At 32.4% G+C, this 144,179-nt stretch overlaps 3 protein-coding genes and 1 long non-coding RNA gene across 4 annotated transcripts; all 4 read left to right on the top strand.

Annotated features, from left to right (window-relative positions):
• The first annotated feature begins 4,344 nt into the window (after window positions 1-4,344).
• On the top strand, window positions 4,345-35,385 carry LOC143081096 (uncharacterized). The gene is made up of 15 exons (XM_076257332.1): window positions 4,345-4,502; window positions 6,675-6,862; window positions 9,148-9,356; window positions 9,974-10,088; window positions 11,114-11,397; window positions 14,803-14,917; window positions 15,579-15,868; window positions 19,846-19,960; window positions 21,122-21,381; window positions 21,746-21,883; window positions 23,804-23,818; window positions 30,957-31,124; window positions 32,735-32,943; window positions 34,211-34,368; window positions 35,085-35,385. The coding sequence occupies exons 2-15, from the start codon at window positions 6,675-6,677 to the stop codon at window positions 35,383-35,385; spliced, it is 2,565 nt and encodes an 854-aa protein (XP_076113447.1). The 5' UTR covers window positions 4,345-4,502.
• Window positions 35,386-37,848: 2,463 nt separating this feature from the next.
• On the top strand, window positions 37,849-66,893 carry LOC143081095 (cysteine-rich motor neuron 1 protein-like). Its single transcript, XM_076257330.1, has 7 exons — window positions 37,849-37,888; window positions 38,084-38,131; window positions 40,261-40,299; window positions 43,469-43,586; window positions 44,714-44,835; window positions 58,545-58,665; window positions 66,706-66,893. The coding sequence occupies exons 1-7, from the start codon at window positions 37,849-37,851 to the stop codon at window positions 66,830-66,832; spliced, it is 615 nt and encodes a 204-aa protein (XP_076113445.1). The 3' UTR covers window positions 66,833-66,893.
• Window positions 66,894-71,859: 4,966 nt separating this feature from the next.
• Window positions 71,860-76,866, top strand: LOC143080957 (uncharacterized). Its single transcript, XR_012979829.1, has 3 exons — window positions 71,860-71,970; window positions 75,122-75,184; window positions 76,259-76,866. It is a non-coding gene; the product is annotated as an uncharacterized LOC143080957 (long non-coding RNA).
• A 2,201-nt stretch (window positions 76,867-79,067) lies between these two features.
• LOC143080961 (uncharacterized) lies at window positions 79,068-140,247 on the top strand. Its single transcript, XM_076257163.1, has 20 exons — window positions 79,068-79,208; window positions 83,637-83,754; window positions 86,271-86,479; window positions 87,101-87,215; window positions 88,651-88,934; window positions 90,934-91,048; window positions 92,439-92,650; window positions 97,865-97,979; window positions 98,584-98,843; window positions 102,514-102,651; window positions 104,644-104,724; window positions 106,815-107,023; window positions 108,291-108,448; window positions 109,165-109,334; window positions 111,786-111,833; window positions 113,963-114,001; window positions 117,169-117,286; window positions 118,413-118,534; window positions 132,150-132,270; window positions 140,060-140,247. The coding sequence occupies exons 1-20, from the start codon at window positions 79,100-79,102 to the stop codon at window positions 140,184-140,186; spliced, it is 2,868 nt and encodes a 955-aa protein (XP_076113278.1). The 5' UTR covers window positions 79,068-79,099; the 3' UTR covers window positions 140,187-140,247.
• Window positions 140,248-144,179: the final 3,932 nt, after the last annotated feature.

The raw sequence follows: 144,179 nt of genomic DNA, 5'->3' as shown, positions 1-144,179 counted from the left end.
ACTGTTTACAATTTGTCACTTTCATAGATATAGGAAGATGTGCAATAAGTGCCAATGAAACAACTCTCCATCCAAGTAACAATTTATAAAGGTAGACAATTATACGTCACACCGCACAATAAGCTATAAAGGGCCCCAACATTACTAGTGTAAAACCATTCAAACGGAAAAACCAAAGGTCTAATCTATATAAAAAGTTTATCTACGTTTTCATTAATACTGGTGAAAAAAAGATTGTAGCTTGCTATTTCTATTTTCTAATTTAACAGAAGCTTTATTATAACTAACTTGCTATTTCAAGTTGTATATTATTTTTTGTTGTTGTATGTATTTTTTTCCTGCGGATGTACTATTTGGGCGAGGAAAACATTTACAAAGCCTATCGCATTTTCTTGTTTCACGCCTCAAATTTGAATCATACCAAACTTTGTCGTCACATCTTATAGTTACATTGTTTTTGTAGGTATAAACTCGGATGCTATATAAAGACATGAATTAGCGAAATTAGCATCAGCAACATGAGCTCAACTTGCATCAGAAATTAAACATTCAAAATTTGTTTCAACTACATTTTGTTTCATTAGGTCATGATCACTTTTTTATTATCCCCTATCAATTTATTCTTCGTCTTTTACTAATACCACAATCAATTGTGACTTAAGCCCAATTTTGATCACGTATACCTATATCAAAAGGTATTGTCTTTATTTAAAACCAGTATATAATCAGAGACTAAAATACGATGTAGTAAAGACGAAAGATCTGACAAAAAGTTTTTGTTCAGATCACCTAATATCAATAAAAAAAGAAGATGTGGTATGCTTGTCAATGGAACAATTCTCCACAAGAGACCAATGACCAAGAAATTAACAACTTTTGGTCACCGTACGACAATGAGCAAAGATCCGTACCGCATAGCTAACTATAAGAAGCATTTTTCAACATTTGATAAAAGCACTTACAAAAATAAACTGAAAATTGCCGCTCCGAACTATAATTGAATGTTTGTCAATATCGATCGCAATTCAAACCAGATATTCTCAAGCTGGCAATTTATTAAATCATGTTTACGAATAATGCGAACATATCTCTTTTAATACATGATAATGCCATCCCCATGAGAATTTGTATTTTTTTGAACTGACAGAATCTGTAATATTAGAGTCTAAGTGTGTTTCTGTCAAGAAAACGACATCGTAATCTTCAATAATATCGACAACATAATATTTGTTTATCTTTTCTTTTTGGAAACGAAGAAGACTTGTTTTGCGATGAAACTGTCATATAGTCATTCTTTTTGCTACAGAATTTGATGCAACTTTTCATCCAAGTGAATATCTAGATATCGACTATTAATGAGGGTCGGTTGAAAACTAAATATTACGACAGAATATATTTGACTTAACCAATTATTATTTTAGCATTACAAAAAAAAAGATATGTTGATACAATCATAATACAATTCATCCCTTCGAATAATGTTCGGACGCAATCACGAGCTGGTTGACCGTTATGGCGTTTTACAGATGATATCGGATAGGTTCAACTTACCCTTCCGGAGCACCTGAAACCACCCCTAGTTTTTTGGTGGGGTTCGTGTTGTTTATTCTTTAGTTGTCTATGTTGTGTCATATATAATACTAAAATTACGAGGTCCAATTTGTCAGCCGTCATCACGTAAAAACGATGAATCAAAGAATTCAACTTTAGATATAACTAATATAGTACAATGGTGTTGATTAAAAATTACACCACTCTAGGCCCATTTGTTTTCCACGTAATTAATATTGCCAATAATTAAGAAGTTCCGGATCGAGTCCGACACCGATACCAATAGTATATTCACCTGTTACCTATTACCTTATCTGTACGTTCCGCATCTGACAGGCGCACCACCAAACAGTGTATTTAGAATTTTGATGTATACTGTTGAGTAAAAAATATTCCATTCCAGGCCCTAATGTTTTCCAAATTATTAATATTACCAATAATTGATAGGTTCCAGGTCGACGGGTTCAAACAGAAAGATTTTGAAAGCAGAGAAAACTGTGCACCTTATACATGTTATAATCGGCATGACTTTATCAGATGACAATAACAATACTGAAATAAGGCATACGCATAGTTATATATCAGTCACGGACCCGCGATATCACGGGTGTGTTCTAGTGTGTACTATTGTTTGTCTGTTTGTCTTTTTCATTTTTAGCCATTGCGATGTCAGTTTGTTTTAGATTTATGAGTTTGACTGTCCCTTTGGTATCTTCATCCCTGTTTTGTCCCTACGTCACACTTACACATGTTACAACCCTCTACCCATTTCATGAATGTGACTCACCAAATTAGATTTTTTTAATAGCTTCCACTTGTGGAGCAAGATTTTTTTACCCTTCCGGAGCACATGAGATAATCCCCATTTTTTAGTGGGATTCGTGTTACTCAGTCTACGTTTAATTTAGGGTTATAGCTTGACTCTTTGTTTGGTATATACCAGGTTTGATAAGTGTATAATCGTACTATACATTTTCACTTCTGTATCTCGTAAATTATTTATTTTATGAAAATATTTTCATTTATATACTGTATACCTTTCAGCAAAATTATTTTTTCCCCTGCTTTAATCATTCTATTTGCCGGCAAGGTTATTTGTGAAATGTTATCATTGACTTTTTTAAACATCTTTCTTCGGTAAACTACTGTTGTCTTTTTTTTTATTAACCTTCATTGTTATGATTTTGTAGTTATGTTGTATCATATATAAAAAAAATTCGTTCAGTGTATGATTAATTCACTTGTGTTAATATGTCTTTTGATTCAGTTAAGTAATTTTAAAATATATTTGATATTGTATCTTTCTTTGTTGTGTTGTAGCACTATTGTTTTGGGTAGTAATAAAGGTTGGTACCTATTTTAATGTTTAATCCTGCTGCATTTGTTTGCACCTGTCCTTACCGTACTTTGACCTATAATGTTTTTCATTTGCAAATTGTAACTTTGATTGAGATTTGTCGCATTGACATTCATACCACTTCTTCTTATATCTTTATAAACACATCATGAAAAACTAATGTCTTGGTAACAAGAACCCCGTCAAAACGTGTGATGATTCCAGGGAAACCAGTTACTCCCCCCACATGTTTCGCGTTGAATAATGGTAGTACAGAAAGTGGACCAGTTCATGCTGATCATATTCCGCGGCGAACTCGTGTTCATATGCAAATGTTGATGCTGTATACGTCTGTTACGCAGTAAACCCAAGCGCTTTAGAAAAGGAAACAATTGGTTTTTTATACATGTGAAACTATGTTTTTGTTCATAGGTTAGGTTGAGGACTTGCGAAGCTACATATAGTGTATACCTCTATAATATATATACTTAGTTTTATATATAAGTTATGAAATGATATATTTATGATAAATGCACCCTAACTATTTTGACAATTTTCTATCAACTAACACAAGGGTATTTGATGTACGTAATTATCACACAACACAACAGTAAAAACGAGTAAAATAAAAAGCAAATGAGAAAATATTGATTTTAATCGACCAATTACTTGAATGTGACATACACAAATATGACTTATATCACTTTCTCAGGGTGAAAGTGGAAATAGGTAATGTTGACTCATCTAAAGTACATGTATTTTTACTAGTTGTTAGGAAAATGATGATCGTATTGATTTAGTGCAGTACAGTGGTTCGTTCAATTTTATTTTTTATTTTTACATCATCTCTTCCTGTAAAGGTCAAATATTTGTTCTTGAAAGCACTGTTTTTATTTTAGAATTTCAAAATCATTATGATAAGGAACCGTTCAATGTATCGCAAAGTGTTTTTATTGAAGCTCTACTTGTATGGGTTATAAATTAGACATGATCAATCCACTTATGTAACAATATTAATCCTTTAAACAACTAAAAACCGGCGTGTTTAGGAGGGAGGTATTTTTTTTATCAATAAATAAAAAGAAACTTTACGCTGATTAATATGCAATTATTAGACCTTACCCTGAATAAGAGTCAATACATGTATTTAAGTTCATGCTTTTGGGAAGATCTTTTATGTTAACCGCTGAATATGACTGAACATATATCGCATTTTCAAGTTCCCTTTGTATGACCTTTCACTGTCCAGTTTCTTATCTGACTAAATGAACTGTTGAACTTGTGTAGGTGGACACTATAATTATTTCAGGCCAGGATTAGGGAAATATAAACAACGGACTGAAAAGTTCAAATGCTTTGTGAAAGTAATTTACAGTACGTTGATAGTAGATTAAACATTGTTTCAATCTTCGAAAATCTTATCTCGGTGACATCATTTATATGGTTCTCTTTCTGAATAATAAGCAAGTATAACAGGAAGTATACTTCACGAACTCTTTATATACTTCTTCTATTGAATAACTAGTTTCATTATTGGCTTAATCTTTGGAAGGATTCTTTTTATTACTTATTATATTATTCGTAACTACAGGAAACAGTTTGTCGAAAACAGAAGGTAAGTTGTGTATCATTATCATTCTTAAATCTAACATGTTTAAACATGATTGTACGCTAACCTAAGATTTGCTTTCAAATAATTATGCACTCAAATAAAAGTTTTTTTTTAAAATAGAAACATGCACGAATAACATATGTAACTCTGTAATATCCGACTGTTTGAGGGCTTGTCATTGGCGTTTGAATTCCTATTAATCATCAAGTTCTAGATTACACCGAACTTATAGAAGAAGTGATAACATTCAATTAATTCAATTGTCGTTACCATGATCCCGTAATCACTAAGTTGATTCTGCCAACACCGAATTAAACTTATCACCTAATCGCTCGTTCATGTTCACACTATACAGAAAATGTATAGTCTTAGATGCATGCTTGTTTTATTAGATGTAAGTGGATTTGAACTAGCTGTCAGTTAACTGCGAGTACTCTCAGATCTGTACCTAGTGTTTTTTTTTTGTTGGGATGTACAAGTACCCGGCTACCTCCACTTGTTTTGTTTTGTCCATCTGATGAGTTAAGCTTTTTTCAACTGATTTGTATAGGTCTTTCTTATGTTGCACTGTTATACCACTGTCCAAAGTTAGGGGAAGGGTTGGGATCCCGCTAACATGTTTAACCCCGCCACATCAAGGCAGGAGTTTGTAATTCAGTGGTTGTTGTTAGTTTTCTCGTTTGAATTGTTTTACATTGTCATTTCGGGGCCTTTTATAACTGACTATGCGGTATAGGCTTTGCTGTTGTTGAAGGTCGTACGGTGAGCTATAGTTGTTAATTTCTGTGTCATATTGGTCTCCTGTGGAGAGTTGTTTCATTGGCAATCATACCACATTTTCTTTTTTTCATATTCATATACAGGAGTTTGCTCCTTACGTAGAAACTGCTCCGAATAATTATGAGGAGGAACAATTAGAAATAACACTCCGTAAATTCTATGCACACCATAACGAGTTGGTTGATCCATACAATATGTGTCTGTCTAAACTAACTAAGCACATTTTTACCAAGTCTTTAATTGTTGTTTGCCATTTACGTCGTCTTTTCTTTAATTACCAAACGTGAGTTGTTCCAAAATGTGACTGTTTTGATGAGTATAATTTCGCATTACATATGACGTGTCAGGGGTATTTGTTATCCAACAATAATGTATTTAGTTATGATGTTGTATTTGTAATTCTTATCGAATATTGTTAAATGAACATCAATTATAAAGTTATTTTTTATAGATTTACTGTTTGCAAAAGTACATTTTTTTCTAAGTAATATGGATTTTCTTATCCAAGCCATAAATAACTGTAGCCGTATTTTGGCACATTTGTTTGACATTTGTGTCATCAGTGCTCTTCAACATTGTACTTGTTTGGCTTTATTTACTAATTAAATCTAAGTGTCACTAGTGGGTCGTATGTAAACGAAACGCACGTATTGTGTAATAAGTTATAAGCCTCGTACCTTTGATAACTTCAAGCATGTTGAAATGTCCTATTATAATGTTAATTTGTGTAAGTCTCTGTCTGTCATTTTTATTGCATTTATTTGTACTGCCATGTGTTGTTATCGTTGAGTGTTATATTTAACATTGCCATACAAGCGAGAGGTTTGGCTAGCCGCTTAACCAGGTTCAACCAAACATTTTTGTTCTTTGATTGTCCTGTACCAAGTCAGGAAAATGACAGTTGTTATTTTATAGTTCGTGTATGTGTGTTTTGCATTGTCGGTTTTGTTATTTTTATTGCACTTTAGTGTTTCTGTTGCTTCGTTGTTTTCCCCTGATAGTTGATGTGTTAACCTGACTTTAAATTTGTAACATGGATTTGTTTTCTCTCAATCGATTTGTGAGTTTCGAACAGCTGCATACTACTGTTGTTTTTATTTAACGACTCATAAGCAATACAGAGCAGGTGACCGATGTTTATCCAGATCAGCATCTGATATCACAAACATTTTTTTTGTGAATTGTTTTATAGACTGTGTTGTTTGTTTTTGTTTTCGATTGTTTTTTTGTCAGCCTTTCTTTGACTGAAAGTGTATGATTACCTATAAAATAAAGAACTGAAAAATTCAAAATGCCTTCTTCATTTTATACCTCCACAGAAATACTATAGTTTTTGTATGTATATTACTTACTGAAGAGACATAAGTTATGTGCCTTATTATATAACTATTACAGATGTATGTGTCTACATTGATGGTTAACAGCACTCTAATTGTTCTCACTGTTACGATGCTTGTGATTGTACATGTGAATGTGAAGATACCTATACCAACTTCTATAAGAAAAAATGAAAACAACACGTTTAATACTTTCAATGCGTCCGCCACACTTTTTTGGAATTACCTGTATAACTGTTCAGCAAGGTAAAGTATAATGTGATTATACATGTGAATGTAAAGATTATATTACCAACTTCTATAACTGTACAACAAAGTAAATTACAATGTGGTTATACATGTGAATGTAAAGATTATATTACCAACTTCTGTAACTGTACAGCAAGAAAAAAGGCAAAATGTATAATATACGATGAAACGTGTGAATCTTAAAGTCATCAAACCTATCTCCATAACTGTACAGCTGAATCAATCATGAGAATAACTGTGCAACAATTTAAATTTAAAGTTCTTCATGTCAACTGCTATCTTTAATTGTATTATAAGGTAAACTTTCATTTGATTTTACCTGTGACTTTAAAAATCCTCACATTAATTTTCACAACGGTACCAGAAGGAAAATCAAATGTGCTGATACCTGTTAATGCAAAGATATTTACAGTATTTGTTCAACTATAAAGCATGTAAACTGTCATGCTATTTTACCTGTGACTTTAACGATCCACCAACCAACTTTATAACTGTAACAAGGTAAATTCATAAGCAGCAATTATTCATATATATGCTGTTCAAGCTAAAATCACATATAATCCAATTACTGAATTTTTGCGTTTTGTCAGACTGTTGTATTGAATGCGTCTTTCATTCCTTTTAAAACTTGTTCTTTTATAATTACATTAGATGTATGTTTCATTATAATACGTTATTCTGATTGGCTAACTGCACATCACACGTTATTCCGTAAGCTATTGCATTAGACAATAAAATTTATCATTCATGAAGACACGAGGTCCCACAATAAAATGCACAGGTGAATTAAATAAAACTTGATAAAAATCGTGTTTTCATGATCCTAGCTAACAATGTAATTATAAGTATTGAATGCTTCTTTTTGTAACTGTATATGGTTGTAAAAGCGTTGACCGTGCGTACATTTTTAGAATGAAGCGCTTCGCGCTTCATACAAAATGTACTTCGGTCAACGCTTTTACACCGCAATAAATTTACAAAAAGAAGCATTCAATTCTTGAATAATTGTTTTATCAAAAACAAAACAAATGGAAACATATATATTTAGTCCCACATTGAGGTATGCATTTGATAGCTTTTAAAGTTTCCTAAGTTTTTGTAAGTTAATACAGAGAATACATGATACATTCGATCACCTTACTATGAAGGTATTCTAGAATTGGACGTTCGACATCATCTATATTAAGTCGTTGACCTTGAGCAATAGTTTTCTGACATCTTTATGAGGACCATGTTATGTTTGTATATTGACAGATGTAAAGTTCGATATCATTTATATTAAGTCGTTGACATGTTAAACAATAACTTTCTGACATCTTTATGTAGACAATGTTATGTTTGTATATTGACAGATGTAAAGCTTACTCTCTTAATAATTTTTTTGACATCTTTATGAAGACCATGTTATGTTTGTATATTGACAGACGTAAAGCTTACTCTCTTAATAACTTTCTGATATCTTTATGAAGACCATGTTATGCTTGTATATTGACAGACGTAAAGCTTACTCTCTTAATAACTTTCTGACATCTTTATGAGGACCATGTTATGTTTGTATATTGACAGACGTAAAGCTTACTCTCTTAATAACTTTCTGATATCTTTATGAAGACCATGTTATGTTTGTATATTGACCGACGTAAAGCTTACTCTCTTAATAACTTTCTGATATCTTTATGAAGACCATGTTATGCTTGTATATTGACAGACGTAAAACTTACTCTCTAAATAACTTTCTGACATCTTTATGAAGACCATGTTATGTTTGTATATTGACAGATGTAAAGCTTACTCTCTTAATAACTTTCTGACATCTTTATATAGACCATGCTATGTTTGTATATTGACAGACGTAAAGCTTACTCTCTTAATAATTTTCTGACATCTTTATGAGGACCATGTTATGTTTGTATATTGACAGATGTAAAGCTTACTCTCTAAATAACTTTCTGACATCTTTATGAAGACCATGTTATGTTTGTATATTGACAGATGTAAAGCTTACTCTCTTAATAACTTTCTGACATCTTTATGAAGACCATGCTATGTTTGTATTTGGACAGATGTAAAGCCTACTCTCTTAATAAATTTCTGACATCTTTATGAAGACCACGTTATGTTTGTATATTGACCGACGTAAAGCTTACTCTCTTAATAATTTTCTGACATCTTTATGAAGACCATGTTATGTTTGTATATTGACAGATGAAAAGCTTACTCTCTTAATAACTTTCTGACATCTTTATGATTGTGAAGACCATATTTTGTTTGTTTATTGACAGATGTAAAGCTTACTCCAGCTTGCCATCAATTTGTACATTGAAACCAGACCCAACAGATTCCTGTTGTCAGATTCCAGACTGTGGCACCTATATTCCAATCACTGGAAACAAATTCACAGGAACCATTCCACCAAACAAGTTTAATTTGGTTCCAATAGGAACACATACTGTTTTCTATGGATCCCGTCATAACCATAATGCTTTACAGGGTACTAGTTGTAAAGATTATAAACTGTTGTTTTTTTAAATATTTCTTTGTACACGTAGTGGTGATCAGAAAAAGTATACACCATTAAGAGAATATTTTAGTTAATCTGCGATTAATTACAAAAAAAATACAAAGTAAATAAAGCTACCTGATTTCTGTTTGCACATTCATTTACTTGCTATTGTAACGACTGAAATCGCGGAGTTTGTGTTTCATGGATCTGATGATCATTTATATGGAGGAAACGATTTTGTAAGAGTGAAACACAATATAAAATTCAAATCTTTTACTTTATTTAAATTTAGCTATTATATCCTTATAAAAAGCGCTGCATTACAAATTCTGTAGATTTTACAAGGAACGCATAATCATATAGACATCTTCCTATATCTATTGTTGTAAGATTTCAGAGATGTATTTAAGAAGTCAATTGTTTGGGTGTCTGTCAACCTGGTACCTGCATACATAAAAATTCAGAAGTATAAAAGTGTCTTTTTTCAAATAGCGTGTGTTTATTATAATACCTTGCAATATGTTAACTTCGATATCAAGGAGAGCACATTTTCAGAATATCACAGCTTAGAGTATTTTAAATAAGACTTGTGATTTTTCTTATAGACAGCTGCTTATTCAAGAACAAGACTTACAAACAGGGAGCCTCTTGGAATGATGGGTGTGAAGATGTGTGTACCTGTTTGAACGGACCTAAAGGACTGTACAGATGTATATCTAAGTGAGATTGTATCTGTTTATGTTTGAACTACCTAAATGACCAAAAGGGTCATAGGGTCGTATTAACTCCAAAAGCTTCCTAAATTCCTGTGTTATATAGTGAAATTTGACTTGAAGTTACATGTTTCTTCCTAAACTTTGTCTTGTTGTTTTTAGTTTTCTATTAGTTTTTTTTTCAAAATTCCTTATGTACGGCATACAAAATATGTCACATTATTTTAGTGTTAATGTCAAGTGAACCTCAAATCGAACAATGTTAAAAAAAAAAGTAAAATCACAAAAATAACGAATTTAGAGGAAAATCAATTTGGAAAGTCCATAATCACATAACAAAATCAAGTAACAAAACGCATCAGACACGATAGACAAGAACTTTCATATTCCTGACTTGGTGCAGGCATTATTAGTTTCACTTTGTGTCTCCGGTGTCATCATTACTATAGAAGAGGGACGAAAGATACCAAAGGGCCAGTCAAACTCATAGATCTAAAAAAAAAACTGACAACGCCATGGCTAAAAATGAAAAAGACAAACAGAAAAACAATAGTACACATGACACAACATAGAAAACTAAAGAATAAACAACACGAACCCCACCGAAAACCAAGGGTGATCTCAGGTGCTCCGGAAGGGTAGGCATATCCTGCTCCACACGTGGCTCCCGTCGTGTGGCTTTTGTGATTACAAATCCGGTAAATAGTATTATTCGGTAGGTCACATTCATGAAAGGGAAGGGGTTTGTAGTTACGACGTAAGGAACACATCCGGTATCATTAGTTAATCACCTAACGTTGATCAATAAGGAATGATGAATCTCGAATGCTTGGAACTATAACTGTCATACATGTCGGAAGTTCAATTCATCATTTCTACATTTGAAAATGCCTGTACCCAGTCAGGATTATGACAGTTGTTGTCCATTCGTTTAAAAAGTGGTTAAATTTGTCTCAATGATTATGGTATGGACGTTCTTTCTTTAAATTTGCCTTTTATATTTTGTTATCCTTTTCGATAAAACTATTTTAGGTGTCCAGCCTATCCAGCATTACCATCATACTGTAAAAAGAAGATGGTACCAGGACAGTGTTGTCCAGTTATAAGTTGTGATATACCAGGATTTGGTACCATGGACCCAGTTCCTCAGCTTGTGCCAACGTCATTACCAACTAAAATAGGCTCGCTACCAACACCAGCTCCAACAAGTCTTTTACAAATTATTCAAATCAGTCCTAACCCCTCACAAAACACAACTAGTGGAATCCCAGGAGGAGGATACCCAATCAAACCAAATCAAATCACTGGCATCAGTAGTAAGTTAATGTAGTATATCCGTATATAAATACAAAAATTAAGGAACCGAAGACGAATGCTCTGACCATTTCTTAACCTATACTTTGTTTTCAAGAAAAACGTGTACATCAAGCAGGTTTCTTATTCTATATTTTGATATTTTATGTACAGATTGCTTGTGACCATGGGCGGGCTTTTGCTTCTTTTGTTCTATATTATTAAGGTCTTTCCTTTTTCAAAAGGGAAAGAACTTACTGTATTTCTTCTGTTTTATTATTAGGTCTTTCCACTTTTCTGTGGAAAGACCTATTGTTTTTCTTCTGATTATTTTTTTTTTCTTCCGCCTAATTTTGTTCTTGCGATAAACATTTGTTTCGCAATATGTCGCTTAGTTATTTGGTATATGATATCGAACAGTTTATGCGCTTTTGAAATTTACCCTGCGTAAACGAATACTTTTCTTTGTAGGAGTTATCTCCCCAAACACTGTTTTCCTTGTTAGCGCATCTCCTTCGCAACCGTAATATATTATGACAAATTTATTTTACAAAATTGCTCGTTATATCCTTCCCATGATTTGTCCTATTTTGACCGAAGTTATATGAACGCTCCATATGAGAGTTATTTCCCCTTATGCATTTGATATAAGTGATATGCATTTCTATCTTGTAAACCATAAGTGCTAGAGACTTAGGATCTTTTGATTTGAGGTCCTTGGTCCCAAAAAATGAAAATTAGGTCAAGGTCAAAGGTCAAGGTCATATTCTAATTTTTGAATTTGGCTAATTCTGTCTTATTTCCAGAAACTGTATAAGATAACAACAAATTATTTTACCTAAATTGTTTGTTGCGACATGTCGTTACACGTAAATTTTGATTGCAAGGGTACGTTGAACGTAAAAGGGAGTTTTCTCCCCTCTTGTATTAAAAAATATGCGTATGGTGATATAACTCATTAACCAACTATAAATAAGACTTATAGTCTTTTGATTTGAGGTCCTTGGTTTGTGACCTTGAAATAGAAGTCAAGGTCATAGGTTAATAGGACGTTCTAGATTTTGACCTTCTCTTTAAATTCATATAAAGCCATAAGGAACTAATATTATTAACTGATTTTTACTATATCAATATCAAAATAGATCTTTACTAGTGGAAAGACCTTCAATTGTTCTCTGAACAATTGGTTTTTAATTATTATTATAATTAGGTCTTTCCACTTTTCTGTGGAAAGACCTATTGTTTTTCTTCTGATTATTTTTTTTTTTCTTCCGCCTAATTTTGTTCTTGCGATAAACATTTGTTTCGCAATATGTCGCTTAGATATTTGGTATATGATATCGAACAGTTTATGCACTTTTGAAATTTACCCTGCGTAAACGAATACTTTTCTTTGTAGGAGTTATCTCCCCAAACACTGTTTTCCTTGTTAGCGCATCTCCTTCGCAACCGTAAAAGATTATGACAAATTTATTTTACAAAATTGCTCGTTATATCCTTCGTCCTATTTTGACCGAAGCGATATGACCGCTCCATATGAGAGTTATTTCCCCTTATGCATCTGATATAAGTGATATGAATTTCTATCTTATAAATCATAAGTGATAGAGACCTAGGATCTTTTGATTTGAGGTCATTGGTCCCAAAAAATGAAAATTAGGTCAAGGTCAAAGGTCAAGGTCATATTCTAATATTTGAATTTGGCTTATCTTCACTTATATCCAAAGACTGTATAAGATATCAACAAATTATTTTTACTAAATTGTTAGTTGCGACATGTCGTAAGCTGTAAATTTTGATTGCAAGCGTACGTTGAATGTAAAAGGGAGTTTTCTCCCCTCTTGTATTTAAAAATACGCGTTTGGTGATATAACTCATTAACTAAATATAATAAAGACCTATGGTCTTTTGATTTGAGGTCCTTGGTTTATGACCTTGAAACTGATCTCAAGGTCATAGCTTAATTTGACGTTCTAGATTTTGACCTTTTCTTTTATTCTATATGTATACATGATAAAGATATACAACTTTTAGAAAAAGATATCAAACCATTTAACCTTGTAAAAAACAACCGGAAGTGACCTTTTGTAAACCGGAAATAGCTATTTTTTTTGTACTTTTTAATATAAAAGTATATAGAACCAGATATTTTTGGAATCAGTGTCAAGTAAATATTCAAATATAATCGGAAGTAACATTTTTCAAACCGGAAGTAAAAAATTATCTCTCTTATTTAAAAAAAAAATGTCTGGAAACAATATATTTTTGGAATCAGCTTACTAGGAGCTATCATTTGACGATTGAAATGACATTTTAAACTTAGTTTCACAACTTTTCATATCAAAATACATTGTTTTGATGGAAAGACCTTCAGAGAACAATTGGTTTTTAATTATTATTATTCTTTTTCCGCCAAACTTTGACGAAGTTAGCAGCCTTAACCGTAAGACGTGTCGCTTTCATGTTCACACTTTGTATCGGTGTCATAATTACCTATCCGGAACTCGCCCTGTGAGTCGAAATATTTTGTCGGTTCGCAGTAATCCCTTAGAAACCCAAAAACCTTGTTATCGTTCCAACACCGTAACCGTAATAGGTAGAAAAAAACGAAGGGTGAAATTTGTTCAGGACCAGACCCTGGTTCTTCATTACATTTGGATCGAAAAGATTCAACGACTCTTTGGTAGGGCTATGCCTCTATTGAAATTAACCGGTGTCGGTTGGCCACCAAAACTCAGAAACCGTGAGTTGTAGACACCTAGGATCTTCACCATTCATTATCATTTCATGCGACTTAGAAAAATACCTCAAGGTCAAATGTGTATGTTGACCTTGATCTTTGACCTAACACCTTGCTAGCGAACTCTTGTTTTAGGTTTCTGAAAAGGCAAACTCAGCTTTTGCTATATGACCAAAGGTCCTAGACCCAAGGTGTCTTCAGCAATGACATTTGGGACTAATGAGCTTGACAAAGGTCAAAAGTTCAAAGGTCAAGGTCATGTCCCATATAGCGAATTCTGTGTTTTTGACCTTATTTAAAGGATTTTCAGTATGTTTTAAAGCTTTTTAAGGTTGACCTTAAACTTTTCAATACATTCTACGTCTATTGGAACATGTATTTTACATTACAAAAGGAAAGACCTGTGAATTGTTCAAGAACAAAAGACACTTAACTTATTTACACATCTGTTTTAAACAGATAAATGACAACTTTAGGTAATGTACCTTAGTATTCTATTTATAAATCAGTGTGTTTGTAATGACAGACTATACAACAAGGGAACACTAGAGTTTACTTGTTAAGGTATTATATTTACAGGTCAGTTTATATATAAGAACAATATATACAACTAGCAAGAGTCCTGGTATATTGACTCTGACTTTTCATGAACCTCTGTAAATTATTCATTGTTTTATTATATTAACAGATCAGTGTGTATATAAGAACAAGGTATACAACAAGGGAGAATCCTGGGATATTGACTGTGATTTTACTTGTACCTGCGTAGATGGATCCACTGGATATTATGAATGTAAACCACAGTAAGTGTTTCAATGAAGGTTTCAAAGGATTATTCAAGCACTAAAGAAACTCTTAACATTTTGATCACTACAATAGTCCTTCAAATGTATAGGGAAAATACTCTTTCATACCTTAATTTCAAATTTCAGAATCAAACTTATCAAAACTTGTTGGTCTTGACTGACAAAATTGTAAGGTCTGCAGTGTGTTATATTCCGATTGTTCGATTGTTTCTTCAAAACAGAAAAATATCGTTTTGAATCATTGTTACTTCATTGTTTAACATATAAATATGCAAGGCAATGGTTTAGAGCAAGTCATTTTTTTTAAATTTTAGTTTCTTTGGTATAATTCGGAGTTAGGTATGTCGTCCATTATCCCTGAACTAGTATGCAAATGAAAGCAACAGTAGTATACTGCTGTTCAAAACTCGTAAATCTATGGACAAAAAAACAAAATCGGGGTAACAAACTAAAACCGAGAGAAACGCATTATATAAGAGGAGAACAAAGACTTAACATTATCCTGTTTATATGCAACAAAACGTCATACATCAAATGAATATCAGAGGGGAGTGGTTATAATCTTGTGACTGTATTTATTTTTTATCGCGGTTTGACTACAAAGATTGGAAAAAAATTTATCAATGTTTTTCAACACATTTCTGTTTTATTTCATCAGGTGTCCAACATACAATAACTTACCAAGAGAGTGTTTCACAACAACTGTACCAGGCAAATGTTGTAAAACAGTTCAATGTACCACCAAAGTTGGATCAATAGTGAAGCCTAATGCTCAATTTCCAGTTGTTGGTTCATATACTGGTGGATTCTCAGGATTTAGACCTGGAGTATCCTATAAACCAGGAGTCAACATCACCAGTGTTGGAGTATCCTATAAACCAGGAGTCAACACCACCAGTATTGGAGTATCCTATAAACCAGGAGTCAACACCACCAGTGTTGATGGATGTAAGACTTTCTTTATACAGATCGTTGGAGATAAAGTCAGATTTAATTATAGTTTATTGAACTTGTTTCTTTTGTTGGTTTTGTCCAGCATTTAAGGTGGTACTTAGTAGCAATAACCAACTTCACCTGCATATGGGATTTTACAAGAGTTTGCAGCTCCTACTGAGACTTTGTAAAATGTCACCAGTGTCTGAGCAAAAGGTGATGAACCAGGGGTATGTCAAATAACGTCTCGTCCTTTGTATGAAAAAGTTCATCGGAAGGTATCAATATCTTGTTGATAAAAATTCAGTTTCATCTTCACAAATAATACATGATGGTCTTAAGCTTGATATATAGATTCTGCGTCTTGACGTTGTTTTTCATCTTACCAACGTGTTATATTGTTCTTCGTTATATTCAGGGTTTCCCCTGGGTCAATTATTTTTTTCGCCACCATTTTAGCGAAAACAATATATTTTTCGCCACTTTATTATTTTTTTCGCCACTTTTTTTTTTTCGCCAAGTAACATGAATATATTTTTCGTTTTAAAATTTACCTTTTTTTCTACCCCCTCTCCCTTAAATAAGATGATTTTGCCCAATTGTGTCTATGATTATTCTCTCAAACTTATTTTAGTTTTTTAAACAACTTTTGTAAATGAGGAGGCCACTATACTTTTAATAATAAAGAATATATAAGTCCTGGAATATAACAAAATTAATGGACATGTTTTGATCATATAATATCAGTATAGTTCGTTGGGAAAGTTTCTTTTGAAAGAAAAATACTGATGTGCCCTTTTGAACTAAGAAGTTGTTTTTACAACAAAACAAAAGCTTTTATCACACGAAATTGATCCCTTATTTCATTTGTATCATAACATTGAAGGGTTACTCTCATTCAAGGGGTTGTTCCCAACCTTTTGGATAGATTTCTTCATAACGACAGTTTTCTTTTCCTGACCATCGTAAATGAAAAAGTTGAGACGAAAAACTATGCTTGAAACACGTGTGTCACTCATACGACTTTAAAGTAGTCTCCCAAATCGATTACCTATATTAAAGTCAAAGGATAATAAGTTTTCAATCGGAGATTTTTCTTGCTTTTGAACATTTTTCGTTAATACAACAGCTTTATTTTCTAAACTATCTCTAAAAAGAGAGGAGACGTCAAAAGTTTGCTTCAAACACGTGCGTCGCAAAGTGGTAAATAAATTCTGTAGTGTGACATTTAGTGGAAGCCATTTAACCATATCATTTTGTCAAACAATTCAATCAACACCTTTATTAATTAGTCCTTTGTTGTCCATAGCTATACAATGCAATCAGCTGATTATTGATTTTCTGTCGTAATCTTAATGAGGTCAAGGTGAATTCCGAGTATTGTCTAATCGGGTATAACTATAACAAATCGAGTAAAGTCAGAAAAACTCGGGAAAAAGTAAATAAACAAGATGGAGAAAAATAAATCGTTACATATATATTTCTTTTGCCAAATTCTTTCGCAAATGCCGAATTTTTATCGCCACAATTATTATTTTTCGGCAAATTGCGAAAATGGCGACCGCCAGAGGAAACCCTGGTTATATTCCTAATACCACTTTTCAAATATTTTGGCCACGAGCATCACTGAAGAGACATGTATTGTCGAAATGCGCATCTGGTGCAACAAAATTGGTACCGTTGATTTTATTTTTTACTGTTTGGTTTGTTTTCTGTTATATCCATTTGACGTGGCTCGGTACTGATACATCCCGTCAATGTGTTTGTAGTATTTTTTTCAATTTGCTGGTGTATTTTGTATACGCGACATTTTTTTTTTTTGGTTCTTATAACGTGAATCTGTACTTTAAAAGATCCCGTCTTTATGTTATTGTTCTATTATATGACATTATTTTACTGTTCTATTATAAATTTAAAAATACTAAAGACAAACGACAAAATTCTTTTACTCTCGTAATGGTATTAATCATATGTGTATTCGTAAAAGTTCTAAAGAACTTTTGGACAATTCTAAATCTCGGTCTATTTCTGAAATTGATTTTAACATAACTTTTGATTTTTTAACCCTGTATACCACAATTTCCCAATGTGAAATTATAATATTTTTTTTTAATTAAACATTGAACGACACAATTTCTTCCTATGTGACGTTTACGTTTTCTGACATCAGACACGCGAAGCAATGAATTTGTTTTTTTAAATTGATAGATGCTTTAGGGATTTTTTTGTAAATGATTGTTTGTTTTATAGATTGTAACGCAGTAATGACTGCTGTACCGATATTATTATGTCTGTTTTGTTTACGCATCGTTGTAAATATAACGGAATTTAATGCAACTGTCATACAAGTGAGAGATTTAGCCCTATTAAACCAGGTTCAATATACCATTTTATACTTTTGAAAATGCCGGAACCAAGTCAGGAATAAAACAGTTGTTTTCCGTTCGTTTGATGTGTTTTGTCATTTGATTTTGTCATTTTATAAGGGACTTTACGATTGAATTTTCCTCGGAATTAGTTTTTTTGTGATTTTACTTTTTACAAAACACAACAGAGAGGTAGTTCTGTAATAAAATGCTGAAAATTTTATTCATGTTGTATTGTAAAGGGAATGTTCATCTGCTACATGTTTATCCAATGACATTTTTCCGATTAAATGTGTGATTCAATTCTTTTGATTTTTCTAATATTTTATCAAAGGGTCAAAAAAAGAATTGAATCACACATTTTTTAAATTTAAGCCAATATAATTTTTAATGAAGATGTTTGGAACTACCTTAATTAAAGGCAACAGTAGTATACTGCTGTTTAATAGTCATGAATTGACAAACAGAAAACGAATCAAGATCACAAACATAAACATAAACCGAGTTAACAACACCAACTATAACAGAGAAAACAAAAGAACAACAGAAACACTGAAAAGAGGAAATGAATTAAATCGGCGAAACCAGCTTTATTTCATGAACTAACTATATCCCAGACATATTCATTGGTCTTCTTAAATTTGATAAGCTCATTTGAGGTATAAACGTACTAATGCATAGCCCAATTGCTTTCTATGTTAAATTCTGCAATTTCAAGCATTAATTGATACTATGTCTTAAGTTCAAATAAGGTTGCATTCATTTCATGTAAAAAATAAACCTAATCCTAACTTGTACTGAAAAAATCAACATACCTTTGATTGCATTGAAAAGAGCGCACTGGTTCCAGGAAGATTCATAGAACTAAACACGGTACTTCTAATCTATACAACAGGGCAAATGTTCAATAGATGTTTGCGCTACTAAATTCTTATCTGGGGAACATGATCTGCTTACCTTACCGGAGCACTTGAGATAACTCCAATGACTTTGTCAGTTTACTTTTTTTTATCTATGAGTATGACTGTCCCTCTTGTATCTTTTTTTAATTGAGGTGACTATCGACACCAATTATTATAATTGAATTATTTCTGTTTGTATTAACAGTGGGTTGTATCTACAAAGGACAATTATACAAAGCTGTTTAATTAATTCTACATTATGATATTTTGTATTTACAGTAGGTTTTATCTACAAAGGACAATCATACATTATAATATTTTGAATTGTGTTTACAGTAGGATGTATCTACAAAGGACAATTATACATTATAATATGTTTTCTTGTGTTTACAGTGGGATGTATCCACAAAGGACAATTATACATGAAAATATTTTGTGTTGTGTTTACAGTGGGATGTATCTACAAAGGACAATTATACATTATAATAGTTTGTGTTGTGTTTACAGTGGGATGTATCTACAAAGGACAATTTTACATTATAATATTTTTTCTTGTGTTTACAGTAAGTTGTATCTACAAAGGACAATTCTACAAAGCTGTTTACTAAATTCTACATTATAATATTTTTGTCTTGTGTTTACAGTGGGTTGTATCTACAAAGGACAATTATACAAAGCTGTTTACTAAATTCTACATTATAATATTTTTGTCTTGTGCTTACAGTGGGTTGTATCTACAAAGGACAATTCTACAAAGCTGGTGATGAATGGGACGATGGTTGTGATTTCCATTGTAAATGTGTGAATAGTAAAACAGGAAGATATCAGTGTTCTGCACAGTTAGTTTTTCACTTTATTTTAAACCTCTGATTAGAATTTAGCCAATTAAAATGAAGGTTTTTAATTGATTTTCTAGGAATTTAAAAAAAAAAGTAAATTATTCAGTTTTTGTTAATAACATTGAGGGGGTTACCAAGGAAACTGGTTGAAATGTGGACAATAAATTTAATGTCATACTTAGGGAAACAACTAAGGGTACCATAGGTGACCTATTGTAAATATCTGTCCCTATCAAATATTTCCCTGTTTGAGTTGAATGTTAAACCCTATTGTAAAAGAGGGACGAAAGGTACCAGAGGTACAGTCAAACTCATAAATCGAAAATGCACTGACAACGCCATGGCAAAAAATGAAAAGGCCTAATAGACAAACAATAGTACACATGACACAACATAGAAAACTAAAGAATAAACAACACGAACCCCACCAAAAACTAGGGGTGATCTCCGGTGTTCCATACCGGCTTGATAGCTATATTTGTAGGCCTTGTCACAACAATAACATAATTTAGATCCTATTCATGCCCATCAAGTAATTGAAAATTTCTTCTCAATATTTCTTTAAGTTTAAAAATGATTTATATACCATACTTGTCAAGAAAACTATTTTATAGAAAGTTGCCCGTGGTCAATTATGGTTTATGAGTCTGTGTTTATGCCCCACCTACGACAGAAGAGGGGCATTATGTTTTCTGGTCTGTGCCTCCGTTCGGCCGTCCGTTCGTTCGTCCGTCAATCCGTCCGTTCGTTCGTCCCACTTCTTGTTAAAGTTTTTGGTCAAGGTAGTTTTTTATGAAGTTGAAGTCCAATCAACTTTAAACTTAGTACACATGTTCCCTATGATATGATCTTTCTAATTTTAATGTCAAATTAAAGTATTGACCCCAATTTCACGGTCCACTGAACATGTCAAATGATAGTACGAGTGGGGCATCTGTGTACTATGGACACATTCTTGTTTTTAAATAGATAAAGTTAACGAATGAACAACGGAAGATAACTCCACGTCAATAATTTTTTCCCAATTGTGTTGCACTGCAATTTACATTGAAGTTCTTACACGCAATGCTTTTCCAGTGATATGTAAAATTTCCTGTCCTTCTTTCCAGTTGGTTTTATTGTCTTGACTTGCTTTGACACTCTTATGTCTTATTTATTCAGATGTCCAGAGTTCACCAGACTTCCTGCTCTCTGTGAACTTATACCTGTATCCGGTCAGTGTTGTAAGAGACTGCAATGTAGAACTCCAACAACAGTAGCCCCCGGTGTTGTAACTCCTACTTCCTTCATACCAACACCAGATCCCCACCCTGGATGTACTAATGCCATAGAAAACTGTGCTGATTATGGCCAGTCTGTATGTCACCCACCATATGATGCCTGGGGAAGGAGAAATTGTCAACATTATTGTGGAATGTGTGGTATGTATTCACTATACATAGCTAGTTATACTATGTTTATGTCTCACCTTAGGGCATTATGTTTTCAGGTTTGTGCATCATTGATATACTTACATTAAATTGGACAAATAATACCTTAAGCTACATTTGTCCCTCGGTTAGCTAAATAAAATGTACAATTTCAATTTGTCGGTTGCCCCTCTTTTAGTTTATGTTGATGGTTAATACAAATCTTGTGAAAAATTTACCTACACTCCGATACAAAATTTTCATAACTTAAAAAAAGATTTTGCCTTACCTACCTCATTTGAAATCATATTTTTTAATACAGTCCAATCAGCTGTGACGACATTTAAGTATTAATAATTGTCATTGTATTTTACAGCTCAGCCTGGTATGAACACACCTACCCCTTCATGTCAAGATAAACTTCCAAAATGTGATTTATATGGTAAAAAGGTTTGTGTCAACGAGTATGTACCATGGGCTAAAGAAAACTGTCAACATTATTGTGGGATGTGTGGTAAGTTTAGGAGGTTGTCAGTTTATTTTTAATCTATGAGCTTGACTGTGCCACTGGTATCTTTGGATTCTACTTTATGCAATAATTAGGAGGTTGTTTTTGCTTTGGTCGCTGTAGCAAAGGAAACACTCACATGAACTCATTAATTTCCCTGCTTATTACAAGATTTGTCAAAATTTGAACATTTTATACATTAATCATTGAAAACACAGCAATCAGATGTTAAGATAAGTGACGAGTTATTATATTATTAGATGTAATTACCCAAACACAGTGCTTTGCTTTTGCGCCAATTTGCATATCATTTCCTTTACATCTTTTTTTTCATGTGTGCCCATTATACATATTAGTAGTGTAGAAATCGTTTTATTCAATAGAGATTATTAATACTTACTTTAACACACAGTTTTTTTTTATGTCATAATAAAACTTATTCCTCTTAAACTAGTCATCGTAACCATAATGACAATGACTTTTAACTGATAAGTTCTTAATAGAGGCCCTTCTTAATAATGTTAGAACACATTCCTGTTCTAAACTAATCAGATTATAAAACCAAAGAGAAAGGACTAAACACTGTAATAAGACAAAATATTTGTCCTATATTTATTAAATTGAAGATGCGGTTAGATTTACCAATGAGACAACCATTCACCAAAGACACACACAAAATATGATAAAATTGAGAATGGAAATTGGGAATGTGTCAAAGAGACAACAACCCGACCAAATAAAAATTAACAGCAGAAGGTCACCAACAGGTCTTCAATGTAGCGAGAAATTCCCGCACCCGGAGGCGCCCTTCAGCTGGCCCCTAAACAAATATATACTAGTCCAGTGATAATGAACGCCATACTAATATCCAAATTGTACACAAGAAACTAAAATTAAAATAATACAAGACTAACAAAGGCCAGAGGCTCCTGATTTGGGACAGGCGCAAAAATGCTGCGGGGTTAAACATGTTTGTGAGATCTCAACCCTCCCCTATACCTCTCACCAATGTAGAAAAGTAAACGCATAACAATACGCACATTAAAATTATGTATGGTAACTCACAAATTCTTATAAATATTAGTATGAATTAAACATACAGATATATTATACCCAGATGTTCAAGTTACAAAATTATATACACTTATACTTGTATAACCCAACTTGTCAAGAAGACTAGCACTATTTAATTAATTATTACATCAGTTGTACATTGCATACGATATAAAAATAAGGAGATGTGGTATGATCGTCAATGAGGCAACTATCCACCAAAGTTCAAATAAAGTGGATGTAAGCAATTACAGATAACACTAAGGCCTTTAACAGTGCGAATGCCCCGTACCCTAGGGTGACTATGAAAGGTCCATCATGAAAATATGACACAATTCAATTGGGGAAACTAATGGCTTAATTTATGACAAAACAATTCAATTGAGAAAACTTATGGCCTAATTTAATATCAAAACAGTTGAATCTATTTGTTATAAAATAAAGTTGAACTACAAAGGAAGATAACTCAAATTATATCTATAGAGTATGTCAAAATTTGTTCCTTTGCTCAATACAATTTGATGTTTTATTTAAAGCTGTCTTTGCTTTAATGGAAGCAATGTTTACCCTTTAGCAATTCCGTTGTTGCTAACTTACATTGAACCTTCAAATACTCCATCACATACTGTTATCACTATGCTTGTCCATTCGTTTTTGATGCGTTTTGTTATTTGATTTTGCCATGTGATTATGGACTTTCCGAATTGATTTTCCTCTAAGTTCAGAATTTTTGTGATTTTACTTGTTGATAAGTTTACTGACTTTGCTTCAGATATCTGCTTTTTGTTTCCATTAAAATACATATACTATGCATGCATATTTGTACATATCTACTATTTCTGATGTATTTATTATTTCTTTTATACATTTTAGAATACTACAATGAGTGTAAGTATATGTGTGTTGAATTGTTCTTACATGTGCTGCTATGTGCTTTAGTTTATGAGCTGGCATTTGTTAATAATATTGCAATGGAACAATTGATACAATCCTAAAACTGACTTCTTACATGTAACTCTCATTTAAATAATCAAAAATACAGTATATCTCTCTCATTTAACTTTTTAATAAATAATCAAATATTAATGAATCAATGAAAAATAATTTTAAAGAAAGAAAAAAGAAAAGGGAATCAGTTCTCTTTTTCAGACAACTTTCTAAATATGCATTTATATATTTATTTTTCATTTGGATATTTAACCACGGGCTGAAATGTTTTAATGTCTTAATTGATAAATTACTTCTGAGAGATTAGTTATAGTTTAGGGTTGAACCCAAGTTGTAATTATTGCGTACATCCATTTTCTTTTATTTGCTTTAGGCTTAGAATGCTTACATTGTAACTGCTGAAACATGTTTGCAATTGCTTGTGTTCATTTATATGAAAGCGCATGCTACTTTATGCTAAATTGATTTTTTTGTGTTGCTTTGTTCAATTGGTTGGTTATTTTTTTGTTGGTATTATAGTACATTTTGTATATGTAGTTTGCATCCTCCTTATAATTAACCTACATATATAATAAAAAACATTTTAAAGTGTTAAAATATGTGTCCATTTTAAGGTTATGAGACCAATGTCTTTCTTTGGACAATAGGAAAAAAAATGAAATCAAAATAAGACTTTGAAAATAACCATAATATACTGACTAAAACCTTGACAAACACATATGGTTTGCAATCTTACAATTAAGGGAGATAATATTTTGGATTGTCTCTCTTTGACTGTTGAAATTTAGTCTAAGTGGGTATAAATTTGTTGGGTATTTTCTCCATTAACCCCTTTCTTTGGAAACAGGTAATCCAAAATTTGTTTTTATTTATAAAAATCAGAAAACATATCATAATATGACAATCATGATTGTTGTTACTCTTGCTTTTTTATTTATTTCAATTCTTATGATGTTTGCACAATGTTTTATAAAGATTTATTTATGCATGAAAGTGGATTTATATATCAACTTGTTTATTCAGATATAATATTACAGCTTTGTATTTTCATAGACAGTTGTATGAGTCAAAGTATAATTAAAGGAATGAAAATTATAAATGGAAAGTTTATGCTATATCTAAGCTATTTAAATGACTAAGGATGCAATAAAAACTTTCTCATACAACTGTCAAGGTTTAAATTCTAGAGAGAAACGGAGAGATGTGTTCGAATACTTGAAATCAAAACTCTGTCATTTTTACTGTCTGCAAGACACACATTTTACTGAAAAAGATGAATCATTTATTAGAAACCAATGGGAAGGAGAATGCATTTTAATTCTTTTGCTTCAAATCAAAGAGGAGTTGCTATTTTATTAGCAAATAATCTTGAATATAAAATAAATAAGATAAAGAAAGATGATAATGGAAATTTCCTAGGTGTAGATATTACAATTGAATGTAAAAATATAACACTTGTTAATTTATATGGACCAAATAATGACTCACCATCTTTTTATAATAAAGTAAATGAAATAATAGAAAACTTTAACTACCAACAAATTATTCTGACAAGAGATTTTAACTTAGTTCAAAATCAGGCATAAGATACATACAACTACCTAAATATAAATAATCCACGAGCAAGAGAAAAAATATTTGAACTTATTGAAACTTATGATCTAATTGATCCCTTTCGAGAATACTACCCAGACAAGAAACGATTTACATGGAGAAAAGTTAATCCTCTGAAGCAAACTAGGCTTGATTTTTTTCTAATATCTCGGAGTTTCTATCAAAATGTAAAAGAAGTAGAAATTCAAAACAGCTACAGATCTGATTATTCACCAATAGTTCTACACTTTAAAATAAGTGATTTCAATATTGGGAAGGGTTTGTGGAAATTTAATAATAGTTTATTGTATGATATAGAATATGTTAAATCTGTTAAAGAACAAATAAAACAAGTAAAAGATCAATATGCAACTTTAGTATACAATAGAGATTCACTAGACCAGATTGATTGCTCAGATATTCAATTCACAATTAATGATCAGCTGTTCTTAGAAATATTAATGACAGAAATTAGGGGTAAAACAATTTCCTTTCCATCATATAAAAAAAGGAAAAAAAGAAATTGGAAAATTCTTTAGTAAATGAAATTCAAAAATTAGAAGAAAATATACAAACCACAGAAACTCTTGAAGATCTCAACCAAAAGAAATCTGAATTACAAATTTGAAGACAAAAGAAAATGCGTGGTCATTATGTACGCTCAAAAATGCAATGGGTAGAAGAAGGAGAAAGATCCTCAAAATATTTTCTCAACTTAGAAACTAAGAACTTTGTTAATAAAACAATTCCAAGACTAGTCAATAATGAAGGCTGTTTAATAAACAAACAAGAACATATTTTATTGGAAGCTAAAAACTTCTATAAGGATTTATATTCAAAAAAGATACAATAAATAGTGTTAATCTAAATAAGGAAATTCCATTTTGAGACGTTCCCAAGTTAACAATGAAATAAGGAATACCCTTGAGGGGAAAATCTCCTAATCAGAATTAACAGCTGCTATTAAAAGAATGAAAAGTAATAAAAGCCCAGGATCTGATAGGTACACTAGTGAGTTTTTTAAATTCTTTTGGATAGATTTAGGTAAATTTGTTCTTAGATCAATCAACTATGGGAATAATATGGGTGAATTGTCAGTACTCAAAAAAAGAGGGATATTAACTTGTATACCAAAGGGAGATAAACCAAGAAAATATATGAAAAACTGGCGACCAATAAGTCTTTTAAACACAATATATAAACTTGGGTCTAGCTGTATCGCAGAGCGTTTGAAGTCTATGTTATCACTTTTAATAAGTAATGATCAAACAGGGTTCATTCCTGGAAGATATATTGGTGAAAATACTAGACTAGTTTATAATATTTTATTGTATACAGAAGAAAATGATATACCAGGTATTCTCCTCCTTATTGATTTTGAAAAGGCGTTTGATTCAATTTCTTGGAGTTTTATGGAAAGTGTATTAGACTTTTTTAATTTTGGACCTTCTATTAAACATTGGATCACTACTTTTTATACCAAAATTCAATCTGCAGTAACTCAAAATTGCCATCTCTCAGATTTTTTTTAGATTCAAAGGGGCTGCCGACAAGGGGATCCCCTGTCACCTTATATATTTTTACTATGTGCAGAAATACTTGGTATACTTATACGAAATAATGACTAGGTTAAATGAATCACTATAGATGACTCAGAGTATCTCATTTCACAATATGCAGATGATACTTCTCTTATATTTGATGGATCACCTGAATCTTTGGATACATCTCTTCGTACTCTAGATAAATATGCAGATGTATCAGGTCTTATTATATACTTAGACAAGACCAAGGTTGTTTGGATTGGGAAGAAAAAGTTAAGCCAAAAAACTATGTGTGTAAAGTGGGGATTGGAGTGGGGTTCCAGCAGATTTACACTTCTTGGGATAAATTTCTCAGTGGATATTAGTGAAATTGAAAATTTAAACTATAACCCCAGGTTGAAAGAAATCGAAAACATTGTAAAAACTTGGACTAATCAAATACTCTCACCAATTGGAAAAATAACAGTGATAAAAACACTTATAATATCAAAATTAAACCATCTATTCCTGTCCATACCTAGTCCAAATAGCACAAAGCTTAACAAATTTACTGATAAAATATTTTCCTTTATCTGGGATAACAAACCAGATAAAGTCAATAGAGACACCTTAAAGTCATAAGAAACGAGTGACCGGTGAAAAATAATGTTCTTCCAATTCTTGAACCAATGCATACAAACATCATAAACTTAGTCTTCTGTGCTCGAATTTATCATTTTTTTCGTGTAAATTTCGTATAATTGTCAATTTTTTTTTCAATCGGTCAGTGTTGTTGTGAAAATATGGCAGGTAATTAAAGTTCGTGTCTTGAAGCCGAAGTTTAACGATTGTCACCTGTTTGTCAACAATTGACGAAAAATAAACAAAAAAGCATGGAAATTGAGCACGTGTTTAACATGTAAATTCAGATAATAGTTTATTTTAAGGACATCCATGCGTATTGTGGTCACCGGATTTTTACGAGATGGGTCACACTGAGGTCACCTTGCATACGGAAAATATCTCGGGGGAATTGCTTGCTGGAAGGAGGCTATTCAAATAAAGTAAACTTCTTCTAAATATGAATAAATTAAAGAATTTTCTTCAGAAAAAAGTATATGTACATAAGTTTTATAATGAAAACTATCCATTGAGTTATTAAAATCATATGCATTAATTTTTTTTGATTTGAGGTTTCTTATGACTTTAACCAAACCACACTGTTTAGGAGGACTAAAAATGATGAATATTGAAAACTACATAAAAGGTCTTAAGTTAACCTGGATAAGAAGAATTAATAGAAATAATTCAAAACAAGTGAAACTTTTCCTCTTTTCAGAAAATTTGATTTTTTTGGAAATGCAGTTTCTTAGTCCTTATAAAAAGTTAAAGTATCCATTTTGGAAAGAAGTATTTGATGCTTGGCAAGATCTTAAAAATGTACAAAATAACTCTCAAATTAATACATGCCCTTTATGGAAGAATGATGGAATAAAGATTGGTAACCATTCAATTTTGTATAAAGATTGGGCTAAAAAAGGGGTTTGGCTGATCAATGACTTGTTACAGGAAGGTGGAAATTTTATGACTTTTGATCACTTTAATAATGTATACAATATTAAAACTAATTTTCTCACATATCAAGGTCTAATTTCGGCAATAAAAAAGTATTTAAAAGAATATCAAGTATGTCAAAGTGACTTAAAGAGAGAAAACGGACCAGTTTTGCCCTCAGTGTTAAAGGTTTTTTTTAAATCTCAGAAAGGTTCAAAAGATATGTATAATATTTTGAACAGTAAAAAGTCAAATTCTAAACAAAAATGTGAACAAAAATGGTCATTAATTCTCAATGCAAATTTCAATTGGAAAAATATCCATGTATTGCCCTTTTATATAACAAAAAAATCAAAATTGCAGTGGTTTCAATACTGAATAATACATCGAATCTTAGGCACGAATGAACTTCTCCTTAAAATAAAAATTAAAGATACAAATATTAGTAGTTTTGGGTGCGGCGGGGTTGAAACAATAGAACATATATTCTGGACGTGTCCATATATATTAAAACTGTGGGAAGACCTTAACTCCTGGATATTTGAGAAGACAGAAATAGAACTAACTTTAAATATTGATTTGGTTTTCTTTGGTATTCTAACAAAAACAGATAAAAATGATATAAGAAACTTAATACTTCTGTCAACAAAATTCTACATTTATAGAAGCAAACTATCTATGGAACAAACCAATATAATAGCACTAAAACATTATTTAAAAGAAAACTTATTAATAGAAAAAAATATATTCTATAAAAATAAATTACTCAGTAGGGCAGAAAACTGCTGGACCCCCTGGACTCCTTTACTTTCATAAAAACAAAAAACAGAAAACAAATAGACTCCACATATAAAGTATATTTATTTCATATCCAAACAGCCTATGTTTTTAAAATCATTTTCTGCAATGTATCAAACAGCTGTGTCTATCAAATAAATTATATATCTTCTGTTTAGTGTATATAACTATTATGCATACAAGTGTGTATAACTCACTATGTTCATGTGCAAATAAGAAAAATATGAAATTTAATATAAAAACTATATATATATATATATATATATATCAGTCTAAAGATTTATCTGCATAGTATCGCCTATTCTAGACGATCCGGTACATAGTAAATTTGCTGGTTGGTCGTTTTTATAGACTTTTATATATTATATGTTATTCAGGTCTCAGACAGGGTATATACTGTGACATTCCCGGCTTAGAGTTTATATCCCCTGAGCCGAAGGCGAAGGGGATATAAGCCCTAAGCCGGGAATGTCACAGTATATACCCTTTCTGAGACCTGAATTACACATATATTACGGATTACCCTGACTTAATGTTATTTTCCAGTGCAGGTATTTGATGACAACACATATATTGAAAAACCAACTTGATATGTTCGGCATATATACGTGAAGGATTTTCTAATTTGCTGTGAACATAATTTTATCGTGTATGTAATAATTTATAATAACACTTTTAACAATAAATTTAAGTATTAAAAGTGTAAAATGCGCGATTTTGTATCAAAAATGTATTATTGACTGAAGCACGTCATTATTTTCCCTCTGTGAGCCTCTGACAGTCTGATAGCTTTTGACTACGTCACAAAGTAACCGGTGTTATGATGACGTTTTTGAGGTTCCAATTGGGGATAAAAACGTCGTATATACCCCGGCAGTTTCCTGAATATATACTGACATCTCTGTGTTGTTATCCAATCACAAACCTCGACACATTTGTAATCCGTAATATATATATATATATACAACTCGTCTAAACATCAACCCAACAATGTTAGATCTGTAAATTTGCTTTCGCAAATTTTTGGTTCTTCCCTCGCCGGGATTCGAACCCATGCTACTGTGATATCGTGACACCAAACGCCTGCACTGCAGCCGTCCCGCTAGACCACACGACCACCTTGGCTCTCAGAAAAAGAGCTTTCCCTGGCCATGTGTTACCTTTCCACGTCAGTTTTAATCTAGCGGCGTACTACAGTACATGATATATAAGGCATGAAGATGTTATTGTTACAGATCAGCTAAATTATCTATAGTAAAGGATCCTACAAATTAATGTAATATACAGTCACAGAAAATAATGATATTCATATTCATATATATATATATATATATTTTTCAAAACCTGTGCATTTGTTATACTTGATTACTATTGTAGGTATATTACTAACAACAACTAACAACTGTATAAATATGTTTATTTATTAATATTAAAGAGGCCGGGATAAGGTACCGGTACTTGATGTTTTAAACTAACAAATGTACCGATTTCAATAAAATATGATTAATTAAAAAAAACAAATTACCCTTTAGCGTTCACAAGAACTTTGATTTTTCATCTCTTTAATTTACATATTCTAATCAACCTACATATGGATATTTATATAACAGCTGATCAGATGACAACTTCCACACCCTCCTGTGTTGACAAGAATCCCTCTGCCTGTGCAGAAATTGGACCGGATGTGTGTACTTTGCTTATTGACTTTGCCAGAGAAAATTGTGTTTACCAGTGTAACTTTTGTCCTACACCTTCAGTACCATCAGTACAAATATCAAGTATGTTATCATTACAATGTGTAACTTATGTCTTAACCTTCCTCAGTACCTTCATTAGAAATAACAAGTATGCTATCATTACAATGTGTAACTTATGTCCTCAACCTTCAGTACCATCAGTACAAATACCAAGTATGTTATCATTACAATGTGTAACTTATGTCCTAAACCTGCAGTACCCTCAGTACAAGTAACAAGTATGTTAGCATTACAATGTGTAACTTATGTCTAAACCTTCAGTACCATCAGTACAAATAAAAAGTATGTTATAATTACAATGTGTAACTTATGTCCTGACGATTTTGGTCTAGACTTTGCTCGTTAACCAATGAATTGTGATCGTGTGAAAGCAGTGAATTTGGAAGTTAAAGATTTCAATCAAGGTTGCGCTGTACGAAGTTTAGGTTGCAGCAACGTGAAACTTACTGACAATTTATTGTTACAGTTAAACGCCACTTGGAGGAGTCTTGGCCAATTCGATATCGTTGTTTTAAGAGCAGAAAGCCAGAGTATCTAGAGTGAACCACAAACCTTCGGCAGTCAATTTTTAACTAAGATCACATGCGCATTATGATGTCAAATTTAGACATTTGCCAAGATCATATCTAAATGAATAAATAGTTTATTTTAAATGTATAAGGTATGAATGACAGAACTATTTTACAAAATGTTTTAAATTGTTTTTTTTCGATATTACCAAGGTTTTGTTTATCAGTCCGCAAAATACAGCACTGTAATGTAGGTGTTATAGCCGAGGTTGTTGCATATTATCTATCTGCCGTTTGAACCAAATTTTAAGAAAAGAAACAGTGAAACAAAGGAATAGACACTTTAAATCATGTGTTTTTATATTGTATGTATTGAGACAAAGACGTTTGGTAACTAATGATATAATACATTCGATAACATTTGATATCACCTTTTTTAAGCACCATCACCAAATGGTATACACTATTGATGATATATATTTAAGCACCATCCTCAAATGGCTATGTACTACTGATGATATTTATTTTAAGCACACTCACCAAATGGTAATGTACTATTGATGATATTTATTTCAAGCACCATCACCAAATGGTTATGTACTATTGATATTTATTTTAAGCACAATCACCAAATGGTTATATACTATTGATGATATATAGTGAGGCACCATCACCAAATTGTTATGTACTATTGATGGTATTCATTTCAAGCACCATCACCAAATGGTTATGTACAATTGATCATATTTTTAGGCACCATCACCAAATGGTTATGTTCTATTGATGGTATTTATTTCAAGCACCATCACCAAATGGTTATGTACTATTGATGATATTTATTTTAAACACCATCACCAAATGGTTATTAACTATTGATGATATTTATTTTAAGCACCTTCACCAAATGGTTATATACTATTGATGATATTTATTTTAAGCACCATCACTAAATAGTTATGTACTATTGGTGATATGTATGTTAAGCACCATCACCAAATGGTTATTTACTATTGATGATATTTATTTTAAGCACCATCACCAAATGGTTATGTACTCTTGGTGATATTTATGTTAAGCACCATCACCAAATGGTTATGTACTATTGATGGTATTCATTTTAAGCACCATCACCAAATGGTTATGTACTATTGATGAAGGGAGTGACTGGAGTAGGAACATATCCCCCTGGTGTTACTGATTTGTTTGGATTATGGAACTCAACTAAGACAATTAATGAATTCCAACAAGAAGCCCAGGCACTGACACCAAACTTCCCAGGCCATTATAAGCCAATATTGTCAAACAACTGGACATTTCTTTGTTTGGATAAGGTAAAAAGAAAAAAAAGTCCCATAAAGAGAGTGCTTTAGTTATGTTCATGATGTTAAGGGATCTTATCTTTTTTTTTGCATATTTAGCATATTATGGTAGAATTAAACTTGACTACTATTTTAGCTAACAGTACCATAATAACTTTTTGTTAATGTTTTTTTTTCTGCGAAAAAAATCTCAAAACTTTAAAACTTATTAGGAATGATTTGTCGTCATGGAAATTTGATCTTTATGTCAAAATTTAGCTGGATGAAATATAAAAATATACAACAGTAGTATACTGCTCTTCAAACGAGAGATTGAAGTTATAATTATTTTTGAGTTCAGTACGATCTTTAAAGATTGTACTGTTATCGGCGTATATCCTTCACCGAAAGAACATCTCAATCACTTAAAGGTTAATAGACATACAAGGCAAATTAAAAAAAATCAATAATATAATTCTAAACTTTTATGATGAAACGAAAAACTAGGATTTCAATTTGTCAATGATATAAACTGTTTTAGAATGGTTTCACAATTTAATATTGAATAATAAGAATTTTGCTATTTTTGTTTCATATTTATTTTTACCAAATGCACAAAAGAGGGGAGAACGATACAAGAGGGACAGTCAAACTCATAGATCGAAAATAAACTGACAATGCCTCGGTTAACAACGAGAAAAAAAAAGACAAATAATAGTACAAACACACAACATAGAAAACTAATATCTTAACAACACGAACCCAATCAAACACTGGAGGTGCTCGGAAAGGGTGCCCTGATCCTGCTCCACATGTTGGACTCGTCGTGTGGTTTATGTTATTACAAACACAGAAAAATAGTCTAATTCGGTAGGCCATATTCATGAAATCCTTTATGGGCAATCAATACAGTAAAACGTTAATAATACATAACATCTAAAGCCAATGCATTCATGTATACTATAATAATATGCATCACTACTTTCAAAATTTGACCAATAACTGTATTTTATCAAATAAAATGACAAACAAATTGCTGAAGTGACAGTATTTTATTTATGATCATATTTTTTTTAAGAATGATCTGGACCTTTAGAAATGTGAAAAGCAATGGAACAGCGACGTGTCATCTTTATGAACAAACAAACTCTCTCTGACCGACAAAAATTTCAGACAATAAATCATTCAGACAAACCAAAAAATAGTTTGGCACAGCCTATAATTTGTAAGGTTACCTTTTCTTATTTGAATAAAACGATAGAAAATAAGGTATAGAAAAAATAATCAAAATATATTACAGGTCAGGGTATCTATATACAAAAATGGTGTAGAGAAAGCTTTCATGCTGTTCAATGCTACAGGATCAGATAAGATGAGTTGGTTTACACCTAGCAGAATTATAGATTCTTCGTGGCTGGATTTACAATCATCAACTAAACAGTACTTTGCAATGTCTCAGTAAGTATTTATACATTTGATAAGGTTTCAATTTCTCAGATACTAAAAGTAAATGTAAGCGTATGTTAAACCTGTATATACTGCATGATGCATTCTGGTTTTATATCCTGCTACTTAGTGTTTGTGCATATATAAAATTGTGTATTAAAACTGTACAGCTCAGGTTTTATTTTTCATTCTTGCGGGAAAAGTGCTGAATGATGCAAGATCGAGTTTAATGTTTGTTATAGTAACTGGCTGTTTACATAAATACAGCACTTATAGGTGTACTTTTGTTTGAATTATACTTTGGGAATAATCAGTGCCCCTTGGCATAAAACATTTCATGAAAATTTGAGTTGTCTGTAGATATTTTTATTCTAACATTCTAACTGAAGACATCCATAGCTTCTGGTTTGTTTAAACCGACTTTGTCAGATTCTAAAAATAGATAATGCAATATCTCATATTCTTCATATTTGCTTCACTATAAATCAATTTTCTAAATGATGTAAATGTCTCTTTACTTATAACTTGTATATAACTTGCTTGTCAAAAATGTACATTCAACAACAAGGTAACAATACATACCACATTATAACCTTATAGAGATCTATATTCCTAAAGCATAATGATATAGATTAAATGCATCATCCTCAGTAAAATAAAAGAAAAATAATTTCCTCTTTTTATTTTGCAAATGTTTCATTTATCTATGAAAACAATAACCATTTCAGAGACCCAGATTTCCTAAGGGAATTCTATGCAAGTCAATATGCTGATAAATCAAAATGTGATTCAACTGGTTGGATGTTTATATCTACAGCAAACAGATGTTTTCTGGAAACTGACAAGAAACCAGCTTTCTATTATGCTCCAGGACAGACCTCAGCTCACTGGGGATATAGTGAGTCTTCATTCAATTATAAAGCCTATGAAATTCTAATGGAACATATTTTCTTTTATAGAATGGATACTTTCTCCATTTTTTTTTTTTTTTTGCCATCTTCATTTGAAACAGACACCACCCCGAGATAAATATTGTTAAGACGGGTGGTGACAAATATGTTTATGATTTATACTCTTCAGCTCGCTGCGTCATATTTCTTTCTTAAAAGAGCTATATACAAATCTTTAATGTAATTTGTCTTCAATTATAGACTTGGTAAAGTTTCAAATCCAAGTACAACTAGGTAAAGTTACAGAGCTAAGTACAAGTCTTAGATTTAACATGAATTTTGATTATTTATTCTGCTTTAAAGATACTTCTAGATAAATTGTACATTACTTTCTTTATTTTGTGGGTACTTAGTAGACATACAATAAACAATGACTAATTAACATCTAGATTGATATAAAAATACAGGTATCACTACTATCTCTTACTTTTTGTAGAGAAGCGAAAGTGTATTTTAGTTATCATGATCTGGTGGCCTAATTTTACAACGTGTTAGATTGTGGTTTGTCATTACGTCGTTTGATCGTTTAATTATTGAACGTGACTTATTCATGATTGTGACTGTTTTGCATGGTGTAAATTCGCATTGGTATGAGACGTGTCACGGTTCCTTTCTATAGGAAATTCTTGTATTTAGTTTGATGTAGTATTTGTTATACTCGTCGGATTTTGTCATATGTTTTATCTTTTGTAGTTGTAAATCTTTTTTTGTTTGTTTGTATTCGTTTGTTAAGGAAGATATAATTAATCATCCAGTTCATTAATAAGATTTTTGTTTGGTTCAACTAAATTTATACGATATATTTGGTTTACATTTTGATTAAGAAGAAATACCAACATAGCTAGATAAAAAAATAATTATCTAATTTCTACCACAATTTGATATCAATTAGTATTTATTTTTCGTGTTATATCAACATTACAAACCTTGTCTTGAATTCTATCCTTATTCTATCCTATTAGTTGGGAAATGTTTAGATATTCAAATGTAACGTCATTTAAATTTGTGCGTTTATCGATTTAAGATTATTCATCTTTCCTTTTTTATTTTGTAGTTAGTCATTAGTTTTATCATTATTATATCCTGGTACCTGTGATAGCTATTATACAAATTTGCTGTTTGCAAAAGTATGAATTATTCTAAATAATAAGGTTTTTCGTATCTCAGGTAGCCGTATTTGGCTTAATTTTTTGGAATTGTTGGTCCTCGGTGCTCTTCAGCTTTATGCATTTTTTTGTTTTTGAGATTTTATACATCAACGCTTTATTGGTTAGTTTTGTGTGGACGAACCGCGCGTCAGGCGTATTACATTTAAACCTGGCATCTTTTGTTAGCTATTATTCTTGTGTTTTTCTGTCCTGTATGTTCTCCCATTTATTTCATATAGTCCTATCATATAATGTTGTCATTTTAATGTTATAATTCACATTGTCATAAAAGCGGGAGGTTTGGCATGCCACAAAACCAGGTTAAACCCACCATTTTTTATTAAATGTCCTGTACCAATGCAAGTCAGGAAAATGGCCACTGTTGTATTATAGTTTGTTTCTGTGTGTGTTACATTTTAATGTTGTGGTTCTGTTGTGTCGAAGTTCTCTTATATTTTTGATGTGTTTTCATCATTTTTAGTTTGTAACCCAATTTTATTTTTGTCTTAATCGATTTATGAATTTCGAACAGCGGTATACTACTGTTGTCTTCATTCATGTTCTACTTTTCGAAATTTACCTGTGACGACACTTTTTTGTAGCTTTGATACATTTGTATGACGCATAGTTCATTTTTCTATTGGAATGTTCTGTCGAAAGCTAACTTGAGGTGTTACTGGCTACTCTTATGTGGTTTACATGTAAAAATGGACTGTGTTCTGAGTGTTCTTGTATTTATTTGTAGTTTATTTCTGTCACGTTATGTTGTTAGTTTAACGGTATATTTCATAAGGCATAAAGCCAGCTTTACCCAACCATTTTATTCTTTTTTTTGGGTTTATCTTTGTTTGGCTTTATTTTCAATTTTGACATTAGTGCATTAATGAATGACAAGTCTAGCGTATTTAATGTTAAGCCTGATAATTTTATAATTATTAGCTTATCGTAATGTTCTATTGTATTATTAATTTGTGAATTTCTCTATCCTGAATGTTTGTCCATTCATTTATATTGTAGTCCTGTCATGTGATGTTATCGTTTTAGCGGTACATTTTACGTTGCCATGAAAGCGGGAGGTTCGGCTAGCCACAAAACCAGGTTCAACCAACCATTGTTTTCTGAAAATGTCCTGTACGAAGTCAGGAAAATGTAGTTCGTTTCTGTGTGAGTAGCATTGTCGTTTTGTATTTTGTTGTTTTGTTGATTGCTCCTATATTTGTGTTTCTGTAAGTTTTAATTTGTAACCCGGACTTGTTTTTTCTCCATCGATTTATTACTTTCGAACAGCGGTTGCCTTTATTTGTTTCCCCCTTATAGTTGATGTGTTTATCCAGTGTTGGTTTGTGACCTGGATTGGTTCTAGTAAAATCAATTTATCACTAGTTAATAGCGATATGTTACTACTGCCTTTAGTAAGCACTGGATCTTTTAGAGGTATGTTTTCTTCCTAAAAATTGGATGCTTATGTTAGAACGAACCCTTTCTTATATAATAATCAATACCTACAATAATTCCCATTTTGATTATTCTGCAGTTTGGTTGCACAGTTTTAATTATCATATTAGCTTATTTATAAAACACTGAACACCTTGTAGTCATAATGAATATAGGATTGAGAATTTCTTACAGCTAAAGCCGGTGTTGGTGATGTATTTACTATCCAGGGACATAGTACATGTAAGTAGCCACGGTGAAAAGGTAAACAATGTGTCTGGTGTCGTCGTCGTCGTCTGCTTACTTTTATAAAAATATTATCCTTATTAGCCAATTTTAGTCAAACTTTATCATTAGGGTATCTTGTTTTAGCATATGACCAATTATCCCAACTGCCAACCACGATGACCGACATGGCTAGATATAGAACATAATGGTAGCATGCAAGTTATGTATAATATTTTGAAAACTGTAATGAAAATAAAGAAAATCTGACTGCAAAAAAAAAATGTTGAGTATGTTGAGCACTACCAAGTGTCTGAGTATGCACAACTGTCAGAGTATTGGTTACCTTTTAGCTTATTATGGTTTAACAAATATCAGTCAAAATTTGCATTTTACCCCTTTGTTTTTTGTTTAGTCGTATCGACCATTTTTTTTGGCAGATGGAGTCCTGAGACACGTTTAAAACTAGAAACTTCAAAGATGATTGTGCCCTAGTTACTGGTAAAATTTTACTTGCTTGAAGATCTTCACTACTGATCAGATTGCTTATTTTAAGTTTTGTTTCTATTTTAAACCTAATTTATTGTACTCTTAATTGAATAAAATATCTGCAGCATTACAGTTTTTGTATTCTATTATAATGTTTGTCTTATAATAGCTAGGTCACACATTCACGGATTTGACGTCGGATTAGCTACGGATAGGATCCGGCATCATTCGTGGTAATCTGTAGATATCCGTTTTGTTGCCTGGTCATACGTAGTAGTACTTGTATATCTTTGACAATTTTTGAACATGCTCAAAGTTTGAACACGGATCAAGCAATACGTAGTAACTCCTTACTAAACCGTATCAGACCGTACTGATCCGTGTTAGTCCATATCAAAACCGTATATATCCGTACTTGTTCGTAGGCCAGAATGATTTATACGGCGTTTTTCGGAGAACTGTGTACTAGTACGGTTACATCAGGTATTGGCAAGGATACAATACGATTTGTAACTAATATATCACGGAACGGCACGATTTCATTACGTTGCAATACCGAAAGCTAGATATCTGCCAGGGTTTTGAAAGTCTAATAGGTTTGATAGGTTACAGCACGATTACGGAATACTGAGATTCTTTTATTTTCGTTGGTACCAATTTTCATGGTTTGCAAAAAACCTTGCATTATGGTAGATAATTGATTACGTGATTATTCCAAAGTCTGGATACAACTTTATAGAAATTTGTTTTTCGTTGTTCGCCTGAGGCAAGAAAACGCATGAAACCCACATAACTCACGAATAATAATGAATCAGGAGTAATACGTATGCATTGAGGACAAACTGACATAAGGCTTGAGTACAAGTACTCCAAAATCCTAGGGCCCTACTTATTCAGTCTTTTGATTTTAAGGTATTCATAATGATAATCCCATATGAATAATCAACAACTTCGTTTGAAATCAAGTTACTGCAATTGGATATTGATCTGGCATAAAATGACAGGACAGGGTCGAGATACTTGATGACAGAGGTGATAGGAGGCTGAGTTATGGTTAACTAGGGACTGACTTCTCTATCCATGATCAAATTGAGTTCCCTATAACTGACATGTATGCGGAAAAACTTTGAAAGAATAGTCCTAAATATGTTTCAAGAATTTTAAATGTCGCAGGTCCGAGGATTCTGAATAACACCACATAGTACAGATAGACAGATAAATAATTCATTTAACTCAAAACGCAAAAATAAAAATATAAGAATGACATTTAAGGGAAATAAATTCAAGGGATTTGTTGTAATGTCATGCTTACCAATCATGTCTTGATTATTATTTTTGCTTAAGTTTATATCTAGCTGTTGTCATTTTTATTGTCATTTTAAGTACATACATGTATCTTGAGCAAAGCCAAGAGAACATATATATAACAGATTAACTTTAACCACAACTTATAACACCTGCTGTAAATGTTGATAAGCTAGAGGTTATAAACTTTTCAGAAACATGAAGATAGATTAAATTATAGTATTGCAACAAAATATTACACATGAACATGCTAATAAGGACCGAGTGTCTTTAAGAAACGCACAGAGTGTTAGTAAAAAGACACGGGGCGGGTAATAGTATATATTATTTCTTATGTTTGTTTATTAATTTAGGTCCAGACAATGTGTCACTACCAACAGTCATATCCACTGGTGAGTTGTATGTTTAGTTTATAAATTTTGTTATAACTTTTAGGACAATAACATAGTAGTAGATATTTCGCATAACTTGTTTCTAGATATTTATATACTTATATGGAGTTATTTTCATTCATTTGCAGAATCAGCCCGGACGATACCATGTTTCATAAAATCATATCCAAGGCATAAAATAATTACCTGTTTGAGGTCATTATTTTCCTTGATAAAAATGCAATCTATAATTTACTTTAAAATTACATTCGTCTGATAGTTTTTTGTTGCCGATTTAGGAATTAATGTTTTAAAGTTCAATCGATGATAGGTGTAAAAGAAATCGTCTTTACCAAGAAACAACTATAACGTGAAATTTTTTTTAACTTATCGCTACATTACAGAAACATTATCATATATGTGAGATGAATTTCAATGTAGACTTTCATAAAATAAATTCAGGTTTAACATATTAGCATGAAAGATTTTGAAAATCTAATTGAGTCTCATTGAATTGGTTGATTGATTGTTGGTTGCTTGCTTAACGTCCAGTGGCAAATATTTCATGCATGTTCAGGACGATACACACTGAATAGGAAATCCTACTGTAACCTACATGTAATTATATTCGTCTTCGTGTCAGTTCTAAACTGTTTTTAAATTTATGTATACCTTTTACTCTATAAAAAAATATGTTTATATTCCATTTTATAACATTCACGTAACTAATAAAAACATTCCCCTCTCTTTTTCATAAACTAAGTTGGTACAATAAATTACTTACAATGTGTCTTGTAATTGTCATACACCGTTATCGGATGGTAACAATTCATTTGTTTCTTTCATCATGCTGTTACAGTAGTATTTTGATTGTGTATGGACAATAATTTTAAAGGGTTTATATACGACAAAAAAACCTTAAAATATGCATTATCTATAACCTAACCTGATATCGTTATTCACTTATTCATTCCCAATATAACATCCTTTCATGGATATATATAATTCCATCCATTTCTTGCCTTCCAAAATAGTGTATTTGTCTATTACAACTTCCACATTTTCTAGTAAAAATTAAATTACATTGAGTTTACATCTTTGGTGTACTTCATTTTATGGAAAACCTCTTAAATCAAGATTATGCGAAATAGTATCCTATGTATTTTAACTTCTGATTTTTCAACCCTGTATACCACTATTTCCAATTTGAAATTGAAAAATCGTCCTAAGAAAAAAAAGCCACAATGCTTTTAAACATTCAAATGGTTGCCCACGGTATCAATGTATTACTTGGGATATATAATACGGCATATTTTGTTAAAAGTTAATAAAAAGGTCAATCATGCCTTACAGACACTAGTTATCAGTATGTTGCTGTCTCGCATCGACAACGTTAAATTTTGAGGTAGACATTTAAAAAAAAATTGTCATCATTCCTATGGGAACGCACTGTCCAACTCTCCTTGCAGAACTTTTCTTATTTTCATATGAATGGGAGTTCATTCAGACAATTGTCAAAAAAAAGATCAAAGAGCCCAGATCCCATAATGTCACATTGAGATATATTGATGATGTTCTTTCCATTAACAATCCAAACTTTAATGATTGAGTTTTATTTTCATATCCGCCTCATTTTAGACTTATACCTCGAATGTGACATATACAAATCACGTCAGTATACTAATCTATGAAAAACCAGACAAATTATCAATGTCCCTTTCCTTGATAGCAATATATCACCTGCATTTGGGATATGCATTTCCAAACTTATGTTGGAATACAAGAGCTTGAAGCTCCCAATCAGATTTTGTAAAACGTCACCAGCGTCTGAGCAGAAAGTTGATGCACAAGGGGTGTATCAAGGAATTTTTTTTTCTTTTTTTTTTTAGTTCATCGGAAGGTAACACGATCTTGATGCTAAATTTTCTGCATCAACGTCACAAATAATACACGATTGTCTTGAAGTTTAGATTCTGGGTATTGACGTTGTTTATTTTTCTTTACGAATATCACTTTTACTGATTAGTGATATGAATTTGACGTGGCTCTGTACATATACATCCTTTCTATATCTCATCGTGTTATTGTTCTAAGGTACAATTTCTGTATTCTTGTCTTTTCATCTTTGCTTAATGTGCTTGGTTTATATGTCTTTTTATGTTTTTTATAAACATATAACGTGGCTCTGTACTTATACATCCTATCATTGTATTATTGTTCTAGGGTACAATTATTATATCTTGTCTTTCATTTTTGCTTTGGTTACATATAATATGGATCAGAAATCAGACATCCCGTCCTTATGTTATTGTGCGATGGTGAATGGTTTGTATCCTTGACTTCCTATTTGCTACTGTACTTTGACTATATGCATTTTAGTGCTTCTTTGTTTGTTAATTATTATAGAGAGGAAGATTATAACACAAAATTTTTGTGATTTTACTTTTCAAATTGACTGCTGTATCACGTAATGTTATTTTACAATTTGTACCTTCTATGTATGTTTTGTTCACACATTGATGTAAATATAATGGAATCGTAAACGACTGTCATACAAGTGAGAGGTTTAGCTAGCTATAAAACCAGGTTTAATCCACAATTGTATGCATAAGAAAATGCCTGTATCAAGTCAGTAATATTACAGATGTTATCCATTCTTTTGATGTGTTTGAGCTGTTGATTTTGACATATGAATAGGGAATTTCAGTTTTGCATTTTCCTTGGTGTTAAGTATTTTTGTGATTTTATCTTTTATATTAGCTATAAAACAACTCTTATGCTGCACACATTTTGCAGTTGATTTATTTTATGGATTTTCAAATGATATGCTATGAAATTTGCAAGCGGTCAATAGGTAAAAGGTAAATGTGGTTGTGACAGAAAATAGACATTATTGTTCTCAGAAAACTGATGTTTTTCGCACTTCATGAATTGGATTGATATTAGATAATGGTTTCTAGTCTACTGCCTCCTTTTTTTGCAAAAAAGGATTTTGTATATGACGTTAACCATCCGATAATATGCAGTCCAGGAAGCATATATATCGGCTGAATGTTATAACTTTTAATCGCTCTATATGTATACGCAAGGTTGTATATCACCATGAAGATTCGTATAAACATAATTTAAATCGAGACATCTAGGAGGGGATAACCAAAGAGACATCTGATTATATCATCTTATTTGTTAGGTCCTGGATGTTGGTATAAAGGTTCACTTTATCACCAAGGAGACAACTGGGAAGATGGTTGTGACTACAACTGTACCTGTGATGATGAACAAAGTGGACATTATTCATGTAATGCTCTGTAAGTTGTAAGTTGAAAGATATTCAGCACAAAGTTAATTTGCGAAAGAAATTCTTAGACTGAAGGTTGAGTTCAAACAGTAAAAGAACAAAAATCCCTAAATGCAAGGTGTAATTCAAAACGAACAGTGCTTCATAAAATTGCAAGTACAAATATTATCAGGTCATAATTAAAAGAAAAAACGTTGAGCTCTGAACAGGGCTGGATTTTAAGTAGGATTCTAATAGGAAGAGTTGTGACCCTACTTTTTTACAAGTTATAGACATATAACCAATTAGTTGTGTTAGTGATTAATAACAGTTTTAATTCATATGAATTTGAGAGGATGAAAAAAGTGTAATTCTATTTCTGGAAGATATATTCTAACTTCTGAGTACTCAGTCCAGGTGTTTCCTTACCAGAGGCGATATACAGAAGAACGATAAATGCCTTTTTGTACTTCTTGTTATGTGTGTCACATGGATTATGAGAGGAAACCAGAGACATTCAACACTTTGATATTTTTAGTTTAAAGTTGTTGAGAAAGAATGCAAATCATGTGAAAGGATTATTGGTGAATTGCCTACGTCAATTTTAAACTTTCTTATTTTGTGTTTTGTCTTACACCTCTCTGTAATACGATTTTCGAGATAATTAGTGAGTTGTTACCTCTATATTTGTTACCTCTTTTTTTGTTTAACTTTGATTCTGTATATAGCTTACCTTTATAATGAAACTTACGAAGACAGAATAGTTCACATTGACCTGTTTGTTTAACTTTGATTCTATGTATAGCTTACCTTTATAGTGAAACTTACAAAGACAGAATAGTGCACCGTTAAGTGCATACTAAGATATTGTAACAGTGTCGCCATGAAGCATTGAAAGCAACCGGCTTTCAATTGGGCTTCGCGTCAACAATTAAAAAAGACATGATTTAGTTGAACATTCATAGGGTCGTTATGGTATTTGAAAAAAGGCTAAATCAATTACTAAATTTCAGTAACATGTAATCTATATCTTCCAAAGGCAAACTTTTGGGGTGTTTTCATTTTGGCCAAAAACATATTTCCTTCTATATAATCTCAATATATTGCTATTTTTGCACATATTTGAAGAAAAGTAAACATGATTACTTATATTTTTAGTTGTCCTGTGTATGACCATCTGCCTAAGATATGTAGAGTTGTTATACCAAACGGTCAATGTTGTGGTCATGTTGAATGTGTTGTTGAACCAATTACATGCCTCTTCCCTATACATGGTATACGTAAGTACAATTAACACATTGCACATTTCTTTTAAATCTTCTTTTTTCTTAATCACTTATGAATATTCAAACAAAATACAGGTCTTAACCGATTGCTTGGAATCTTATCTGATAAACACAATCAAATGGTACACCAGACTTGGTTGTCAGGTCTGCAAGTTGGAGATGACCATCTACCTCATATATATCTTTATAAGCACAACAACGAAAACACATTAAATAACACTGGATGTAGCTATTTTCCAATACGCCCAACTAGCAAGGTTCATTGTCTAAATTACTCTGTTGTGGTCAACTGGTGTCTATGGTCCATTTGTTCATTAGACATAGTGGTTTCGGTCTACAATGCTAAGATATTCAGTCCTATAATGGTGCCTATCAAGAAGCATATTTATAAGCACCACCAATCAATTAACTGAGTACCGCGGGCTGCATTTTTCTTCCATACAGATGGGTGCAGTCCTAACAGCAAGTTAACTTGATAACCAGTCATTTGGATTGGTCAAAGTTAACCTGTGACCGAACTTAGGACTGCTCTGACCAGTCCTAGGACCAAAATCTAGTTAACTTGAAAAGCGGACTTGGTCCTAGGACTGATTTTTTGTCTGCCAAAAAGTTAACTTGGAAACAGGTCCGCTATTGATATAAGTTAACTTCGAACCAGTCCTGTCAAAAGTTAACTTCGGAACCAGTCCTGTCATAAAGTTAACTTAAGTTAACTTCGAAACCAGTCCTGCCACAAAGTTAACATAAGTTAACTTTTGCTTTGACAAATCCGATCAAAACCAGACCTGTCCCCAAGTTAACTTTTGACTGGTCTGCTCAACACTAAGTTAACTTGTAACCAGGACCGCTCTATACGATTTTTTAAAAATATTTTTAATATCATTGTTTCGTAGTGTAAACATCGAAAATAAAGTAAAATTAATACTTCCTTTTATAAACAGTATTAAATACAAATTGAATTATTTGAAAATTAAGTACACATAAAACTTGCTTGTAACACAAATTTATCTGTGATCTGACTATCTATCAATTAAAAAAAACGATCATAGTTACAATGATTACGGGCACTAAATATATATATTCCATTACCTATCAAATTCAACCATATTTGCACTTTATTATGTATTATCCATATCTTTGGAAAGAAGTATATTTGATGTTAGTTGTATACGTCCTTGTTAGTAATACATCCTTGAACTATGCAGTCACAATCTGCAATGGTTTAATTCATTTACACACATGACTACACATTTTTATTCGCATAAATTTCGGTTGCCAGCATGTCCTCCTTTTATTCAAAACATTGATACGCAACAAAATTTCAGTAGTTTTGATACCTCATGCTGACTCGTACAACAAAACTATTTGACCACATCAACAAAAACTGACCATATGTGAACTTTAATTAGTAAATATATATACCCGCATAGTAAATCAGCCATATTTTTTATGTCAGGATTCAATGTATGATACAATGGATAGCAATATTGCAATATAATAAGAACAAATTTTTTTTCGCATAAATTATGGGTGCCAGCATGTCCTTTTTTTACTCAAAATACTGATACGTAATAAAATTTCAGTAGTTTTGATACCTCATGCTGACTTGTACAACAAAATTATTAGACCGCATTGACCAAAACTGACCATATGTGCACTTTAATTTGTAAATCTTTATACCTGCATAGTAAATCAGCCATATTTTTTATGTCAGGATTCAATGTATGATACAATGGATAGCAATATTGCAATATAATATAAACAAATTTTTGTTCGCATCAATTTAGGATACCAGCATGTCTTCCTTTTATTCAAAATATTAATACGTAACAAAATCTCAGTAGTTTTCATACCTCAAGCTGACTTGTACAACAAAATTATTTTACCGCATTGACCAAAACTGACCATATGTGCACTTTAATTTGTAAATCTATATACCCATATAGTAAATCAGCCATATGTTTTATGTCAGGATTCAATGTATGATACAATGGATAGCAATATTGCAATATAATAAGAACAAATTTTTGTTTGCATAAATTTAAGGTGCCAGCATGTCCTCTTTTTACTCAAAATACTGATACATAACAAAATTTCAGTAGTTTTGATACCTCATGCTGAATTGTACAACAAAATTATTAGACCGCATTGACCAAAACTGACCATATGTGCACTTTAATCTGTAAATCTATATACCATTGTATACCTGCATAGTAAATCAGCCATATTTTTTATGTCAGGATTCAATGTTTGATATAATGGATAGCAATATTTTTTGTTCGCATAAATTCAGGGTGCAAGCATGTCCTCTTATTACTCAAAATACTGATACGTAACAAAATTTCAGTGAATTTTGATACCTCATGCTGACTTGTACATCAAAATTATTTGACCGCATTGACCAAAACTGACCATATGTGCACTTTAATTTGTAAATCTATATACCCGCAAAGTAAATAAGCCATATTTTTTATGTCACGATTCAATGTAATATACAATAGACAGCAATATTCCAATATAATAAGAACAAATTTTTGTTCGCATAAATTAAGAGTGCCAGCATGTCCTCTTTTTACTCAAAATACTTATACGTAATAGAATTTCAGTAGTTTTGATACCTCATGCTGACTTGTACAACAAAATTATTAGACCGCATTGACCAAAACTGACCATATGTGCACTTTAATTTGTAAATCTTTATACCTGCATAGTAAATCAGCCATATTTTTATGTCAGGATTCAATGTATGATATAATAGATAGCAATATTGCAATATAATAAGAACAAATTTTTGTTCGCATAAATTCAGGGTTCCAGCATGTCCTCTTTCTACTCAAAATACTGATACGTAACAAAATTTCAGTAGTTTTGATACCTCATGCTGACTTGTACATCAAAATTATTAGACCGCATTGACCAAAACTGACCATATGTGCACTTTAATTTGTCAATCTATATACCCGCAAAGTAAATAAGCCATATTTTTTATGTCAGGATTCAATGTAAAATACAATGGATAGCAATATTCCAATATAATAAGAACAAATTTTTGTTCGCATAAATTTAGGGTGCTAGCATGTCCTCTTTTTACCCAAAATACTGATAAGTAACAAAATTTCAGTAATTTTGATACCTCAAGCTGACTTGTACAACAAAATTATTTGACCGCATTGACCAAAACTGACCATATGTGCATTTTAATTTATCACTCTATATACCAGCAAAGTAAATAAGCCATATTTTTTATGTCAGGATTCAATGTAAAATACAATGGACAGCAATATTGCAATATAATAAGAACAAATTTTTGTTCGCATAAATTTAGGGTGCCAGCATGTCCTCCTTTTACTCAAAATACTGATACGTAACAAAATTTCAGTAGTTATTATACCTGAAGCTTACTTTTAGAACAAAATTATTTGACCGCATTGACAAAAACTGACCATATGTGAACTTTAAATTGTAAATCTATATACCCGCATAGTAACTCAGCCATATTTCTAATATTGGGATTCAATGTATAATTATAATCATCAGCAATATTGCAATACAATAACAACAAAGTTTTGTTTCCATAAATTTAGGATACCAGCATGTCCTCCTTTTATTCAAAATATTAATACGTAACAAAATCTCAGTAGTTTTCGTACCTCAAGCTGACTTGTACAACAAAATTATTTGACCGCATTGACCAAAACTGACCATATGTGCACTTTAATTTGTAAATCTATATACCCACATAGCAAATCAGCCATATTTTTTATGTCAGGATTCAATGTATGATACAATGGATAGCAATATTGCAATATAATAAGAACAAACTTTTGTTTGCATAAATTTAAGGTGCCAGCATGTCCTCTTTTTACTCAAAATACTGATACATAACAAAATTTCAGTAGTTTTGATACCTCATGCTGAATTGTACAACAAAATTATTAGACCGAATTGACCAAAACTGACCATATGTGCACTTTAATCTGTAAATCTATATACCATTGTATACCTGCATAGTAAATCAGCCATATTTTTTATGTCAGGATTCAATGTATGATACAATGGATAGCAATATTTTTTGTTCGCATAAATTCAGGGTGCAAGCATGTCCTCTTTGTACTCAAAATACTAATACGTAACAAAATTTCAGTAGTTTTGATACCTCATGCTGACTTGTACATCAAAATTATTTGACCGCATTGACCAAAACTGACCATATGTGCACTTTAATTTGTAAATCTATATACCCGCAAAGTAAATAAGCCATATTTTTTATGTCAGGATTCAATGTAAAATACAATAGACAGCAATATTCCAATATAATAAGAACAAATTTTTGTTCGCATAAATTTAGAGTGCTAGCATGTCCTCTTTTTACCCAAAATACTGATACGTAACAAAATTTCAGTAGTTTTGATACCTCATGCTGACTTGTACAACAAAATTATTAGACTGCATTGACCAAAACTGACCATATGTGAACTTTTAATTAAATTGTTAATATATATACTCGCATAGTTAATCAGCCATATTTTTTATGTCAGGATTCAATGTAAAATACAATAGACAGCAATATTCCAATATAATAAGAACAAATTTTTGTTCGCATAAATTTAGAGTGCTAGCATGTTCTCTTTTTACCCAAAATACTGATACATTGTACGTAACAAAATTTCAGTAGTTTTGATACCTCATGCTGACTTGTACAACAAAATTAATAGACCGCATTGACCAAAACTGACCATATGAGAACTTTTAATTAAATTGTTAATACATGTATTCAATGTATAATTATAATGGACAGCATTATTGCAATATAATAACAACAAAGTTTTGTTCGCATAAATTTAGTATGCCAGCATGTCCTCCTTTTATTCAAAATATTGATACGTAACAAAATTTTAGTAGTTTGATACCTCATGCTGACTTTACAACAAAATTATTTAACCGCATCGACCAAGACTGACCATATGTGAACTTATATACCTTCATAGTTTATCAGCAATGTTTTTAATATCAGGAGTTTTTAGTAGGACCATAAATGTACATGTAATCAGTTATATTGGGAAACTATATATAAATTCAAAAAAAAATTCTGCATAAAATGCGAGTGTCAGCATTTAATCTCTTTATTCAAAATAACAGTCCCTACATATAGTAGTTCATGATGGTGTGTAAAACAAAACTATTATGCCGCATCATCAAAGTACCAACACTGACATGTCTGAATACAACTTATAGCTAATCCCGGCTGACCCAGCCGATTGAACTTTTGACGCATACGACAATCACGTTTCCATTGTGGCGTCAGATATTTTGTTTGATGACATCCAAATTTTACGGGAACCTGTGTGATATCCAGCAATGGCGGACAAATAACGATATTAAGGTGTATTCATTTGTAAATACTACCCTAGTTACAATGATAAAAAAGGTTCTCTTCTGGAATAGTATACTGTTTATCTATTATGTCGGTTGATTGATTTTGCTTATAGTAAAACCTCAAGTGGCAACTATTTCATTATTAAAAGTGCGCATTGAGTATAATTCTGGGACGTCCCATATCTCAATTAATCGGCAAAGACAAATCTCTTGACGCATTTGACGAGATTGTTGATAGTTTTACCACACCGTGTGCTTACGGACACTGTACAATTTCTGTTAGAATATTCTGCGGAAAATAGAATAGTTAATCCAATGCAAACAAGTTGAATAACAATGAAATATCCATGCATGTACAAATTTATGCATAAAGTAAAATTAAGGAAGGGAAGGTAATAAACGGGGAACGAAGCTACGTCGACAATGTTGTTGATATCCCATGAATATTGCTCCGAAGCGTTGGACAACCTTTCTATCCGCCTTCTAATAAAAAAAAACACTCTTTGTGATTGTATAGGATTTCTTTTTTATTTATTAAAGAATACATGTATATCAAATAAAAAAAAAAGAGAATTTGTATAATATCTTGTAAAGTCTAGCGAGTAAATAATAAATGATATCTGTGGAAAAACAATGCGAATGTTGTTTACGTATTCTAATTAAAGTTCAAGTCTGATATGCAAACTCTTATAACGATATACTGTCATAAGCATACCTGTCCTCAGGTCTGGTCAATAGCAGACCTGTCCATAGGTCTGGTCAAAAGCAGACCTGTCCTCAGGTCTGGTCAGAAGCAGACCTGTCCACAGGTCTGGTCTGAGGCAGACATGTCCTCAGGACTGGTCAAAAGCAGACTTGTCCACAGGTCTGGTCTAGGGCATACCTGTCCCCAGGACTGGTCGAAAGCAGACTTGTCTACAGGTCTGGTATGGAGCAGACCTGTTGATAGGTCTGCAGCAGTCCTAAAAAAGCAGACCGTAGGTCTGGTCCACCAACGACGAAGTTAACTTGCTTGACTGCTTAAAAATTCTCAAGTTAACTTAGAAAGCAGTCAACAAGTTAACTCTAAGTTACCTTTTGTCAAGGTTAGGACCGCACCCATATGTAGCTTGAACAATCAAGATCATAGTCTAAATCACTCTGGCGTGGTCTTGAACATTTACTTTATAGCAATGTAAGTTATTTGTACAAAAGCAGGTCGTCTTTATTCATTTAAGATGATTTTTGGCATGTCATATCATATACTTTTAAAAGAGTCACCTTGTGAAGAGCAAATTAAGAACAAAAAGGTAACAAATAAGTAGCAGAGTATAGTCAAACTCGAAGACATGGAAATATGTGCCACCAGGTTTATTATACCCCAACGAATCAACAACGAACACCAGAAACAAGAAAACTAAGAAACGAAAATCATTTAAAAGAGGCAACGTATCAAATGCAAATCAACAACAGAGTAAATCTGGAGCGTAAAAACTGCTCCTAGTACATATGCCCTGACTAGGTTATTTCAATAACACGAATACGGGACTAACACTAGAGACATGAAATGCCAAAAAAAAAATTAAAAGAAAACCGGTAATGTGTATGATATGAATAAGGAACGAATAAGAATAACAAACTAAGATCCAACACATGAAACATGAAGATCAAAAAAACAATTTATAAAAAGCGAATAAGAAATCAGTCGAGCGCGTAAAACGAATAGATACAATCTAACTGAATATTTTCATCTACAAGAACCTAAAACTTACACCAGAGAAAAAAACAAATAAAGACAATTTCAAAAAAGGACAAAGTTTAAAAAAAAACTATAAAGAATGAAAAAGTAACAGAACTTCTGTCGAGTGCTTTAACTGTTTTTTTCAACTCCAATTACATGAGACTACCATCACACATTTATAACGTAAAAAGACGTAACCATTAAAAAGGAGCAACGAATGAAATACAAATCAGGAACAAATAAGTAGCGATAAAGAACAGGGTATCAGTCGAGCTCTGTTACGAATATGTAAGTGCTAATAAGGCTGTGTCACATCGACAAACCCTGAGCTAACACCAGAGATAATATATGAAAAGTACCATAAAACATTAAAAAAGTGCAAAGTATATAAAGCAAATAAGGAACGAATAAGTAGCGAGTGTACAATAGTTCATAACAGACAGAAAAATGAAAAACAAGAAAATATAATAAAAAATTAAAAATACAAAATGTAAATACGAACTAGAATTGCCATTGCAAACAATAGCGGATGTCACCCTTCCCCCTATTGCCACTACAAAATGTAAGCGGCAGCCATTTCAAACTTGTTTAACAGTAAATGCACAAATATGCATGGCTATTCATCTTTTTGTAAATTTTCAGTATATTCAGAGCATTTTAAAGTATTTCACATTTATACCGTTTCCATGGCAACGGCAGACATTTTGAAAATTTCAAAGTCAAAAGTCTCATCTTTACTTGTTAGTTACCAATAATATCAAATTTCATTAAATTAAAACCATTTTGAGAATTTTGACATTTTTGCAGTTTTCATAGCAACCGTGACCATTTTGGAAATTCCAACTTCAAAAGTCATATGTTGACTTGACAGTCAACAATCATATCAAGTTTCATCAGTAGTTCCGATGATTGTCAAAATCATTCAAAACTCGTATATAGTGGACAACTATATTGCATAAAAATTTGATGATTTTAAGTTCAAGCATACCAAAGTTATTCACCAAACCCGGAAGTTTTTGGCGCATTTTGACCTTTTCGCATTGTTTCCATGGAAACGGCAGAAATTTTGGAAATTCCAACGCCAAAAACCACATCTACCAAAGTTGTTCATCGTTATGCTAAAGTTTCAAAAAAATTGGAGCATTTTCATATTTTTGAAATTTTTGGTGTAGTTTCCATGGCAACATAGTAGTTCGAATGATTGCCAAAATCATCCAAAACCAGTATATGGGTGGCACCTTCATTGTATTAAAATATAATGATTCTGAAATTAAGCATCTCTAAATTATTCACAAAAACCAAAAACTGGAATTTTTCACAATTGTTCCGTTTCCATGGAAACGGCAGCCATTTTTTATGGTCTTAGACCCTACTGCAACCCGAAATTTTGTGTTCCTCATTATAGTTAACTATCATTAAGATTGGTTCCATTGTCTCCAAAAACTGTGGCGGACAAAATAGTTGGCAGAATAATAATAATAGCAAAGAAACAGAGGAAAAGCAATATGTCACCCGACATTGTCGATCGGGTGACATAATAAGGAACAAATAACGAACAAATAAGAATCAGGGTATCATTCTAGCGATGAAACGGGAACATACGCGCTAAATGGGTTTTATACACGTCTATAAACCCATTTCTTCCAACAACAAAAAAGAAAAAAAAGAAATACAAATACAAGTATTAAGAGTTGCAACGTTTAAAAAGCGAATACGGAAATAATAGGCAGCGAATAAGTAACAGGGTATCAGTCAATTACATTAACGTGTACATATGCGCAAAAATGGTAAGTTAACCTTTTACGGTCCGAAGATTACACCAAAGAAAAAAATAATGAAAAGAAATAATTAAAAAGTTGCATTAAAGGACCGAATAAGTATCAGGGTATCAGTCTAGAACAACAACATGTACGTTCGCGCTTATAGGTCTATTTCACGTCTTCAAACTCATAGTTAACAACAACAACAACAACAACAACAACAAAAGAGAACAGAATTTCTAAAAAAAGCGAATAAGGAACGAACAAGAAGCGAATCTGTCACAGTTTATCAGTGGATCATGGAAACGAGTACATGTCCGCGAATAGACTAATAGACCTATTTTACGTCTACACACCCATAGCTACATTGTAAAATCAACAACAATGACAAGAAAGGAAATTTAACAAAAGTCTTTACAAGGTGCAACATTTAAGGTGGTATAGGAGTCTAAAATAAAAATGATAGAATTTGTTCATACTTTGCCAAACGTAGTATCTATCGATATATGTTCAAAAATATAATAAAAATGATAGATCAACGCGCATTTTCTCAAGCTACAGGTTGTGACAAAAGAACACATTTTGTATAGATTATACAGTAAGAAACACCATTTTGTGATTTAAAACTAAAGTAAATGATAGAATTGTAAAATAAATTACCAAAAAGATAGTCTTCAGACAATTCTTTAAGAATATCAAAAGAAAAGATAGGGTCAACGTACGTTTAATTCGGCTAAAATACAAAAAATACATAAAAATTCCATGTAGATTCCTTCAGAAAATGCACTGTTTTAGAGTAACCTCCTCTTTAAATGCCAATTTAAAAACATTTAAAAACAACCAAAAATAATTTACACTATATTACTATTTATAATTTATATTCTTATAAGTTGGTTCTTTAAAATGAAAATTCACATTAAACATGTTAAATTTCTTTATTCTTGCGTCAAACTTGATAGAAAATCTGGACCCAAGGTTCTTTGTTTTTTTTACAATCCAAGATGGCGAAAGATACCCATACCACCTAAAAAGGCGAATAAAGGACGAACAAGTAGCGACCAATCCAGTCACGTATTTGTCCTTACAGCTGAACGGACGTACTGGGTCGGCTCTTCTTTGCCCGTTATCTACGATGAGGATTTACTATAGCTGGATCAACGACATACTATTTTTGGTGACATAAACCAATCCCACGCTGTACAGAAGTCAAACCGCGTAAATACCCGCGCCAGCATACACTCCAAAACCCCTTACGGTTGGGGCGTGTTATGCCGACTGACGTTCGAGGGCTGTATCCTATAGCTAGGTATTGGATAATGGACCTTCATTCCACTGTCTCACTACTTTGGTCCTAATGACGCTTTCTGTCATCGTTACTACTACGTCCGAGACTCATCGACCAGTACTCCATCATTGTGGTTAGTGGGCTACCAAGCTGACCAAATTGGCCATGAAAGCAGCCGTTGTGAAGATAAAACATCTAAATAGTCAACAAACCAAGCCAAAACAACTCACAAAACCAAGATGGTGGCCTACCAAAATAACGTCTTTCACCTGTTCCTGACCGACTGCACACATTATTTAAACGCTCACCAAACGCCTTCGGGCACCGAGCCGACCGTGCGAGGGCTGTAAAACGAGTCAAGGTCGTTAAACACTTCCATCATCATCAAGTAGCGAATAAGTAACAGGGTATCAGTTGATTGCGGATACGGGTATATGTGCGCTAATAGGCCTTTATCCTGTCTACACATCCATATAATAACAACAACGACAAAGAAAAGAAATTAAAAAAACAAATTTTAAAGGTGCAACGTTTAAAAAGCGAATACGGAACGAACAAGAAGCGAAAAAGTAACAGCGTATCAGTCGATCGCGGATACGGGTACATGTGTGCTAATAGGAATATTTCACGTCTACACACACAGAGGTAACAACAACAACGAAAAAGAAAAGAAATTGTAAAAAAGTCTTTAAAGAGTGCAACGTTTAAAAAGGGAATAAGGAGCGAAGAAGTTGGGAATAAGTTACCGGGTATCAATCTGGGAAACACGTCGATGTGCTATAATGAGCATATTTCAACCGAAAAGAAATCATTTAAAAAGGTGCAACGTATAAAAGAATAAGGATCAGGGTATCAGACGAAAGCTGAAACGGGTACATAGGCGCTAATAGGGTTAGATTCAATCGTGAAACCCACGACTAACACCGGTACCAGAGACAGTAAATTAGGACACAAAAGCGAAAAAGGAAAGAATAAATAGCAAAACAAATAACAGGGTATAAGTCGATTGCTGAAATGAATACATGCTCGCTAATAGATATATTTTACGTCTAGGAACCCAGAGCTAACACAGAAGAAAGGAAAGAAAGCATTAAAAGTGTTCAAAAGCGAATAAAAAACAAAAAAGTTGCTAATAAGTATCAGGGTATCAGTCGACGCTGCGATGAGTATGTACGTCCTAATAGAGTTATGGCACGTCTATAAAACTACAGGTAATAATAAAAAAAACCAGAAAGGATATTAAAAGAAAGCAATAAAAGGTGAAACTTTTAAGAAGCGAATTAAAACGAATAAGTAACGTAAAGAATAGGTATCAGTCGAGTGCCTACACTGGTACATACAAGTAGTAATATATAACAAAAGTATAAGGAAAGAATAAGTAGAGAAAAAGTAACAGTCTGAAACGCTGAAACGGATTCTAATACTAATAAGTTTATTTTTACTTATAAATACATGGGTTTAACACAAGAGTCAGGTAAATGAAAGAAACTTAAGCATTTAAAAGGGTGAAACGTTTTAAAAATTATTGCAGAACGAAAAAACTACGAATACTAAACAGGGTACTTTTCTAGCACTGAAATGGGTACAAACGCGCTAATAGGTATATTTCATGCTTACTTACCCTTATATACCACGAAAGAAAACGAAATGTTTCAAAAGGAGCAACGTATAACATACAAATAAGGATAAAATAAGTAACAATGTGTCTGTCGAACTCAGATACAGATACAAACGCCCTTATTGGGTAATTTCACGTTACGAACCCATATAGCTACTACCAGAGACAAGAAAATAAAAGTTCAATTTTTTTCAAAAAGGTTCAACGTAAAACAAACGTATAACAAACGAATAATCAACGAATAAGCAACAGGATATTAGTCGAACGCTTAATCGGTTACATACGCTTATAGTGTTATTTTACCTCTTAGAACATAAGACTTAAACCAGAGACATGAAAATGAAAGAAAGTTGCAATTTACAACAAACGTATAACAAACAAATAAGGAACGAATAAAAAAGGGGTATCAGTCGTTCCTGAAATGGATACATAATTGTAATTCAGGTTATTCCATCATTAAGAACCGTTAGTTAACGCCAAAGACAAGAAAAAAATGTTGCAACGCATAACAAACGTCAACAAACGACTGAGGAACGAATGAGGAACGAATAGGCAATAAAGTATTAGTCGAGGGCTGAAATGGGTGCATACGCGTTCATATGGTTATATTCGTTCTACAATCAAACAGCGAATACCAGAGACAAGGAAATAAAAGAAAAGAAAGTATTAAAGAGATGAAACGTATTAAAAGTGAAAAATGAACGAACGAGTAACAGGTATCAATCGAGCGCAGAAACGGGTACATACGCACTTATTGTTTATTTCCATCTACGAACCCATATCTTACACCGGAGGCATGAAAATAAGATAATTATAAAATATTTAAAAGATGCAACGTATAAAAAGCGAATAAAGAATGAAGAAGTAGCAAATAAGTAACAGGGAATCAGTCGATCGCTATAATGGGTACATAATCGATTACAGGGTAATGTCACCATGACGAACCAATAATTAACACCAGAAAATAAAAATAAAACAATATCGTACCTCAGAATAAAACAGGTCTTAAATAGATATAGGAAGATGTGGTGTGAGTGCCAATGAGACAACTCTCCATCCAAATAACAATTTAAAAAAAAAAATCATTATAGGTCAATGTACGGCCTTCAACAAGGAGCCTTGGCTCACACCGAACAACAAGCTATAAAGGGCCCCAAAATTACTAATGTAAAACCATTCAAACGGGAAAACCAACGGTCTAATCTGTAAAAAAAACGAGTAACGAGAAACATGTACTATAAATTACATAAACAAAACGACAACTACTGTACATCAGATTCCTGACTTAGGACAGGAGCAAACATTTGCAGCGGGATTAAACGTTAAAACGGATCCAATCCTTCTCTCTTTTTCTGAAACAATAGCATAACATCACAACATAGAAAAACACACGATAAAATATCAATAAATTTGCTTAAAACCTGTATATAAAGGATAAGCATAATAAAAAGCGAATAAGGAACGAATAAGAAATAAATAACGAATTAGTAACGAATAAGGAATAGATAATGAAAAGGTAACGAATACGACATAAAGAAAAGAAATAAGAAACCAACTTGGCCATCCTGATGTAGTTACGTCGTGAATGAAGAAAGGTTATTTACTACTGCTTCAGGTATATACCAGTATAAACATGGTCTGTCCTTCTGTTTATATACCTATAATTACAAGGGACAATATTATGGACAGGATGACACATGGATTTATGATTGTAAATACAAATGTGAATGTCTTCAAGCAAATCTAGGATTCTATAGATGTAAAGAATTGTAAGTCATAATATATATTATACTCAGATGTTTGAATATGATATAAAGAAAAACAAATAAGAAACCAAATTCACAACCTTGATGTGGTTATGTTCTGTCATGAAATGGTAAAGGTTATATTTCTACTTCTCCAGGTTTATAACATTATAAACATGTTTTTTTTCCTTCTGTTTAGCTGTTAATACCTGTTTTTACAAGGAAGAATATTATAGACAGAATGACACATGGATTGATGATTGTAAATACAAATGTGAATGTCTTCAAGCAAATCTAGGATTCTATAGATGTAAAGAATTGTAAGTTATATAAGATATATTATATTTTAATGTGATTGGAAAGTGTAAATGAGGGACGAAAGATATCAGAGGGACAGTCCAACTCATAGATTGAAAATAAACTGACAACGCCATTGCTAAAATAAAAAGGCAAACAGACAAATAATAGAACAGACGACAAAACATAGAAAACTAAAGACTAAGCAACACGAACCCCTCCAAAAACTGCGGGTGATCTCAGGTGCTACGGACGGATAAGCAGATCCTGTTCCACATGTGGCACCCGTCATGTTGCTTATGTTATTACAAACACGGTAAATAGTCTAATTCTGTAGGTCACATTCGTGAAAAGGGAAGGTTATCGTAGTTATGGAACATACCCGATATCATCTGTGAAACTGTTATTCCATACAAAACTTTGAATTTTTCGAAAAACTAAGGATTTTCTTACCCCAGGAGTAGATTACCTTAGCCGTATTTGGCACAACTTTTTGGAATTTTGGGTCCTCAATGCTCTTCTACTTTGAATTTGTTTGGCTTTTTAACTATTTTGATCTGAGCGTCACTGATGAGTCTTATGTAGACGAAACGCGCGTCTGGCGTATAAAATTATAATCCTGGTACTTTTGATAACTATTTACACCACTGGGTCGATGCCACTGCTGGTGGACGTTTCGTCCCCGAGGGTATCACCAGCCCAGTAGTCAGCACTTCGGTGTTGACATGAATATCAATTATATGGTCATTTTTATAAATTTTCTGTTTACAAAACTTTGAATTTTTCGAAAAACTAAGGATTTTCTTACCCCAGGAGTAGATTACCTTAGCCGTATTTGGCACAACTTTTTGGAATTTTGGGTCCTCAATGTTCTTCAACTTTGAATTTGTTTGGCTTTTTAACTATTTTGATCTGAGCGTCACTGATGAGTCTTATGTAGACGAAACGCGCGTCTGGCGTATAAAATTATAATCCTGGTACTTTTGATAACTATTTACACCACTGGGTCGATGCCACTGCTGGTGGACGTTTCGTCCCCGAGGGTATCACCAGCCCAGTAGTCAGCACTTCGGTGTTGACATGAATATCAATTATATGGTCATTTTTATAAATTTTCTGTTTACAAAACTTTGAATTTTTCGAAAAACTAAGGATTTTCTAACCCCAGGAGTAGATTACCTTAGCCGTATTTGGCACAACTTTTTGGAATTTTGGGTCCTCAATGCTCTTCAACTTTGAATTTGTTTGGCTTTTTAACTATTTTGATCTGAGCGTCACTGATGAGTCTTATGTAGACGAAACGCGCGTCTGGCGTATAAAATTATAATCCTGGTACTTTTGATAACTATTTACACCACTGGGTCGATGCCACTGCTGGTGGACGTTTCGTCCCCGAGGGTATCACCAGCCCAGTAGTCAGCACTTCGGTGTTGACATGAATATCAATTATATGGTCATTTTTATAAATTTTCTGTTTACAAAACTTTGAATTTTTCGAAAAACTAAGGATTTTCTAACCCCAGGAGTAGATTACCTTAGCCGTATTTGGCACAACTTTTTGGAATTTTGGGTCCTCAATGCTCTTCAACTTTGAATTTGTTTGGCTTTTTAACTATTTTGATCTGAGCGTCACTGATGAGTCTTATGTAGACGAAACGCGCGTCTGGCGTATAAAATTATAATCCTGGTACTTTTGATAACTATTTACACCACTGGGTCGATGCCACTGCTGGTGGACGTTTCGTCCCCGAGGGTATCACCAGCCCAGTAGTCAGCACTTCGGTGTTGACATGAATATCAATTATATGGTCATTTTTATAAATTTTCTGTTTACAAAACTTTGAATTTTTCGAAAAACTAAGGATTTTCTTACCCCAGGAGTAGATTACCTTAGCCGTATTTGGCACAACTTTTTGGAATTTTGGGTCCTCAATGCTCTTCAACTTTGAATTTGTTTGGCTTTTTAACTATTTTGATCTGAGCGTCACTGATGAGTCTTATGTAGACGAAACGCGCGTCTGGCGTATAAAATTATAATCCTGGTACTTTTGATAACTATTTACACCACTGGGTCGATGCCACTGCTGGTGGACGTTTCGTCCCCGAGGGTATCACCAGCCCAGTAGTCAGCACTTCGGTGTTGACATGAATATCAATTATATGGTCATTTTTATAAATTTTCTGTTTACAAAACTTTGAATTTTTCGAAAAACTAAGGATTTTCTTACCCCAGGAGTAGATTACCTTAGCCGTATTTGGCACAACTTTTTGGAATTTTGGGTCCTCAATGCTCTTCAACTTTGAATTTGTTTGGCTTTTTAACTATTTTGATCTGAGCGTCACTGATGAGTCTTATGTAGACGAAACGCGCGTCTGGCGTATAAAATTATAATCCTGGTACTTTTGATAACTATTTACACCATTGGGTCGATGCCACTGCTGGTGGACGTTTCGTCCCCGAGGGTATCACCAGCCCAGTAGTCAGCACTTCGGTGTTGACATGAATATCAATTATATGGTCATTTTTATAAATTTTCTGTTTACAAAACTTTGAATTTTAAGAAAAACTAAGGATTTTCTTACCCCAGGAGTAGATTACCTTAGCCGTATTTGGCACAACTTTTTGGAATTTTGGGTCCTCAATGCTCTTCAACTTTGAATTTGTTTGGCTTTTTAACTATTTTGATCTGAGCGTCACTGATGAGTCTTATGTAGACGAAACGCGCGTCTGGCGTATAAAATTATAATCCTGGTACTTTTGATAACTATTTTGTTATAATAAAACACCCATGCAACCACGCATCCCATATTGCAGATAGGACCCGACACAAATAATTAATTTCGTGTTTCGGCAGTTAAGCTTGGGATGGTCATTTTAGGATGCATTATTTGAATATAATCAAATATGAAAATTATTCATGTTTATATTGATATATTTATATTTTAATTCTTCTTCAATTCTAGTTATTATGACAGATCTGCCATCATCAGAGGTCCAACTGTCAATTTTATGTTACATTCTTTAACTTTGATCTACTAAGCATATCTCCAATACTTTTATGTTTGCTATACGCAACTATTGGTGCTGTATTGAATATTTGTACACAGTCTTCGTCGAACTGTAATAAATGCCAGTGTTTCATTATACGTTTCTTTATTTTACGTATATATGGATTATATTTAGTAATTAAAACTAACGGAATACTTTGCTTCTCTTTAGATTTGTTTTGTTGTAATAAATCAGTACGGTCAATTGATAAAGCATCAGTAATACTATCATCTATTTCAGTGTTATCATAACCCCTATCTAATAATTTCACTTTGAAATTAGTTAGATTGTTTATTAATTTGTTATGGTCACTTGTATTTCTAATTTGCCGTATTACTTCACCTTTAATAAATCCTCTGAATACATGCTGTGAGTGACAGCTATTTCTGTGCAGAAACAGATAAGAATTTGTTTCTTTAAAATGTATTTCAAGGTCAAGGATGCCATATGTTGTAAATCGTTGACCTTAATTACATAAACATCCAAGAACGACATTTTATCGTTTTTGATTTCATAGGTGAACTTTAATAAGGGGTTATAATCATTTGCTAGACGAAAAAAATCTATAATTTCATCTGATGTTCCATCATATATTATGAATCCAGCGTCTCTATATCTGCCATGATAGAAATATAGAGAATATAAATTCTCCCTAATCGTGCATCTCTTCATTTTTGACCATTTGTTAAAAATTTAAATGATATTTTGTCGATTATGCCTTGGTCGTATAATGATTTAATATACTCAATGACCTGGATTTTCAGTTCTGCCATGTTAAATGAATCTAATTGGCAGTAATGTTGAGTATTTAGTTGTCTTGTGACTTCTGTTATGTAGTCTAGCCTGTCTAAAATAACACAATTTGAATTTTTATCTGCCTTTTTTATTACTATTGTTTCATCATTTTTCAAATTGCGTAGCGCTATTCTTTCGCCCTTAGTAAGATTGTTTTTTTACATTTCTTTCTATTGGTAGAAAAGACAATTCAAGCTTGGTTAAATCTATATAATTTTCCAACGTATGGCACGTAGAGGCAGGTTTATATCCTGTATTGCTAAGAAATGGATGAAGGTCAGTTTTTTCTTGACTGAACATATACCGACATCGTAATTTTCTAGCAAATTCATTGTAGTCTTTAAATATAGACATTTTTGCATTTTTGCTTGATGGCGTTGGTATAAATTTTAAGCCTTTCGCCAACAGGATATAGTCCTGATTTGATAATCTGCGTTTTGATAGATTAATTACATGCTTTTTTGCATGTGCAGTTCTTTGCTGCATATTGTATTTATTCCGTTCTTTTTTATTGTAGAATCGGAATTTTTGCTTTTTAGCATTTCTATTAAAACGACTTGCCATTTTTGAGTTCACATTGGGTGATTCTCTTAGCTACGTGCCTTTGTTGAGCTCACATTGGGTGGCTCTTTTTGTTATAATAAAACACCCATGCAACCACGCATCCCATATTGCTGATAGGACCCAACTCGTGATAGCGTCCATAAAATTTTCGATTACGATTTTAACTTCACAATTTGGAACTCTTGGTGTCATAGCCTCACTGTGACCAGCAATCCTCTATCAAGGAAATCATGATATGAAATACAAGTTTTAAATATAAGACGTTTTCTGAACCAATCCAATGAGCCATGCAGAGGCTTAGTTGATCCGTATTGGTACATATGAATGTTTGATTGATTGAATCTCGTCATAGAATAGCATTAAATGATTATAATCACATGTCTAGTCTATTATCATTTGATACACCTGGTGTTTCGGTTTAGGCTTTAGGCCAAGGCATTCCTCATCAGGTACCCCTTACCCGTATTATTAAAGTCTAGTTTTAATGATTGTATACAATAGATACTGAATAATATTACTTGGTTTTATAAACAAAATAGAAAAAAATTAAAGTTCCAGATGAATCTTTACTTATTACTTTTGACATAAGTAGCATGTACACTAACCTTTATCACACTGAATTAATAGAAGCAGTTAATAGAGCTTGGCCAAAAATTGAATCCTGCCACTACGAAATTCCATTACCGCCAAAAAATGATTTTCTAGAACTTTTGAAAATATCACTAGAAAATAATGAATTTGAATTTAACAGCAAAATATATCGACAAACAATTGGTGTACTTCAAGGGGCACCAATGTCTCCTAGTCTAGCGGATCTACGAACGTTTGAAATAATAACCGATATGCAATCGCACACTTATCAATTTATAGGGATGATAAATTTATCTTATTTGAAGGCTCGGAAACAAATCTCCTTGAACTATTCGAAATCGCCAATAGCATACATCCTCTTATAAAATTTACATATGCAATATCAAAAACTAGCATACAGCTTTTAGATATTTCAGTTTTCAAGGGAAAAAGATTCCTTGAACAAAATATCATGGACTTGAAACTATATCGAAAACCAACTGATAATTTGCAATACTTGGACAGATCATCGGCTCATCCATCATCTGTATTTAATGGTTTTATAATTGGTGAAACAATTCGCTTTATCAGATCCTCAAATAATAAAGAGGATTTAGACTCTCAAATTTCGCTCTTCAAAAGTAAACTTTTAAAAAGAGGATACAAAAACAAGAAATAGATCCTTTGATATTTAAAGCACTCGATAGAAGCAGAGCTAGCACATTAAAATATAGAAACAAATCACGGGAAAATATTCCCCTATGCTTCAAAACTAAATACAATTCCATGGTTAAACAACTAGGCAAAACCATACGAAAGCACTGGCACATTATTGAAAAAGACGAAACTACTAAACAGCTTTTTCAGAGACCACCCATTATAGCCTACAAGAAGCAAAATAGTTTGAAGGACATGCTTACATCATCAAAACTCAGATAATTCATTGAAAAAAAACCAACGCTAATACTATTAACCATACTTTGAAAATCTAGGAATACGCCAGGTGTCAAAGAGTGCCCCAGTAATATTATTCAGTATCTAATGTATACAATCATTAAAACTAGACTTTAAAAATACGGGTTAGGGGTACCTGATGGGGAATGCCTTGGCCTAAAGCCTAAACCGAAACACCAGGTGTATCATATGATTATAGACTAGACATGTGATTATACTCATTTAATGCTATTCTATGACGAGATTCAATCAATCAAACATTCATATGTACCAATACGGATCAATTGAGCATCTGCATGGTTCATTGGATTGGTTCAGGACACGTCTTATATTTAAAAGCCTTGAATATTTACTCCGTCTGCAGGCACTGCTTGAATGTTGCTACAAAGAAATGGAAGGTTAACAATTGGGAAGCTGAAATCATCTCTTTTGTCGTAAAGTTTTGTTTTTAAAAAGTAAAATCACAAAAATACTGAACTCCGAGGAAAATTCAAAAAAGAAAGTCCCCAATCAAATCGCAAAATCCATAAGTTCAAACATATCAAACGAATGGATAACAACTGTCATATTCCTGCCTTGGTACAGGCATTTTGTCATGTAGAAAATGGTGGATTGAACCTGGTTTTATAGCTAGCTAAACCTCGCACTTGTATGACAGTCGCATCAAATTCCATTACACTGTCAACGATGCGAGAACAAAACAAGCAGACACAATAGGTAAACATGTCAAAAATAGGGGTACAGCAGTCAACATTGTGTTATCATCTTAATCACTATAAAAACAACAAATGTAACGACGAAGCACAAAAAGGCATATATCAAGGATGGAAGGTGTTTGAAGTACCGCGTTTGAAATTCGCACAGGTAGACATAAAATAATTTTGTCGTTCAAAGTATGATGGGATACATAAATGCAGAGTCACGTAAAATAGATATCACAAAAAACAGACTTAACAGTAAAAGTAATGATAATAAATCAAATAATTGTGTGGTTCAAAGTACGACGGGATACATAAATACAGAGTCACGTCAAATGGATATCTCAAAAAACAGACTTTACAGTTACAGTAATATTAATAAATACAAATAAAATAATACTATAACACGTTATTGAGATGATAAACAACGTCAGTACGCAAAATCTATACTTCAATGAAAATGGAAATGGGGAATGTGTCAAAGAGACAACAACCCGATCATAGAAAAAAAACAACAGCAGAAAGTCACCAACAGGTCTTCAATGTAGCGAGAAATTCCCGCACACGGAGGCGTCCTTCAGCTGGCCCCTAAACAAATATATACTAGTTCAGTGATAATGAACATCATTATATGCACATCAGTCAACATTGCGTTATAATCTTACTTACTATAAAAACTAACAAATATGTAACAAGGAAGCTTACAAAGGCATATATCAAATTTATCAACCTCATTTATTACAAAGTTATAATACGATTTTATAATCCATGTTAAATCCACTCATGAAGGATTAAGCGATTTTAAGAACAGAATCCTTTCCCTGACGGACACATTGTTAGGTTAACTTTAAATCTGACGTAGAATCACGCGATTGGCGTATATTAGTTGATAATCATGTAAAAGTCACACAGGTAGAAATAAAATAATGTTGTCGTTTATGGTATCAACAAAATATAGTCAATAGTTATTTCAGGCATATCTTTTGCAGAATCTAAGCTAAAAGTTTTTTTTGTCCTCCTTAATTATGACAAGCACATACAGAATGCGGTTGGCTAAAGATGTTTGTTTGTATTATATTACTTTATTATGATATAGTATATCACAAAAATCACATACTTTGTTCCGATGTTTCACTTAATGTTATAATCTCCATATCAATCATGTCTTAAGGGATTTGACTTTATCATATATCATATTTACATATGTCAGGGTTTGTATTTGTGCGTATATCGTACTTTTCATTTGAAGTAGAATGTTGGATATTAAGAAATACAGAATAGGTACTAATTCTTTTTAATACTTAAGTTTTGACACAGCATTGAATATTGGTATATTATACAAACTGTAATAGTAAAAAATAAAGATAACCTAGTTGGTTGACGTTACAAGAATACGTTTGAGATAAGTTATTAACAAGTTGTTTCTTCTGTAGGTGCTATAAATGGCAATTGCCTTCACAATGTACACTGAAAGAACCTGCTCCAGGGAAGTGTTGTAAAACACCCAGTTGTCCTCCATGGATCACTATAAAATATCCGGAAGGATATAAGGAAGAATAATTACTGAACAAAAGTTTTAGAAACCATTTTTTCTACAAATAAAGCGTTAAGCCATATGAAATTCAACTGTGGTTACACAAACAGAACCCGAACCTTAGATAAACGAAATAATTAAACAAAGTGTAGAAAATCACACAGACTGAGACAAATACAGCATTGGCTAGCTAGTCACAAATCCTGAACAAATCAAATTTTAACAACCTAGATTTTAAGTAAGGAGGGAAAGATTGGAAAAAAATGATAAAAAAGAAACGTTCATCGTTGACAGTTCTACTTGTGCAAAGAATCATAACCCGTGCTCAACCAAAACACTTTGATAAAGACTATTCGTGGAGCAAACACATCAATGTACACTCCCAAATTTCTTTTTGAGGAAAATATAAATCCTTAATTGACAATACAAATAAATCAATGGGGGTTATGCAAGTTAAAATAAAATAGTTGTATTTCTTCTCAAAAATAACTTTGCTGTAACGACAAATCACTCGACCTACAACAGTTGCCCGAGTATCCCTTTGAAAAAGTCACTGATACGACGGTAATCATCCAATGAAATCATATTTAGAAGTATTTACTTGTAGTTAGTTTTACAACTCATTGTATTCTCCCTTCTTTCAATACAGGATATTTATGTTCAAAATCATATAACACAATTACAAACTGTCTAAAAACGTATTATACAAAAATATTCCATCTACATTTATTCAATGTCAAAATACTTCATCGATTTCGAAAAGAACACGATCACTACGAACGAAATGTAAATATCACACACCGTTGAATGTTTAACTGCGAGGGTGTGTTCTATTTTTTTGTTTCTTATATTCTTTGTCGTTGATACGCAAAGGTTTGTACTGAAATGCTATACTGATAAACAAATCAGAATGTTCAAACCAAAAAACCTCCAATTCAATGTCGACACCTGAAAATAATTATAACCGTTGTAGCCCTTATATAGGAATATGAAATAAAAAAAAAAACGTTTTTTCAATGTGTATAATATTTTAAGAATATCCTGTAAACAATTTTATTCTATACTGAAAAAAAAGCAGTGCGATTATTGTTTACATAATTGGAAATGAAGTCTAATAAGAAAATTGTAAAATATGATAATGCGTAAGAAGCAGACCTGCGCACAGTTATTGTAAGGAGCAGACCTGTCTATTGGTCTGGTCTAGGGCAAACCTGTCCCTAGGACTGAACAAAAGCAGACTTGTCCTTTCGTTTGTCTGAAGCAGATGTGTCAATTAGTCTACAGCGGTTCTTATTAAGTAGACCGAACATAATCGTAGATGGAGATTTATTTAGTATTCTTGCATCACCCTCCGTAATGCTTTATGAAAAAACAGTTCAAATAAAACATGCTATTTAAATCCTGCCGACATCGGAACACCTGCAACATTGTACTAAACAACATTATTAGAGATTGATTATTTATACAGCAGTACTGAAGAAATGTATTATATAATTAATTTCTAAACAACAAACTTAGACAAGTAAAAATTGAATAATCTACATAATGTTTTTCTTTCCCTCGGTAAACGTAAAATAGAGGCGGAATATTACAACGGGACATATAAAAAAGGCACTGCAAGACAAACACTAATATAAAAAACACTGTCCCAAGTCAGGTTACCTATAATTGTTAATTTCTGTGTCATTTTGGTCTCTTGCGGAAAGTTGTCTCATTGTCAATCATATCACATCTTTTTTTCATACAACATAGAAAACTGAAGATCATTTTTTTTTTTTTTTTTCAATATAGTAAAGCAATATATTTGCAATGATGACGAATACATATGTTGAAATTAGTACAGAAATTTCAATGTATTTTTCATGACAACATTGTGTCCAAAACGAAAGCAGAATACACCAAGTTATCAATCAAAATTCACAAGTTCATGAAAAAAACCCGGATAAGAGTATGACCAAAACTAAAAACAACAAATAAACCAAGCATAAATAACAAAAAAGAACCCGAAATAAACAAAACTGGGGAAACACAAACTACATAAAAAAAACCGCTGTGAAATCGAGGTCATCGGGGAAGGTAACCGCTAATGCCCCACATATTCCGTGTTGTATGCTCCTGCTTCAAAAAGGCAACACATGCTTCTCGGTGAATCTTGTGTTAAAAAAGGGTGAGCAGTTATTGCCCCACTTACTTTTCTGTGAACCATGTGCTTCAGACCAGTACGTAGTTACATTTAATACTCCATATAGTCCGCAGATATTTCCGTACGGTTCCGAAGGGTATTGAGTTGATGATCTACAAGTTGGATTAACAGTTAACAGTGGCGGATCCAGAAATTTTCATAAGTGGGGGCCCACTGTCTGCCAAAGAGGGGCCCGCTCCGGTCACGCTTCAGTGATTTCCTATAAAAGCGACCACATTTTTCCCAGAAAAGGGGGGGGGGGTCTGGGCCGCCTGCCCTCCCCTAAATCCTCCTATGTTTAATGCTCCACTAGATTTGTGATAAACTCAGGTTAGTTAGATGGGTAAGTAATAAAGGCTGCATATGCTTCGTTTAGAACGAAAGTGTATGTATAGGGTTAACAGTTTTTGCTCAACATGATCTTGTGGTGTACTCAAGTAGATTTTGAAAAAGAGGAGGCTAATGCCGCTACAAGGCAGCACTCGTACCCGCAAAGTGGAAAGGGATTAACATAAGTTACAAAAGGTATTTCCCAATCCACTATAAATAAATATGTTTAAACTAGGTATATACATAAGTTACGAAACGATATGCTTATTATTAATAAAATGCCACCCTGATCCTGCGCCTTATCAATAAATGACATTTTTTATCAACTTACACAAGGTAATGTGACGTACAGAGTTACCAGACAACACAATTGTGAAAACGAATAAAAGACAGGGAAAAGGAAAAAATATGATTGTTATCGATCAATTACTCTATTCTGATTGATACAAATATCATGTATATCCCTTGCTCTGGGTGAAAAGTAAAATCTCAAAAATACTAACCGCCGAGGAAAATGAAAAAAAGGGAAGTCCCTAATCAAATGACATTATCAAAAGCTCAAACACATCAAACGAATGGTTACAACTGTCCTATCCCTGACTTGGTACAGGCATTTTCTAATGTAGAAAATGGTTAATTAAACCTGCTTTGATAGCTAGCTAATCCTTTCACTTTAATGACAGTCGCATCAAATTCCATTATATATCTCATATGGTTCTAATCTAGAGCACAATCGTTTACCACCAGTTTTCATAATAAGAAAATCGTGATGCTTGTACTTTGGTGTTTTTTTTTTTGTCTCACGGGTTTTCGCTGGCGGTCGCCATTTTCGCAATTTCCGGAAAAAAAAAAAATTGGCATTTAAAATTCGTCATTTGCGAAAGAATTTAGCGAAAGAAATATATGAAACGATTTATTTTCATCCGTCTGGTTTTTTTTAACTTTTTTTCTGGTTTCTCGGACTTTACCTGATCAGACAATACTCAGGATTCACCTTGAACTCGTTAAGATTTTGACAGAAAATTAATAATCAGGTGATTGCATTTTAAAGCTATCGACAAAAAAGGACTAATTAATAGGATGTGATTGTATTGGTTGACAAAATGATATGGTTAAATGGCGTCCGTCACATGCCACATAAAGGATTTATTAACCACTTGATGACGCACGTGTTTGAAGAAAACTTTTAACATCTCCTCTTCTTTTTTTAATGAAAGTCCAGAAAAGAAAACTTTTGTTATGACAGTAAATGTTCAAAAACAAAAACAAATCTCCGATATAAAATTTTATCCTTCGATTTGATATAGATAATTGCTTTGAGAGAGTACTTTAAAGTCGTTTGAGTGGCACGACGTGTTTCACGCATAGTTTTACATTTCATTTTTTTCCTTCACGATGGTCTAGAAAAAACTCGTTATGAAGAAATCCATGCAAAAGGTTTGGAACAACCCCTCAACTCGAATTATGAGAGTAACCCTTCAATGTAATGACTTCACCTTAAATGAGGAATCAATTTCAAGTGATAACAGTTTTTGTTTTGTTGGAAAACCCATTTCTTTTTACAAAGAGGCACATAATTATTTTTCTTTTGAAGAAACTTTCCCAAAGAACATCTTTCCAAGAATTTTGTTGTATTTCGGGACTTATTTCTTCTTTATCATTAACAGTAAGTGGACCCCTCTATTAGAAAAATTGTTCAAAATATAATGAATTTTCCTCCTTTTAAGTTATAAAAGAGTGTTTATTAGACCCTAAGATTAGTTTGAGAGAATAATTGTAGACAACAAGTGGGGCATACTGACCTTATTTAAAAGGAAGGGGGCATGTAGAAAAAAAAAGAAAATTTAAACGAAAAATATTTTTACCTTTCCTCGTCAGTTTTAATCTAGCGTCGTAATACAGTACATGATATATAAGGCAGGGAGATGTTATTGTTACAGATCAGCTCAATATCTATAGTAAAGAATCCTACAAATTAATACAAGATACAGTCACAGAAAATAATTATATTTATAAGTACGTCTGAGTCAGTGACAACTCTACAACAGATTTATCCATCGGATCACCAGCAATGATCGTGATACATGGCTGTGTACATTATGTATATACAACTCGTCTAATTAGTTATCAAAAGTACCAGGATTATAAACATCAACCCAACAATGTTTGATCTGTCAATTTGCTTTCGCAAATTTTTTTTTTTTTTTTTTTTATTTTTATTCAACAACAAATTGCACTTTCCGCTGTTAACAATATACCTCACCAGTCCAGCATACCAGTGAAGAGTCCCTGTTTGTTAATACCAGAAATCCAGGGTTTTTTTTCTGGTAAGCATCAATATATTAAATCAACATTAGTATTATAATCTAACAGCTAAGTTATAAAATAATCAGCAATGAAATAATAAACAAGTAAATATCAGCGAGATTTATTTGTTTACCTATACATATAAATAGGAAAAAATACTATTTGGATATCATCTAGCAATATAAATGATTTTTGAGTATAGTTTCCGGAAACTTTCCATATTTTCTCCGTTAACGTGTGCATTGTTTTTCTATCGAATAACTTCCTGGTTTGAAACAAAATTGTCACACCGGTTTATGCGACTTTAAAAATAGAACAAACAGATGTGATATAGCATTATAACAGGTATGTCTAAATCAAAATTTATCAATAGTGTAAAGAAGATCAAGAGTAAGACTGGTTTCTTTTTCAAATCTTCTTTTTGTAACGGTAAATTGATATAAATAGCCTCGATATTAATCTTAACATGTGGCGGTGAACAGTAAAATTTATATTACTTCATCAGTTCCTGATGTGTAATTTTAAAAATTTATATCTTTAATTAAGTTCTTTCATTTATTTTTGCTAGATCATATATTTCTCAAACAAACAAAAAATTATTTCAACAATTTGAAAGCTTTTTCTAGGAAACAATTACAATGTGTAGTCTTACATTTTGCCTGTAATTTGTAACTATACATAAATTCTGCTTTAAATACAGCATAAACATTTATAGCTTCTGTTTTCTGTTCAGACATGTAGTAAGCTTTATATATACAAAACATTATTAATGTAATCAAATAATTTATTTCATAATATTGTTCATCATTAATTTTATAACCAAATACTAGATTTTTCAATGTTAGAATATTATTATCAATATTCAGTTTTCCAAAAAAGATTTTTAATTTTACTAAAGAAGTCATCAAGAAAATGACATTTCAGAAACATGTGATCATAATCTTCAGTGGTATTGCAAAAATTACAATTTGAAGTATTGCAGATATTCCACTGTTTTAATAAAGTTTTACAAGGTAGAATAAAGTGTAACAATTTCCAACGAAACACTTTATACTTATTTTCTTTCAAATAATGGTGAACAAATTTCAATATATTACAGACTGAACTCTTAATATACTCAATATTTAACACTGTTTTCCATCGGTTAAAACCAACAGGAATTTGAATCTCATTTTGAATGAATGTGTTATAAATTTTTTTTGTTTCTAACTTGTCTAATGTTTCTGTATAATTACAATTATTCTTAATAAATAAAACATAATCTGTTTTTACTTGAGTTTTCTTTGAATTTTCTTGTCTTAAAATGTTTATCCATTCTTTTGGTAAAGCTTTCTTCAATTGAGAAAATTCTCACAACCAATTACATTTAATATTGAGTTTTTGTAAAATATATTTCTCTGATATGTTACCATTTTCATCTATAATGTCATTTACATATATGATTTTGCTATTTATCCAGTTTTGAAATATAAGGCTTTTTTTTTTAATCTTGATAAATTGATTTCCCCAGATTACTTGTTGTCGAATAGTTCTAAAGTTTTCTGGTTGCTCTATTTTTTTGTTTTTTACCCATGCTTTTAATATATTCAAATAAAATTCTGGCAGCTTATTTAAACCAGGAATTGAGTTAATACCATCAATGTTCATATGAAAGATAAGGAAATTCTTGCCAAATTTATTAAAATAAAATAATGGTATTACTTTCCAGTTGGCAAAATCTCCATATATTAATCTTTTAATCCACCCAATTTTTAAAGATTCTATGTATTTATCTATGTCAATCATTTTTAAACCACCATCTAGCAATTCATAGCTTAATACATTACGTTTAACTTTTTCTGTTTTGCTTTTCCATAAGAATTGAAATACAATTTTTTTAAATTTATCAATATATTCTTTTTCTATGTGAGAAACAGATGCTAAAAAAGTAATATTGGGTAGAATCAGTGATTTAATAACTGTTATTTTTCCCAATAAGGTTAGATTTCTTTTCTCCCAGTTTTTAATTATCTTCTCAGATTTTTCTAATTGTTTTTCAGCATTGAGCTTTTGACAATCATTTTTATTGCAACCAAAAAAAAACTCCTAAACATTTTACTGGTTTGTTTGTAAAGTTAATGTTTTCATATTTTTCTTTACAATGTTTGTGTTTTCCTAACCATATGCCTTCTGTTTTTGATCTGTTTAATTTAAGTCCTGATAATGTGCCAAAGATTTCAATCATATTTAAAACTTTTGAAATGTCTTTTTGTGATTTTAGAAAAAGTGTTGTATCGTCTGCAAGTTGGCTGACTTTTAATGAATGTGTTTTCCCATCTATCTTAATTTCAAAGCCTTTAATGTTATGGTCTTGCCTTATGTTACAGGCTAATATCTCTACTGCAATAACAAAAATTAATGCACTTCACGGACACCCTTGTCGTATACCGCGTTGAATGTTTATGGGTTCAGATATCCATCCATTATTTATTACTGAGCTTTTTATATCTGTATATAAAGTTTTAATCCATTTAAGCATAGAGTTTTGGAATCCAAATTTTTTTAAAGCTGAAAACATAAAATCCCATTCTAAAGAGTCAAATGCTTTAGAGAAATCTAAAAAAAGTAGTGCCCCCTCTATGTTAAATCTTTCTGCATAATCAATTATATCTTGGATTTGTCTAATATTATAACCTATATATCTATTTTTAACATAACCATTTTGATCCTTATGTATAATATTTGGAAGTATATTTTTAATGCGTTGAGCCAATGAATATGCAATTAATTTTGTATCAATATTTAATAAAGTTATGGGTCTATAATTATTTAAGCAAAGTGGATCATTCTTTTTATGTAATAGAGAAATAACTCCTAGTTTTTGAGAACTTGTTAACTCCCCTTTTTATATGAATAATTAAATGTAGATACAGCAAATTCTTTTAAATCATTCCAAAAAGTCCTATAGAACTCAACACTAAGTCCATCAATTCCAGGTGATTTATTAAGTTTCATCTTGAATAACGAACTAGTACATTCTTCAATGGTTAACGTACCTTCCATTATCTCACTCTCTTGTTTATTTAATTTATGATCAATATTTATATCATTAATATATTTATCTATGGATTTTACATTCGGACATGTGCTATTATAAATATTTTGATAGAATTCTTTTTCTATTTGTAAAATTTTAGAAGACTCTGTATGTATATCTCCTTTTTCATCTTTTAAAGCAGTTATAGTCTTTCTGGTCTGTCTAGCTTTTTCTAGTCCCAAAAAAAATTTAGTATTTTTCTCTCCTTCTTCTACCCATTTAATCCTTGACCTTATTTGAGCTCCTTTACTTTTTATTTCATAAATTTTTCTTAGTTTACATTCATTATAAGTTAATTCTTCTTGATAATGTTTAATAACATCATCTTTACAGTTTCTGTTTATATTTTCATTTAATTTTTTTATCTTATTTTCCAATATATGTATTTCACTTTTATTTTTATTTGCATTTCTTTTACAGTATGCAACAGTATGTTCTCGAACTTCAATTTTGAACAGATCCCATTGATGGCCTATTTTATCAGTAAGTTTTGTTTTATTTTTATATTTCATGATAAGACCTTTTATTATATTTTTATACTCTGTATTATCTAAGATACTGTTATTAATTTTAAAATAACCTTTCCCTTTTGATTGTGATCTCCCTTTTACCTTTAAAGATATAGCTTGGTGATCTGTATGTGAAATAAGTGCAGGTCTTATATCTGTTGAATAAATATGTGACCTTATTTCTGGACAAACAAGAAAGTAGTCTATGCGTGAAGCTTCGTTTATCTTATTTTTCCGTCTCCATGTAAATTGTATATTATTTCTATGTATGTCTCTCCAAATATCTATCAGTTTGTGTGTTTTGATTAACCCCTTTAAACTGTTGACTGGTTTTTGTTTTCTTTTATTATTTCTGTTGTTTTCTTTTGTTGTCAATATTAGATAATGTATCATTCATATCTCCCCCTACTATGACCATACCTAAACTGTTTTTCTGTATCATGTCATTTACTTTTTTGAAGAAAACATTCCTATTTTTAGGTAGATTTGGTGCATAAATATTAACTAGAGTATATATACTTTCTGAAATTTCTATGTTAATCAAAATTATGCGCCCCTCCTCATCTTGAAATTTATCAATTAATTGATAATCAGTGTGATCACTTATAAAAATAGATACCCCTCTTGATTGAGAATTTCCATAACTGTGGTATGTATCACCTTTGAATTCATTTTTAAATTTTTCCTCTAAAGTAGAAGTAAAATGACTCTCTTGTACAAATAAAATATTACAATTCTGATACTTCATCCACATATGAAGCCTTTGTCTTTTATCTTTTGAACCAAGACCTTGGCAGTTTAATGAACATATATGTATTGTTTCACTCATTGTTTACCATAGATTTCTAGTTAAAAAAAGTAAAGTTTCTTATATATAATATACCCATAATTTGTTTACAACATGGTATATACAGCTAGTATTAATATTAATATACACATTGTACATAACATTGCCAATAGTGCTTACAATAATATTGCAAATAATCATTTTAACATTTATAGTATGATAACTACATTGTTTACTTTTTATTTCATTGTTTATTTTCAGACCGCATATGGCCTTGACATTACTCAGACACTGACCCAGATTCTGATTAGCAAATTGAAGTGGTATGTCTGAACACCAGATGTTATTAAAAGAAAAATTAAACAATTTCAGTGATGGTTTTGTGATATACCATATTCCAAATATTAGCCAGAATAGAAATGTATCATTATTGGATTTACCTGTGAATGTTAAAAAAACGTGGATGGCTATACATTTAGTGTCATGTTCTAAAAATAGATTTGGATTTTCCTTTTCTATACATTGAAAACAAGTGTGAAGAATATTACCACTCTGGATTATAAACGTGGCATAAATGACTGATGGATTTTTTTTCACATGGAGAAAAAAATGTTGGATATAGATATGTGTATTTCTTGCAATTTCAATATCAATGATGTGGTTTTTACCAAAGATACATTCAAATTCTAATGTTCTATTTATAGCGTACCATACTAACAGGTGATTGTTTGAAACATAAACATTTTTTATGATAAACATATATTTGACATTCAAATAGTCATAATCTTTTGAAAGTATGCAATCTTGCATTGCATCACAATCATTTTTTTGTTTTTTTTTAATTAATAAAATAAAAATAATAAATTCTATGTACATATATTTATATTTGAGCATTGTAGTGTTTTAATTATTTAACAATTGCATTGTAATGGATTTACATATCGTACTGGCCCTACGGTTTAAATGTCTTTTGTGCAGGACCTGTACGTTCTTGATACTCTTCTGTTGGGGTTGTTGCATTTCTCTTATCGGTTTTATTTCTTGGAGTTTGGTTCGTTCCTTGGAAATATTGGCTTATATCTCCTAGTGTTTTCTTTTGATTATTAGTCAGTTTTTTTTTCTTCTTTTTTTTGTGCGAACCATCTATTGGAGTGTTGGTGTTTATAGCTTCCAATCCTGAGTCATGATTGTTCATGTATGTATTGTCGTTGTCTGCACTTTTGTTGGTAGAAGTGTCTGTTTGATCATTACTGAGTGGAGCTATAGCTGATACTGTTTGACTGTCATTGGGGATTGGTTGCAGTATTGATTGTGATGTCTGCACCGAGTCTTCTGTTTCTGACTTATCCTCATCTGAATTGTCGTCTTCTGTGTCGTCACTTTCACTTAGATGCGAATTACACTCTGCTTGTCTGTGTCCTTGTTTGTTACAATGAAGACAAACCCAGTCATTTGGACACTGCGAAAATTTGTGACCTTTCTTTAGGCATTTATTGCATGAGATTTCAGCTTGATTGTGATTTTCTTGTCCTTGGTGAATAACTGTTGCTCTGTATTTACCAATAAGGACAGATCTCGGTAAAGCTTTACTGAAAGGAGCTACCATTGCGATTCTGTCTCCAGTTTGGCAATTTGATAACAGACCATCTACTCGCAATCGTTCTCTGTACATTTTAATAACCTCGCATCCGTGGTATTCTAAGCTTCGTTCAATCTGTCCGTCCTCAGTGGAACAGGGCACATTTTTTACACGTACTTTCAGGTAAGTTGGTCTTTCATTAACAATTATCCTTGGGTTTCTACTGTAAACCTGGATATATTTATTCCGAATTGTTATGCCAGACGTAATGAGGGATTCTCTATCGATATCAGAATCACAATAGATTCTCCACAAACCTCGAACACGCTGCAACCCTTTGAGATGACTGGCTGGGCATATTGTAGCGTCAATGGTTTTGTACAGTTCTATGTGTGTTAGAAACTGGTCTCTGCTTGGTTTAGTGTTGCCAAACAAGTCAGTTTCTAATATGAAAACTGGTTTTACATCCTCAACATTATAGTTGTTTTTTGTGTTTTGTTTTTGCAATATAGAAGAGTAAGTCTCGATGGTGTCCGCCATATTGTTTTTGTCATTGGTTTGGTTTACCTCTGAATTTTCAACTGTAGTATTTGTATTATTTGCTGAATTTGACATCTTACGACTGTAAAAGTTTCCAACTTCTATTACAACTTCGTCTGATCAAAAATTAGTTATCAAACCACATCTAATACACATTAAATCATACTTTTTGTGGGAGCCGTGACATAAAACCGCCTTAGCAATCAAGCCCCGGATGTCGCAAATTTTTTGTTCTTCCCTCGCCGGGATTCGAACCCATGCTACTGAGATATCGTGACACCAAATCGTCTGCACTGTATCCGATGCGCTAGACCACACGACCACCTTGGCTTTACAATAACTAGTGATTATTTGCCTACATATTTAAATATACTTTGCATTTAGTAAGTAACACTGTTAGCATATATTTGCATATATTTGCTCGTGTGTGCACACAAGTTGTTATAATTGAATTATACCTTGTACATGTATTACGGAGAGAGCTTTTATAGGCTGTGCCTGCTGCTCAATCCCTTTCATTTCTAAATGAATAAAATAAGTTTAAAATCAAATCGATATATAAAACATAATTGCATTGAGCAAAGTGCACCTTATATCTAAATAAAAGTAACAATCAGTATTCTTGTTCCAACCGCTTAATAGAACAGTATGAATTGGGAATTTTCCAGCTCCCTATGTAGAAGCTTTCATTGATCAGCTCCTAATCTGGTTATGTTTATTGTTGAACTCGTGTAGGTGGACCAATATTATAATTTCAGGGCAGAATTGGGAAAATATAAACAACAAACAGAAAAGTTAAAATGTTATGTGAAATTAAATTACTGTATGTTGGTAATTGGTAACACGTTGTTTCCATATTCTTAAATCTTATCTCGCTGATAAATATCCTTAAATGACCTCATTTACATGGTTCTCTTCCTGAATGATAAGCAAGTATAAAAGGAATTAGACTTCACGAACTCTTTATATACTTCTACTATTTAATGACTAGTTTTATTATTGGCTTAAGCATTCGCAGGATGGTTTGCAGACTCTTTCTAATTCTTAATATATTATCTGTAACTACGGCAGACAGTCTGTCGAAACCAAAAGGTAAGCTATGTATCATTATCTTTCTTAAATTTAAAAAATGTTTAAAAAATTAGTGTACGCTGACTTAAGTTTTGCTTTTAAATAATTATGTACAACTCAAAGAATTTTTGTTCTAAATAGAAACATGTACAAATAACATATTAACTCCGACCATGTGAGGGTTTGTCATGATCGTTTAAATCCCCAATCATCATCAAGCTGGAAATTCCATTAAAGTTCGCATTTTAGAATTTTTTTTATCTTCACACCAATAATCCAACATTAAGTACACCGTTTCGCAGACAAAGAGAAGAGTACTGGATCAGAAAATTAGATACTGCAAAACCTTATGGATGTAACGATAGATACTGTAGGTAACTTGAGTAGCCCTATCTGTAGTTTAGTGAATGTGATGGATTTATTCAAAAGGTCTCTTCGTCGGCCGAGGAGCCATAGACATCGACGCTATAATTCACCTGATATGCATGATGTTCTATAGATGGCCTATAGATGGCCTTGCTCTCTATTAAAAGCGTTTGAAGAATACCACACTACAGATAGTCGATCTACGAAGTATAACATAGTTGCCATGGTGATGAATATTGCTAACCATAGATTATTCTGACCCGTTTTTGAACATTCGGAGGAACTGCAAAAACGTTCATTCTTCAATTTGAAGTTCACACAAACAAGGGTATTGATGCTTTAAATATAAGTAATATTTTTCACCATAAAAGAGTAGAAAGCAACATTCCTGTTTACTTTAAGGATCACTTTACTCCTATAGTATCGTATTCCTATACCAACCCTGTTGCATCTAAAATTTTCAATCACAAACAAGTGTTGCAGAATCTAAATATTGATGACCAAAAAGCTAAACCACCAGATTGTGCCTGTTCCCATTCCCATTTCTTGTATAAATCTGCTGGCCATTTGATTTCTGGAGACCTAAACATAGTCAATAACTATAAGTTGAGACAATGGTCCGAAATACAGAGAGACACAGCCAATCAATTGGAAGCAGAACCTCAAACTTCTAATGTATCTGTTGAGGGTAATGCAAAAGACTGGGCAAAAAGAGAAAAGGTTGAGGTTGATATTCTTTCGGAGTTGATAAAATCAGTGAGGTCATTGATTCAGATAAGAGTAAGTAAGCTTAAAGGGTCAATAAGCACCAAATCTCCTTCCATCTTTAAAGACCATCAGGTCAGTTGTCTTGCCTCCATGACAAATATGTTGTCGTTCCAGCTGACAAAGCCTCAAACAATATTGTTGTTGCTTGCAAGAAACATTACATTGACTGCCAGACTAAGGAACTCGGGATAAATAACACACTTGAAAATCCTACATATACACGAAGTACGCTTACGAAGCAGGAGTTCCTGGAAACCCACAAATCGGTTATAATCTCCTTCTGTGTTAATCCAAAGGATGAAGACCAGGATCTTCCATCCCTATATTGGATTCCTAAGCTTCATAAAAATCCTTATAAGGAAAGGTATATTGCAGGTTCATCCAAGTGTTCCACTTAACCCCTTTCTAAAGTTCTTACTGCCATACTAACTGCAGTCAAATAGGGACTTCAGAAATATTCTGAAACGGCATATTAAAGAAGTGGTGTTAATCAGATGTGGATACTGAAAAATTCAAAAGAGTTATTGGTGAATTTACAATCTCAATCATTAAAACCTTGTACCAATCTTAAATCCTTTGATTTTTCAACTCTTTATACCACTATTCCACACACTTAACTTAAAGCTCGACTGACAGAACTCGTCAGCTTATGTTTCTTTAACAAAAAGAGCACTAGACGTTTTAAATATCTAGTTTTGGGCAGAAATTCAACTTAATTTGTGAAAAATCGTACAGAGTCAAGGAAAAAATACACCAAAGAGGATATCACTGCCATGCTGGACTTTTTAATTGACAACATATTTGTTGAATTTGGAGGTTTGGTCTTCCAACAGACTATTGGAATCCCAATGGATACCAATTGCGCTCCTCTACTGGCAGATTCGTTTTTGTATTCCTATGAAGCAGAATTTATCCAAGGGCTTGTACAGAAAGGAGAAAAGAAATTAGCCAAGTTTTTTAATTTCCCCTTTCGATATATTGATGATGTACTGTCTCTTAATAACAATAGATTCAGTGATCAATTACATTTAATATATCCAACTGAACTTGAAATTAAAGGTACTACCGACACAGATAAGTCTGTTTCATATTTAGACCTTTTTCTCGAAATAGCTACTGATGGTAGGTTGAATACCAAAATTTATAACAAACGCGATGATTTTAATTTTCCTATAGTCAACTTTCCATTTCTGTGTAGCAACATCCCAGCGGCACCAGCATATGGAGTATGTGTGTCTCAATTGATACGTTACTCTAGAGCTAGCTCAAAGTACGTTGATTTTGTTGATCGAGGAATACTGCTTTCTCAAAAGTTGCGAAGACAGGGCTATGAATCAATCAAATTACGGTCATCACTCAAGACATTTTACGGTCGCCATCATGAGAGCTGATTGGCCATTATAACACAAGTGTGTCAGAAATCATATCTGATAGTCTTCCTCAGTCATAATAACCTTCCATCGTAAACAAACTGAACAAAGAAATATCACGACGGGTGCCGTATACGGTTACAGGAAATGCTTACCCTTCCGGAGCACCTGATTTTACTCCCGGTTTTTAGTGGAGTTCCTGTTGTTTCTTATTTATTATTTATAACTGTTGATGTAAATGTTCTTTGGTTTTTTAGTCTTTGTTTACTCCTTGGTTTTGATTGGTATTGTCCTTAGACCGAACTTGTCGTTACCATAATCCCGCCATCACCGAATTAAACTTATCACCTAATTGTTCGTTCATGTTCACACTATACGGACACTGTATAGTCTAAGATGCATGATTATTTTATTAGTTATTAGTGGCTTTGAACTAGCTGTCAGTTAACAGCGAGTACTCTCAGATATCTAGTATCTTTTTGTTGTTGGGATGTACAAGTACCCGGCCAGGTCTACTTGTATTTTTTGGCTTTGCTTATTGTTGAAGGCCGTACGGTGACCTATATTTGTTAATGTTTGTGCCATATTGGTTTCTTTTGGAGAGTTCTCTCATTGGCATTCATACCACATCTTTTTTTTTATATTTATATACAGGAGTGTGCTCCTTGAGTAGAAACTGCTCCGAAAAATTATGAAAAGGAACAATTAAAAATAAGACTCCGTAAGTTTTATGGACACTATCACGAATTGGTTAATCCATACGATGTGTCTCTGTCTAAACTAACTTTTTTACCACGTTTTAAATTGTTGTTTGCTATTTACGTCGTCTTGTCTTATAATTACCGAACGTGACCTATTCCGAAATGTGACAGTTTTGATGAGTATTATTTCGCATTACAATACGACGTGTCAGGGTACTTGTTATCCAACATTGATGTATTTAGTTATGATGTTGTGTTTGTAATTCTTATCGGATATCGTTAAATGAACATCAATGATAGTCATTTTTTTTTATAGATTTACTGTTTGCAAAAGTTCATTTTTTTCTAAATAAAAAGGATTTTTTTATCCCAGCCATGGATAAAATTAACCGTATTTGACACACCTTTTTGAAATTTGGGCCATGAGTGCTCTTCTATATTGTACTTTTTGGCTTTCTTGACTAATTTAATCTAAACGTCACTGGTGAGTCGTATGTTGACGAAACGCACGTATGGTGTAATACATTATAAGCCTAGTACCTTTGATAACTATAAGCATGTCGAAATGTCCTATTGTAATGTTTATTTGTGTATTGCTCTGTCCGTCATGTTTTTTAATTTATTTGTACTGTGTGTTGTCCTGTCATTGTTATCGTTGAGTGTTATATTGAACATTGCCATACAAGCGCGATGTTTAGCTAGCCGCTTTACCAGGTTCAACCCACAATATTTTTCTTAAAAATTATTTTGTACCAAGTCAGGAAAATGACAGTTGTTATCTTATAGTTCGTGTCTGTGTGTTTTGCATTGTCGGTTTTATAGTTAATGTGTTAACCTCAGTTTAAGTTTGTAACATGGACTTGTTTTCTCTCAATCGATTTGTGACTTTCGAACAAAAGCATACTACTGTTGTATTCATTTAACAACCCATAAGCAATACAGAACAGGTGACCGATGTTAATCCAGATCTGCATCTGAGATTACTCACAATTTTTGGCTGTGTTCTTCTTTTTTGTGGATTGATTTGCAGACTGTTTTGTTTGTTTTTGTTTTCGGTTGGGTTTTTTTAGCCTTTCTTTAACTGAAAGTTTTTTATTACGTATAAACTATAGAGTTGCAAAATTCAAAATGTCGACTTCATTTTAAACATCAACATAAATAAAACACCCAATTATAGGTTTTTGTATTTATTTGCTTATTGAATTAACATATATGTGCCTTATTATTCAATGTAACTATTACAGATGTATGTGTCTACATTGACGGTTCACAACACTCTAACGGTTCACACTGGTACGATGGTTGTGATCATACATGTGAATGTGAAGATTCTATTATAAACTTCTATAACTGTACTGCAAGGTAAATTATCATGAGACTATACATCAGAATATATAGATAACCACATCATTTCCAATAACTGTACATCAAGGTAAATTATCATGTGACAATACATGTGAATGTACAGATAATCACATCATATTTTATAACTGTACATCAAGGTAAGTTATCATGTGACTATACATGTGAATGTACAGAGAATCACATCATATTTTATAACTGAACATCCAGGTAAATTATCATGTGACAATGTGAATGTACAGATAATCACATAATTTTTAATAACTGTACATCAAGGTGAATTATCATATAACTTTACATGTGAATGTACAGATAATCACATCATTTCAAAATTTGGTGACTATATTAAACGCATCTATCCCATCGAACTAGAGATAAAGGATACAACAGATACAGTTAAGTCAGCCTCATATATTGACTTACATATAGAAATTGACAATGAGGGTCGGTTGAAAACAAAACTTTACGACAAAAGAGATGATTTCAGCTTTCCAATTGTGAACTTTCCATTTCTAAGGAGCAACATTCCAGTAGCACCTGCATACGGGGTATATATCTCCCAATTGATACGATACTCCCGTGCTTGCATTCCCTATCATGATTTTCTTGATAGAGGGTTGCTGCTCACAAGAAAGCTATTAAACCAAGAGTTCCAAATGGGGAAAATGAAATCATCCCTTCGTAAATTTTACGGACGCCATCACGAGTTGGTTGACCGTTATGGAATAACCGTTTCACAAATGAGATCGGATATGTTCCTTACGTCGTAACTACAATCCCCTTCCCTTTCATGAATGTGACCTACCAAATTACACTATTTACCGGATTTGTTATCACATAAGCAACACGACGGGTGCCATATGTGAAGCAGGATCTGCTTACCCTTCCGGAGCACCTGAGATCACCCCTAGTTTTTGGTGGGGTTCGTGTTGTTTATTCTTTAGTTTTCTATGGTTTGTCATGTGTACTATTGTTTGTCTGTTTGTCTTTTTCATTTTTAGCCATGGCGTTGTCTGTTTATTTTAGATTTATGAGTTTGACTGTCCCTTTGGTATCTTTCGTCCCTCTTTTGTTATAACTGTACAGCAAGGTATATTGTCATGTGACAATACATGTGAATGTACAGATAATCACATCATTTTTTATAACTGTACAGCAAGGTAAATTAGCATGTGACTATACATGTGAATGTACAGATAATCACACCATTTTTTATAACTGTACAGAAGGTAAATTATCATGTGACTATACATCAGCATATATAAATAACCACATCGTATTTTATAACTGTACATCAAGGTAAGTTATCATTCGAAAATACATGTGAATGTACAGATAATCACATCATTTTTTATAACTGTACAGCAGGGTAAATTATCATGTGACTTTACATGTGAATGTGCAGATAATCAAATCATTTTTTATAACTGTACATCAAGGTAAATTATCATGTGACAACACATGTGAATATACAGATAACCACATCATTTTGTATAACGGTAAATCAAGGTAAATTATCATATAACTATATAAATGTGAATGTACCGATAATCACATCCTTTTTTATAACTGTTTAGCAAGGTAAATAAGCATGTGCTAATATATGTAATTGTAAAGATTCTATTACCAAATTTTATACATGTACGGCAAATAAGTTATTATGTGATTAAACGTGTGAATATTAAAATCATCAAACCAATCACTATAACTGAACAGCTAAATCATAAGAATGTCATTTTGTACAAAATTTTTCCTGCACTCATCTGAATCTTGACATTAATATCAGCGTCTATGGTTAAACAGCTATGTACATATCATGTGACTTTACCTGTAAATTGGAAACCTGTACAACAATTTATATTTAAAGAGCCTCACGTCAACTTCTATCTTTAACTGTACTATAAGGTAAACTTTCATTTGATTTTACCTGTGACTTTAAAAACCCTCACATTAATTTTCACAACGGTACCAGTAGGTAAAATATAATGTGCTGATACCTGTGAATGCAAAGACATTTACAGTACTTTATCAACTTTAAAGCATGTAAACTGTCATGCTATTTCACCTGTGACTTTAACAATCCACACACCAACTTTATAACTGTACAAAAAAGGTAAATTCGTAAGCAGCAATTATTCATATATATGATGTTCAACCTTAAAACACATAGAATCCAATTACAGAGTTTTTGCATTATGTCAGACTGATTTTATTGAATGCGTCTTTCATTCCTTGTAAACCTTATTCTTTTATTATTGTTTCATCAAAAACAAAACAAATAGAAAAGATATATATTGAGTCTCACATTGAGGTATACATTTGATAGTTTTCAAAGTTTCCTAGGTTTTTTTAAAAAGTTTTTATAGCGAATACATTATACATTCGATAACCTTATTAGAAAGGTATCCTAGAACTGGAAGTTCGACATCATCTATATTAAGTCGTTGCATTTTTGACCTTGAAAAAAAACTTTCTGACATCTATATGAAGACCATGTTATGTTTGTATATTGACAGATGTAAAGCTTACTCCAGCTTACCATCAATTTGTACATTAAAACAAGACCCAGCAGATTCATGTTGTCAGATTCCTGACTGTGGAGCCTATACTCCAATCACTGGAAACAAATTCACAGGAACCATTCCACCAAAAAAGTTTAATCTGGTTCCTATAGGAACACATTCTGTATTCTATGGATCCAGAGAGAATCCAAATGCTTTACAGGGTACTAGTAGCAAAGTTTATAAATTTTTATATTTTTATGATACTTCTTTGTCTATGGTGAACAGTAAAATTAATCACCAATATAGTAATACTACAGTCAATTTGCAAATAATTACACACAAAGTGAATAAAGCAGTTGTTGATATAATTTGCACATGTACTTCCTATTGTAAGAACTGAAATCCCGGCGTTTTAGTATAATAGATAGATAATTACTTTAATAATTATGAAAAAGTTTTGAAGACGGTAAATGAATACATTTAAAATCCAAACTTTTGACTTTATTCAAAATTAGCTTTTTATATCTTCATCAAAAGCGCTGCATGGCAAATTTTGTAGATGTTCCAAGGACCGCACACTCATTTAGAAATTGTTGCAAGATACAAGAGGAGTATTGGAGAAGTTAATTGTTTTGCTCTATAAAATAAAAACGTGTGTCTCTCAAATTGATGCCTGCATACATTAAAATCATAATCATACATATTCCTTTTAAAAAAAAGTTTGTTTAATATTATATCTTGCCATATGTTTAATAAGAAATTAAAAGATAAACACATTTAGAAAATATCGCAACTGAGTGCATTAGGAAATTTGAAGCAAGACTTGTAATTATGTCTTATAGATGCCTGCATATACAAGAACAACGTTTACAAGCAGGGAATGTCGTGGGATGACGAATGTAATTATATATGTACATGTTTGAACGGACCAAAGGGACTGTACAGATGTATATCCAGGTATGATTGTCTATATATAAATTAAATACGTTCAAAAATAGGATCTGAATAATTTTGTTTATTTCGAAATACTTCAAAATCTTCCTTAATGTCTGTGTCATGATCATAGTTATATTTGTAGTTACATTTTAATTCCTTATAGTCTAAACATTATCTTATAGTATTTTGTCTTTTGTTAAATTTTTATCAAAATTATTTTGTACAGCATACCGAACATTTCACATACTAGATAAACATATGTTCAATTATGTATAAAAATATACAACAGAAGTTCATTTTTCCATCAAAACATTACAACCTTTATCGGGTTTTAAATTGAAGAGCATCACTTTTGATATGTCTTAACACCAAAACATTGAAAATAAACTGCTGTTTCCAGACAGTTAACTGCATTGGAACATTTACATATCAACAGATACCAGAGATATTATTATCATTTCCTGTTGTATTCATAGTCATCTTTTAGAATATATATCAATTGTTATATTGTAGGCTGTTTTTGTTGAGAAATTAATACCCGTATTTACCTATATAAGCAGTCAAATTTACTGTAAAATCAAATTTTTATTTTAAACATATGACTTGTAAAAATGTCATTTCCCAACAAAACGAGGTGCATTCAATACAAAAACACATGTATCCAAAAAAGGTTGATGAACAAAATTTCCAAGTTCTCTGGCATTGCTTCCTAATAGGTTTATGTCAAGTAAACCTCAAATCAAACAATGTTAATAGTTTCACTCTGTGTCACCGGTGTCATCATTACTATGGTAAACAATTTAACGTAGAACAATAAAGAATCATGAATCTCTGCCAACTGGAATTATAAACAACTGTTATAAGAAGGAGGTTCAACTAGTTATCAAACCATCTTTAATCCGCTACTTTTCTTTATAAAAATTGCGGTTCTTAATAAAAAATATGGCAGTTGTTTTCACTAGTTCCGATGATTTATAGCAGTTAGATTTGTTAGTGTATATGGTATGGACGTTCCCTGTTTGAATTTGCCTTTTAGTATTGTGTTATCCTTTTTCAATATTATAACACTATTTAAGATGTCCATCCTTGGAGTATTTGTTATCCTTCTTCAATATTATTACACTATTTAAGATGTCCATCCTTGAAGTATTTTGTTATCCTTTTCGATATAACACTATTTAAGATGTCCATCCTTTAAGTATTGTGTTGTCCTTTTCGATATAACAACACTATTTTAGGTGTCCATCCTTGGAGTATTTTATTATCCTTTTCAATATAACAACACTATTTTAGGTGTCCATCCTTGAAGTATTTTGTTATCCTTTTCGATAAAACAACACTATTTTAGGTGTCCATCCTTGAAGTATTTTGTTATCCTTTTCGATATAACAACACTATTTTAGGTGTCCATCCTTGAAGAATTGTTATCCTTTTCGATGTAACAACTCTATTTAAGGTGTCCAGCTTATCCAGCATTGCCATTATACTGTAAAAAGAACATGGTACCAGGACAATGTTGTCAAGTTTTAAGTTGTGATATACCTGGATTTGGTACCATGGACCCATATCCTCAGCTTGTACCCAATCAAGCACCAACAAAAATAGGCTTGCCACAAACACCAGCTCCAACAAGTCTTGTGTCAATCATACAAATTGATCCTTACCCCTCAAAAAATATTACTGGAGGAATTCCAGGAGGAGGATATCCAATCAAACTAGATCAAATCGCTGGAATCAGTAGTAAGTTAATTTAATATTTATGTCTTCTTAGACCAACACTAGTAGTATTATATAAAAGAGGAAACTTCGTCAAACTTATCACATCTCTTTGGAATCAATAGTTAGTTAACTCAATTGCATGGGAAGATAAACCATTAATCTTAGTCAAATTTTGGTATCATTTGCAATATTAAATATTAGTAGGGAAAGATGACCAATCAGTTTGTCAAATCAAAGTAGTATTATATGTAAGGCTAGTATTTACCTATATTATTATATATAAGCTATAAAATAGGTAAGTACTAGCCGTACATATAATCCTACTGGAACAATCTCATGAGAAGGACATCCACCCAACATCATCAAATATCTGTTCTCAGTAGAAAGTTAACCTAGTGTACAAGTAAATCCTTACCCTAAATTGATTACAACTTTAAGTAATTCTAGAAGAGCTCGATGATACCCGATAAAACCTAATCTTCTTCCTGGCTTCTGAACTAAATTTACCTAGACTATAGGTAAATTCGTACCTCAAATACAATACAACTGGTGGAACCGCAATAGGAAGATATCAAATCGAACCTAGATATAATATTTGGTAACCATAGAAACTTGATGTAAACCTTCATCCTGTACACTTCACGATTTTTAAATCGTAGAGGAAAATAACCACGACACACAGAAAATTATCTTAACAAGTTCAATCATGAACTTAGTCAAATCTCTGTTCTCAATATTATATGTAGAAAATGGAACTGCAATATTAAGCAAATAGTACTAGTGGATTTTATGAGAGAGAATTTCCCTTCTAATCAAATTAGATATAAGTCATAGGATGAACAGTAGAATTAAATTCAAAATGGACTTATCTTATCAACAGTGTAAATACTGGCGGGAGGAATTTTACTTGATTTTCATATAATAAAGACATCATCTTTCAATCTGTTAAATTGAGAGTTGGAGCTGGTCTGTCAGTAACTGCAAGTAGCCCTTTGATAATTTATGTATCATTTTGCTTAGTTTCTTTTGTGACACTTTTCTGAAATCGAACTCGAAGTCCTTGACTTTAGTTTCATTGTGCTCATTGCTACGTGTTTCTTTATTCGGCATTGGCTAGAGGTATAGGGAGACGGATGAGATTTCAAAAAACAGGTTTAACCCCGTCACGTGGTTGCGCCTGTCTAAAGTCAGAAACTTCTGGCCTTTGTTCGTCTTGTTTAATTCTATTTCATTTATATGTTTAGGAGTTTAGTGTGACGTCTATTCTCATTGAACTAGGACACAATTTTCGTAAGGGACCAGGTAAGGACCACCACTGGTGGGAGATTTTTTTTCGATGCGATAAAAACCCATTGGTGGCCTTCGGCTGTTGTCTGCTCTTCGGTAAGGTTGTCGTCTCTTTGACATTATCCCCATTTCCATCTTCAATTTTGATATTAAAAGATATACAGAACGCTGCAGTGTATGGTAATTTTCTATTTAAATTAGTTGAGTTAATTGGTCAATTGGGTAGCAAAAAGTATTTGTACTAAACTATCATGTCTGCTGAAAAAGAAATGTTGTATAGTGTGCACAGTTACTCTGTGCTTACAAGAACTATGAACAGTTATCCGTATATAAATACAAAACTTAAGGAAGCGAAGACTAATTACTATGGTATGTCACTCACACACATTGAACAACAATTTATTTTGAACATGTGTTGAATTAATTTAGTAATGTGGTTACAAGTTAATTCTGACCATTTGTTAACCTATACTTTGTTTACAAGAAAAACAACATGTAAAAAATCTTATTTCATATTTTGATAATTTATGTACAGATTGTTTGTGTACAAAGACGTGGTTTTGCTCATTTTATTCTATCTTTTTATTTACACATTAGTTTGCATTGAAATAGAACAAAGAACAGCTGTAGATAATGCACAGTAGTATTCTATTTATATATCAGTGTGTATATACTGACAAAGTATATTACAAGGGAAAGCTATAGTTTATTTATTATGGTATTATATATACAGATCAGTGTGTATACAAGAACAAAGTATACAACAAGGGAGAGTCCTGGGATATTGACTGTGACTTTACTTGTACCTGTGTTGATGGATCCACTGGATATTATGAATGTAAACCCAGGTAAATAATTCAATGATAGTTTCAAAGGATTATTCAAGTACACCATAGATCCTGAACATGTTGCTTATTACGATAGTTCTTATAATTTATAGGGAAAATACCCTTGCAGGTCTTAGTTTCAAATTTCAGAATCAAACTTTTTTAAGGTCTGCAGTTTGTTCATTGTTTAGCTTAGAAATTTTCAAGGCACTGGTTTACTTTTTAACCTGGATATTTCTCATTGTGAGTGTTGGTATAAGAACAGTTTTAAGATGTATCTAAAGGAATGTGACTCATTGCAGCGAGGGTAAACAAAAGCCCTTGAAAATATAGAAACTTTTTGTATTTCTTTTTTGTTTCAGATTTTCAAACTTTTTCGAGTTCAATGAAACGATTTTGGTTTAGAGCTTTCAGTGCTACCATATCTTAGTGTATATAAAGTGTCAGTAGTCAACACTTCGCTGTTGACATGCATATCAATAATGTGGTCATTTTCATAAATTTCCTGTTTTTAAAACATTTAATTTTTCAAAAGACTAAGGATGTTCTTATCCCAGGCATAGATTACCTTAGCCGTATTTGGCACAACTTGTAGGAATTTTGGATCCTCAATGCTCTTCAATTTTGTACTTGTTTGGTTTTATACAAATTCTGATATGAGCGTCACTGATGAGTCTTATTTAGACGAAACGCGCGTCTGGCGTACTAAATTATAATCCTGGTACCTTTGATAATCAGTCTGTTCATGTCAAAACTATACATTATCCTGTTATATGCAATAAACCTTCATTCCTCAAATGAATATTAGAGGGTAATGGTTATCGAACGTAACCTGAACAAAACAGTTTTTTTCTGATATTAACAAAAGTTCAAACATGAGTTTTTTTTATTTCAGCCCTTAATTCCATACAAAATAACCCAAACATTTTTTTGTATGCCATTCAGATCTGGCCCTTTCACTGATTCGCTGATAACTCCATTACCATTTCTGAAATGTAAGAAAACAACATTTGTGTAAGGCCAGCAATTCTTTTTATCTTGTTAGTCTCATGTCTGAAGTGTCGCACCATCTGATTTGTGGCTAAATGGGGAAATTGAATTGAGAATAATGGCTTTATTGAAGTTAAGTAATCCTTAATATATAACCCATTTTTTCATGTTATCATCTCGGAAAGGTGCATTTGATAATGGTGGAAAATAACATTTATTTAGACTGAAGCTATAACCCATGTACGAAACAAAGGCTCCATAGAATACTTTACCATGATTTATTTATAAAGAATTGTTGTAACATTTCAATATGATATGTGTTGATCTTGAGACAATATTTGTTATTTCAGCAGTTTGACTACAAAGATTGAAAAAACAAATTGTCAATGTTTTGCAACACATTTCTGATTTATTTCATCAGGTGTCCAACATACAATAACTTACCATCACAGTGTTTCACAACAACAGTTCAAGGCAAATGTTGTAAAGCAATTCAATGTGTCACCAAAGATGGATCAATTGTGAAGCCTAATGCTCAATTCCCAGTTGTTGGTTCATATACTGGTGGATTCTCAGGATTTAGACCTGGAGTATCCTATAAACCCGGAGTCAACACCACCAGTGTTGATGGATGTAAGACTTTCTTTTTCAAAATTATACAGATCGTTGGAGATAAAGTCAGATTTAATTATAGTTATTGAACTTGTTTCTTTTGACCAGCATTTAAGGTGGTACTTAGAAGCAATATAACAACTTAACCTGCATATGGGATTTTACAAGAGCTTGCAGTTCCTACTCAGACTGTAAAACGTCACCAGTGTCTTAGCAAAAAGGTGTTGAACCAGGGGTATGTCAAAATTGGGGGGGGGGACAAGGGGGTTCCAATCACAGCAAAACAGTAAATTGATTTGGCTTAAATCAGATAACAAAGAATTGACAATGGATAAAAACAGGTAACAGTGAATGAAATTTTACAACCAGTACGGTCAAGAACCAATCCAGTAGATCTTATTATATAACTGGTTGTGTGGACCAAGCTAGGCCTTAACAGAGATATGTATATTGTGAAGATATTTTGATTATGATCCTCATCAGGAATCCCTTGCCGTATGTTTTCCGTTTTGTTGAATTGATAATTGATTTGGATTGTTCATGTACGCATGGGGATACCAAAACCATTATCACCAAATATACTTAAAATTCAAATTCGAATAATTCTTTATATCAAGAAAAGGAAAACATGGATACCTGGTGAGGATAGGAATATGTCCATACGATCTTAACAGAAACACCTTATATATGTTGTGTTTTAGTTATAATAAGTACAAATTTCGATTTAAATGCACTTAAAACTTGTACAAAAATTAATAGTATGGATGTTGGATTTTCTGAACAAAATTACTAGTTTCTGATTTTGTAAAGGAGTATTTTATTATTTTGTGGTCTGGTATTTTATTTTTTTCTCTTAAGAAAATGAAGCCAGTGACACCTTATATTAATTTGATTTTTAGAACTTTTCTTCTGAAAAGCAATATATAGTATGGATTTCGTTATAAAAACATTGATGCACACTACAGAATTTTTATTCAATGACCACATAAACCTTAGTTATAACATACAAAAATAAACAGATGAAAACATCAAATGTCATAATAAATGTATGCCAGTTACATGTACAAATAATTCTGATAAATTAATATAAGAGAAATTACCTAAAATTACTATTCTGCTAATATAATAGAAATTGGCCCAAGTGACAATTTGAATAACAACTAGTGAAACATAAATCATGTTTCTAATGAGGAATTATTGAATATGGAGAATTTGGGTACCGCTTTGGAACAACTGTAGGTTTTTAAAAGGATATTTGTCAAGAAATTATATTGAAGCTGTTTAAAAAAGACACAGCATCCTTGTTTGTTGCAACAGTTTCTGAATTTCTACTTCTACAGTTAAAAAGTTTAAAAAACTGATATTCGGGGTTCTCTTTCATGTAAATGTAAAGAAGTGAGTAGCACTTATAGATGTGAACGTTAAAAGCGAAAGATAATTTAATTCCCCAATTCACTCACATGCTTATACAAATGATACCCAACTATTTTTGTATTTTGTAAATAAGTATCTGAAGGAGATGACATGTGGTATGGTTGCAAATGAGACAACTCTCAAACAGTGACCAATTGAAAACATTAGCAACTATTGCTCATTATACGGCCTTCAACAATGAGCAAACCCATACCGCATAGTCAGCTATAAAAGACCCTGAAATGACAGCTGTAAAACAGAAATCAAACGAGAAAATTAACGGCCTAATTTAAGTACTTAAAAATTACGAACAAAAAAACGTAGTAACACAGCCACATATGTCAACCACTGAATACGAGGCTCCTGACTTTGGACAGGCACATACAGTATGTGGCAAGGTTAAACATGTCAGTTGGCGCCAAATACTCCACTAACATGGGACAGTGGTCTAAAGGTACAACATAAGGTTTAATATATGGTCATTGAATAAAAATTATATAGGGTGACCGTACCAACGCATTTTTTTTATAAATCCGAACTATATGTTATTGTACAAGTTAGAAAAGAATCTAACTCTTTTATTATTTGTACAAAACGTGAACAAAGACAAGATACAAATTATAACTTGTGCACATTTTTTGTAAAAATTTGAATTTTTACAAAATGATACATCTGAATATATGTTAATAGACAATGGAATCCTTCTGCAAATACAGGACCACCATATTACCAGTTGAACGACCCCAATAGATATAAGAAGATGTGGTATGAGTGCAAATGAGACAATTTTCTTTCCAAGTCACAATGTTCAATTATCTTCATTTTCTACTAAAGTTTGGCTGTCAAAATTGGTAACATTCCGGCAATTTTTAATAACCGTTAACAGGAAATACATTATCACAATAACAGATAACAAAACAAATAGTCCTTTAACAACTAACAAGGAATAAGACAATAACAGCTAACAGCAAATGCATTTTCAGAATAACAGATCACAAAAAAATAAATTACCCTATAACAGCATAACTGTTAAATCTCTTGCCCCATTCAAAGAACGTCTCGTCCTTTTTCTAAAAAAAAGTTCATCGGAAGGTACCAAGATCTTGTTGACAAAAATTCCGTATCAACTTCACAAATAGTACATGATGGTCTTGATGTATAGATTCTGCGTATTGACGTTGTTTTTCATCTTAACAACGTGTTATATTGTTTTTTCATTTTTCTTTGTTATATTCCTAATATCACTTTTACTGTTTGGTTTGTTTTATGTGATATCAATTTGACGTGGCTCGGTTCTGGTACATCCCGTCAATGTGTTTGTATTATCTTTAATTTTTGCTGGTGTGTTTTGTATACGCGACTGTTTGTGCTTTGCGTCGGAACTAAACACATTTATACTAAAAACAGTTGTTGGCATGACACGGGTTATGTTCTTCTCATATATGTTATGATGGTATGATACTAAACCCCTAACGGGAAGGATTGTGCCTGATGTACATATGATGAAATCATAATCTTTCAGTCAGTTTAATTGAAGTCTGGAGCTGGCATGTCAGTTAACTGCTAGTAGTCTGTTGTTATTTATGTATTATTGTCATTTTGTTTATTTTCTTTGGTTACATCTTCTGACATCAGACTCGGACTTCTCTTGAACTGAATTTTAATGTGCGTATTGTTATGCGTTTACTTTTCTACATTGGTTAGAGGTATAGGGGGAGGGTTGAGATCTCACAAACATGTTTAACCCCGCCGCATTTTTGCGCCTGTCCCAAGTCAGGAGCCTCTGGCCTTTGTTAGTCTTGTATTATTTTAATTTTAGTTTCTTGTGTACAATTTGGAAATTAGTATGGCGTTCATTATCACTGAACTAGTAAATATTTGTTTAGGGGCCAGTTGAAGGACGCCTCCGGGTGCGGGAATTTCTCGCTACATTGAAGACCTGTTGGTGACTTTCTGCTGTTGTTTTTTATTTGGTCGGGTTGTTGTCTCTTTGACACATTCCCCATTTCCATTCTCAATTTTATTTTGGTTCTTATAACGTGAATCTGTACTTTAAAAGATCCCGTCATTATGTTATTGATCTATTATATGGCCTTATTTTCCTGTTCTATTATAAATTTGAAAAAATGCAAAGGGTAGGACAAATACAAAAAAAAATGCTGAAAATTTGATTCATGTTGTAATGTAAAGGGAATACTAATCTGCTACATGTACATATCAAATGACATTTTTCCGATTAAATGTGTGGTTCAATTCTTTTGATCTTTTTCTTATATTTTATCAAAGGGTCAAAGTTAATAAAAAAATTAGCCAATATAATTTTAATGAAGATGTTTGTAACTACCTTTAATAAAGTCAACAGTAGTAAACCGCTGATTAATAGTCATGAATTGACAAAAAGAAAACAAATCCGGGTCACAACATATAATAAACTGAGGTACACACATCAACTATAACAGAAAAACAACAGAAGAACAGAAACACTGAAAAGAGGAAATGAATTAAATCGGCGAAGCCAGCTTTATTTCATGAACTAAATATATCCTAGACATATTTATTGTTCTTCTTAAATTTTATAAGCTCATTTGAGGTATAAAACTACTAATGCAGAGCCCAATTGCTTTCTTTGTCAAATTCTGCAATTTCCAGCATTAATTTGTCGTAAGTTAAAATAAAGTGGCAATCATTTCTTATAAAATCTTAACCTCATCCTAACTTGTGCTGAAAAATTCAACATACCTTTGATTGCATATTAGAGCGCACTGGTTCCCGGAAGTTTCAAAGTACCAAACCCGGTACTTCTGATCTTAACAACAAGGCAAATGTACCCTTTTATTATAATTCCATACCCTTCATTAAGATTAAAAAAAACTTTCAGAAGGGTTCTACAGTTATTCCAAGGACACAAGCTTTCATTTTATACGAAATCTACCAAAATAATTCACCTATTGTGAAAGATACAGCTATGCGTAGGAATTATTGTGTTTTATATAAATTATGTACTACTTTCTGGTATACTGTTCCCGACCGGGCCTGCATTATTAGTTCTATAACTTTATCAAAAGTCTTTGAGGCCAAAGATTGTTTAATTTTATCTTACATTGCATACACTTTCAGTTATTTACAAAGGAGAAAGGATAATTTTCTAGCTTTTACAAAAAGGGGAAAGCAGAATTATTTTGCTCCTATGGGGCAGTCTTTTTAAATTTTTTAACAAGAAGTTTCATTTGCATATATTATAGTTGATGTGTTTCCCTCGATTTTGGTTTGTGACCCGAATATGTTATTGCTTAATCGATTTATGACTATTATACTACTGTTCTTGATATAACGCTATTTTAAAGTTTTCATGATTTTCTTCAACAAAATAGGGTATATCAGAAAGTTTTAAAAATGAAAGTAGTATATCATATTTTTAACTACTTTAGAGTGAATTTTATTCTTATCATTTTAGTTGATTTTGCAATTGAAGTGACTATCGACAGTTGTTTGAGCTACTAGATTGTTATACTTGAAGTAACTATTGACAGATATTTGAGCTACCAAATTCTTATTTGTGGAACAGGATCTGTTTACCTTACCGGAGCACTTGAGATCAAACTCCTAATGATTGGTTGGGTTCGTGTTCCATGCTCTTTAGTTTTATATGTTGTGTCGGTTTTACTTTTTTTTGTCTGTTTGTCTTTTTTCTTTTTTAGCCATGTCTTTGTCAGTTTGTTATTTTATCTATACGTATGACTGTACTTCTTGTATCTTTTATAATTGAAGGGACTATCGACACTTAATTATTATAATTGAATTATTTTTGTGTTGTGTTTACAGTGGGTTGTATGTACAAAGGACAATTACATCAAGCTGGTGATGAATGGGATGATGGTTGTGATTTCCATTGTAAATGTTTGGATAGTAAAACAGGAAGATATCGGTGTAGTGCACAGTTAGTATTTCATTGTATTGTAAACCTCTGATTAGAATTTAACCAACGAAAATGAAGGTTTTTAAATAATTAATTTTTATAGTTTTCTAGGATTTAAAAAAAAAAGTATTAAAATTTTGTTTATAAAAAAGGAGGGATAACCAAGGGAACTTTTTGGAATGTGGACAACACATTTGATATTTAGGGACACAACGAAGGGTACTTGATAGCTATATTTGAAGACCTTGTCTCAACAATAAAATACTTGAGAGCCTATTCATGCTCAGCAATTAATTGAAAATTTCTTCTCAATATTAATATTTATTCAAGTTTTAAAATGATGTATAAACCATACTTGTCAAGAAAACTATTTTATTGGAAGTTGTACATGGTCAATTATGGTTTATGAATCTGTTTGTTAAAAAAGGTAAATATAGCTATAGAATGGACAAAAGAAGATAACTCCACGACAATAATTTTTACCCAATTGTGTTCCATTGCAATCTTTACATTGAAGTGCTAACAAGCAATGCTTTTCAAGTGACACGCATGATATGTCCGTCCTTCTTTCCAGTTGGTTTTCATATTTGACTTGACCTGACACTTTTATGTCTTATCAATTCAGATGTCCAGAGTTCACAAGACTTCCTGCTCTCTGTGAACTTATACCTGTATCCGGTCAGTGTTGTAAGAGACTGCAATGTAGAACTCCAACAACAGTAGCCCCCGGTGTTGTGACTCCTACACCCACCATATCATCACTAGATCCTCACCCTGGATGTACTGATGTTATAGAAAACTGTGCGAATTATGGCCAGTCAATATGTCAACCACCATATGATGCATGGGCAAGGAGAAATTGTCAACATTATTGTGGAAAGTGTGGTATGTATTCATTATATATAGCTATTTATTGTATATATATATATATATATACACACATAGATTGAAAGGGGGGCCTAGATAAAATGTAAGTGTACTTGTATTGTTTAAATCTGTATTCTCATTGTTTGACCTCATGATGTAATTAATGAATCCAACAAATACACTATAAATCAAAATCACTAAAGAAATTAGGTTTTATTTGGCTGTAAATTTGTCATGGCATTTATTGCAAGAAAGAAACACAATCAACTTGTCAATCAGAACTTGATGACGATTGAATTACTGAAGGGCGATCCAGCAGTAACAAAGTTATATCAGGAGCCACTGGGTAGTCCATAGCAGCTTAACATAAATTCCGCCAAAATTACAAGTTGAGTAACTAGTTGCACAACTTGTAATCCGCCATAAAATTTACCGCATGACAAATTTAACAGCAAGAATCAACATCAATCAACTTCAACATTATTATCAACTTCGATGTCATTATCAACTTCAACATCATAATCAATTTCAATATCAACAATATTATCAACATCATTATCAACTTCAACATCATTATCAACTTCAACATTATTATCAACTTAAATATTACCAACTTCAACATTATTATCAACTTAAATATTATCAACTTCAATATTATTATCAACTTCAATATTATCAACTTCAATATTATCAACTACAACATTATTATCAACTTCAATATTATTATCAACTTCAACACAAACATCAAAAACTTCAACATCAACTTAAATTCAATACTTTGAACTTCATTAAATTGATATTCATGTGGCAACATCAACATAAACTTCAGCTAAAATGCAAAACTGTCAACATCTAAGCTAATTTATTCATTGTAAGGGAAAACCAAACAATGAGGAAATTTAAAGAAAATAACATTTTCAGAGCTCCTTGAATCTGATTTAGGAATACACCCAACTATCTCTAATCCGAACGATGCACCTATAAGCTTAATATGACAGCTCCTATGACAATAAAAGAGCCAATTACCCAAATATCTTTCAGGTACCCTGAAATTAAGTGTTTCAACTATACAAGGTTTGTTCTTACATCACCTTTTTTTAAAGTGTATGAAAATGTCCATCATCTATGTGTCTCATGGCAATGTAGTCCGACATCAACCGGACAGGAAAAATTGAACTAGTTTATTCTTTGCCAGTTTGTCGTTACTGAATTACCCAGCTGATCTGTTTTCTAAGAAGGAACTTTTATAATAAATGACCCTGAATAAGCATCAAATTATATCTTGGATCGTTTTACAATAAGATTTTCATTAAAACTTGCAATTTCTCTACAACTAAGAAACCCAAAATTCTAGCTGAAAATGAAGCTTTGAATAAACATGTTTCATATACTGAATAACAAACTAAATTCAGCGCATCTAAAAGTCTAGTTAATATACCAATAGTAATAGGCTTACGACAGACGTGTCGCTTATGTCACTGAGCATCTTTTGAACAATAAAAGAATGAGTGTTGTCCAATAAACCATTGATCTTATGATTAAACCTAATGCCTGAAAGGTACGCATTCCCAGTGGAATAAGAATATTCATCCTTAAACATGTCAGCTAATATTAACTAAATGTGAAACGGGGCATGACCATACGTCATACAGGTTTAGTTAATGTTTAAATTTTTGAAATTAATTTAGTCCATTTGATACGTAAGCCAAGTATTTGAGTAACTCTTGCACTACCGATAAAGAGATTTAAAACAGAACTCGACAACCACTTGTCACCCAAAATATAAGAAATGCCATTATAATTTCTAAAATTATTTTCCAAACACGTAGATTAGAAATAGGTCGATGATAAAAAGGCCCCGCAATTCTACCATTGTTCAATTCACTCATGATTTTTCCAAGCTAAATTGGGATTTCAAACAAATAATTATGTCAGATCACTGTATTAAAATACTTGTATGTATAAAAGGAAAGTAAATTCATATCTGTATATCGGTTACAATATTTATACAGTGAAATCTGTAAACCAATCTCATTCAGGACTGAAGTTCAAAATGCATTGAATGTGAATAGAATTCGTTGCCATACCTGGATTCATAGATTGTTTTCTTTATGTCCAGTGGCACATATTTCATGCATATTGAGGACTAAAAAGAATTTATAGATACATTTATATTGAAATTAATATGTGGCTTACTCACCGGTTACTTCGCGCTGCAAGATTTGGATTTCGATTAAGAATAAATAACATGGTAAATGTTCATTAGCGTATTAAGACAGTTAAACAATTAGATATAACAGCTCGCACAATAAGTATAACCATCTACTCAATTTACAAATATAAATATAAAATAATATCCACGAAAAGATTGACAATTTACGCAATGATAGAATTTAAATTCAGTTATAACACCAAAGAAAAATTTCACGACTATTTAAAGCATTTAACAAAGTTAAAATTATTTAAGAAAGAAAAACAAGATTAAATTTTTGAGCTATTATTTTTTATAAAATGTTGCTTAATTCTAAAACTAAAAAAGAATACTCATCTTTTCTTCTGTGTTTTAAATTCTATAGCTTTGGTCAAGCTCCGTGTAAGGTTTGAATCCAAATGACCAAACCACACGAGGTAAATTGCACGGCCTAACATTTCGCGGGCTAAACTAATTAGCATATTAAAGTGACCAGTGTAAAATGAATCGAACACACCGTCAATTTAAATCAATAATAGGAATACCAAGTTATATAATTACAATAACTGAATTTAATTATTATTGAATTAAATTCTATTATACTATTTTATGCAGTTGAAGTCGAATCAACTTGTTATTTAATAAACATTATTTGCTATGATATGATCTTTCAAATTGAGAGTTTTGACCCTGATTTTACAGTCTACCGAACATAGAAACGGATAGTGTCCGTTTCATTTTTTTTTTTTGGTCATGATAGTTTTCGATGAAGATAGGGTCAAATCAACTAGAAATTTAGTGCACATGTTTCCTATGGTATGATCTTTCAAATCAAGAATTTTGACCCAAATTTCACAGTCGACTGAGATAGTGCGAGTAGGGCATCCGTGTACTATGTACATATTCTTGTTTCTAAATTGAATAGATATTAGCATTTGTGAATTTGACTTATTTGGTGTTACATACCAAACGAATCAATTTAGATATGTTGGTCTGACATTTTTTTATATACATTTGTTTCTTTTTCATTTCATCTTTGATTTAAAGATTACTTATCAGTTTTTATTGTTACAGCTTAAACCAGTCATGTAATCAGAGAAGTCCCAATTCATGTTCAATTCTCTGTAGATAAGCTATTAAACAAAGCAATGAATGCAAAGGACGGTCAATTTTCAGATGAGTTTTATGTGTGCTATTTTGACACCATGATCAGCTATTGAGAACCATTTGGATCGATTTGATCTTCCCGGATTATACCTTCAGCTACATTTGTTTGCTTAATAAAATGTACAATTTCAATGTGTCTGTGGCCCCTCGTTCAGTGTATGCTGATGGTTAAAACAGATCCTGTGAAGAAATTCATTACACTCCGATACAAAATTGTATATACTTACAAAAGATTTTGCCTTATCTTTCTCATTTGAAATCAAAGTTTTTAATACAGTCCATTCAGCTATGATGACACCTAAGTATTAATAATTGTCATTGTTTTTACAGCTCAGCCTGGTATGACCACACCTACAAATGTATGTCAAGATAAACTTCCAAACTGTGATTTATATGGTAAAAAGGTTTGTGTCAACGAGTATGTACCATGGGCTAAAGAAAACTGTCAATATTATTGTAGGATGTGTGGTAAGTTTTAGAGGTTGTCCATTTATTTTCAATCTCTGAGTTTGACTGTCCCTCTGGTATCAAAAGTGTTTTGTATTCTTCAATAGATTGCAAGATTGAAAATCTCTGTTTTTATAATATTAAAACAGACGTTCCACATTTATTGAAAACACAGCAATCAGATGTTAGTTAGTGACGAGCTATGATACTATATATAATGTTAAAACACAGTCCTGTTATAAATTAATGAGATCATAAAACATAAGAGAAAGGACTAAACACTGTAAAAAGACAACAGTATGTTCCGACAAGACTTATTACCAATGATATGGATGTACTTGTGAAAAATGTACATAATTTAGATAACCTATAAACGTGGTCATAAAACATAACAGACCTATTTCCCCTATATAAAAATTTGGAGATGTAGTAAGATTTGCCAATGAGACAACCATCTACCAAAGTTTAAATTTAGTTGTTAAAGGCATCTTTAGCCAAGTGTAAAACCTTCAAAAATGAGAACATTCATTTGAGTAAATTGAATGAACTAATTGCCTAATTTATAAGAAAATAATTTAATTGAGAAAACCTATGACCTAATTAATAACAGAACAATTCAATTGAGAAAACTAATGTCCTAGGTAATACCAAAATAGTTGAATCAATTTGATATAAGATTAGGTTTTAACTGAAAAAAAAAATAAATCAAATTCAAACAATATATTGTGCCAAAATGTGTACCATATTTAAATACCATTTTATGTTAATATAAAGCTGGCGATTCTTTGATGGAAGCAATGTTTCCCTTAAGCGTTCACAATCACTTAAATTTTTCATCTTTCTAATTCACATAGTATATTTAATCCACTTATGCTTTTCAATCTACATATGCTCTTTAATCTACAAATGTTCTTTAATCTAAATATGCTCTTTAATCTACATATGTTCTTTAATCAACTGTTCTTCAATCTACATAGGCTCTTTAATCTGCATATGTACTTTAATCTACATATGCTGCTCTTTAATCAACATATGCTATTCTGCAATCTACATATGCTCTCTAATCTACAAATGTTCTTTAATCAACTGTTCTTCAATCTACATAGGCTCTTTAAGGTTGCACTTTGTAAATACAGCTTTTTCTCAAAACACGCCTCTTTTGGGGAGTAATTGAATATTCATAGAAAATAAATTTTGTTTACATACTGGTTCCCAGTTATGCTCTCTGTGTTCCATATCGCAGAGACAGAACTTGGGAATGTTACCAGTAAATAAACACGTGCATATTGTTTACATTGAAATCTGTGGTAACCTTTCATTCAAGGTAGGGGTAGTTAAGAAAATTAGTGTAAGTTTAAACTCTGAGAAGTTCAGGCCATATAAACGTTGAAAATATGCGGCACAGCCCTATATTTTGACCTTTGAAAAAAATTGTGGTGCATATGAACTTTCAATTCTAGGATAAGATTATTTTCAAAACTTCATAGTAAAAGTGGTACAGTTTTAGCCGTAAAAGGAGTTCCTATGGGAAATTGCATTGTCAATATTTACAGAAATGCAACCTTAATCCACATAGTATATTTAATCCACTTATGCTTTTCAATCTACATATGCTCTTTAATCTACAAATGTTTTTTTAATCTAAATATGCTCTGTAATCTACATATGCTCTGCAATCTACATATGCTCTGCAATCTACAATTGTTCTTTAATCAACCCATCTTCAATCTACATAGGTTCTTTAATCTACATATGTACTTTAATCTACATATGCTGCTCTTTAATCTACATATGCTGCTCTTTAATCTACAAATTTTCTTTAATCAACTGTTCTTCAATCTATATAGGCTCTTTAATCTACAAATGCTCTTTAATCTACAAATGTTCTTTAATCTACATATTCTCTTTAATCTACATAATATATGCTCTTTAATCTACATACGCTCTTTAATCTACATATTCTCTTTAATCTACATATTGTCTTCAATCAACATAAAGATATTTATGTTTCAGCTGATGATCAGATGACAACTGCTACACCCTCCTGTGTTGACAAGAACCCCTCAGCATGCGCAGAAATTTGGCCAAATGCTTGTACGTTTTTTATTGACATTGCCAGACAGAATTGTGCCCGACACTGCAATTTATGTCCTAAACCGTCAGTATTATCAGTACAAGTAACAAGTGTGTTATCATTACAATGTGTAACTTATGTCCTAAACCTTCAGTACTATCAGTACATGTAACAAGTGTACATGTATCATTACAATGTGTAACTTATGTACTAAACCGTCAGTTCCATTAATACAAGTAATAAGTATGTTATTTTTACAATTTGTAAATTATGTCAAAAACCTTCAGTACCATCAGTACAAGTATGTTATCATCACAATGTGTAACTTATTCCCAAACCTTAGAAGTCATCAGTACAAGTAACGATTTTGGTCTAGATTTTTCTCACTAAACAAGGAATTGTAATCGTTTGAAAGCAGTGCATTTCGACGTTAAAATTGTCAATTAGGGTAGCGTAGTACGAAGTTAAGGTTGCAGCAACGTGAAACTTACTGACAATTTATTGTTAAATTTAAACGCCACTTTTAGCAGTCTTGGCCAATTCGGCAGTCAATTTTTAACCAAGTTCACATGCGCATTATGATGACAGATTGAGATATTTACCAAGATCATATCAAAATGAACACATTATCTATTTTGAAATTGATAAGGTATGAAAGACAGAACTATTTACAAAATGTTTGAAATTTTCTTTTTCAACATTATCCGAGGTTTTGTTTATCATTTTGCAAAAAACAGCCCTGTAATGTAGGTGTGAAAGCCAAGGTTGTTGCATATTATTCATCTGCCGTTTGCACCAACTTAAAAAAAAGTATCAAGTGAAACAACTGTATACACACATTAGGTAATGTGTAACCATAAATTATGTATTGATGCAACGACGGTTGGTAACTTATGATGTAATACATTCACTAACATTTTATACGACATATTCTAAGCACCATCACCAAATAGTTATGTACTACACAGGCAAATTTCACTCACATCAATTTCACGTGAAATTTAATTCATGTGAATCTCACGTGAAATTCACATGAATTTCACCTCAAACGAGCTTATACGTGAAACTCACGTGAAATCAGTTTTTGTGAGTTTCATGTGAATCTCATGTGAAACTCATGTGAATTTCACATGAAAATCACGTATATTTTTTCATGTGAAATTCACATGAATTTTTAAAATAGAGTATTTCAAATAACATCTAAATTTTTAAATTTAATCAAAATCATGAAAAATATTAAAAAATTTTGTTGTAAATTTCACGTGAAATTCATGTGAAAAAGTTCACATCAGATTCATGTGAATCTCAATTCACGTGAAATTCACATGAACATTTTCACGTGAGTTTCATGTATAAGCTCGATTGAGGTGAATCTCACGTGAAATTTTTCATGTGAATTTCATGTGAGATTCATGTGAAATTCATGTGAGTAAATTTTGCCTGTGTATTGATGATATTTATTTTAAGCACCATCACCAAATGGTTATGTACTGCTGATGATACTTATTTTAAGCACCATCACCAAATGGTTATGTACTAATGATGATATGTATTTTAAACACCATCACCAAATGGTTATGTAATATTGATGATATTTTTTTAAGCACCATCACCAAATGGTTATGTACTATTGATGATATTTATTTTAAGCACCATCACCAAATGGTTATGTACTATTGGTGATATTTAATTTAAGCACCATCACCAAATGGTTATGTACTATTGATGATATTCATTTAAAGCACCATCACCAAATGTTTATCTACTATTGATGAAATTTATTTGAAGCACCATCACCAAATGGTAATGTTCTATTGATGATATTTATTTTAAACCCCATCACCAAATGGTTATGTACTATTGGTGATATATATTTTAAGCACCATCACTAAATGGTTATGTACTATTGATGATATTTATTTAAAGCACCATCACCAAATGGTTATGTACTATTGATGATATTTATTTAAAGCACCATCACTAAATGGTTATGTACTATTGATGATATTTATTTTAAGCACCATCACCAAATGGTTATGTACTATTGATGATATTTATGTTAAGCACCATCACCAAATGGTTATGTACTATTGATGGTATTCATTTTAAGCACCATCACCAAATGGTTATTTACTGTTAATGAAGGGAGTGACTGGAGTAGGAACATATCCTCCTGGTGTTACTGATTTGTTTGGATTATGGAACTCAACTAAGACAATTAATGAATTCCAACAAGAAGCCCAGGCACTGACACCAAACTTCCCAGGCCATTATAAGCCAATATTGTCAAACAACTGGACATTTCTTTGTTTGGATAAGGTAAAAAGAAAAAAAGTCCCATAAAGAGAGTGTTTTAGTTATGTTCATGATGTTAAGGGATCTTATCTTTTTTTTTGGCATATTTAGCATATTATGGTAGAATTAAACTTGACTTCTATTTTAGCTTACAGTACCATAATTACTTTTTGTTAATGTTTTTTTTTTCTGCGAAAAAAATCTCAAAACTTTAAAACTTATTAGGAATGATTTGTCGTCATGGAAATTTGATCTTTATGTCAAAATTTAGCTTGATGAAATATAAAAATATACAACAGTAGTATACTGCTCTTCAAACGAGAGATTGAAGTTATAATTATTTTTGAGTTCAGTACGATCTTTAAAGATTGTACTGTTATCGGCGTATATCCTTCACCGAAAGAACATCTCAATCACTTAAAGGTTAATAGACATACAAGGCAAATTAAAAAAAAATCAATAATATAATTCTAAACTTTTATGATGAAACGAAAAACTAGGATTTCAATTTGTCAATGATATAAACTGTTTTAGAATGGTTTCACAATTTGTTATTGAATAATAAGAATTTTGCTATTTGTGTTTCATATTTATTTTTACCAAATGCACAAAAGAGGGGAGAACGATACAAGAGGGACAGTCAAACTCATAGATCGAAAATAAACTGACAATGCCTCGGTTAACAACGAGAAAAAAAGACAAATAATATTACAAACACACAACATAGAAAACTAAAATCTTAACAACACGAACCCAATCAAACACTGGAGGTGCTCGGAAAGGGTGCCCTGATCCTGCTCCACATGTTGGACTCGTCGTGTGGTTTATGTTATTACAAACCCAGAAAAATAGTCTAATTCGGTAGGCCATATTCATGAAATCCTTTATGGGCAATCAATACAGTAAAACGTTAATAATACATAACATCTAAAGCCAATGCATTCATGTATACTATAATAATATGCATCACTACTTTTAAAATTTGACCAATAACTGTATTTTATCAAATAAAATGACAAACAAATTGCTGAAGTGACAGTATTTTATTTATGATCATATTTTTTTTAAGAATGATCTGGACCTTTAGAAATGTGAAAAGCAATGGAACAGCGACGTGTCATCTTTATGAACAAACAAACTCTCTCTGACCGACAAAAATTTCAGACAATAAATCATTCAGACAAACCAAAAAATAGTTTGGCACAGCCTACAATTTGTAAGGTTACCTTTTCTTATTTGAATAAAACGATAGAAAATAAGGTATAGAAAAAATAATCAAAATATATTACAGGTCAGGGTATCTATATACAAAAATGGTGTAGAGAAAGCTTTCATGCTGTTCAATGCTACAGGATCAGATAAGATGAGTTGGTTTACACCTAGCAGAATTATAGATTCTTCGTGGCTGGATTTACAATCTACAACTAAACAGTACTTTGCAATGTCTCAGTAAGTATTTATACATTTGGTAAGGTTTCAATTTCTCAGATACTAAAAGTAAATGTAAGCGTATGTTAAACCTGTATATACTGCATGATGCATTCTGGTTTTATATCCTGCTACTTAGTGTTTGTGCATATATAAAATTGTGTATTAAAACTGTACAGCTCAGGTTTTATTTTTCATTCTTGCGGGAAAAGTGCTGAATGATGCAAGATCGAGTTTAATGTTTGTTATAGTTACTGGCTGTTTACATAAATACACCACTTATAGGTGTACTTTTGTTTGAATTATACTTTGGGAATAATCAGTGCCCCTTTGCATAAAACATTTCATGAAAATTTGAGTTGTCTGTAGATATTTTTATTCTAACATTTTAACTGAAGACATCCATAGCTTCTGGTTTGTTTAAACCGACTTTATCAGATTCTAAAAATAGATAATGCAATATCTCATATTCTTCATATTTGCTTCACTATAAATCAATTTTCTAAATGATGTAAATGTCTCTTTACTTATAACTTGTATATAACTTGCTTGTCAGAAATGTACATTCAACAACAAGGTAACAATACATACCACAGTATAACCTTATAGAGATCTATATTCCTAAAGCATAATGATATAGATTAAATGCATCATCCTCAGTAAAATAAAAGAAAAATAATTTCCTCTTTTTATTTTGCAAATGTTTCATTTATCTATGAAAACAATAACCATTTCAGAGACCCAGATTTCCTAAGGGAATTCTATGCAAGTCAATATGCTGATAAATCAAAATGTGATTCAACTGGTTGGATGTTTATATCTACAGCAAACAGATGTTTTCTGGAAACTGACAAGAAACCAGCTTTCTATTATGCTCCAGGACAGACCTCAGCTCACTGGGGATATAGTGAGTCTTCATTCAATTATAAAGCCTATGAAATTCTAATGGAACATATTTTCTTTTATAGAATGGATACTTTCTCCATTTTTTTTTTTTTTTTTTTGCCACCTTCATTTGAAACAGACACCACCCCGAGATAAATATTGTTAAGACGGGTGGTGACAAATATGTTTATGATTTATACTCTTCAGCTCGCTGCGTCATATTTCTTTCTTAAAAGAGCTATATACAAATCTTTAATGTAATTTGTCTTCAATTATAGACTTGGTAAAGTTTCAAATCCAAGTACAACTAGGTAAAGTTACAGAGCTAAGTACAAGTCTAAGATTTAAGATTTTGATTATTTATTTTGCTTTAAAGATACTTCTAGATAAATTGTACATTACTTTCTTTATTTTGTGGGTACTAAGTAGACATACAATAAACAATGACTAATTAACATCTAGATTGATATAAAAATACAGGTATCACTACTATCTCTTACTTTTTGTAGAGAAGCGAAAGTGTATTTTAGTTATCATGATCTGTTGGCCTAATTTTACAACGTGTTATATTGTGGTTTGTCATTACGTCGTTTGATCGTTTTAATTATTGAACGTGACTTATTCATGATTGTGACTGTTTTGCATGGTGTAAATTCGCATTGGTATGAGACGTGTCACGGTTCCTTTCTATAGGAATTTCTTGTATTTAGTTTGATGTAGTATTTGTTATACTCGTCGGATTTTGTCATATGTTTTATCTTTTGTAGTTGTAAATCTTTTTTTGTTTGTTTGTATTCGTTTGTTAAGAAAGATATAATTAATCATCCAGTTCATTAATAAGATTTTTGTTTGGTTCAACTCAGGTAGCCGTATTTGGCTTAATTTTTTGGAATTGTTGGTCCTCGGTGCTCTTCAGCTTTATGCATTTTTTTGTTTTTGAGATTTTATACATCAACGCTTTATTGGTTAGTTTTGTGTGGACGAACCGCGCGTCAGGCGTATTAAATTTAAACCTGGCATCTTTTGTTAGCTATTATTCTTGTGTTTTTCTGTCCTGTATGTTCTCCCATTTATTTCATATAGTCCTATCATATAATGTTGTCATTTTAATGTTATAATTCACATTGTCATAAAAGCGGGAGGTTTGGCATGCCACAAAACCAGGTTAAACCCACCATTTTTTATTAAATGTCCTGTACCAATGCAAGTCAGGAAAATGGCCACTGTTGTATTATAGTTTGTTTCTGTGTGTGTTACATTTTAATGTTGTGGTTCTGTTGTGTCGAAGTTCTCTTACATTTTTGATGTGTTTTCATCATTTTTAGTTTGTAACCCAATTTTATTTTTGTCTTAATCGATTTATGAATTTCGAACAGCGGTATACTACTGTTGTCTTCATTCATGTTCTACTTTTCGAAATTTACCTGTGACGACACTTTTTTGTAGCTTTGATACATTTGTATGACGCATAGTTCATTTTTCTATTGGAATGTTCTGTCGAAAGCTAACTTGAGGTGTTACTGGCTACTCTTATGTGGTTTACATGTAAAAATGGACTGTGTTCTGAGTGTTCTTGTATTTATTTGTAGTTTATTTCTGTCACGTTATGTTGTTAGTTTAACGGTATATTTCATAAGGCATAAAGCCAGCTTTACCCAACCATTTTATTCTTTTTTTTGGGTTTATCTTTGTTTGGCTTTATTTTCAATTTTGACATTAGTGCATTAATGAATGACAAGTCTAGCGTATTTAATGTTAAGCCTGATAATTTTATAATTATTAGCTTATCGTAATGTTCTATTGTATTATTAATTTGTGAATTTCTCTATCCTGAATGTTTGTCCATTCATTTATATTGTAGTCCTGTCATGTGATGTTATCGTTTTAGCGGTACATTTTACGTTGCCATGAAAGCGGGAGGTTCGGCTAGCCACAAAACCAGGTTCAACCAACCATTGTTTTCTGAAAATGTCCTGTACGAAGTCAGGAAAATGTAGTTCGTTTCTGTGTGAGTAGCATTGTCGTTTTGTATTTTGTTGTTTTGTTGATTGCTCCTATATTTGTGTTTCTGTAAGTTTTAATTTGTAACCCGGACTTGTTTTTTCTCCATCGATTTATTACTTTCGAACAGCGGTTGCCTTTATTTGTTTCCCCCTTATAGTTGATGTGTTTATCCAGTGTTGGTTTGTGACCTGGATTGGTTCTAGTAAAATCAATTTATCACTAGTTAATAGCGATATGTTACTACTGCCTTTAGTAAGCACTGGATCTTTTAGAGGTATGTGTTCTTCCTAAAAATTGGATGCTTATGTTAGAACGAACCCTTTCTTATTCAATAATCAATACCTACAATAATTCCCATTTTGATTATTCTGCAGTTTGGTTGCACAGTTTTAATTATCATATTAGCTTATTTATAAAACACTGAACACCTTGTAGTCATAATGAATATAGGATTGAGAATTTCTTACAGCTAAAGCAGGTGTTGGTGATGTATTTACTATCCAGGGACATAGTACATGTAAGTAGCCACGGTGAAAAGGTAAACAATGTGTCTGGTGTCGTCGTCGTCGTCTGCTTACTTTTATAAAAATATTATCCTTATTAGCCAATTTTAGTCAAACTTTATCATTAGGGTATCTTGTTTTAGCATATGACCAATTATCCCAACTGCCAACCACGATGACCGACATGGCTAGATATAGAACATAATGGTAGCATGCAAGTTATGTATAATATTTTGAAAACTGTAATGAAAATAAAGAAAATCTGACTGCAAAAAAAAAATGTTGAGTATGTTGAGCACTACCAAGTGTCTGAGTATGCACAACTGTCAGAGTATTGGTTACCTTTTAGCTTATTATGGTTTAACAAATATCAGTCAAAATTTGCATTTTACCCCTTTGTTTTTTGTTTAGTCGTATCGACCATTTTTTTTGGCAGATGGAGTCCTGAGACACGTTTAAAACTAGAAACTTCAAAGATGATTGTGCCCTAGTTACTGGTAACATTTTACTTGCTTGAAGATCTTCACTACTGATCAGATTGCTTATTTTAAGTTTTGTTTCTATTTTAAACCTAATTTATTGTACTCTTAATTGAATAAAATATCTGCAGCATTACAGTTTTTGTATTCTATTATAATGTTTGTCTTATAATAGCTAGGTCACACATTCACGGATTTGACGTCGGATTAGCTACGGATAGGATCCGGCATCATTCGTGGTAATCTGTAGATATCCGTTTTGTTGCCTGGTCATACGTAGTAGTACTTGTATATCTTTGACAATTTTTGAACATGCTCAAAGTTTGAACACGGATCAAGCAATACGTAGTAACTCCTTACTAAACCGTATCAGACCGTACTGATCCGTGTTAGTCCATATCAAAACCGTATATATCCGTACTTGTTCGTAGGCCAGAATGATTTATACGGCGTTTTTCGGAGAACTGTGTACTAGTACCGTTACATCAGGTATTGGCAAGGATACAATACGATTTGTAACTAATGTATCACGGAACGGCACGATTTCATTACGTTGCAATACCGAAAGCTAGATATCTGCCAGGGTTTTGAAAGTCTAATAGGTTTGATAGGTTACAGCACGATTACGGAATACTGAGATTCTTTTATTTTCGTTGGTACCAATTTTCATGGTTTGCAAAAAACCTTGCATTATGGTAGATAATTGATTACGTGATTATTCCAAAGTCTGGATACAACTTTATAGAAATTTGTTTTTCGTTGTTCGCCTGAGGCAAGAAAACGCATGAAACCCACATAACTCACGAATAATAATGAATCAGGAGTAATACGTATGCATTGAGGACAAACTGACATAAGGCTTGAGTACAAGTACTCCAAAATCCTAGGGCCCTACTTATTCAGTCTTTTGATTTTAAGGTATTCATAATGATAATCCCATATGAATAATCAACAACTTCGTTTGAAATCAAGTTACTGCAATTGGATATTGATCTGGCATAAAATGACAGGACAGGGTCGAGATACTTGATGACAGAGGTGATAGGAGGCTGAGTTATGGTTAACTAGGGACTGACTTCTCTATCCATGATCAAATTGAGTTCCCTATAACTGACATGTATGCGGAAAAACTTTGAAAGAATAGTCCTAAATATGTTTCAAGAATTTTAAATGTCGCAGGTCCGAGGATTCTGAATAACACCACATAGTACAGATAGACAGATAAATAATTCATTTAACGCAAAACGCAAAAATAAAAATATAAGAATGACATTTAAGGGAAATAAATTCAAGGGATTTGTTGTAATGTCATGCTTACCAATCATGTCTTGATTATTATTTTTGCTTAAGTTTATATCTAGCTGTTGTCATTTTTATTGTCATTTTAAGTACATACATGTATCTTGAGCAAAGCCAAGAGAACATATATATAACAGATTAACTTTAACCACAACTTATAACACCTGCTGTAAATGTTGATAAGCTAGAGGTTATAAACTTTTCAGAAACATGAAGATAGATTAAATTATAGTATTGCAACAAAATATTACACATGAACATGCTAATAAGGACCGAGTGTCTTTAAGAAACGCACAGAGTGTTAGTAAAAAGACACGGGGCGGGTAATAGTATATATTATTTCTTATGTTTGTTTATTAATTTAGGTCCAGACAATGTGTCACTACCAACAGTCATATCCACTGGTGAGTTGTATGTTTAGTTTATAAATTTTGTTATAACTTTTAGGATAATAACATAGTAGTAGATATTTCGCATAACTTGTTTCTAGATATTTATATACTTATATGGAGTTATTTTCATTCATTTGCAGAATCAGCCCGGACGATACCATGTTTCATAAAATCATATCCAAGGCATAAAATAATTACCTGTTTGAGGTCATTATTTTCCTTGATAAAAATGCAATCTATAATTTACTTTAAAATTACATTCGTCTGATAGTTTTTTGTTGCCGATTTAGGAATTAATGTTTTAAAGTTCAATCGATGATAGGTGTAAAAGAAGTCGTCTTTACCAAGAAACAACTATAACGTGAAATTTTTTTTAACTTATCGCTACATTACAGAAACATTATCATATATGTGAGATGAATTTCAATGTAGACTTTCATAAAATAAATTCAGGTTTAACATATTAGCATGAAAGATTTTGAAAATCTAATTGAGTCTCATTGAATTGGTTGATTGATTGTTGGTTGCTTGCTTAACGTCCAGTGGCAAATATTTCATGCATGTTCAGGACGATACACACTGAATAGGAAATCCTACTGTAACCTACATGTAATTATATTCGTCTTCGTGTCAGTTCTAAACTGTTTTTAAATTTATGTATACCTTTTACTCTATAAAAAAATATGTTTATATTCCATTTTATAACATTCACGTAACTAATAAAAACATTCCCCTCTCTTTTTCATAAACTAAGTTGGTACAATAAATTACTTACAATGTGTCTTGTAATTGTCATACACCGTTATCGGATGGTAACAATTCATTTGTTTCTTTCATCATGCTGTTACAGTAGTATTTTGATTGTGTATGGACAATAATTTTAAAGGGTTTATATACGACAAAAAAACCTTAAAATATGCATTATCTATAACCTAACCTGATATCGTTATTCACTTATTCATTCCCAATATAACATCCTTTCATGGATATATATAATTCCATCCATTTCTTGCCTTCCAAAATAGTGTATTTGTCTATTACAACTTCCACATTTTCTAGTAAAAATTAAATTACATTGAGTTTACATCTTTGGTGTACTTCATTTTATGGAAAACCTCTTAAATCAAGATTATGCGAAATAGTATCCTATGTATTTTAACTTCTGATTTTTCAACCCTGTATACCACTATTTCCAATTTGAAATTGAAAAATCGTCCTAAGAAAAAAAAGCCACAATGCTTTTAAACATTCAAATGGTTGCCCACGGTATCAATGTATTACTTGGGATATATAATACGGCATATTTTGTTAAAAGTTAATAAAAAGGTCAATCATGCCTTACAGACACTAGTTATCAGTATGTTGCTGTCTCGCATCGACAACGTTAAATTTTGAGGTAGACATTTAAAAAAAAATTGTCATCATTCCTATGGGAACGCACTGTCCAACTCTCCTTGCAGAACTTTTCTTATTTTCATATGAATGGGAGTTCATTCAGACAATTGTCAAAAAAAAGATCAAAGAGCCCAGATCCCATAATGTCACATTGAGATATATTGATGATGTTCTTTCCATTAACAATCCAAACTTTAATGATTGAGTTTTATTTTCATATCCGCCTCATTTTAGACTTATACCTCGAATGTGACATATACAAATCACGTCAGTATACTAATCTATGAAAAACCAGACAAATTATCAATGTCCCTTTCCTTGATAGCAATATATCACCTGCATTTGGGATATGCATTTCCAAACTTATGTTGGAATACAAGAGCTTGAAGCTCCCAATCAGATTTTGTAAAACGTCACCAGCGTCTGAGCAGAAAGTTGATGCACAAGGGGTGTATCAAGGAATTTTTTTTTCTTTTTTTTTTAGTTCATCGGAAGGTAACACGATCTTGATGCTAAATTTTCTGCATCAACGTCACAAATAATACACGATTGTCTTGAAGTTTAGATTCTGGGTATTGACGTTGTTTATTTTTCTTTACGAATATCACTTTTACTGATTAGTGATATGAATTTGACGTGGCTCTGTACATATACATCCTTTCTATATCTCATCGTGTTATTGTTCTAAGGTACAATTTCTGTATTCTTGTCTTTTCATCTTTGCTTAATGTGCTTGGTTTATATGTCTTTTTATGTTTTTTATTAACATATAACGTGGCTCTGTACTTATACATCCTATCATTGTATTATTGTTCTAGGGTACAATTATTATATCTTGTCTTTCATTTTTGCTTTGGTTACATATAATATGGATCAGAAATCAGACATCCCGTCCTTATGTTATTGTGCGATGGTGAATGGTTTGTATCCTTGACTTCCTATTTGCTACTGTACTTTGACTATATGCATTTTAGTGCTTCTTTGTTTGTTAATTATTATAGAGAGGAAGATTATAACACAAATTTTTTGTGATTTTACTTTTCAAATTGACTGCTGTATCACGTAATGTTATTTTACAATTTGTACCTTCTATGTATGTTTTGTTCACACATTGATGTAAATATAATGGAATCGTAAACGACTGTCATACAAGTGAGAGGTTTAGCTAGCTATAAAACCAGGTTTAATCCACAATTGTATGCATAAGAAAATGCCTGTATCAAGTCAGTAATATTACAGATGTTATCCATTCTTTTGATGTGTTTGAGCTGTTGATTTTGACATATGAATAGGGAATTTCAGTTTTGCATTTTCCTTGGTGTTAAGTATTTTTGTGATTTTATCTTTTATATTAGCTATAAAACAACTCTTATGCTGCACACATTTTGCAGTTGATTTATTTTATGGATTTTCAAATGATATGCTATGAAATTTGCAAGCGGTCAATAGGTAAAAGGTAAATGTGGTTGTGACAGAAAATAGACATTATTGTTCTCAGAAAACTGATGTTTTTCGCACTTCATGAATTGGATTGATATTAGATAATGGTTTCTAGTCTACTGCCTCCTTTTTTGCAAAAAAGGATTTTGTATATGACGTTAACCATCCGATAATATGCAGTCCAGGAAGCATATATATCGGCTGAATGTTATAACTTTTAATCGCTCTATATGTATACGCAAGGTTGTATATCACCATGAAGATTCGTATAAACATAATTTAAATCGAGACATCTAGGAGGGGATAACCAAAGAGACATCTGATTATATCATCTTATTTGTTAGGTCCTGGATGTTGGTATAAAGGTTCACTTTATCACCAAGGAGACAACTGGGAAGATGGTTGTGACTACAACTGTACCTGTGATGATGAACAAAGTGGACATTATTCATGTAATGCTCTGTAAGTTGTAAGTTGAAAGATATTCAGCACAAAGTTAATTTGCGAAAGAAATTCTTAGACTGAAGGTTGAGTTCAAACAGTAAAAGAACAAAAATCCCTAAATGCAAGGTGTAATTCAAAACGAACAGTGCTTCATAAAATTGCAAGTACAAATATTATCAGGTCATAATTAAAAAAAAAACGTTGAGCTCTGAACAGGGCTGGATTTTAAGTAGGATTCTAATAGGAAGAGTTGTGACCCTACTTTTTTACAAGTTATAGACATATAACCAATTAGTTGTGTTAGTGATTAATAACAGTTTTAATTCATATGAATTTGAGAGGATGAAAAAAGTGTAATTCTATTTCTGGAAGATATATTCTAACTTCTGAGTACTCAGTCCAGGTGTTTCCTTACCAGAGGCGATATACAGAAGAACGATAAATGCCTTTTTGTACTTCTTGTTATGTGTGTCACATGGATTATGAGAGGAAACCAGAGACATTCAACACTTTGATATTTTTAGTTTAAAGTTGTTGAGAAAGAATGCAAATCATGTTAAAGGATTATTGGTGAATTGCCTACGTCAATTTTAAACTTTCTTATTTTGTGTTTTGTCTTACACCTCTCTGTAATACGATTTTCGAGATAATTAGTGAGTTGTTACCTCTATATTTGTTACCTCTTTTTTTGTTTAACTTTGATTCTGTATATAGCTTACCTTTATAATGAAACTTACGAAGACAGAATAGTTCACATTGACCTGTTTGTTTAACTTTGATTCTATGTATAGCTTACCTTTATAGTGAAACTTACAAAGACAGAATAGTGCACCGTTAAGTGCATACTAAGATATTGTAACAGTGTCGCCATGAAGCATTGAAAGCAACCGGCTTTCAATTGGGCTTCGCGTCAACAATTAAAAAAGACATGATTTAGTTGAACATTCATAGGGTCGTTATGGTATTTGAAAAAAGGCTAAATCAATTACTAAATTTCAGTAACATGTAATCTATATCTTCCAAAGGCAAACTTTTGGGGTGTTTTCATTTTGGCCAAAAACATATTTCCTTCTATATAATCTCAATATATTGCAATTTTTGCACATATTTGAAGAAAAGTAAACATGATTACTTATATTTTTAGTTGTCCTGTGTATGACCATCTGCCTAAGATATGTAGAGTTGTTATACCAAACGGTCAATGTTGTGGTCATGTTGAATGTGTTGTTGAACCAATTTCATGCCTCTTCCCTATACATGGTATACGTAAGTACAATTAACACATTGCACATTTCTTTTAAATCTTCTTTTTTCTTAATCACTTATGAATATTCAAACAAAATACAGGTCTTAACCGATTGCTTGGAATCTTATCTGATAAACACAATCAAATGGTACACCAGACTTGGTTGTCAGGTCTGCAAGTTGGAGATGACCATCTACCTCATATATATCTTTATAAGCACAACAACGAAAACACATTAAATAACACTGGATGTAGCTATTTTCCAATACGCCCAACTAGCAAGGTTCATTGTCTAAATTACTCTGTTGTGGTCAACTGGTGTCTATGGTCCATTTGTTCATTAGACATAGTGGTTTCGGTCTACAATGCTAAGATATTCAGTCCTATAATGGTGCCTATCAAGAAGCATATTTATAAGCACCACCAATCAATTAACTGAGTACCGCGGGCTGCATTTTTCTTCCATACAGATGGGTGCAGTCCTAACAGCAAGTTAACTTGATAACCAGTCATTTGGATTGGTCAAAGTTAACCTGTGACCGAACTTAGGACTGCTCTGACCAGTCCTAGGACCAAAATCTAGTTAACTTGAAAAGCGGACTTGGTCCTAGGACTGATTTTTTGTCTGCCAAAAAGTTAACTTGGAAACAGGTCCGCTATTGATATAAGTTAACTTCGAACCAGTCCTGTCAAAAGTTAACTTCGAAACCAGTCCTGCCACAAAGTTAACATAAGTTAACTTTTGCTTTGACAAATCCGATCAAAACCAGACCTGTCCCCAAGTTAACTTTTGACTGGTCTGCTCAACACTAAGTTAACTTGTAACCAGGACCGCTCTATACGATTTTTTAAAAATATTTTTAATATCATTGTTTCGTAGTGTAAACATCGAAAATAAAGTAAAATTAATACTTCCTTTTATAAACAGTATTAAATACAAATTGAATTATTTGAAAATTAAGTACACATAAAACTTGCTTGTAACACAAATTTATCTGTGATCTGACTATCTATCAATTAAAAAAAACGATCATAGTTACAATGATTACGGGCACTAAATATATATATTCCATTACCTATCAAATTCAACCATATTTGCACTTTATTATGTATTATCCATATCTTTGGAAAGAAGTATATTTGATGTTAGTTGTATACGTCCTTGTTAGTAATACATCCTTGAACTATGCAGTCACAATCTGCAATGGTTTAATTCATTTACACACATGACTACACATTTTTATTCGCATAAATTTCGGTTGCCAGCATGTCCTCCTTTTATTCAAAACATTGATACGCAACAAAATTTCAGTAGTTTTGATACCTCATGCTGACTCGTACAACAAAATTATTTGACCACATCAACAAAAACTGACCATATGTGAACTTTAATTAGTAAATATATATACCCGCATAGTAAATCAGCCATATTTTTTATGTCAGGATTCAATGTATGATACAATGGATAGCAATATTGCAATATAATAAGAACAAATTTTTTTTCGCATAAATTATGGGTGCCAGCATGTCCTTTTTTTACTCAAAATACTGATACGTAATAAAATTTCAGTAGTTTTGATACCTCATGCTGACTTGTACAACAAAATTATTAGACCGCATTGACCAAAACTGACCATATGTGCACTTTAATTTGTAAATCTTTATACCTGCATAGTAAATCAGCCATATTTTTTATGTCAGGATTCAATGTATGATACAATGGATAGCAATATTGCAATATAATATAAACAAATTTTTGTTCGCATCAATTTAGGATACCAGCATGTCTTCCTTTTATTCAAAATATTAATACGTAACAAAATCTCAGTAGTTTTCATACCTCAAGCTGACTTGTACAACAAAATTATTTTACCGCATTGACCAAAACTGACCATATGTGCACTTTAATTTGTAAATCTATATACCCATATAGTAAATCAGCCATATGTTTTATGTCAGGATTCAATGTATGATACAATGGATAGCAATATTGCAATATAATAAGAACAAATTTTTGTTTGCATAAATTTAAGGTGCCAGCATGTCCTCTTTTTACTCAAAATACTGATACATAACAAAATTTCAGTAGTTTTGATACCTCATGCTGAATTGTACAACAAAATTATTAGACCGCATTGACCAAAACTGACCATATGTGCACTTTAATCTGTAAATATATATACCATTGTATACCTGCATAGTAAATCAGCCATATTTTTTATGTCAGGATTCAATGTTTGATATAATGGATAGCAATATTTTTTGTTCGCATAAATTCAGGGTGCAAGCATGTCCTCTTATTACTCAAAATACTGATACGTAACAAAATTTCAGTAGTTTTGATACCTCATGCTGACTTGTACATCAAAATTATTTGACCGCATTGACCAAAACTGACCATATGTGCACTTTAATTTGTAAATCTATATACCCGCAAAGTAAATAAGCCATATTTTTTATGTCACGATTCAATGTAATATACAATAGACAGCAATATTCCAATATAATAAGAACAAATTTTTGTTCGCATAAATTAAGAGTGCCAGCATGTCCTCTTTTTACTCAAAATACTTATACGTAATAGAATTTCAGTAGTTTTGATACCTCATGCTGACTTGTACAACAAAATTATTAGACCGCATTGACCAAAACTGACCATATGTGCACTTTAATTTGTAAATCTTTATACCTGCATAGTAAATCAGCCATATTTTTATGTCAGGATTCAATGTATGATATAATAGATAGCAATATTGCAATATAATAAGAACAAATTTTTGTTCGCATAAATTCAGGGTTCCAGCATGTCCTCTTTCTACTCAAAATACTGATACGTAACAAAATTTCAGTAGTTTTGATACCTCATGCTGACTTGTACATCAAAATTATTAGACCGCATTGACCAAAACTGACCATATGTGCACTTTAATTTGTCAATCTATATACCCGCAAAGTAAATAAGCCATATTTTTTATGTCAGGATTCAATGTAAAATACAATGGATAGCAATATTCCAATATAATAAGAACAAATTTTTGTTCGCATAAATTTAGGGTGCTAGCATGTCCTCTTTTTACCCAAAATACTGATAAGTAACAAAATTTCAGTAATTTTGATACCTCAAGCTGACTTGTACAACAAAATTATTTGACCGCATTGACCAAAACTGACCATATGTGCATTTTAATTTATCACTCTATATACCAGCAAAGTAAATAAGCCATATTTTTAATGTCAGGATTCAATGTAAAATACAATGGACAGCAATATTGCAATATAATAAGAACAAATTTTTGTTCGCATAAATTTAGGGTGCCAGCATGTCCTCTTTTTACTCAAAATACTGATACGTAACAAAATTTCAGTAGTTATTATACCTGAAGCTTACTTTTAGAACAAAATTATTTGACCGCATTGACAAAAACTGACCATATGTGAACTTTAAATTGTAAATCTATATACCCGCATAGTAACTCAGCCATATTTCTAATATTGGGATTCAATGTATAATTATAATCATCAGCAATATTGCAATACAATAACAACAAAGTTTTGTTTCCATAAATTTAGGATACCAGCATGTCCTCCTTTTATTCAAAATATCAATACGTAACAAAATCTCAGTAGTTTTCGTACCTCAAGCTGACTTGTACAACAAAATTATTTGACCGCATTGACCAAAACTGACCATATGTGCACTTTAATTTGTAAATCTATATACCCACATAGCAAATCAGCCATATTTTTTATGTCAGGATTCAATGTATGATACAATGGATAGCAATATTGCAATATAATAAGAACAAACTTTTGTTTGCATAAATTTAAGGTGCCAGCATGTCCTCTTTTTACTCAAAATACTGATACATAACAAAATTTCAGTAGTTTTGATACCTCATGCTGAATTGTACAACAAAATTATTAGACCGAATTGACCAAAACTGACCATATGTGCACTTTAATCTGTAAATCTATATACCATTGTATACCTGCATAGTAAATCAGCCATATTTTTTATGTCAGGATTCAATGTATGATACAATGGATAGCAATATTTTTTGTTCGCATAAATTCAGGGTGCAAGCATGTCCTCTTTGTACTCAAAATACTAATACGTAACAAAATTTCAGTAGTTTTGATTCCTCATGCTGACTTGTACATCAAAATTATTTGACCGCATTGACCAAAACTGACCATATGTGCACTTTAATGTGTAAATCTATATACCCGCAAAGTAAATAAGCCATATTTTTTATGTCAGGATTCAATGTAAAATACAATAGACAGCAATATTCCAATATAATAAGAACAAATTTTTGTTCGCATAAATTTAGAGTGCTAGCATGTCCTCTTTTTACCCAAAATACTGATACGTAACAAAATTTCAGTAGTTTTGATACCTCATGCTGACTTGTACAACAAAATTATTAGACTGCATTGACCAAAACTGACCATATGTGAACTTTTAATTAAATTGTTAATATATATACTCGCATAGTTAATCAGCCATATTTTTTATGTCAGGATTCAATGTAAAATACAATAGACAGCAATATTCCAATATAATAAGAACAAATTTTTGTTCGCATAAATTTAGAGTGCTAGCATGTTCTCTTTTTACCCAAAATACTGATACATTGTACGTAACAAAATTTCAGTAGTTTTGATACCTCATGCTGACTTGTACAACAAAATTAATAGACCGCATTGACCAAAACTGACCATATGAGAACTTTTAATTAAATTGTTAATACATGTATTCAATGTATAATTATAATGGACAGCATTATTGCAATATAATAACAACAAAGTTTTGTTCGCATAAATTTAGTATACCAGCATGTCCTCCTTTTATTCAAAATATTGATACGTAACAAAATTTTAGTAGTTTGATACCTCATGCTGACTTTACAACAAAATTATTTAACTGCATCGACCAAGACTGACCATATGTGAACTTATATACCTTCATAGTTTATCAGCAATGTTTTTAATATCAGGAGTTTTTAGTAGGACCATAAATGTACATGTAATCAGTTATATTGGGAAACTATATATAAATTCAAAAAAAAATTCTGCATAAAATGCGAGTGTCAGCATTTAATCTCTTTATTCAAAATAACAGTCCCTACATATAGTAGTTCATGATGGTGTGTAAAACAAAACTATTATGCCGCATCATCAAAGTACCAACACTGACATGTCTGAATACAACTTATAGCTAATCCCGGCTGACCCAGCCGATTGAACTTTTGACGCATACGACAATCACGTTTCCATTGTGGCGTCAGATATTTTGTTTGATGACATCCAAATTTTACGGGAACCTGTGTGATATCCAGCAATGGCGGACAAATAACGATATTAAGGTGTATTCATTTGTAAATACTACCCTAGTTACAATGATAAAAAAGGTTCTCTTCTGGAATAGTATACTGTTTATCTATTATGTCGGTTGCTTGATTTTGCTTATAGTAAAACCTCAAGTGGCAACTATTTCATTATTAAAAGTGCGCATTGAGTATAATTCTGGGACGTCCCATATCTCAATTAATCGACAAAGACAAATCTCTTGACGCATTTGACGAGATTGTTGATAGTTTTACCACACCGTGTGCTTACGGACACTGTACAATTTCTGTTAGAATATTCTGCGGAAAATAGAATAGTTAATCCAATGCAAACAAGTTGAATAACAATGAAATATCCATGCATGTACAAATTTATGCATAAAGTAAAATTAAGGAAGGGAAGGTAATAAACGGGGAACGAAGCTACGTCGACAATGTTGTTGATATCCCATGAATATTGCTCCGAAGCGTTGGACAACCTTTCTATCCGCCTTCTAATAAAAAAAAAACACTCTTTGTGATTGTATAGGATTTCTTTTTTATTTATTAAAGAATACATGTATATCAAATAAAAAAAAAAAGAGAATTTGTATAATATCTTGTAAAGTCTAGCGAGTAAATAATAAATGATATCTGTGGAAAAACAATGCGAATGTTGTTTACGTATTCTAATTAAAGTTCAAGTCTGATATGCAAACTCTTGTAACGATATACTGTCATAAGCATACCTGTCCTCAGGTCTGGTCAGAAGCAGACCTGTCCACAGGTCTGGTCTGAGGCAGACATGTCCTCAGGACTGGTCAAAAGCAGACTTGTCCACAGGTCTGGTCTAGGGCATACCTGTCCCCAGGACTGGTCGAAAGCAGACTTGTCTACAGGTCTGGTATGGAGCAGACCTGTTGATAGGTCTGCAGCAGTCCTAAAAAAGCAGACCGTAGGTCTGGTCCACCAACGACGAAGTTAACTTGCTTGACTGCTTAAAAATTCTCAAGTTAACTTAGAAAGCAGTCAACAAGTTAACTCTAAGTTACCTTTTGTCAAGGTTAGGACCGCACCCATATGTAGCTTGAACAATCAAGATCATAGTCTAAATCACTCTGGCGTGGTCTTGAACATTTACTTTATAGCAATGTAAGTTATTTGTACAAAAGCAGGTCGTCTTTATTCATTTAAGATGATTTTTGGCATGTCATATCATATACTTTTAAAAGAGTCACCTTGTGAAGAGCAAATTAAGAACAAAAAGGTAACAAATAAGTAGCAGAGTATAGTCAAACTCGAAGACATGGAAATATGTGCCACCAGGTTTATTATACCCCAACGAATCAACAACGAACACCAGAAACAAGAAAACTAAGAAACGAAAATCATTTAAAAGAGGCAACGTATCAAATGCAAATCAACAACAGAGTAAATCTGGAGCGTAAAAACTGCTCCTAGTACATATGCCCTGACTATGTTATTTCAATAACACGAATACGGGACTAACACTAGAGACATGAAATGCCAAAAAAAAAATTAAAAGAAAACCGGTAATGTGTATGATATGAATAAGGAACGAATAAGAATAACAAACTAAGATCCAACACATGAAACATGAAGATCAAAAAAACAATTTATAAAAAGCGAATAAGAAATCAGTCGAGCGCGTAAAACGAATAGATACAATCTAACTGAATATTTTCATCTACAAGAACCTAAAACTTACACCAGAGAAAAAAACAAATAAAGACAATTTCAAAAAAGGACAAAGTTTAAAAAAAAACTGTAAAGAATGAAAAAGTAACAGAACTTCTGTCGAGTGCTTTAACTGTTTTTTTCAACTCCAATTACATGAGACTACCATCACACATTTATAACGTAAAAAGACGTAACCATTAAAAAGGAGCAACGAATGAAATACAAATCAGGAACAAATAAGTAGCGATAAAGAACAGGGTATCAGTCGAGCTCTGTTACGAATATGTAAGTGCTAATAAGGCTGTGTCACATCGACAAACCCTGAGCTAACACCAGAGATAATATATGAAAAGTACCATAAAACATTAAAAAAGTGCAAAGTATATAAAGCAAATAAGGAACGAATAAGTAGCGAGTGTACAATAGTTCATAACAGACAGAAAAATGAAAAACAAGAAAATATAATAAAAAATTAAAAATACAAAATGTAAATACGAACTAGAATTGCCATTGCAAACAATAGCGGATGTCACCCTTCCCCCTATTGCCACTACAAAATGTAAGCGGCAGCCATTTCAAACTTGTTTAACAGTAAATGCACAAATATGCATAGCTATTCATCTTTTTGTAAATTTTCAGTATATTCAGAGCATTTTAAAGTATTTCACATTTATACCGTTTCCATGGCAACGGCAGACATTTTGAAAATTTCAAAGTCAAAAGTCTCATCTTTACTTGTTAGTTACCAATAATATCAAATTTCATTAAATTAAAACCATTTTGAGAATTTTGACATTTTTGCAGTTTTCATAGCAACCGTGACCATTTTGGAAATTCCAACTTCAAAAGTCATATGTTGACTTGACAGTCAACAATCATATCAAGTTTCATCAGTAGTTCCGATGATTGTCAAAATCATTCAAAACTCGTATATAGTGGACAACTATATTGCATAAAAATTTGATGATTTTAAGTTCAAGCATACCAAAGTTATTCACCAAACCCGGAAGTTTTTGGCGCATTTTGACCTTTTCGCATTGTTTCCATGGAAACGGCAGAAATTTTGGAAATTCCAACGCCAAAAACCACATCTACCAAAGTTGTTCATCGTTATGCTAAAGTTTCAAAAAAATTGGAGCATTTTCATATTTTTGAAATTTTTGGTGTAGTTTCCATGGCAACATAGTAGTTCGAATGATTGCCAAAATCATCCAAAACCAGTATATGGGTGGCACCTTCATTGTATTAAAATATAATGATTCTGAAATTAAGCATCTCTAAATTATTCACAAAAACCAAAAACTGGAATTTTTCACAATTGTTCCGTTTCCATGGAAACGGCAGCCATTTTTTATGGTCTTAGACCCTACTGCAACCCGAAATTTTGTGTTCCTCATTATAGTTAACTATCATTAAGATTGGTTCCATTGTCTCCAAAAACTGTGGCGGACAAAATAGTTGGCAGAATAATAATAATAGCAAAGAAACAGAGGAAAAGCAATATGTCACCCGACATTGTCGATCGGGTGACATAATAAGGAACAAATAACGAACAAATAAGAATCAGGGTATCATTCTAGCGATGAAACGGGAACATACGCGCTAAATGGGTTTTATACACGTCTATAAACCCATTTCTTCCAACAACAAAAAAGAAAAAAAGAAATACAAATACAAGTATTAAGAGTTGCAACGTTTAAAAAGCGAATACGGAAATAATAGGCAGCGAATAAGTAACAGGGTATCAGTCAATTACATTAACGTGTACATATGCGCAAAAATGGTAAGTTAACCTTTTACGGTCCGAAGATTACACCAAAGAAAAAAATAATGAAAAGAAATAATTAAAAAGTTGCATTAAAGGACCGAATAAGTATCAGGGTATCAGTCTAGAACAACAACATGTACGTTCGCGCTTATAGGTCTATTTCACGTCTTCAAACTCATAGTTAACAACAACAACAACAACAACAACAACAAAAGAGAACAGAATTTCTAAAAAAAGCGAATAAGGAACGAACAAGAAGCGAATCTGTCACAGTTTATCAGTGGATCATGGAAACGAGTACATGTCCGCGAATAGACTAATAGACCTATTTTACGTCTACACACCCATAGCTACATTGTAAAATCAACAACAATGACAAGAAAGGAAATTTAACAAAAGTCTTTACAAGGTGCAACATTTAAGGTGGTATAGGAGTCTAAAATAAAAATGATAGAATTTGTTCATACTTTGCCAAACGTAGTATCTATCGATATATGTTCAAAAATATAATAAAAATGATAGATCAACGCGCATTTTCTCAAGCTACAGGTTGTGACAAAAGAACACATTTTGTATAGATTATACAGTAAGAAACACCATTTTGTGATTTAAAACTAAAGTAAATGATAGAATTGTAAATTAAATTACCAAAAAGATAGTCTTCAGACAATTCTTTAAGAATATCAAAAGAAAAGATAGGGTCAACGTACGTTTAATTCGGCTAAAATACAAAAAATACATAAAAATTCCATGTAGATTCCTTCAGAAAATGCACTGTTTTAGAGTAACCTCCTCTTTAAATGCCAATTTAAAAACATTTAAAAACAACCAAAAATAATTTACACTATATTACTATTTATAATTTATATTCTTATAAGTTGGTTCTTTAAAATGAAAATTCACATTAAACATGTTAAATTTCTTTATTCTTGCGTCAAACTTGATAGAAAATCTGGACCCAAGGTTCTTTGTTTTTTTTACAATCCAAGATGGCGAAAGATACCCATACCACCTAAAAAGGCGAATAAAGGACGAACAAGTAGCGACCAATCCAGTCACGTATTTGTCCTTACAGCTGAACGGACGTACTGGGTCGGCTCTTCTTTGCCCGTTATCTACGATGAGGATTTACTATAGCTGGATCAACGACATACTATTTTTGGTGACATAAACCAATCCCACGCTGTACAGAAGTCAAACCGCGTAAATACCCGCGCCAGCATACACTCCAAAACCCCTTACGGTTGGGGCGTGTTATGCCGACTGACGTTCGAGGGCTGTATCCTATAGCTAGGTATTGGATAATGGACCTTCATTCCACTGTCTCACTACTTTGGTCCTAATGACGCTTTCTGTCATCGTTACTACTACGTCCGAGACTCATCGACCAGTACTCCATCATTGTGGTTAGTGGGCTACCAAGCTGACCAAATTGGCCATGAAAGCAGCCGTTGTGAAGATAAAACATCTAAATAGTCAACAAACCAAGCCAAAACAACTCACAAAACCAAGATGGTGGCCTACCAAAATAACGTCTTTCACCTGTTCCTGACCGACTGCACACATTATTTAAACGCTCACCAAACGCCTTCGGGCACCGAGCCGACCGTGCGAGGGCTGTAAAACGAGTCAAGGTCGTTAAACACTTCCATCATCATCAAGTAGCGAATAAGTAACAGGGTATCAGTTGATTGCGGATACGGGTATATGTGCGCTAATAGGCCTTTATCCTGTCTACACATCCATATAATAACAACAACGACAAAGAAAAGAAATTAAAAAAACAAATTTTAAAGGTGCAACGTTTAAAAAGCGAATACGGAACGAACAAGAAGCGAAAAAGTAACAGCGTATCAGTCGATCGCGGATACGGGTACATGTGTGCTAATAGGAATATTTCACGTCTACACACACAGAGGTAACAACAACAACGAAAAAGAAAAGAAATTGTAAAAAAGTCTTTAAAGAGTGCAACGTTTAAAAAGGGAATAAGGAGCGAAGAAGTTGGGAATAAGTTACCGGGTATCAATCTGGGAAACACGTCGATGTGCTATAATGAGCATATTTCAACCGAAAAGAAATCATTTAAAAAGGTGCAACGTATAAAAGAATAAGGATCAGGGTATCAGACGAAAGCTGAAACGGGTACATAGGCGCTAATAGGGTTAGATTCAATCGTGAAACCCACGACTAACACCGGTACCAGAGACAGTAAATTAGGACACAAAAGCGAAAAAGGAAAGAATAAATAGCAAAACAAATAACAGGGTATAAGTCGATTGCTGAAATGAATACATGCTCGCTAATAGATATATTTTACGTCTAGGAACCCAGAGCTAACACAGAAGAAAGGAAAGAAAGCATTAAAAGTGTTCAAAAGCGAATAAAAAAAAAAAAAGTTGCTAATAAGTATCAGGGTATCAGTCGACGCTGCGATGAGTATGTACGTCCTAATAGAGTTATGGCACGTCTATCAAACTACAGGTAATAATAAAAAAAAACAGAAAGGATATTAAAAGAAAGCAATAAAAGGTGAAACTTTTAAGAAGCGAATTAAAACGAATAAGTAACGTAACGAATAGGTATCAGTCGAGTGCCTACACTGGTACATACAAGTAGTAATATATAACAAAATTATAAGGAAAGAATAAGTAGAGAAAAAGTAACAGTCTGAAACGTTGAAACAGATTCTAATACTAATAAGTTATTTTTACTTATAAATACATGGGTTTAACACAAGAGTCAGGGAAATAAAAGAAACGTAAGCATTTAAAAGGGTGAAACGTTTTAAAAATTATTGCAGAACGAAAAAACTACGAATACTAAACAGGGTACTTTTCTAGCACTGAAATGGGTACAAACGCGCTAATAGGTATATTTCATGCTTACTTACCCTTATATACCACGAAAGAAAACGAAATGTTTCAAAAGGAGCAACGTATAACATACAAATAAGGTTAAAATAAGTAACAATGTGTCTGTCGAACTCAGATACAGATACATACGCCCTTATTGGGTAATTTCACGTTACGGACCCATATAGCTACTACCAGAGACAAGAAAATAAAAGTTCAATTTTTTTCAAAAAGGTTCAACGTAAAACAAACGTATAACAAACGAATAATCAACGAATAAGCAACAGGATATTAGTCGAACGCTTAATCGGTTACATACGCTTATAGTGTTATTTTACCTCTTAGAACATAAGACTTAAACCAGAGACATGAAAATGAAAGAAAGTTGCAATTTACAACAAACGTATAACAAACAAATAAGGAACGAATAAAAAAGGGGTATCAGTCGTTCCTGAAATGGATACATAATTGTAATTCAGGTTATTCCATCATTAAGAACCGTTAGTTAACGCCAAAGACAAGAAAAAAATGTTGCAACGCATAACAAACGTCAACAAACGACTGAGGAACGAATGAGGAACGAATAGGCAATAAAGTATTAGTCGAGGGTTGAAATGGGTGCATACGCGTTCATATGGTTATATTCGTTCTACAATCAAACAGCGAATACCAGAGACAAGGAAATAAAAGAAAAGAAAGTATTAAAGAGATGAAACGTATTAAAAGTGAAAAATGAACGAACGAGTAACAGGTATCAATCGAGCGCAGAAACGGGTACATACGCACTTATTGTTTATTTCCATCTACGAACCCATATCTTACACCGGAGGCATGAAAATAAGATAATTATAAAATATTTAAAAGATGCAACGTATAAAAAGCGAATAAAGAACGAAGAAGTAGCAAATAAGTAACAGGGAATCAGTCGATCGCTATAATGGGTACATAATCGATTACAGGGTAATGTCACCATGACGAACCAATAATTAACACCAGAAAATAAAAATAAAACAATATCGTACCTCAGAATAAAACAGGTCTTAAATAGATATAGGAAGATGTGGTGTGAGTGCCAATGAGACAACTCTCCATCCAAATAACAATTTAAAAAAAAAAAATCATTATAGGTCAATGTACGGCCTTCAACAAGGAGCCTTGGCTCACACCGAACAACAAGCTATAAAGGGCCCCAAAATTACTAATGTAAAACCATTCAAACGGGAAAACCAACGGTCTAATCTGTAAAAAAAAACGAGTAACGAGAAACATGTACTATAAATTACATAAACAAAACGACAACTACTGTACATCAGATTCCTGACTTAGGACAGGAGCAAACATTTGCAGCGGGATTAAACGTTAAAACGGATCCAATCCTTCTCTCTTTTTCTGAAACAATAGCATAACATCACAACATAGAAAAACACACGATAAAATATCAATAAATTTGCTTAAAACCTGTATATAAAGGATAAGCATAATAAAAAGCGAATAAGGAACGAATAAGAAATAAATAACGAATTAGTAACGAATAAGGAATAGATAATGAAAAGGTAACGAATACGACATAAAGAAAAGAAATAAGAAACCAACTTGGCCATCCTGATGTAGTTACGTCGTGAATGAAGAAAGGTTATTTACTACTGCTTCAGGTATATACCAGTATAAACATGGTCTGTCCTTCTGTTTATATACCTATAATTACAAGGGACAATATTATGGACAGGATGACACATGGATTTATGATTGTAAATACAAATGTGAATGTCTTCAAGCAAATCTAGGATTCTATAGATGTAAAGAATTGTAAGTCATAATATATATTATACTCAGATGTTTGAATATGATATAAAGAAAAACAAATAAGAAACCAAATTCACAACCTTGATGTGGTTATGTTCTGTCATGAAATGGTAAAGGTTATATTTCTACTTCTCCAGGTTTATAACATTATAAACATGTTTTTTTTCCTTCTGTTTAGCTGTTAATACCTGTTTTTACAAGGAAGAATATTATAGACAGAATGACACATGGATTGATGATTGTAAATACAAATGTGAATGTCTTCAAGCAAATCTAGGATTCTATAGATGTAAAGAATTGTAAGTTATATAAGCTATATTATATTTTAATGTGATTGGAAAGTGTAAATGAGGGACGAAAGATATCAGAGGGACAGTCCAACTCATAGATTGAAAATAAACTGACAACGCCATTGCTAAAATAAAAAGGCAAACAGACAAATAATAGAACAGACGACAAAACATAGAAAACTAAAGACTAAGCAACACGAACCCCTCCAAAAACTGCGGGTGATCTCAGGTGCTACGGACGGATAAGCAGATCATGTTCCACATGTGGCACCCGTCATGTTGCTTATGTTATTACAAACACGGTAAATAGTCTAATTCTGTAGGTCACATTCGTGAAAAGGGAAGGTTATCGTAGTTATGGAACATACCCGATATCATCTGTGAAACTGTTATTCCATACAAAACTTTGAATTTTTCGAAAAACTAAGGATTTTCTTACCCCAGGAGTAGATTACCTTAGCCGTATTTGGCACAACTTTTTGGAATTTTGGGTCCTCAATGCTCTTCTACTTTGAATTTGTTTGGCTTTTTAACTATTTTGATCTGAGCGTCACTGATGAGTCTTATGTAGACGAAACGCGCGTCTGGCGTATAAAATTATAATCCTGGTACTTTTGATAACTATTTACACCACTGGGTCGATGCCACTGCTGGTGGACGTTTCGTCCCCGAGGGTATCACCAGCCCAGTAGTCAGCACTTCGGTGTTGACATGAATATCAATTATATGGTCATTTTTATAAATTTTCTGTTTACAAAACTTTGAATTTTTCGAAAAACTAAGGATTTTCTTACCCCAGGAGTAGATTACCTTAGCCGTATTTGGCACAACTTTTTGGAATTTTGGGTCCTCAATGCTCTTCAACTTTGAATTTGTTTGGCTTTTTAACTATTTTGATCTGAGCGTCACTGATGAGTCTTATGTAGACGAAACGCGCGTCTGGCGTATAAAATTATAATCCTGGTACTTTTGATAACTATTTACACCACTGGGTCGATGCCACTGCTGGTGGACGTTTCGTCCCCGAGGGTATCACCAGCCCAGTAGTCAGCACTTCGGTGTTGACATGAATATCAATTATATGGTCATTTTTATAAATTTTCTGTTTACAAAACTTTGAATTTTTCGAAAAACTAAGGATTTTCTAACCCCAGGAGTAGATTACCTTAGCCGTATTTGGCACAACTTTTTGGAATTTTGGGTCCTCAATGCTCTTCAACTTTGAATTTGTTTGGCTTTTTAACTATTTTGATCTGAGCGTCACTGATGAGTCTTATGTAGACGAAACGCGCGTCTGGCGTATAAAATTATAATCCTGGTACTTTTGATAACTATTTACACCACTGGGTCGATGCCACTGCTGGTGGACGTTTCGTCCCCGAGGGTATCACCAGCCCAGTAGTCAGCACTTCGGTGTTGACATGAATATCAATTATATGGTCATTTTTATAAATTTTCTGTTTACAAAACTTTGAATTTTTCGAAAAACTAAGGATTTTCTTACCCCAGGAGTAGATTACCTTAGCCGTATTTGGCACAACTTTTTGGAATTTTGGGTCCTCAATGCTCTTCAACTTTGAATTTGTTTGGCTTTTTAACTATTTTGATCTGAGCGTCACTGATGAGTCTTATGTAGACGAAACACGCGTCTGGCGTATAAAATTATAATCCTGGTACTTTTGATAACTATTTACACCACTGGGTCGATGCCACTGCTGGTGGACGTTTCGTCCCCGAGGGTATCACCAGCCCAGTAGTCAGCACTACGGTGTTGACATGAATATCAATTATATGGTCATTTTTATAAATTTTCTGTTTACAAAACTTTGAATTTTTCGAAAAACTAAGGATTTTCTTACCCCAGGAGTAGATTACCTTAGCCGTATTTGGCACAACTTTTTGGAATTTTGGGTCCTCAATGCTCTTCAACTTTGAATTTGTTTGGCTTTTTAACTATTTTGATCTGAGCGTCACTGATGAGTCTTATGTAGACGAAACGCGCGTCTGGCGTATAAAATTATAATCCTGGTACTTTTGATAACTATTTACACCATTGGGTCGATGCCACTGCTGGTGGACGTTTCGTCCCCGAGGGTATCACCAGCCCAGTAGTCAGCACTTCGGTGTTGACATGAATATCAATTATATGGTCATTTTTATAAATTTTCTGTTTACAAAACTTTGAATTTTTCGAAAAACTAAGGATTTTCTTACCCCAGGAGTAGATTACCTTAGCCGTATTTGGCACAACTTTTTGGAATTTTGGGTCCTCAATGCTCTTCAACTTTGAATTTGTTTGGCTTTTTAACTATTTTGATCTGAGCGTCACTGATGAGTCTTATGTAGACGAAACGCGCGTCTGGCGTATAAAATTATAATCCTGGTACTTTTGATAACTATTTTGTTATAATAAAACACCCATGCAACCACGCATCCCATATTGCAGATAGGACCCGACACAAATAATTAATTTCGTGTTTCGGCAGTTAAGCTTGGGATGGTCATTTTAGGATGCATTATTTGAATATAATCAAATATGAAAATTATTCATGTTTATATTGATATATTTATATTTTAATTCTTCTTCAATTCTAGTTATTATGACAGATCTGCCATCATCAGAGGTCCAACTGTCAATTTTATGTTACATTCTTTAACTTTGATCTACTAAGCATATCTCCAATACTTTTATGTTTGCTATACGCAACTATTGGTGCTGTATTGAATATTTGTACACAGTCTTCGTCGAACTGTAATAAATGCCAGTGTTTCATTATACGTTTCTTTATTTTACGTATATATGGATTATATTTAGTAATTAAAACTAACGGAATACTTTGCTTCTCTTTAGATTTGTTTTGTTGTAATAAATCAGTACGGTCAATTGATAAAGCATCAGTAATACTATCATCTATTTCAGTGTTATCATAACCCCTATCTAATAATTTCACTTTGAAATTAGTTAGATTGTTTATTAATTTGTTATGGTCACTTGTATTTCTAATTTGCCGTATTACTTCACCTTTAATAAATCCTCTGAATACATGCTGTGAGTGACAGCTATTTCTGTGCAGAAACAGATAAGAATTTGTTTCTTTAAAATGTATTTCAAGGTCAAGGATGCCATATGTTGTAAATCGTTGACCTTAATTACATAAACATCCAAGAACGACATTTTATCGTTTTTGATTTCATAGGTGAACTTTAATAAGGGGTTATAATCATTTGCTAGACGAAAAAAATCTATAATTTCATCTGATGTTCCATCATATATTATGAATCCAGCGTCTCTATATCTGCCATGATAGAAATATAGAGAATATAAATTCTCCCTAATCGTGCATCTCTTCATTTTTGACCATTTGTTAAAAATTTAAATGATATTTTGTCGATTATGCCTTGGTCGTATAATGATTTAATATACTCAATGACCTGGATTTTCAGTTCTGCCATGTTAAATGAATCTAATTGGCAGTAATGTTGAGTATTTAGTTGTCTTGTGACTTCTGTTATGTAGTCTAGCCTGTCTAAAATAACACAATTTGAATTTTTATCTGCCTTTTTTATTACTATTGTTTCATCATTTTTCAAATTGCGTAGCGCTATTCTTTCGCCCTTAGTAAGATTGTTTTTTACATTTCTTTCTATTGGTAGAAAAGACAATTCAAGCTTGGTTAAATCTATATAATTTTCCAACGTATGGCACGTAGAGGCAGGTTTATATCCTGTATTGCTAAGAAATGGATGAAGGTCAGTTTTTTCTTGACTGAACATATACCGACATCGTAATTTTCTAGCAAATTCATTGTAGTCTTTTAATATAGACATTTTTGCATTTTTGCTTGATGGCGTTGGTATAAATTTTAAGCCTTTCGCCAACAGGATATAGTCCTGATTTGATAATCTGCGTTTTGATAGATTAATTACATGCTTTTTTGCATGTGCAGTTCTTTGCTGCATATTGTATTTATTCCGTTCTTTTTTATTGTAGAATCGGAATTTTTGCTTTTTAGCATTTCTATTAAAACGACTTGCCATTTTTGAGTTCACATTGGGTGATTCTCTTAGCTACGTGCCTTTGTTGAGCTCACATTGGGTGGCTCTTTTTGTTATAATAAAACACCCATGCAACCACGCATCCCATATTGCTGATAGGACCCAACTCGTGATAGCGTCCATAAAATTTTCGATTACGATTTTAACTTCACAATTTGGAACTCTTGGTGTCATAGCCTCACTGTGACCAGCAATCCTCTATCAAGGAAATCATGATATGAAATACAAGTTTTAAATATAAGACGTTTTCTGAACCAATCCAATGAGCCATGCAGAGGCTTAGTTGATCCGTATTGGTACATATGAATGTTTGATTGATTGAATCTCGTCATAGAATAGCATTAAATGATTATAATCACATGTCTAGTCTATTATCATTTGATACACCTGGTGTTTCGGTTTAGGCTTTAGGCCAAGGCATTCCTCATCAGGTACCCCTTACCCGTATTATTAAAGTCTAGTTTTAATGATTGTATACAATAGATACTGAATAATATTACTTGGTTTTATCAACAAAATAGAAAAAAATTAAAGTTCCAGATGAATCTTTACTTGCTACTTTTGACATAAGTAGCATGTACACTAACCTTTATCACACTGAATTAATAGAAGCAGTTAATAAAGCTTGGCCAAAAATTGAATCCTGCCACTACGAAATTCCATTACCGCCAAAAAATGATTTTCTAGAACTTTTGAAAATATCACTAGAAAATAATGAATTTGAATTTAACAGCAAAATATATCGACAAACAATTGGTGTACTTCAAGGGGCACCAATGTCTCCTAGTCTAGCGGATCTACGAACGTTTGAAATAATAACCGATATGCAATCGCACACTTATCAATTTATAGGGATGATAAATTTATCTTATTTGAAGGCTCGGAAACAAATCTCCTTGAACTATTCGAAATCGCCAATAGCATACATCCTCTTATAAAATTTACATATGCAATATCAAAAACTAGCATACAGCTTTTAGATATTTCAGTTTTCAAGGGAAAAAGATTCCTTGAACAAAATATCATGGACTTGAAACTATATCGAAAACCAACTGATAATTTGCAATACTTGGACAGATCATCGGCTCATCCATCATCTGTATTTAATGGTTTTATAATTGGTGAAACAATTCGCTTTATCAGATCCTCAAATAATAAAGAGGATTTAGACTCTCAAATTTCGCTCTTCAAAAGTAAACTTTTAAAAAGAGGATACAAAAACAAGAAATAGATCCTTTGATATTTAAAGCACTCGATAGAAGCAGAGCTAGCACATTAAAATATAGAAACAAATCACGGGAAAATATTCCCCTATGCTTCAAAACTAAATACAATTCCATGGTTAAACAACTAGGCAAAACCATACGAAAGCACTGGCACATTATTGAAAAAGACGAAACTACTAAACAGCTTTTTCAGAGACCACCCATTATAGCCTACAAGAAGCAAAATAGTTTGAAGGACATGCTTACATCATCAAAACTCAGATAATTCATTGAAAAAAAACCAAAGCTAATACTATTAACCATACTTTGAAAATCTAGGAATACGCCAGGTGTCAAAGAGTGCCCCAGTAATATTATTCAGTATCTAATGTATACAATCATTAAAACTAGACTTTAAAAATACGGGTTAGGGGTACCTGATGGGGAATGCCTTGGCCTAAAGCCTAAACCGAAACACCAGGTGTATCATATGATTATAGACTAGACATGTGATTATACTCATTTAATGCTATTCTATGACGAGATTCAATCAATCAAACATTCATATGTACCAATACGGATCAATTGAGCATCTGCATGGTTCATTGGATTGGTTCAGGACACGTCTTATATTTAAAAGCCTTGAATATTTACTCCGTCTGCAGGCACTGCTTGAATGTTGCTACAAAGAAATGGAAGGTTAACAATTGGGAAGCTGAAATCATCTCTTTTGTCGTAAAGTTTTGTTTTTAAAAAGTAAAATCACAAAAATACTGAACTCCGAGGAAAATTCAAAAAAGAAAGTCCCCAATCAAATCGCAAAATCCATAAGTTCAAACATATCAAACGAATGGATAACAACTGTCATATTCCTGCCTTGGTACAGGCATTTTGTCATGTAGAAAATGATGGATTGAACCTGGTTTTATAGCTAGCTAAACCTCGCACTTGTATGACAGTCGCATCAAATTCCATTACACTGTCAACGATGCGAGAACAAAACAAGCAGACACAATAGGTAAACATGTCAAAAATAGGGGTACAGCAGTCAACATTGTGTTATCATCTTAATCACTATAAAAACAACAAATGTAACGACGAAGCACAAAAAGGCATATATCAAGGATGGAAGGTGTTTGAAGTACCGCGTTTGAAATTCGCACAGGTAGACATAAAATAATTTTGTCGTTCAAAGTATGATGGGATACATAAATGCAGAGTCACGTAAAATAGATATCACAAAAAACAGACTTAACAGTAAAAGTAATGATAATAAATCAAATAATTGTGTGGTTCAAAGTATGACGGGATACATAAATACAGAGTCACGTCAAATGTATATCACAAAAAACAGACTGAACAGTAAAAGTAATATTAATAAATGAAATAATTGTGTCGTTCAAAGTATGACGGGATACATAAGCACAGAGTCACGTCAAATGGATATCTCAAAAAACAGACTTTACAGTTACAGTAATATTAATAAATACAAATAAAATAATACTATAACACGTTATTGAGATGATAAACAACGTCAGTACGCAAAATCTATACTTCAATGAAAATGGAAATGGGGAATGTGTCAAAGAGACAACAACCCGATCATAGAAAAAAAACAACAGCAGAAAGTCACCAACAGGTCTTCAATGTAGCGAGAAATTCCCGCACACGGAGGCGTCCTTCAGCTGGCCCCTAAACAAATATATACTAGTTCAGTGATAATGAACATCATTATATGCACATCAGTCAACATTGCGTTATAATCTTACTTACTATAAAAACTAACAAATATGTAACAAGGAAGCTTACAAAGGCATATATCAAATTTATCAACCTCATTTATTACAAAGTTATAATACGATTTTATAATCCATGTTAAATCCACTCATGAAGGATTAAGCGATTTTAAGAACAGAATCCTTTCCCTGACGGACACATTGTTAGGTTAACTTTAAATCTGACGTAGAATCACGCGATTGGCGTATATTAGTTGATAATCATGTAAAAGTCACACAGGTAGAAATAAAATAATGTTGTCGTTTATGGTATCAACAAAATATAGTCAATAGTTATTTCAGGCATATCTTTTGCAGAATCTAAGCTAAAAGTTTTTTTTGTCCTCCTTAATTATGACAAGCACATACAGAATGCGGTTGGCTAAAGATGTTTGTTTGTATTATATTACTTTATTATGATATAGTATATCACAAAAATCACATACTTTGTTCCGATGTTTCACTTAATGTTATAATCTCCATATCAATCATGTCTTAAGGGATTTGACTTTATCATATATCATATTTACATATGTCAGGGTTTGTATTTGTGCGTATATCGTACTTTTCATTTGAAGTAGAATGTTGGATATTAAGAAATACAGAATAGGTACTAATTCTTTTTAATACTTAAGTTTTGACACAGCATTGAATATTGGTATATTATACAAACTGTAATAGTAAAAAATAAAGATAACCTAGTTGGTTGACGTTACAAGAATACGTTTGAGATAAGTTATTAACAAGTTGTTTCTTCTGTAGGTGCTATAAATGGCAATTGCCTTCACAATGTACACTGAAAGAACCTGCTCCAGGGAAGTGTTGTAAAACACCCAGTTGTCCTCCATGGATCACTATAAAATATCCGGAAGGATATAAGGAAGAATAATTACTGAACAAAAGTTTTAGAAACCATTTTTTCTACAAATAAAGCGTTAAGCCATATGAAATTCATCTGTGGTTACACAAACAGAACCCGAACCTTAGATAAACGAAATAATTAAACAAAGTGTAGAAAATCACACAGACTGAGACAAATACAGCATTGGCTAGCTAGTCACAAATCCTGAACAAATCAAATTTTAACAACCTAGATTTTAAGTAAGGAGGGAAAGATTGGAAAAAAATGATAAAAAAGAAACGTTCATCGTTGACAGTTCTATTTGTGCAAAGAATTATAACCCGTGCTCAACTAAAACACTTTGATAAAGACTATTCGTGGAGCAAACACATCAATGTACACTCCCAAATTTCTTTTTTAGGAAAACATAAATCCTTATTTGACAATACAAATAAATCAATGGGGGTTATGCCAGTTAAAAATAAATAGTTGTATTTCTTCTCAAAAATAACTTTGATGTAACGACAAATCACTCGACCTACAACAGTTGCCCGAGTATACCTTTGAAATAGTCACTGAATTACCACGGTATACGTAATCATCCAATGAAATCATATTTAGAAGTATTTACTTGTAGTTAGTTTTTCAACTCATTGTATTCTCCCTTCTTTCAATACAGGATATTTATGTTCAACAATATATAACACAATTACAAACTGTCTAAATACGTATTTTACAAAAATCTTCCATCTACATTTATTCAATGTCAAAATACTTCATCGATTTCGAAAAGAACACGATCACTACGAAGGAAATATAAATATCTCAGAGTTGAACGTTTAACTGCGAGGGTGTGTTCTATTTTTTTGGTTTCTTATATTTTTCGTCGTTGATACGCAAAGGTTTGTATTAATATGCTATACTGATACACAAATCAGAATGTTCAAACACAAAAACCACCAAATCAATGTCGACACCTGAAAATAGTAATAACCGTTGTAGCCCTAATATAGGAATACGAAATAAAAAAAGTTTTTCAATGTGTATAATATTTAAAGAGTATTATGTAAACAAATTTCTTATATACTGAAAAAAAACCAATGCGATTATTGTTTACATAATTTGAAATGAAGTCTAATAAGAAAATTGTAAAATATGATAATGCATCAGAAGCAGATCTGCGAACAGTTATGGTAAGGAGCAGACCTGTCTATTGGTCTAGTCTAGGACAGAGCTGTCCCTGGAGCTGGTCAAAATCAGACTTGTCCTTTTAGTTTGTGGGATCAATTAAAATGCAGCAGTTCGTATTTAGTAGACCGTACAGAATCGTAGATGGAGATTTATTTAGTATTCTTGCATCACCCTTCGTAAAGCTTTATGAACAAACAATTGAAATAAAATATGCTATTCAAATCCTGCCGACATCGGAACACCTGCAACATTGTACTAAACAACATTATTAGAAATTGATTATTCATACAGCAGTACTGAAGAAATGTATTATATAATTAATTTCCAAACGACAAACTTAAACAAGTAAAAATTGAATAATCTACATAATATTTTTCTTTCCCTCGGTAAACGTAAAATAGAGGCGAAGTATTACAACGGGACATATAAAAATGGCACTGCAAGACGAACACTAATATACAAAATACTGTCCCAAGTCAGGAGCCTGTAATTCAGTGGTTGTCGTTTGTTTATGTGTTACACATTTGATTTTCGTTCATTATTTTATATAGATAAGGCCGTGTGTTTTCTCGTTTGGTTAACATTGTCATTTCGGGGCCTTGTATAACTGACTTTGCGTTATGGGCTTTGCTCATTGTTAGAAGCCGTACGGTTATCTATAATTGTTAATTTCTGTGTCATTTTTGTCTCTTTCGGAGAGTGGTCTCATTGGCAATCATATCACATCTTTTTTTATACAACATAGAAAACTGATGATCATTTTTTTTTTTCAATATGGTAAAGGAATATATTTGTAATGATGACGAATAAATATGTTGAAACTAGTACAGAAATTTTAATGTATTATTTAGGATAACATTGTGTCCAAAACGAAAGCAGAATACACCAAGTTATTAATCAAAATTTACAAGTTCATGAAAAAAACCGGATAAGAGTATGAACAAAACTAAAAATAACAAATAAACCAAGCATAAATAACAAAAAAGAACCCGAAGTAAACAAAACTGGGGAAAAACAAACTAAACAAAAAACCGCTGTGAAATCGAGGTCATCGAGGAAGGTAATCGCTAATGCCCCACGTATTCCGTGGTGTATTCTCCTGCTTCAGAAAGGCAACACATGCTCCTCGGTGAATCTTGTGTTTAAAAAGGGTGAGCATTTATTGCCCCACTTGCTCCTCTGTGAACCATGTGCTTAAGACCAGTACGCAGTTACATGTACTACTCCATATAGTCCGCAGTTATTTTCGTACGGTTCAGAAGGGTATTGAGTTGATGATCTACAAGTTGGATTAACAGTTAACAGTGGCGGATCCAGAAATTTTCATAAATGGGGGCCCTATGTCTGCCAAAGAGGGGGCCCGCTCCGGTCACGCTTCAGTGATTTCCTATATAAGCGACCAAATTTTTCCAAGAAATGGGGGGTCCGGGCCACCTGTCCCCCCCCTAAATCCGCCTCTGTTTAATGCTCCACTAGATTTGTGATGAACTCAGGTTCGTTAGAAGGGTTAATAATAAAGGCTGCATATGCTTCGTTTAGAACAAAAGTGCATGCATAGGGTTAAGAGTTTATGCTCAACATGATCTTGTGGTGTACTCAGGTGCTTCATAAGGGTCACCATTTACTGCTTTATATTGTCTGCGATGACGGAGAGGTCAACGATACCAGGACAGTAACCTACAATGTATATATTTATAGTATATGAAATAAGTATATACATCTCTCCCTTGACACCATTTTCGAGTATGGTCTTGAGGAAACGATGGTAGCCCATCGGAAGGGGACAATACATGGCTGACCCGTGTTAATAGAGATCTCGTACCCGCAAAGTGTTAAGGGATTAACATAAGTTGCAAAACGTGTTTCCCAGTCCACTATTAATAAATATGTTTAAACTAAATATATACATTAGTTACGAAACGATATGCTCATTATTATCAAAATGCCAACCTAATCCTGTGCCTAATCAATAAATGATATTGTTTAGCAACTTACTCCAGGTGTGACGTACAGAGTTACCAGACAACACAATTGTAAAAACGAATAAAAGACAGGGAAAAGGAGAAAATATGATTTTTATCGATCAATTACTCTATTCTGATTCAAACACATATTATTATATCCCTTGCTCTGGGTGAAAAGTAGAACTACAAAAATATTGACCGCCGAGGAAAATTAAAAAAGGGAAGTCCCTAATCAAATGACATTATCAAAAGTTGAAACACATCACACGAATGGTTAACAACTGTCGTATTCCTGACTTGGAACAGGCATTTTCTAATGTAAAAAAAGGTTAATTAAACCTATTTTGATAGCTATCTAATCCTTACACTTGTATGGTAGTCGTATCAAATTCCATAATATATCTCATATAGTTCTAATCTAGACCACAAGCATTTACCACCAGTTTTCATAATAAGAAGATAGTGATGTTTGTGCTTTGGTGTTTTATTGTGTATCACGGGTTTTCGCTGGCGGTCGCCATTTTCGCCATTTCCCCAAAAAAAAAAAAATTTGGCGATTAAAGTTCGTCATTTGCAAAAGAATTTAACGAAAGAAATATATGAAACGATTTGTTTTCATCCATCTTGTTTATTTTCTTTTTTCTGGTTTCTCGGATTTTATCTGATCAGACAATACTCGAGATTCACCTTGAACTCGTTAAGATTTTGACAGAGAATCAATAATCAGCTGATTTCATTTTATAGCTATCCACAACAAAGAACTAATTAATGAATATGTGATTGTATTGTTTGACAAAATGATATGGTTAAATGGCGTCCGTCACATGCCACATAAAGGATTTATTAACCACTTGATGACGCACTTGTTTGAATAAAACTTTTAACA

Source organism: Mytilus galloprovincialis, chromosome 6 (genome assembly GCF_965363235.1).
Source record: "Mytilus galloprovincialis chromosome 6, xbMytGall1.hap1.1, whole genome shotgun sequence".
NCBI lineage: Eukaryota > Metazoa > Mollusca > Bivalvia > Mytilida > Mytilidae > Mytilus > Mytilus galloprovincialis.
Note: the sequence above shows the minus strand (reverse complement) of the source record. Positions and strands in the feature narration are given on the sequence as shown.

Bases quoted from the DNA above. Each gene is read 5' to 3' on its own strand.
- LOC143080961 (XM_076257163.1), top strand. From the start codon at position 79,100: ATGACTAGTTTTATTATTGGCTTAAGCATTCGCAGGATGGTTTGCAGA. The intron at 97,980-98,583 runs GTTAGTATTTCA...TTATCAATTCAG, and splicing joins AGATATCGGTGTAGTGCACA to ATGTCCAGAGTTCACAAGAC. The intron at 102,652-104,643 runs GTAAGTTTTAGA...TTTATGTTTCAG, and splicing joins ATATTATTGTAGGATGTGTG to CTGATGATCAGATGACAACT.
- LOC143081095 (XM_076257330.1), top strand. From the start codon at position 37,849: ATGTTACTACTGCCTTTAGTAAGCACTGGATCTTTTAGAG. The intron at 40,300-43,468 runs GTGAGTTGTATG...CTTATTTGTTAG, and splicing joins ACCAACAGTCATATCCACTG to GTCCTGGATGTTGGTATAAA. The intron at 44,836-58,544 runs GTAAGTACAATT...CCTTCTGTTTAG, and splicing joins CTTCCCTATACATGGTATAC to CTGTTAATACCTGTTTTTAC.
- LOC143081096 (XM_076257332.1), top strand. From the start codon at position 6,675: ATGTATGTGTCTACATTGATGGTTAACAGCACTCTAATTGTTCTCACT. The intron at 21,382-21,745 runs GTATGTATTCAC...TGTATTTTACAG, and splicing joins ACATTATTGTGGAATGTGTG to CTCAGCCTGGTATGAACACA. The intron at 34,369-35,084 runs GTAAGTATTTAT...TAACCATTTCAG, and splicing joins CAGTACTTTGCAATGTCTCA to AGACCCAGATTTCCTAAGGG.